At 52.4% G+C, this 104,419-nt stretch overlaps 3 protein-coding genes across 3 annotated transcripts; all 3 read left to right on the top strand.

Moving 5' to 3' along the window:
- Positions 1 to 19,930: 19,930 nt before the first annotated feature.
- ODF3L2 (outer dense fiber of sperm tails 3 like 2) lies at positions 19,931 to 24,646 on the top strand. The gene is given in 4 exon segments (XM_049881115.1): positions 19,931 to 20,057; positions 20,746 to 20,853; positions 22,191 to 22,304; positions 24,099 to 24,646. Coding segments are annotated over 4 exon segments (897 nt in total).
- Positions 24,647 to 27,412: 2,766 nt separating this feature from the next.
- On the top strand, positions 27,413 to 67,304 carry SHC2 (SHC adaptor protein 2). The gene is made up of 13 exons (XM_049876050.1): positions 27,413 to 27,968; positions 33,958 to 34,028; positions 39,839 to 39,899; positions 40,081 to 40,200; positions 42,745 to 42,798; positions 42,983 to 43,034; positions 43,130 to 43,256; positions 44,727 to 44,880; positions 47,013 to 47,076; positions 52,686 to 52,844; positions 56,123 to 56,421; positions 64,106 to 64,249; positions 66,124 to 67,304. The coding sequence occupies exons 1-12, from the start codon at positions 27,489 to 27,491 to the stop codon at positions 64,232 to 64,234; spliced, it is 1,770 nt and encodes a 589-aa protein (XP_049732007.1). The 5' UTR covers positions 27,413 to 27,488; the 3' UTR covers positions 64,235 to 64,249; positions 66,124 to 67,304.
- An 8,118-nt stretch (positions 67,305 to 75,422) lies between these two features.
- Positions 75,423 to 76,679, top strand: C2CD4C (C2 calcium dependent domain containing 4C). Its single transcript, XM_049875766.1, has one exon. It carries the CDS (start codon positions 75,423 to 75,425, stop codon positions 76,677 to 76,679), a length of 1,257 nt encoding a protein of 418 aa, XP_049731723.1.
- The last annotated feature ends 27,740 nt before the right edge of the window (positions 76,680 to 104,419 follow it).

Below are 104,419 nucleotides of genomic sequence, written 5' to 3'. Positions count from 1 at the left end.
GCGGAGAGCCTCCTTCGTTGGCCCCCGGCACTCGCGCGGCGGGCTGGGCTTCTCCTGGGGGTGAGGACGTCTTGGGGTGGCGGTCTCCTGGGCGGGGAGTGAGGAGGTCCTGGGGTGGGGGTCTCCTGGGAGTGAGGACCTCCTGGGGTGGGGTTTCCTGGGGAGGTGAGGACTTCCTGGGGTGGGGGTCTCCTGAGGGTGAGGGCGTCCTGGGGTGGGGGTCTCCTGGGGATGGGAGGCTCCTGAGGGTGTGGACGTCCTGAGGTGGGATCTCCGGGGTGGATGAGGGTCTCCTTGGGGTGAGGATGTCCTGGGGATGGAGGGCTCCCGGGGGTGGGGACGTCTTGGGGTGGGGTCCTCCTGGGGCGACAATGTCATGAAGTGAGGAGTCCTGTGGTGGTGGTCTCCTGGGGGTGAGGACGTCCTGGGGTGGGGGTCTCCTCGGGGCGGGGGGTGAGGACGTTCTGAGGCGGGGGTCTCCTGGGAGTGAGATTGTCCTGAGGTGGGCGTCTCCTGGGGGTGAGGGCGTCCTGGGGTGGGGGTCTCCTGGGGATGGGAAGCTCCTGAGGGTGTGGACGTCCTGAGGTGGGATCTCCGGGGGGGTGGATGAGGGTCTCTTTGGGGTGAGGATGTCCTGGGGATGGAGGGCTCCCGGGGGTGGGGACGTCTTGGGGTGGGGTCCTCCTGGGGCGACAATGTCATGAAGTGAGGAGTCCTGTGGTGGTGGTCTCCTGGGGTGAGGACGTCCTGAGGTGGGGGTCTCCTGGGAGGGTGAGGGTCTCTTGGGGGACCTGAACCCTCCTTCAGCTGGTTGTCAGCAAATCCTTAGGGCCTCCCTCATCCTCCAAACATGTGCAAATACACCCACTGTCTCTCCTCAGTCCTGTCCCCCTTTTCCCTTCCTGCCCCTGAAGATTTTAGATACACCCATCTGGTCTCCCTAACACCCCTATGGCTCCCCATGGCTCCCTGTGGCTCAAAAGACAAAAATCCAACCCCTTGCCAAGGCCGAGTCCTGCACAATCCGCCCCGTGGTCAGCCTCAGGGCGTTTGCACTGGTCGTTCTGGCCGCCTGCTCGGAATGCCCAAACGTTGCCCCTCAGGGGGCCTCCCCCACCTCCTCCCACGCCCCTTCCTCCTCCACTTTTCGCTCTCTCGCCCATAGGTGCCTGCAGGGATTGGCGACCCCTGTCTCCTCGGTACATGCGGAGCCCTGGAACAGGGGCCCCAGGCAGCACACAGGAAGGCAGACCCGAGGGGTCCCGGGGTGCGGCCTGTCTGTACCCGTTTCCCTGGCTGAGAAATAAGAGAAGCAGGAGTCATGTCTCTCTAAGCACCCTCAGCGCTGGCAGGCTGTTCTCAGCCCTTTGTCAGAGGCGAAACCGAGGCCCAGAGGAGGGGCTGGGGCGAGGGGGGAAACTGAGGCCCGAGAGGAGGAACTGGGGCCACAGAAGGGGAGCTGAGGCTCAGAGAGCGGAACCCGCACGTCTGAGGCCCCGGGCGAGGCCCAGGTGTGCGAACTCGAGACCCTGTGCCCTCCTCTGTCCAGCCCACCCCCGCCGGGTGCCGGGAAAGGCCGCGCAGGAAGCGGCTCCGAGGCGGCCCCTCCTCGGGCCGGAGGCGCAGGCCCTTCCCGGGAAGCTGGGCCTTTAACCCGGGCGGGGGGCAGCGGGTCTGAAGAATGGGCCTCTTCCCAGACCCTGACCCGGCTTCCTGCAGCCCTCACCGCCCACCTGGCTCAGTACGTAGCAGGAAGGGGGGAGACTGCTGGACCGGGACCCTCCGAGGGGCGTGCCTGGCCCTGTGGCCCCGCCCACTGCCCTCCCCATACCTGGTCGCCGGGCTCCTCTACCTGAAGGAGTAACGACCCCCACATCTCAGACACGCAGCTCTAGGAGACCATGAAGCTGGGGAACCTGATGATGGGGACTGGTGGGTCAAGGATGGCCACTCGAGGAACGGACAGGTGAGCGGAGGGTCCTGGGCAGAGGGAACAGAGAAGGCCGGAGGTGGGAGGAGCGGGAGCCTGGGGGACTGGAGGGTTCTGGGGTGGACCCCGAGGGGTCCCCGGGAGGGGTATGAGGAGCCTCGAGACCCCCGGGAGGCCGCTCAGGAGCGGGACCAAGCTGCCTTCCCCCAGCCGGACCCGGAAGAGCCCACCGGGAGAGGGAAGCCGAGGAGGTCCTCACCCCCCTTCTTGCAGCGCCCACCCCCTCTCCTGAGGACTTGGGTCCCCCCCTCGCTTCCCGGCACTGTCCCCGCCTGGGAGGAAGTACTCAGGGGCGCCTGCCGGCAGGAAGCCTCCTCTTCACTGGAGGGTACCACCCCTCGCCTTCCATCCTCCGCCCCCCCCAGCCCTGACCTCCTGGCCTTCTACCCACAAAGAGCTCGAGAGAGGCGCATTTCTCGGGGTAGTGCTGCCTTAAGGGCCAAAGGGGCTGGTGGGGAGGCACCCCAGGGCTCACTGACCACACCCCCAGCCTGGTGGGAACACCCTCCCCACCCCAGTTGGCGAGCCTGCATCCATTCCCCGGCCAGCTTGGGGTTCTCACAGCACTTTCCCCGAAATCACCCCCTTTGGGGTGGGCTGCCCCCCGTGGAGCTGAGAGGGCCAGTCTTGTGGGGCCACCGGGAGATCCCCATTCTCACACAACGTAGGTGCACACGAACCCAGGCCCTTCCCTCGTCAGCCCCACCCCTCACCCGCCTGGCTACCCCCTGGCCTTAGCTTCGGCCTGGTTTGGAGGAAGGAGGTCCTTAATGCAAGAGGAAGGGGTAGTTTAATAAATAATCATGGGGGGGCATCAAGGAAGCTTCCCTGAAGTATGAGGGGGTAGCTACCAGCCCCCCACACCACCATCTTCACCTTAAGGCCCCTTGGCACCCCCCGCTGGTCCCTGAAACTAGCGTGGCTGAGTGGGGGGGGACACCCAAGACCCCGAGAGGATGGAGTCCCTGAGGCACGCCTTGGTCCTGCGTATAGTCTCCAGCTGTGGCCATCTCAGGTTGGTTGGAGCCGGCCATCATGGGCCCCGGCCGTCATGCACAGGGCCAGGTGGGCACAGGGGAAGAAGGTGAGACGGCCCTCCATCTGTCGTCTGTTCCCTCGATGCCCAGATGGACCGACATTAAAGGTGTTGGAAGCGAGTCTGGAGCTGAGTGAGGTTTGCTTGTTGGCGTTTGAAGACTCTTCCAGGCTGAGGAGAAACCGGCCTACACTTCCCACCACTAAAACCAAAAAAACACAAAAAAACCAAACCCAGTGCCGTCGAGTTGATTCCGACTCATAGCGACCCTATAGGACAGAGTAGAACTGCTCCATAGAATTTCCAAGGAGCGCCTGGTGGATTCAAAGTGCTGACCTCTTGGTTAGCAGCTGTAGCACTTAACCGCTATGCCACCAGGGTTTCCTTCCCACCACTAAAAAAAAGGTTAAACTGCAAAAAGGAGGGTTGAAGACCCTGGGGCCTGGCTCTGGGGTCGGAGGGTTGTGTGGCTGGTCCCCCAGCACAGCTGTGAGGTTTCCTTTAGAGACTGGAGTCCTGGGGTCTTGACCCATTCCCCACCCCTGTCACCACTCCCCATTTGGACTTTGTGGTAGGACCCTGAGTCCACACCCTGGTGGCTGTGGGGAGGGTGTCTCAGAGGGCCTGGGAATGTCCTGGTCCCAGAGCAGGAGGCAGCCCCTTGAATGACCTTTGGAGCCAGCAGGCACATCTTTTTAATAATTTTTATTGTGCTTTAAGTGCAAGTTTACAAATCAAGTCAGTCTCTCACACAAAAACCCATATACACTTTGCTAAACCCAGTGCCATCGAGTCGAGCTACACACTTCCAATTACTCTCCCCCTAATAAGACAGCCCGCTCTCTCCCTCCGCTCTCTCTTTTTGTGTCCATTTTGCCAGCTTCTAACCCCCTCCACCCTCTCATCTCCCCTCCAGGCAGGAGATGCCAACATAGTCTCAAGTGTCCACCTGATCCAAGAAGCTCACTCCTCACCAGCATCCCTCTCCAACCCATTGTCCAGTCCAATCCATGTCTGAAGAGTTGGCTTTGGGAATGGTTCCTGTCCTGGGCCAACAGAAGGTCTGGGGGCCATGACCACCGGGGTCCTTCTAGTCTCAGTCAGACCATTAAGTCTGGACTTTTTATGAGAATTTGGGGTCTGCATCCCACTGCTCTCCTGCTCCCTCAGGGGTTCTCTGTTGTGCTCCCTATCAGGGCAGTCATCAGTTGTAGCTGGCCACCATCTAGTTCTTCTGGTCTCAGGATGATGTAGCCGCTGGTTCATGTGGCCCTTTCTGTCTCTTGGGCTCGTAATCGCCTTGTGTCCTTGGTGTTCTTCATTCTCCTTTGATCCAGGTGGGTTGAGACCAATTGATGCATCTCAGATGGCTGCTTGCTGGCATTTAAGACCCCAGACACCGTTCTTCAAAGTGGGATGCAGAATGTTTTCTTAATAGATTTTACTATGCCAATTGACTTATATGTCCCCTGAAACCATGGTCCCCAGACCCCCAGCAGGCACATCTTGGTGAGAACTTATTTTGGGGTGCCAGCTCCCAGAATCAGGGTGTGTGGGGTCATAGGTGGTCAGCACCCTAAGGCTGGGGGAACCTGAGCAGGAGTTGGCAGGGCCACTGGAAGCCCAGCCTACCCCTGACCTCAGGCCCCCTTTGGGTCTTGATAGTTCCCATCCCCAGTGATCCCTCATAGGCTGGTATCTTCCAGCAGTGGCTCCTTGCAGTCAGGAGCCCTGGCTGGGGGGCTGGGGGGCCACCAGGGTGCGGGGCCAGCAGGCTGTGTTAAGAGTGAGCAGCAGCACCAGGCAGCCCTGAGGAGGAAGGGTGGGCCGGGGACGATGGTGCACTGCAGGGGGAAGGGACGTCAGACACCCCCATGGGGATTGGTGGGGGGCAGGGGGGTTGATTGCATGCTGTGGGGAGCAGGGATCAGACACCCCTCTTGGTCGATGGTGTGATGTGGGGATCGTCGGGAGGGAGTGGGTGGGGTTCATGGTGTGCTGCATGGGGAAGGGGTGTCAGACACCCACAGTGGACACGCCGGAAGATGCCTGCTGTGGTGAGAAGGGGGCCTTGGATACCCCCAAGAGGATGAGTGGGGACAGTGGTGTGCAGTGGGGGGATCAGACACCTCCATGTGGGCGGGCAGGGAGGTGCTCACTTCAGGGAGGGGTGAGGGGCATCAGACACCCCTGCATGGGCAGCTAGTCTCTTGGATGTGTTGCTCTGCTGGTCCTGACAGCTTTGTCCAGAGGCCCCGCAGCTACCTTGTCACTGAGCTCCATGTGGAGACCAGGGCCCAGCTGCTGCACAGGCCACAGATACACCCGGGCACAGGAGGAAGCACTCTTGGGGCTTGGACAGTGTGTATGGGTGCTGCCTAGTGCCCGGCTCCGTGGCCAGGCCCCTCAATGTGTCTGCGTCCCCCTGCTCCCCCACCCACTGTGCCCACTGCCCAGTGTCCAGCCCCAGGCCCTGCGATGTGTCTGCATCCCCCCATGCTCCCATGCCCACTGTGCCCAGCTCCAGGCCCCTCAATGTGTCTGCATCCCCCCATGCTCCCATGCCCACTGTACCCACTGCCCAGTGTCCAGCCCCAGGCCCCTCAATGTGTGTGCATCCCCCCATGCTCCCATGCCCACTGTACCCACTGCCCAGCATCCAGCCCCAGGCCCCTCAATGTGTGTTCATCCCCCCATGCTCCCCCACCCACTGTGCCCACTGCCCAGTGTCCAGCCCCAGGCCCCTCAATGTCTCTGTGCTCCCCCATGCTCCCCCACCCACTGCACCCACTGCCCAGTGTCTAACCCCAGGCCCCTCAATGTGTCTGCATCCCCCCATGCTCCCATGCCCACTGTGCCCACTGCCCAGTGTCCAGCCCCAGGCCCCTCAATGTGTCTGCATCTCCACACACTCATGGGGGCTGATCTCCATGAGTGGGACCAGTACACAGCTGAAGAACAGTGGGGAGCAGGAAGGACTTGAGCCCCACGCATCCAAGAGGGCCCTGATGAAGGTGGCACTGAGGAAGGACAGCACCCCCTGTGGCAGAGAGGGCAGTCACCCTGAGGCTGGGGACCCTGCACCAGGCAACCGGTGAGAAGTGGATGGGCCAGCGCAGCCAAAGTCCTAGGCGCCATGGGAGGTGCTGGAGACCTCAACACAGATGACAAGGCCAACGTCACTGATGGAAGGCTGGGGGGTCACCTCATGGACACTGTCTGGTCTTGCCCCCATGATGACAGTGCTCACAGTCTCCTGTGAGTCTGCAAGGCCTCACCATGGGCTCCAGGACACATGTGGGCGTCTGTGAATGGGGGTGTAGTGGCAAGTGGTGCCAGGGCCAGACGTCGAGCCCTGGACATGGCCGTCCCACCATTACTGGGTCAGGTAGATGGTCCCCAGCCTGCACCGGCCTCACCGTGACCCGTGGATGAGCCTGTTCATCAGAACCTTGTGTCTGGGGAAGGTCTGGTGAGGGACCTGCAGCCCCCTTTCTATGTCCCAGGCCCAGAAGCTGGGCTTTGGGGTGCGGAGAATGGAGCCCCAGGAGTCCAGTGTGGGAGAGGTGGGAGCTTCTACTGGCCTCTCAGAAGGGCCCTGTCCCCCCATAGGGAGACCATGCCTGGCCTTGAGGTCCATCAGCCCCCGAGGATGGTGGGACATCCCCTCACATTATGGGTGGGGAAACTGATGCCCCAACCCACCAGGTGCAGCCTGGGTTTCCTCCTGCTAAAACCCTAGAGGGGCTGGGGGTGGGACATTGGGGGGCATCCTCCCAACACTCCCACCCCCAGCTGGGCCCTTCTCACCTGCCTGAAGGCAGACCCTGCCCTTCCCTGGGTCTCAGCTTCCCCTCTGTAAGGTGAGGCTGGTGTGAGGCAGGCACGGGGCCACCCAAATGTCCGGAGGAGCCAGCCCTTACTCCATGACCGCTAAAGCATCATCATCCCGGGACCCTCAAATTCCTCCACTCCATTGGAGCTACTCACCATCAGCATGGGTATAGTGATCAGCCCCTAAGCAAAGAACCCCAGGAAGATGATCACCACAGGGTAGTACTGGGAAAATGGTGTGGGTGCGGTATCTGACCTCCTCTAACTTCACAACGGGAAGGAGAATCAAGATCAACAGCCCAAGGCTGATTCCTACAAGGTGGAGGTTAGACATGCCTTCTCTCTCCACCATCTTTACCAATTCTGACACCAGCCATCCCTCCCACGGCACTCTCTACTTCTCTGCTGGGTTCGATAATTCATTGCAATGGCCACACAGAACTCACAGACCATACTCACGATTTTGGGATTTATTAGGGAAGTTGTCGTTAGGTTATGAGATACTCATAATGACCCTATGCACGACAGAACGAAACACCGGTTCCTCATGAGCACAATAAAGTGTTCTGGAATTCCCATTCTTCCAGTGTTATCCATAGTTTATTATGATCCACACAGTCGAATGCCTTTGCATAGTCAATAAAACACAGGTAAACATCCTTCTGGTATTCTCTGCTTTCAGCCAGGATCCATCTGACATCAACAATGATATCCCTGGTTCCATGTCCTCTTCTGAAACTGGCCAGAATTTCTGGCTGTTCCCTGTCGATATACTGCTGCAGGTGTTTTTGAATGATCTTCAGCAAAATTTTGCTTGCGTGTGATATTAATGATATTGTTCTATAATTTCCTCATTCGGTTGGATCACCTTTCTTGGGAATAGGCATAAATATGGATCTCTTCCAGTCAGTTGGCCAGGAAACTGTCTTCCATATTTCTTGGCATAGACGAGTGAGCACCTCCAGCGCTGCATCTGTTTGTTGAAACATCTCAATTGATATTCCATCAATTCCTGGAGCCTTGTTTTTTGCCAACGCCTTCAAAGCAGCTTGGACTTCTTCGTTCAGTACCATCGGTTCCTGATCATATGCCATCTCTTGAAATGGTTGAAAATCAACTAATTCTTTTTGGTGTAATGACTATGTATTCCTTCCATCTTCTTTTGAAGCTTCCTGCGTCGTTTAATAATTTCCCCCACAGAATACTTCACTATTGCAACTTGAGGCTTGAATTTTTTCTTCAGTTCTTCCAGCTTGAGAAACACTGAGTGTGTTCTTCACTTTCGGTTTTCTATCTCCAGCTCTTTGCACATGTCATTATAATACTTTGTCTTTTTGAGCTGCCCTTTCAAATCTTAGGGAAGTAACAGGTTACAATTCCGGTTCAGGATACAGTTCTTCCATCGGGACAACTTCTTCCCAGAAGTGCTCGCATGCACACCTCTCCTCGGCCCTCAGCCTCTGCCCAAAGGCATCCAGCTTTCTCTCTCCGTGGTCCAGAAAGACCACCATGTCACCTCCTGCTGCCAGGTCTCTGCCACCGCTTCTCACCGTCTTCAGTGCTCAACAGCTCTCTTTTTTGGTCTCCTGGTTCTAGAGATCTCGGGTCCAAAGTATGCGCTCTGTTCTTGGCTGTTCCCTCTTGGTGGTGGAATCCTTTCTTCCCTGCCTCTAGGGTGCCTCATTTTGAGCCCAAGGGGAAGGCAAAGCTGACCTGTTCCCTTGGTGGGCTACGATTACTCCATTTACACAGTCCCACCCAATCACTTGGGTGAGGGTTACAAGACCATAGCGAGAAAGGCCACATGAAAGCGAACCATTGCACCGCAGTTACATGCTGGGCTCCCTGATGCCTTGGCGCTGAAAGGTAACCTAGGGGCTGGTGAGGGGGGTGGAGGTGGGGGGACACACAGAGGGGATGGAGGGGATACACAGGAGTGGTCTGGGGAGGGCTTGGTGCTCACAACCCACAGATCTGGGGTGGGGTTTCCAAGCAGCTTCTCAGCCAAGCCCTGGGGTGCAGGAGGCTGCAGGACTGTCCAAGCCCCCCGTAACCCCCAGTGAGAACCCAATGACACTTATCACAAACCTTTGGGCTTGTTCCAACCCAGACCCTGCTGTGGCTCTTAGAAGTCACCCCTCATTCCACCCCCAACTGCAGCATGGGGACAGCACCTGGGCCCGTGTCATGGCTCGCACCTGTGACCACCAGACAGGGAGCATGACGGGGCGCCAACTCTGTCTGCCTCGGTCCTACCGTGTCCCCAGAACACTGCCTCCTTGGCCTCCCTGGCCCACAACACACCCAGCCCCACACTCTGGCCACCACATCCGCTCAGCTCCTGAGCTGAGCTGCTAGTCGCGTAACTGGCACCTGGGGTCACCGCGCTGTTCTCCTAGGAGAAGTCCCTGGCTGGCGAAAGTGGTTAAGCATTTGGCTGTTAACCGAAAGGCACCTCTGAAGAAAGGCCTGGATTTCTGGAAAGTCAGTTGTTGGAAACCACTTGGGGCACAGTTCTAAACATTAACAGTGCCAAGGAAGAGAGACCTTGCCCTAATTCTCTAAAAAAATTGAGTCAGATCCCTGCTCACAGTGAACACCAGAATAAATTCCTGGCGGGTTACTTGGTGTAAACCAGGGCAGCCCTCTGGCTTCTGAGATTTCCCTCCTTACTCTCTCCCCATTCAGTGTGTGGGTTTAAATGTATACAGTGTCCTAGGATTTCTATAGGTCAGATGATTACAGAACACAGTGTCTTGGGGTCAGTGGAATCCCCTAACCCTGGGGTTCTCACCTGGGAGTGATTCTGCCCCCAAGGGACACTGGGCAATGTCTGGAGACATTTGTGGGTGTCATGACTTGCGGGGGGGGGGTTGTTACTGGCACCGACTGGGCGGAAACCAAAGATGCTGCTCAACACCTTACAGTGCACAGGACAGCCCCCGTGTCAGCAGGGCCGAGATGGAGAGACCCTAGGTCAGGAGGAGGTGGTGGTGAAGGAGGTGAGGGAAACGGTCCACCTGGCTGTAAAAAGTGGAGGGGCAGGGCTGGGGTCTGGGTCCCCGCCCAGGCCAGACGCTTCGGGGCAGTTGTTCAGTGACAGCCGTTAGCTTCATGCCTAGGGTCTGCACTGGGGCTGGAGGGTAGGGGCAGGATCAGAGCCTGTGGGGTCTGGGGGCCAAGTTCAGAGCCTGGTCAGGTGGAGCCGGGGGTGGTGCTGGGGTATGGGACCCAACGCAGGGGGTTCTGTAGAGGGTGGGGACCTAGGGTTGCAGACCTGAGTCTCTGGGACAGTGGACCTGGTTGAGTTCGGGGGTCCTGGGTCCAGAGTTCGATACCCAAGGCCAGGGTTGGGAGTTCCAGCCTGTCCAGCCGGCTGTGGGCTGCGATTTGGTCAGGGGTCCCTGCCTGAGGCTGGGTGCCGAGATCAGGGGCAAGGGTGGGGGTCTCCGCTGGTCTAGGGTGGGGTTCAGACTCAGCATCCGACCAGGACTGGAGGCGGGGGCCCCCGCCGGGCTGCGACTCGGGATCTGCATTCGTGCGAGTTGGGGGCGGGCCGAGCGGGCACTCATGGCGCCACCGCCCTTGGTCACGATCTTCTTGGCCAGCAGGACGCTGCGGTTCAGCCGCTTCTTCTCCGCTCAACTCCGTGGGGCTCGGGGTGCTGCAGCCCCGGGTGCTGAGCTTGCTACGGCTGCAGGGCCTCCCGACCGGCCCCGCCCACAACTCTCGGCCCCGCCCACACCCGACCCCACCCACAACTCTAACCCCGCCCACAACTCCCGGCAGCCCCGCGCCCGCCCCGCCCCGCCCCCAGGCTGGCCCACACACCTCGCGCGCCCCGGGTCCGCCTAGAACTCCCAGTAGCCCCTGCGCCCACTCTGCCTCTGGTAGACTACAACTCCCGCCATGCCACGGGGCCGTAGGGGGCCGGGCGTCGGCGGCCGGGGACTACGTTCCCACAAGGCGGTGCGCGCCGCAGGGCGCCCCTCTAGCCCGCGCTCCCCAGTCTCGCCTGTGGCAATGGCGCCCTGTCGCAGCGCCCTGGGGTGGGCGGGGGCGGGGGAGGCAGGTGGCTCCAGGTGGACGCAGCGCCACGACTGGGCTCTAGGGCGAGCCACAAAGGTCGACTTCGAGCCCCGCAGTCACAATGTACATGTTTTAAGAGGCTCGCCCGCTGTCCCCCAGGTTTCACTTTCGGGGACACGAGCTTTGCTCATGTGCAGCGGACCAGGGACAAGGGCGGCCACGCGGGCGGGAGGGGCACCCCAGAGATCAGCAGGCCCCAGCCCCCAGCGCACAGGGGTCCCCGGGGGTGGGAGCAGACGTGACTGGTGGCTCAGATCTTTAGGGGTCCTGGGTGGTGCGAACGGTGAACACGCTCTGTTGTTAATCCAGAAACAGGTCAAGTCCAATGGGAGGTGCCTCGAAGAAAGTCCCCATGACCTAGTCCAAAAAACCAGCCCCTGGAAACCCTGTGGAGCACAGGTCTGCTCTGCTGCACGTGGGGCCGCTGTGAATCAGAGTGACTGGGACCCGGACTGCGCTGCCCTGGGGCAGACCCCTGTGTGAGCAGCATGAGGACTGGTGCTGCAGCCTCGTTCTGAGAAGGCACTCCGTCAATATTTGCTGAACGAGTGCACCAAGGGATGTCGCTAGACACCAGAGTACCAGAGTCAGGGCTTTGGACCACCGCATTAGGAGCTGACATCACGTTGCTAGGCACCTGCGGTTGCTAGGGGCTGGGACCTTGTTGCTAAGGCAGGGGTCCTGTTGCTAAGGGCTGAACTCCTGTTACCAGCTCTTGTTGCTAGGACTGGAGTCAGGCTGTCAGGGGCTGGGGTTTTATTACCTGGCCCAGGATTGAGATGCTGGGGAACTCAAATTTTGGGGGGAGTTTGGAGGGTGGCGCTGGGTAACAGCATCATGGTGCTAGGATCAGGATGACGTTGTGAGGGGTGAGGCTTGTGAGTGCCTTGAGGTCACAGACTCTGAGAGCAGTTGCTAGGGATGAGGATATTTCTCCTGCAACAACTATTGTGCTCCGAGTGTATGCTAATCATGAGGCAGCGGTGGTCTCCTGGTAGAATTCTCTCTTTCCGTGTGGGAGACCTGGGTTTGATTCCTGGCCCATGTGCAGCCACCACCCGTCTGTCCGTGGAGGCTTGCGTGTTGCCGTGATGCTGAACAGGTTTCAGCAGAGCTTCCAGACTAAGATGGACTAGGAAGAAAATTCTGGCGATCTACTTCCAAAAATCAGCCAGTGAAAGCTCTGTGGATCCTGTTATAGATTGAATTGTGTCCCCCCCAAAATGTGTGTCAAGTTGTCTAGGCCGTGATTCCAAGTACTGTGTGATTGTCCACCACTTTGTGATATGATGTGATCATCTTATCTGTTGTAAATCCTAACCTCCATGATGTTAATGAGGCAGAATTAGAAGCAGTTATGTTAATGAGGTGGATTGACACAGTGGCTGCAACAATGAGCTCAAGCATAACAACAATTGTAAGGATGGTGCAGGGCCAGGCAGTGTTTCGTTCTGTTGTGCATAGGGTCACTATGAGTTGGAACCGACTCGACAGCACCTAACAACAATGACATGTTAATGAGGTAGGATTTAGTCTACAGGAATAAGTTGTATCTTGAGTCAATCTCTTTGAGATATAAAAGAGAGAATCAAGCAGAAGGGCAACGGACCTACCACCAACAAAGAAGCATCAGGAGTAGAGTGTGTCCGTTGGACCCGGGGTCGGTTAGCTGAGAAGCTCCTAGACCAGGGTAAGATTGATGACAAGGACCTTCCCCCAGAGCCGACAGAGAGAGACAGTCTTCCCCTGGAGCTGTTGCCCTGAATTCGGACTTCTAGCCTCCTAGACTGTGAGAGAATAACTTTTGTTTGTTAAAGCCATCCACTTGAGGTATTTCTGTTGTAGCAGCACTAGATGACTAAGATAACTAAGATCTGCAACTCATCACGGGGATGGCGCAGGACCAGGTAACATTTCGTTCTGTAGTGCATAGGATCACCGTGAGTTGGGCCGGCTTGAGCAATGTGTGCCAAACGTTATTCTAGGTGCCAGGGGAACGGCAGAGAGCAGGGTGGACAGACCCCCGCCCCAGGAGCCTACATTCTAAGGGGGCAAGCGGTTTGTCCCTGCCCCACCAGATCAAAGTACCATAGAGGGAGTGACTTTAAATGACAGAAATTTATCGTCTCACAGTGCTGGAGCCCAGAAGTCTAAAACCAGTGTCGGCAGGGCCAGGTTCTCCCTGAAGGCTCTTGGAGAGGGTCCTTCCTTGTCTCTCTCAGCTTCTGGTGGCCCCATGTGTTCCTTGGAGTGTAGGTGCAATGTCTTCACATGGTCGTTCGTCTGTGTCTGTGACTCTATGTGCCTGTGTCTCTGTGTCTGTGTGTCTCTCTGTGTGTTTCGATCCATGTCTTTGTCTCAGTGTCTCTGTGTCTGTGTCTCTGTATGTGTCTGTCTCTGTCTCTGTCTCTGTGTGTCTCTGTCTGTATGTGTCTGTCTCTGCCTGTGTGTCTCTGTCTCTGTGTGTCTCTGTCTCAGTGTCTCTCTCTCTGTGTTTCTGTCTCTGTGTGTCTGCATGTCTCTGTGTCTCTATGTGTCTGTGTCTCTGCGTGTCTGTGTCTCTGCCTGTGTGTCTCTGTCTCTGTGTCTCTATGTGTCTGTGTCTCTGCCTGTGTGTCTCTGTGTCTCTGTGTGTCTCTCTCTCTGTGTGTTTCTGTCTCTGTGTCTGTGTGTCTCTGTCTCTCTCTCTGTGTGTTTCTGTCTCTGTGTCTGTGTTTCTGTCTCGGTGTCTGTGTGTCTCTCTCTCTGTGTTTCTGTCTCTGTGTCTGTGTTTCTGTCTCTGTGTCTGTGTCTCTCCTCCTCTTTTATAAGAACACCAGCCATATGGGATTCAGACCTACCCTCCTCCAGTATGACCTGAAGTTAACTGTCACATCTTCAGAGACCCTATTTCCAAACAAGTTCATGTTCACAGGTACCAGGGGTTAGGACTGCAGCCTGCCTTTGGTGGAGGAGTACATTTAAATCCATAACCGGGGGAACGAGTCGTTGTTAGTTGCCGTTGTGTTAATTCCAACTCATGGCAAACCTGTGTGTGTCAGAATAGAACTGTACTCTATGGGGTTTTCGAGGCTGTGACCCTTCCGAAGCAGATTGACAGGCTTGTCTTCCAAGACTTCTCTGGACGGGTTCAAGTCACGACACTTTGGCCAGTAGTTGGGCGCTCACGGGTTTGTGCCACCTAGGGGTGAGAAGCCACAGACACTGAGACTAATAAACAGCTCATAAGTGCTGAACAGCCAGCTCCCCAGGGCCGAAAGCACGGGTTTGTGGAGCAGGCTGACTGCTGTGCTGTAAATACTTCCACCATGGCCAACTTCAAGCTACCAACGTGATGTCAACCAGCTTGCAAAGTTCCTAAAAATTTAAAGTCAGCTCTCACAAGCTGCTGTATGTCAGCTCCAGCCCACTGGTGTGAAACGGGCCCAGCATTCACTACGTTAGTGGGAGACTAATGCTGTGGGGGAGAAAAGTAAGACGGGGAGGGGGGATTGCAGTAGAAGCATGTGCCAAGTTGTAGGATTAAATCAGGTCTCAGGTCAGGGGAAGAGTTTGAGCAAAGACTTGAAGGAGGTGGAGGGAGCTAGCAAGCAACCACCTGGGAAAGGTGTGCCAGGTAGAAGGTACAGCAGGTGCAAAGGTCCTTGAGGCAGCAAGGTGGCCTGGAGCAGTGTGATCTCCATAAAGCCAGAGAGGAGATAAGGAGAGGGAGGGAAGGAAAGCCTGCTGAGACCCCTCTCCAGTTGCCCAGTCCTTCCTCTGACCATCGGTGTCCCATTTGTGAAACGGGGGCTTGTTAGGCACGGAGCTTGGTGGCTGCAAACACGGGTTCTATTCTGACACACACGGGTTTGCCATGAGTTGGAATTGACACAACGGCAAATAACAACGACTTGTCCCCCTGGTTATGGATTTAAACGTGCCTCCTCCACCAAAGACATGCTGCAGTCCTAACCCCCTGTCCTCTCTCAGGTCCTTGGCTCTGCCCCACGAGGACAGCTGGTCCTTTCTGGGATGGAGAGAGGAGGGGGACCTGGCAGGTCCATGGTGTCCTCCAGGGAAGAACAAGGCTTTCTTGTTTGAGTCCCTGCTGTACAAAGGGGTAGGCAGCTGCAGCGGCGCGTGAGTCTGAGTCAGGGGCCGGCTGCCAGACAAAGGACAGAGGCGGCTGGTCCCCAGGGAGGTGGAAGCGGCAGGTCATGGCAGCCGGGAGGATGGGGTGGGAGTAGACACTGGACGGGGTGCATCCCCTGCCAACCCCGGCCTTCCCATCCCTGCTGTCACCTGTGTGCAAGGGACATGGAAGACAACAGGTCACCCCATAAACTCAGCCTCCTGGGAGGAGCCTCCCCGGCCCTGGCCCCTGACTTTCAGCCCCAGGATGTTTTGTAGAAAAGTGTGTGTGTGGGGGGGGGGCTTTGATTAATGACGGCCACAGCCACAATGCCAACAAGAGCTCCCCTTGGCTTATTCCTTCAGCAGGTGCTTCTTGTGTGCCTGTTCCAGGCAGGTGAGATCCTGGACCCCCAGACGCGATGGTGATGAGGCCAGCACTGCCTTTCTCAGCTTTGTTCTTCCTCCTCAGCAGGTGACGCGTCGCGTCTCAGCATGCGATTCTTGCATGCGATTCGATTCTTGAGCTTGCTTGCTGCTTGTCGCTCAGTGCTGTTTACTGCTTTGTCCCCCATGCTGGTACACAGTAGGTGCTCAATGAATGCTGAGTGAGGGGATAAACAGAGGGGAGTTCGGAGAGTGCAGCCAGGAGAACAAGGCAGGGTGATGAGGCAGAGCCTACCCAGGTGGTGGCTGCCTCACATGGGCTGGCTGGGGAGGCTGGCCCAGGGTGAGGCGTCTGAACTGAGCAGGGAGGCTGAGAAGCCAGCCACGTGGGGAAGCTCTGTGGTCGGCTGAATATAGCTGCCAAAGACGCCCTGCCCTAATCCCTGGAACCTGTGAATACGGTGCCTCACACCATAAAAGGGACCCTGCAGATGGATGAAGTGAAGGGTCTGGAGACGGGAGATGATCCTGGATCACCCAGGTGGCCCATGTGATCACAGGGTCCTCATGAAAGGGAGGCAGGAGGGTCAGAGTCAGAGGAGGAGATGTGAGGATGGAAGCAGACAGAGAGACTGGAAGATGCTTGCTGCTGGCTCTGAAGACACAGGAAGGGGCCAAGGGCCAAGGAACGAGGGGCCTGTAGAAGCCGGAAAAGGCCAGAGACAATTCTCCCCTGGAGCCTCCGGAAGAAGCTAGGCCTGCTGACGCCTTGATTTCAGCCCCTCGAGACCCATTTCGCCAGAGCTATGAGTTAATAAATCTGTGTTGTTTCAAGCCACTGAGGTTGTGGTGACTTGTACACACTCCAAGTCAAGGACACAGCCGTGCAAAGGTCCCGGGGCAGAAACAGATCTGCAACTTTTTTGTCTGTGGCCACGGTAAGAAATTCAACTTACACTGAGACCCAGTTCATACGCGCAGACACACAAACAAAAGCTTCACAGTCATACTTAGCCCTGCTGAAGTATTTTGTTCTCTCATATTAAATGCTGGCCGCAGAAGGGTGGACTGGACCAACTCTTTGAAAAGCTGGTGTATCCTCTAAAGCTCTGTGACTCAGCAATTCCACTCCTGGTGGATACCCCACAGACACGGATCCACATACCCACTGAAGGACAGGGTGTTCATAGCAGGGTTATCGGCAGTAGCCCCAAATGGGAGACCACCTACCAGCTCATCCGTGTGGTATCTTCGCACGATGGAAGCAACCACCTCACACCACCTACAGCCACACCCGAGGGTGGCTGCTTTAGATGTCAGGATGGTGGTTACGGGGAGGGTCTGGGAAGGGCGCAGGAGGATTCGCGGCACCGGAAGTGTTCTGTGGCCTGAGTGCAGCGCTGTTTACACAGGTGTGTTTGGGCTGTGGAAAGAAATGCTGGTTGCAACCCTCGAACTCGGGGTTTCTCTACCGCGGCACCGCTGACATTTGGGGGTGGATCGTTCTCTGGGGTGGGGCGGTCCTGTGCCGCTGCAGGGCGTTGAGCAGCATCTCTGGCCTCCCCCCACCCGATGCCAGTAGGCCCGTCCCCCCCACCACCCAGTCATGACAGCCACGGGCGGGTTCTCCCAGGGTGAGAACGACTGGTCTACACTGATTTACTGGCATGATTTCATAGCACTGTTACCAGGACACCTTCCGCGGCCACCACTCGGTCGTCCCTGTCAGCCCCCCTGCACCCGCGCAGTCGCCTCCGCTCTGCGGCCACCAGAGGGCGCCCGTGAGCACCGCATCGGCCCGTCCCAGCTCTGCTCTCCGCCACGGGCTGTCTGCCCTGAGGCCACCAGAGGGCGCCCGTGAGCACCGCGTCGGCCCGTCCCAGCTCTGCTCTCCGCCACGGGCTGTCTGCCCTGAGGCCACCAGAGGGCGCCCGTGAGCACCGCGTCGGCCCGTCCCAGCTCTGCTCTCCGCCACGGGCTGTCCTCCCCGCGGCCACCAGAGGGGGCCCGTGAGCACTGCGTCGGCCAGTCCTGGCTCTGCCCGCCGCGCTCCGGGGATCCCACCTCCCTGCCCACAGGGCCCTGCTCTGCCTTCCCTGTCTCCTCCCTGCCCTTCCCTCCTCTTTTCTCTCGCCCTTGCTCACTTGCTCCAGGCCCGATCCTGCCTCAGATCCTTTGCACCTGCTCTTCCCTCTGCCTGGAAAGCTCTTCCCCCAGAAGCCTGCATGTCTCCTTCCCCCCTTTCGACTCTTTGCTCAAACGTCTCCTCCAAGTGAAGCTTCCCCTGAACTCCCCATTTCGAATTGCAAACTCCTCACACCTCCAATCCCTCTTCACCCCTGATTTTTCTAAATGGCACTGTTTGCCTCCTCAAGTAATGTGAAGTTTAATTGCCTGTGTCCCCAACAAAAGGAGAGGTCGGGGAACATCCGTGTTTTCTTCACTCCTCTTTCCCCAGCACCTGAGCAGATGGATACTAGTTGAATGAAGAAACGTGGAAAGAGCTGTCTCTTGTCCCTGTGGTCATGCTCAGTTCTGCAGCTAGGACCCTGAGGCCTAGGAGGTGACACCGTGCCTGGGGGAATCCCGCAGCCGGCATCCACACAAGGAACTGGGACCTGGGACCAGGGCGGGAGGCTCCCTTGATCATGCACAGCCCAAGCTTCCTTTTTCTTTCTAATCTGTTCTCCTCTGTCAACAAATCACCCTGGTGGTGCAAACAGTCTGTACTTGACTACTAAGTCAGCTGCACTGACCTAAAGGCTGGCCGTTTGAACCCCTCAGTGGTGCTGTGGGAGAAAGTCTTGGTAATTTGCTTCCATAAAGCTTACAGCCAAGAAACACCTACGGGGCAGTTCTACTCTGTAACACATGGGGTCACCATGAGTTGGAATCAAGTTGAAGGCAATGGGCGTTCTTGTTTTTTTTGGTGAGTGGATCAGATTAGACGGAAAACATGGCTCATTTGCATATACTTTGAATTAATTTGCCTCTATTTACATTCCATTTGCTTGGCGGTTGGTGAAGAGCTTTGAGCAGAGAGAAAGAAGCTCATGACATTAATGGGGAGCCAATGTCCCCAAAAATACAGAAACAGAGAAGCCGTGGAAGAGACGAGAATTTGACAATCTGCTCTGCAGTTTCCCTAAGTCCGTTCTTGGAGCCTGGCATAGCAGTAGCCATCGATGGGGAAGGACATAAAATCCATGTTTGCAGACACATAAGAGCAAACACTCTGTGATCCTCTTGACATGAAGTATCAAGGACAAGCAGCTGCATAGCCACAGAAGCTTATTAGCTGTTACCAGGGGTGGGGGGGTAGCAGTTATTGCTGGAGGGGTACCGAATCTCTGTTCGGGGTGATGAAAATGTCTTGGAAGTAGTGGTGAGGTTGTGCAACATGAATGTAATTAATGTCACTAAGTTGTACACTTAAAATTGGTTAAAATGGCGAATTTGTTAGAGATATTTGTCTTTTTAATTAAAAAATGCTTCTCTGACCAAAAGAAATCTATACTGGGCTGGAATCAGTCCCTGTGGACTTCTGGGAGGTAGTGCGCTGTCCTGAAGGACCAGCAACGCTTTCTCTCCAACTTTACTCCTTCCCCAGGGCCTTTGCACGGGCCGTCCCCTTCCTGGAACACTCTTCTGCCAGGTCTGCACGGGCCACTTCCCTGCCCACCCCCAGGTTTTTGCTGAAATCTCCCCTCTCTAAGTGGCCAGCCTTGCCCTAATAGAGCTGCCGGCACCTGGGCTGCCATCCTGGACCGTGACTCTGCTCTGCTCAACAGGCTCTGCCTTCAGCTTTTGTATCTTCTACCATTCTACAGAATACACTCACTGAATACATTTATTGTTCATTTTCTGTCTGCCCTCTGAGAACTTCAGATCCCTGAGGGCAGGGATCTCTGTCTACCCCAAAATGGAGCCTGATACACCATAGGCACTCAGTAAGTGCGTGTTGGAGGGAGGAAGGAGGGATGCTTGTTGGACCAGGCCCCCAGAGTTGTGAGTTTGCTGTGTGACAATGGGCTGTGCCTCAGTTTATCTAGCAAGGAATGGGGCCAGGCCACCAGAAACCTCGCCAGTCCTGCCTGCTGCCAGGTCCTGGTGTCGTGTTAGTGGCTCCGCTCCCTGGGGCTGGCTCCAGCCTGGCCACCCAGCTCGGTCAGCTCCCTGGGGACCCGCTCTGCTGACACCGGATTCTTGCCTGGATGGTCCAGCTGCCGGAGACACTCGATCCCAGGCTCACTTCCAGGCCAGTGTCCTGCAGCCAGCCCTCTCAGGCCGGGGCCCCAAGACTCCATGCTGGGGGGACAAGGGGCTGTCTGTGTGGCCGAGGGAGGTGTGGTGAGGCCAAGGCTCTGCCAGGCCGGGAGGAGGCTTGAGGGCCGGGGACAGTGTCTGGGTTGTGGCCACCAGAGCCACGGCCACTGAGAAGCAGCTCCAGGCCCTGTGCTCCCTGGCCCTCAACGCTCACCATGGGCACCCTCAGCTGTGACCCTGCCCCACGGTCAACCTCCACGGCCCTGGGCCGGCGGGCCACTGAGTACCAGATCCCCGAGACGGGCCTGCGGAAGTCCTGTGGAGTGGCTGCCCTGGAGACTGGTACAGGGGCATGGGGGGCGGCCCCAGGCAGAGGTTTCTGCCCTGGGAGACATTGTCCTCCTCACCCCCACTTCTGGAATATTCTGGAGCCCAGCCCCAGCCCTGACAAGTTCCTGCCCTCTCCAGGCCTCAGTTTCCTTCCTGGAGATTGGCTGGGAGCATGGGCTTCTGGTGGCCTGGACAGCCGTCCACTGACAGGGTCAGGTGCTCAGGCACCATCCTAGTGTGGAGGGCATGGCCAGACCAGGCTGTGGGGGCCAGACAGGGTGACAGAAGAACTGATAGTGATGCCTGAGGGAGAGGGAACCCTGGGGGCCTGGGTGTGTGTGGGGAGGGGCCTATGGTTGGGTGGTTTGTGGGGGTTGGCTGCACATTCCACCAATGACAGGAGCTGCCTGTGGGGTCTTGATTAGGGCCCTGACTCAGTCTCCCCATCTGTGGTGACCTCACCTCATCTGGGCCCCTCCCCCCATCAGGGTGGTGCTGACACTGGTTCCCCACCTGTCATCCTTGCCAACTCACAATGCGGGCATCACTCACTCTGTGGGAGGGGGGTGGTGGCTGCCTCCTGTCTCCCCCACACCTGCCAGGGCTGGTGGGAGCGGGTGGGGGGATGGAGCTGGGCTCTGGCTGCTTCCCACCTCTCAGGGCCCTGCTCCCCTGGCTGTGACCTGAGGGCCCATTGCAGGCGCAGGGCCAGGCCTGTATGTCCTTCCGTCCACCATCGGCTACGTCCAGCACGACTGCACCAGAGTGGCCAGTCCTGCCTACTCCTTGGTCCGGAGACCCAGTGGGGGTAAGGTGGGTGGCAGTGTGGGGGCTGGGCGACCTGACTAGATGCAGGCCTCCCCCACTGTGAGGACAGAGGCGGGGAGCTGGGAGGATGACCTGGGATGTGCTGATCTGTCAGGGAGCAGAGGGCAGGTGGGAGAGGCTGGAGGAGGAGCTGGATGGTGCAAGGGGCCAGGCCTACCTTAAGAGGTGGGGCTTCAGCATGTTGAGCCTGGATGGCTGTGTCCTTGCCCGGTTAACTCTGAGCCTCAGTCTCCCCCTTGAAAAAGGAAATAACCCTAGATGGGCTACTGTGAGATGCTGTGAAGGAGGGGCTGGCTACATGGGGGTGTGCGTGGCAGCTCTGTGGCACAGCTGCTACCTGACTCTGGTAAAGAATTTTCCCAGCTGCGGCCAATCCTGGGGAGGCCTCAGATTTGTGATGGAGGAGGCCTGGGGTGGGGCTGAGGCTATGCCGTTCCCACCCCGTGGTCCATGCCTATGCTCCAGGTGCTACCTTCTCCCATGGGCTCCCCGAACTCCTATTCATCCTACAAAGCCTGGATCCCATGCCTCCACCTTCAGGAAGTCCTCCCTAGTCCTACAGCAGTGTCAGCACTGCCCCCGGCTCCCCAGCCTGTCTCAGTCTCCCCGTCCTACGCTTGTACATGGGTCAGGCACACGGGCTTCAGACACGCGTATTTGCCTGCACAGAGTATGTCAATCAATTAACACTTGCCAAACCCACTGCACACACATGCTTGCATATATATGTCTGAATACGCTGAAAAATAGTAACAAAGACAGTCACAGTAATAGACCCCACTGGTCAAGTGCCAGGCGCTGCCACCACCTCTTCCGTTTTCTCACTTTTTATCCTTCTCATCCTACAAATGAGGGAAACAAGGGTTAGACAGACTCTGAGGCTTGCCTGAGGACACAGCCTCTGAGAGGCCCTGTGGGATTTGAACACTGGCCCCTCTCAGGCTCGTTACAAGCACACAAGCCACAGCACTAAAACGCCTCCTTGGAACTGGACCTTTGCTCAGGGCCTAGTTACTCTCAGTCTGTGCACAATCCTAATAACCCAGACTGGCCCCAGCCCATAGCAGGAGGGGTCCGCAGGGGTGGGGGCCGCTACAAACTGCAGCACAGCAGCCTTTCAGAGGGATCGCTTTGACAGTGAGAGAAATCTCAGTCTGACAAACATGAACCAGAGACCCCTCGTTGCTTTGGAGTCTCTGTCTCCAAGAGGGGCTGGGGGTGGCGTGGGGCCGGTAGAAGTGTCTCAGGAATAAGGGGACACTGAGGGCTGGGTGATGGGCAGCGCCACCTACAGGGGTGCCGGGCACCTCTTCCCAGCACTCCCTGAGGACACCAGCCCTGGGCCAATCTACTTCCTGGACCCAAAAGTCACGCGTTTTGGCCGCAGCTGCTCCCCTGCTTATTCCATGCAGGGCCGGGGCAAACCTCGGGGTGAGTACTGTATGGGGCTCATGGTCTCAGCACTTTTCCACCTTTGCCTCCCCCTTTCCCTGTGTCTTCGGAGCCCTTAGAATCCTGGGTCTGGAATAATAAAATCCAAGGAGCACAGAAGAGAGGCCACAACTCGAACGCCCATGAGAGAACCTGAAGGGCTGCACGCATGGTGCTGTGGGGGCAGCTGGGACACATTCTCAGTGTCAGGAGTACTGGGGCTCAGTGGGGACTGCGGCAAACTGCAGGGGTCCCCTTCACAAGCTCTAAGTGCTTCCTTTCACCTAAAGCACCTGATTTGATTACCTGGCTCCATCCTCTCATCCGCCTGCCCCTTCATCTTTTGACCTATTACCCATTCACTTGCTCAGTCACTGATCCATCCATTCATCCATCTATCTACTCACCCACATACCCAGCCATCCATCATCCCATCTGTCATTCCACCCACCCATCGATCCATCAGTCCGTCCATCCATCCGTCCGTCCGTCCATCATCCATCCATCCATCCATCCATCCATCCATCCATCCATCCATCCATCCATCCATCCATCCATCCATCATCCAGCCATCCATCATCCCATCCGTCATTCCACCCACCCATTGATCCATCAGTCCGTCCATCCGTCCGTCCGTCCATCCATCCATCCATCCATCCATCCATCCATCCATCCATCCATCCATCATCCAGCCATCCATCATCCCATCCATCATTCCACCCGCCCATTGATCCATCAGTCCGTCCATCCACCCATCCGTCCGTCCATCATCCATCCGTCAGTCTGTCCATCTGTCCGTCCATCATCCATCCATCCATCCATCCATCCATCATCCATCCATCATCCATCCATCCATCATCCAGCCATCCATCATCCCATCCGTCATTCCACCCACCCATTGATCCATCAGTCTGTCCATCCGTCCGTCCATCCATCCATCCATGCATCCATCCATGCATCCATGCATCCATCCATCCATCCATCCATCCATCCATCCATCCATCCATCCATCCATCCATCCATCCATCCATCCATCCATCCATCCATCCATCCATCCATCCATCCATCCATCCATCATCCCATCTGTTATTCCACCCACCCATTGATCCATCAGTCCGTCCATCCGTCCGTCCATCCATCCATCCATCATCCAGCCATCATCCAGCCATCCATCATCACATCCGCCATTCCACCCACCCATTGATCCATCAGTCCGTCCATCCATCCGTCCATCTGTCCATCCATCCATCCATCCATCATCCAGCCATCCATCATCCCATCTGTTATTCCACCCACCCATTGATCCATCAGTCCGTCCATCCGTCCGTCCGTCCGTCCGTCCATCCAACCATCTTTCCTTCCACCCACCAACTGATCCACCTCTCCGTCCGTGGACTCAATCCATCCATCCATTCGCTGCTCTCTCAGCCACCCACTCACCATCCATCTACTCATGTGTCCACACAAGCAAACATGTGTTCAGCCAACTGTGAGGAGCTGAGGTTGGTTAACTATGTCCTTGCTTTTTATGAGATTCCAGCCTGGCGGTGGACCTAGACCCAGACGAGGACCACCGTGTCTCTCCGTGGTCATGTCTGGAGGGAGGGCGGACCAGGGCAGGGGGACCCAGGAGGGGGTGCCTGGAGGGAGGGCATCAAGGTGGCGGAGATGGGGGGAATTTGAGCCTTGCAGAGGCTGGGGGACCTGAAGGAGAATGGACCATGTGTCTGGAGGTCCGGGAGGGAGGGAAGAGATAGGGGCCTCTGCAGTGCCCACTCTGCAGTCCTCCCACAGGTCTGGAGGTGACGCCAGGCCCAGGCGCCTACAGCCCGGAGAAGGTGCCCCCCGTGCGCCAGCGGACGCCACCGGCTTTCACGCTGGGCCCCCGCCTCTGCCCGCAGCCACTGGACACCTCGGCCCCTGCCCCCAATGCCTACACCCTGCCCTCCCTCTGGGGCTCCCAGGTCTTCATTAAGCCTAGCAGCCCCAGCTACACAGTGGTGGGCCGCACACCCCCTATCCGCCCCTCACAGGACCCGGCGGAGATACCAGGCCCGGGGCAGTATGACATCCCCGACCCCAATGCCTACCAGCACCGCCGGCCAGCCTTCACCATGCTGGGGCGGCCTCGCGCACCACGCCTGCCTGACACAACGCCAGGCCCTGGCACCCACAGCCCAGAGCAGGTCACAGTGCACAAGGCCAGGGCCCCAGCCTTCACCATGGGCATCCGTCACTCCAAGCGGGCTGTCACCGTGGCTGGGAACACCACACCCTGACAGCCCATGGCTGCAGGGTGCTTGCTACTGCATCCAGACAAGCCTTGGTTTCCCCCGCAGTAAAGTGGGGTATGGGTGGGTCCTGGCTTTGTCTGGAGAAGGCTCAGAGAAGCCACAGGAGGGGCCCAGGGAAAGCCGCCTCTGCCCCCCCCTTTTCTGAATTGTCCGAGGCCCTTCTAGGTCACCATCCTCTGTCAGTCCCTGGGGGCTGTGACCCCGAGGCCCTGCATGGGTTGCAGGGTGAGCCTCCTTCCACCGCCCCAGTTTCTTCTCCTGGTCACACCAGGCCAGGCCAGGTGGGGAAAGGGACACCCAGCCCTCCCCAGCTGCTGGCGGGGAATGAGTTTCCTGTGTCCTAGAACTCTGCGTCTGCCCCCTAGGGCCTGGATCCCTGATGCAGCTCCGGTTTCCACCAAACTTGGGCTCTTCTCTCAGCCTCCTGGAAGCAAGGTGCCTGTCCTGGGTTAAGCCCCAATCAGGCTGGAAGCAGCCCCGATGCCCCTGTCCACCCACCATCTAGAGTTGCCTGTCAATAAATCGCTGCTTGGCACCAATAATGGTCAGCATCACACATGTACATCCCCATGTCATAGGGAGGAGACCTGGACACTGTCCCCCAGAGCCAGACCCTGACTGTCTAGCCCTGGGGGGTCCGGGTGGGACTAGGGGAGGGACCTGGGGCTGGGGGGCCAGAGGTGGAGCCAGGGCTTTGAGTGGGAAAGCCAGGCAGGCTTCCTGGAAGAAGGGGCATTGAAGCTGCGTTTTGAAGGATGTGTAGGAGCTCAATGTATCCTGATAGCTGCCAGATATGTACCAGATATTGATAACAAAAACAAACCTGTGGCTATTGAGTTGATTCCGACTCATAGTGACCTAAAGGGCAGAGTAAAACTACCCCATAGAGTTTCCAAGGAGCGATTGGTGGATTCGAACTGCCAACCTTTTGGTTAGCAGCCATAGCTCTTAACGACCACACCACCAGGGTTTCCAGATGTTGATCAAGGTCATCTAAATTTCATAGCAACTTGGGAGGCAGGTGATGTTTACAGAGAGAAATGAAGCTTTAGAGAGACGGGACATTTGTCCAAGGGCACTCTGGGAGGAGAACAACCTGGGACTCGACCCCCCCCCCCATATCACTCTGATGGCAAGGTTTGAACCCTGGCCATCAGGCTCCATTCCTGCCACTCTTTCCTAGGGAGAGGAAGGAAATACATGGGTTGGTGGCATGTCACCAAACCCTCTGTGAGCCCCCCACCCATGGGCCTGGAGGAGGCAGCTCCAAGGGCAGTGTTGCAGGTGGGACCCCAAGGGAGCATGGTGGGTGTCAGCCTTTTCCTTACCCCTTCCCCCCCCCCAAGCTGGGGGCTGGCACGCCTGAACACACAATCCTTTGCTAGACACACACACTGGTCCCCCCACTCAGACACTGACACACAGGGACCCCCTCCACACAGACACTGACACACACACGGACCCCCTCCACACATGCATGGCCTCATTCACACCTGTCCACACCTGTCCACACTGTACACACACGTCCCCACACACCGCAACCCTCCTGCGATCCACTTTTACATAGCCCCCCAATACTGACACGAAGCACACACGTTAGATGTGGGGCCCGGACACAGACATCCACGCCCAGGACCCCTGGCCGTCAGAAAGAGCAGACGCCCTCCACCCACCGGCCTTCGGCCCCTGGTTGAACACAGACGCCAGAGTCTGGGGCACCAGCCGCGACGCCCTCAGCCGCCAATCGGGGCAGCGCGCGCCTCCCGGTCCCACCGGCCCCCTATGGCCCCCCGGTGTCCTCCCCACGCCTCCCCCTCCCCTTGCTGTCTTCTCCTACACCCCTCACCGCCTCCCCCCTCCCTTCGCCCCCACTGCCTCCCCCTGCCCTCCGGCGCTGCCTCCTCCTCCCCTGGGTCCGAGGGCGGTGCCGGGCTGTGATCTCATCGCTCTGATTTATCGATCTGCTCGGCTCGGCTCTCTCTCCCTCGCTCACCACCTGCCCCAGCGCCGGTCGCCTCCTTTTGTTTCCCGGCAGTCAGCCCTTATGGGGGGTGGGGCAGAAGGGGGTCCGGCGAAGATAAGGGGCCAGGAAGCTGGGTCCTGGGGTGACAGTGACACCCCCTTCCCTAGTGCAAAAAATAAGCCTGGAGGGCGGGGCGGAGAACTGAGGGTCCCTGAGGCCCGAGGGTTCCGCTGAGCTGATGCCTGACAGAGCTCCCCGGAAATGGGGCGAGCAGGGGCTGTGACCCACAGCCCGAGGCCCAGGGATGGGGCGGAGGAGGGACCCGGCCCTCTGAGTGCTCCTCCTTGACCCAGCAGGCCCAAGCCCGGCCCTCCGGGTGTGAGCCTCAGCTGCGTGACCTTGGGCGCGCCCCTTCCTCTCTCTAGGACTCAGTTTCCCCCCTAGGAAACGAAGCAGGGAGGGATTTCTAGGCACCTTTCGGCCTGAACAGTGGTCAGGGAGGGGGCTGACGTTAGACTACTCGGCTCTCTCTTCCCCGGACTGCACCTCCGCTCCTCGCCAGGTCCCAGTTTTCCCATAGGTCAACAGGGGAAGAATGGGGTCTTCCAGCCCTGCCCTTTTAGGAACGTGGGCGGCGGGGGGTGCTAGGGCTACCCCACTTCCTTTCCTTGGTATCCCTTGGACCCTCCTTTCCCCGGCTGCCGAATGCGGGCCAACGCCCGAGCCCTAGGCGGGCCTCAGTTTCCCCGGGCGCTGCGGAGCAGAGGGCCGGGGTCCCAGGGGTGCAGCCCCCCGCGGCTGCGCGCTGGGCCGGGCGGATGACATCACCGGGCCGGGGGCGGGGAGGGACTGGCGGCAGCGGGCGGGAGCCGGCGGCCTCCTTGGCCAGGCTCAACGCCCGGTCGGGCTCGCTCAGCGGCCGCGGCCATGACGCAGGGTCCGGGCGGGCGCGCGCCCCCGGCGCCCCCCGCGCCCCCCGAGCCCGAGGCGCCCACCACCTTCTGCGCGCTGCTGCCGCGTATGCCCCAGTGGAAGTTTGCTGCCCCCGGTGGCTTCCTGGGTCGCGGGCCCCCGGCGCCGCGGGCGGCGGTGGCAGCGGGGGGCGCGGGGGACGCGGGGGACGCGGAACCGCAGCCGGAGGCGGCGGGCTCGGCGGGCGTTCCGGCGCTGGCGGCCGCGGTCCTGGGCGCCTGCGAGCCGCGTTGTGCCGCGCAGTGTCCCCTGCCAGCACTGAGCCGCTGTCGGGCGGCGGGGGCGCGGGGGTCGCGGGGCGCGCAGGGAGCGGCGGGCCCCCCGGATTCTGCGGCGGAATGGATCCGCAAGGGCAGCTTCATCCACAAGCCGGCGCACGGCTGGCTGCACCCGGATGCCCGGGTCCTGGGGCCCGGGGTCTCCTACATCGTGCGGGTGAGTGCGCAGACCAGGACCCGCGGTCGCGGCCTCCCCGGGCCTCGGGTACTGGGGCTACCCCACTTCCTTTCATTGGCATCCCTCGGACCCCAAGAACCCGACTCCCCGCTCCATCCTCCCTCCTCTCCCCATCACTCGGACCCCCATCTCCAGCCGGGGAGACGCTGGGGCCCAGGTTCCCACGGCGTCACGTGGGGAGGGGCGGGGAGAGGGCAGGTGGGAGGGGGACGCGCATGCGCAGGGTAGCACCCCTATTTCGGCAGGGAGGGAAAGTCCAGGAGTGAGGACCCCAGGGTGCACTGCTGTGTCCCCGGGAGAGGAACGCCCAGACCGCCCCTAAAGGCTCCAAGGCAGATGATCGGATCGTTGAGACCGTGGCCTGGGATGGGGGTGTGGACTCGTGGGAGAAGGGGTATCTGGAAAGGGGCCGATGCCCAGCCAGACCGCCGGGGGAGCTGAGACTTGAGAGACACCGGCCTTTGTTCATTATCCCAGTGTTACTGGGAACCTTTTCACGCAGACAGAAAAGCCGAATCAGTGGATCCCCGTGTCCTCCACCTGGGACTCTTCGAGTTTTGCGCTCTCCGCTCAGTATATCGACTCCTGTACATAATAGCCGTTGATAAACCATTAGAAAGCGAGCTGCCCACTAGTGCCGCTTGCCGTGGAGACCCCACGTGTGTCAGAGAACTGTGCTTCATAGGGTTTTCAGTGACTAAGGTTTTGGAAGCGGATCGACAGGAATTCCTCCTGAGGGTGCTGTTGGTGGACTTGAACTGCTGACTTTCAGTTGGCAGCTATGGCCTTCACTGTTTGCAGCACCCAGGGACTCCGCCCACGGTGGCACACCTGTAAACACCTTCGTGTCTCCCACACACCCACAGCCCCAGATCACATCTAGAAAAATGATTAGTGATTCCAGAATGGCTTGGAACCTGAGGTTGTGTTCACATCTCCCCGGGCTAGCTCTCTGGGGCCAGGACCAACCATGTTTACACTTGGTTGTTATGTCTCTTTGCTCTCTCTATAGAACAGTCCCTGAACACGGCTTACACCCTCCCATGACCTTGACTTTTTGGGTGTCCAGGATCCTTGCAACCTTTTCCTGTAAAGAGCCAAAGAGCCAATATTTTCAGCTATGCAGGCCAGGAGGTCTCTGTCCTGAGACCTCAGCCCTACTTTTGGTGAAAGCTGTTGTGGACAGTGTGCAATGAAAGGGCACAGCCACAGCCCCATAAGACTTTATTAGCAAAAAAAGGCAGCAAGAGCTGTAGTTTGCCGACCAGGGGTCCAGACCAGCACTGTCCAAACGAACTTTCTGCACTGATTAAATGTTCTGTATTTGCGCGCTCTGATCTGGTCATCCTCACCAGCCATGCATGGCCATCCAGCACTTGAAATGTGGCTAATATGACTGAGGAATGGAATTAACTTTTTTTTCTTTTTAATAGACTTTTTTTTTTAAATTGTGATATATATATATCACTGTCACTGAACTACATATATTCCGTCATGGAATAGATTATTTCTGAGAGCAGTTTTAAAAAATTTTTTGTTGTGCTTTAAGTGAAAGTTTACAAATCTAGTCAGGCTCTCACAGAAAAATTTTTATACACCTTGCTATATATGCCTAATTGCTCTCCCCCTAATGAGACAGCACACTCCTTCCCTCCACTCTCTCTTTTCATGTCCATCCGGCCAGCTTCTGACCCCCTCTGCCCTCTCATCTCCGCTTCAGACAGGAGATGCCAACATAGTCTCACATGTCTACTTGAGCCAAGAAGCTCACTGTTCACCAGTATCATTTTCTATCCCGTAGTCTAGTCCAGTCCCTGTCTGAAGAGCTGGCTTTGGGAATGGTTCCTGTCCTGGGCTAACAGAAGGTCTGGGGACCATGACCACCGGGGTCCTTCTAGTCTCAGTCGGACCATTAAGCCTGGTCTCTTTAGGAGAATTTGGGGTCTGCATCCCACAGCTCTCCTGCCGAGAGCAGTTTTAGGTTACAGAAAAAAATTCCGCAGAAAATACAGAATTCCCATATGCCCCTCCCCATTTTCTACTATTTCTCTTAAGGCCATCTTACATTCCTGTAATACATTGTTACAAATGAGGAGCCAATAATACAGTATTATTAACTAAACTCGCAGTTTCCATGAGGGTTCCCTCTTGGTGTTGTGCAGTGCTATGGGTTTTGGCAGATACATGTCCTAAGTCACCCACGGCAGTAATAGACAGAATAGTTTCACTGCCCTAAAAATGCCCTGTGCTCCATGCACTCATCCCTCCCCCTCCCTCTGACCCCCTAGCAACCACTAATCTTTTCATTGTCTCTATGGTTTTGCCTTTTCCAGAAGGAATTTTTAATTTTATTTAATTTCAGTTAAAATTTACATTTACCTAAATGCCCATCAACAGATGAATGGATGATGAAAACGTGCTACATACAGACCATGAAATACTGCCCAGCGAGTAGAAGGAAGGAAGTCTTCATACATGTTACAATATGTGTGGAGCTTGAAGACATTATGCTGATTGAAATATGTCAGTCACTAAAGGACAAATATTGTATGACGTCACTTACATAAAAAGACAGGAAAAGGCAAACAGAAATCGAAGTTTATCAGTAGTTACCAGAGACAGAAGGCAAGGGGAAAAGAGGGTTAACAGTGATGGAAAAATCACATGGATTAAGGGTAGGGTTGCATAGCCAATTGTTATAATTGCTGTAATAGGTTGTACACCTGTAAAAAGTTGAACTGGCAAAAGTTGTATGATAGTTGTATTTACAACAATGACAAAAAAAAAAAAAAAAGTAGCTGCTGAGGCTACTTATCCACAACCAAAAACTTCATGGGATTTTGTTCCTTAGTTTGGAGGTTTAGCGTCATGGTTTCATGGGACACCCCAGTAAATTGGCCTAATGTGTTCAGTGCTTCTGTTCTACTTCCTAGTTCTTTGCATAGTCCCTGGGGTCTTGAAAGTTTACAAGTGGCCATCCCAGGCATGGCAATTGGTCTCTGTCCACCCAGAGCAACAGAGGAAGAAGGAGAGTCAGGAATAGGAAGAGGAAATGGAATATGGGATAATTGCTTGCATGAACAACTGCCTCCTTTACCATGAGACCAGAAGAACTGAGCAGTACCCGGCTACCATTACTGAACATTTTGACCAAAGATTCTATAGAAGAACCCTGATCAAAAGGGGGAAAGTACAGAACAGAATTTCAAATTCTCATGGACTCCAGACTTTCTGGAGCCATGGGGGCTGGATGGATCCCTGGAACTATTGCCCTGAGATAATCTTTAAAAATTAAACCAAAAATATCCCCTAAAGTCTTCTTAAGACCAAACAATGTTGTTGTTGTTAAGTGCCATCGAGTTGCTTCAGACTCATAACAACCCTGTGTACAACAGAACAAAACACTGCCTGGTCCTGCACCATCCTCACACTCATTGTTATGCTTGATCCCATTGTTGCAGCCACTGTGTCAATCCATCTTGTTGAGTGCCTTCCTCTTTTTTGCTGACTCTCCTCTTTACCAAGCATGATGTCCTTCTCCAGGGACTGATCCCCCCTGATAACACGTCCAAAGTATACGAGATATAGTCTTGCCATCCTTGCTTCTAAGGGGCAGTCTTGCTTCTTCCAAGACATGATTTGTTTGTTCTTTTGGCAGTCTATGGTGTATTCAATATTCTTCTACAACACCACAATTCAAACGGGTCAATTCTTCTTTGGTCTTCCCTATTCATTGTCCAGCTTTCGCATGCATATGAGGTGATTGAAAACATCATGGTTTGGGTCAGGCCCACCTTAGTCTTCAAGGTAAGGTCTTTGCTTTTCAATACTGTAAAGAGATCTTTTCAGCAGATTTGCCCAATGCAATATGTCGTTTGATTTCTTGACTGCTGCTTCCATGGGTGTTAATTGTGGATCCAAGTAAAATAAAATCTTGTCAACTTCAGTTTTTTCTGTGTTTATCATAATATTGCTTATTGATCCAGTTGTGAGGATTTTTGATTTCTTTATGTTGAGGTGTAATCCATGCTGAAGGCCGTGGTCTTTGATCTTCATCAGTAAGTGCTTCAAGTCCTCTTCACTTTCAGCAAGCAAGGTTGTGTCATCTGTATAACGCAGGTTGTTAATGAGTCTTCCTCCAATCCTGATGCTTCGTTCTCTTTCATATAGTCCAACTTCTTGGATTATTTGCTCAGTGTACAGATTAAATAAGGTATGGTGAAAGGATACAACCCTGACACACACCTTTCCTGACTTTAAACCACACAGTATCCCCTTGTTCTGTCCGAACAACTGTCTCTTGATCCATGTACAGGTTCCTCATGAACACAATTAAGTGTTCTGGAATTCCCATTCTTCGCCGTGTTATCCATAATTTGTTATGATCCACACAGTCGAATGCCTTTGCATAGTCAATAAAACACAGGTAAACATCCTTCTGGTATTCTCTGCTTTCAAGGAGGATCCATCTGACATCAGCAATGACATCCCTGGTTCCACGTCCTCTTCTGAACCTGGCTTGAATTTCTGGCAGTTCGGTGTTGATATACTGCTGTAGTCGCTTTTGAATGATCTTCAGCAAAATTTTACTTGCATGTGACATTAATGATATTGTTCAATAATTTCCACAGTCGGTTGGATCACCTTTCTCTGGAATAGGCATAAATATGGATCTCTTCCAGTCAGTTGGCCAGGAAGCTGTCTCCCATATTTCTTGGCATAGACGAGTGAGCACCTCCAGTGCTGCATCAGTTTGTTGAAACATCTCAAATGATATTCCGTCAATTCCTGGAGCCTTGTTTTTCACCAATGCCTTCACGGCAGCTTGGACTTCTTCCTTCGTATCATCGGTTCCTGATCATATGCCACCTCTTGAAATGGTTGAGCGTTGACCAGTTCTTTTTGGTATAATGACTCTGCATATTCCTTCAATTTTTTTTTTGATGCTTCCTGCATCGTTTAGTATTTTCCCCATAGAATATTGCAACTTGAGGCTTGAATTTTTTTCTTCAGTTCTTTCAGCTTGAGAAATGCTGAGTGCATTCTTCCATTTGGTTTTCTATCTCCAGGTCTGTGCACATGTCATTATAATACTTCACTGTTTACCAAACAATAGTTTAGCTTACCTGGTTTAGCCTTGAGCATTATACTCTTTTACGAGCTATCTGTATGACATTAAAGTGACAAAAGCAACTCGAAAGTTGAGATAGGAATCTTAGGGGGAGTGAGTTTATGTTAATGGGGGAGGAACACCTCAGAGAAGCAGGGTGAGGATGGTTGCACAACTGGAAGAATGTAAGCAATGTCATTGGATTGTACATGTAGAAACTGTTGAATTGGTGTATGTTCTGCTGTGAATATTCTCAACAACAGCAAAACAAAATTTAAATAACCACTTAGGACTAGTAGCTACCCTGTTAGATAGCACAGGTCTAGACCAAGGACTTGCAAACTTTCAGCCCTCGAATGAACATCTGACAGGCACCTACCATGTGCCAGACTCCGTGCTGTTGCTGGGGGTATAGATGTGAAGAAATCCCCACCATCTCTGCCCTTGTGGGCCCGTGCTCTGGAGGAAGAGAAAGATAATACATAAGAGGCAGTATGATGGAGTCTCGGGAGGAAATAATCAGGCTTCTGTGAAGCAGAGTAATGGAAAGAACCTACTCAGAGTCCGGGAAGGCAGCTCTGAGCAGGTGACATTTAACGTGAGCCATAAAGATGAGGAAGGAGCCAGTTTTGCAAATAGCAGGGGTAAGGGAACAGCAGCAGGAACAGCAGGTGCAAAGGCCCTGAGGCAACAAGGCTGGACATTTTCAAGGGACAGAGAAGGACTGGAGTCCAGGGGGTGGTGAGAGAGGAGGGTGAGGAGTGAGGACTTTTGATTCAATTCTAAGTCCCTAGATGGGTTCTTCTGCCTGGTGCTTAGACCATGCCTTCTAACGCTTTGTTTCCTTTTTCTCCTTAGTACATGGGCTGCATTGAAGTCCTCTGTTCCATGCGCTCCCTGGATTTTAACACTCGCACCCAGGTTACCAGGTGAGCCTTTGAGACGGGGGGTTGGACTGCCTGGTGTTCAAGTCTCAGGTCTTCCTGGCGAGTAGGGCCTATGTGAGGCTTTGCAAGGGATGGGAGAAGTGGGATCAGAGCTGACTGGTGGGTGGAATCCGAGGACAGCTGACTCAGCAAGAACTCCCTTTCCAGTTTGGGGAACAGTGCTGCCCAGGATTAAGATGGACCTAAGGCTGGTGGATTGTGTCTGAATCCTGGCCCAGGCCCTGCCCACTCTCCAGACCTCAGGTTTTTCTGCAAACTGGGGTAACAGCCTAGCCCTCACAGGATGCGGAGCAGATTACATCAGGGGTGTTTGTGAACAGCTCCCAGTGTGTCCTAGGGACTGGGAGCTGATGGCTGGTCCCCTCTGTGGTTCAGGGTTGGGAGGGACCTGGGAGCCCCAAAGGGTGGGTACAGCATCTCCCTTCCCTTCCCTTTCCCTTCAGCCTGGAGAAGGGACATTACCCTCAAGGTGCCCTGAGCTGCCTGGATCAGGTCACACAGCTGTGACAATCAGGGTTTAGAGGAAGAGGCATTGTTTTGTGTATGAAAACGGATTTATTCTGCTCACTGTAGACTTATTAAAAACAGCTCTATTGAGATGTAATTCATATGCCGTACAATCCACTCATTTAAAGCGCTCAATTCAGTGGTTTTTAGTACAATCATAGAGGTGTGCAACTCCCACTTCTACCCCCAGTTCCAGAACATCCTCGTCACCCCAAAAGGAAACCCCATGCTCATTACCTGTCACCCTCCATTCCTCCTCCTCAGTCCCTGGACAACTGTTAATCCACCTTTTTCTCTAAGGGTTTGCCTGTTCTGGACAGTTCACAGAAGTGGAGTCATACATCGTACGGCCTTTCGTGTCTGGCGTATTTCACTGAGCATGGTGTTTTCAGGGTTCATCTATGTCGTAGCATACCTCAGTACTTCTGTCCTTTTTGTGGCTGAATGATATCCCATTGTATGGATGGACCACATTTTGTGTATCCATTTATCCACTTCTCAGCCATTATGAATAGTACTGATTTGAACATGTGTGTACTAGTTTCTGTGTGGACATATGTTTTCATTTCTCTTGGGTACATACCCAGGAGTGGAATTAGTGGGTCATGTGGTAATTCTTAGCGGTTCCATGGTGTAATCGTGAGCACTCTGGACTCTTAATCTAGTGATTCAAGTTCATATCTTGGTGGGACTTTAGTGTTTCGAGCCCTGGTGGCCCAGTGGTTGAGAGCTGTGGCTTGCTACAGCTGCTAACCAAAAGGTCGGCAGTTGAAATCCACCAGCCACGCCTTGGAAGCGCCATGGAGCAGTTCTACTCTGTCCTATAGGGTCGCTATGAATCAGAATCGACTTGATGGCAACAGGTTTTTTTCTTTTTTTAATGGTAATCTCCACCACTCGTCTGTCAGTTTGTCATACTGTGGTGGCTTGGATGTTGCTGTGATACTGGAAGCTTTGTCACCATTTTTTCGAATACAAGCAGGGTCACCCATGGTGGACCGGTTTCAGCGGAGCTTGCAGACTAAGACAGACTAGGAAGAAGGACCTAGTGGTCTACATTTGAAGATATCGGCCAATAAAACCCTTAGGAATAGCAGCAGAATGCTGTCTGATACAGTGCCGGAAGAAGAGCCCCCCCCCCCCAAGGTTGGAAGGCACTCAAAATATGACTGGGGAAGAGCTGCCTCCTCAAAGTAGAGTCGACCTTAATGACGTGGATGGAGTAAAGCTTTTGGGACCTTCATTTGCTGATGTGGCACAACTGAAAATGAGAAGAAACAGCTGGAAACATCCATTAATAATTGGAACCTAGAATGTATGAAGTATGACTCTAGGAAAACTGGAAGTCTTCAAAAACGAAATGGGATGCACAAACAGGCATCCTCGACATTAGTGAGCTGAAATGGACGGGTATTGGCCATTTTGAATCGGACGATCATATGGTCTACTACGCCGGGAATGACAACTCTAAGAGGAACGGCATCACATTCATCCTTAAAAAGAACATTTCGAAATCTATCTTGAAATACAAAGCTGTCAGTGATAGGGTAATATCCATTACGCCTACAAGGAAGACCAGCTAATAAAACTATTATTCAAATTTACACACCAACCGCTAGGCCAAAGATGAGGAAATTGAAGATTTTTACCAACTTCTACAGTCTGAAATTGATCAAACATGCAATCAAGATGCATTGATAATTACTGGTGATTGGAATGCAAAAGTTGGAGACAAAGAAGAAGGATCAGTAGTTTGAAAATGTGGTCTTGATGACAGAAACAACACTGGAGATCACATGATAGAATATTGCAAGACCAAATGACTTCTTCATTGCAAGTACCTTTTTTCAACAACATAAATGGCAACTGTGTATGTGGACCTCAACAGATGGAAAACACAGGAATCAAATTGACTACATCTGAGACAATTTGAATTGATTACAAAGAGAGGAATGGAAAAGCTCAATATCATCAGTCAGAACAAGGCCAGGGGCCGACCGTGGAACAAATTATCAATTGCTCATATGCAAGTTCATGTTGAAGCTGAAGAAAATTAAAACAAGTCCATGAGAGCCAAAATACAACCTTGATTATATCCCATCTGAATTTAGAGACCATCTCAAGAATAGTTTTGATGCATTGAACACTAATGACCAAAGACTAGATGAGTTGTGGAATAACATCAAGGACATCATATGTATAGAAAGCATTAAAAAGACAAGAAAGAGAGAAAAGACAAAAATTGATGTCAGAAGAGAGTCTGAAACTTCCTCTTGAACGTAGAGTAGCTAAAGCAAAAGGAAGAAATGATGAAGTAAAAGAGCTGAACGGAAGATTTCAAAGGGTGGCTGGAGAAGACAAAGTAAAGTATTATGATGACATGTGCTGTAAAAATAGTATGACGGAGGTGTCTGGCCTCCTCTAACTTCACAAGGAGGAAGGTGAATCACGATCCACAAGCCAAGGCTGATTCCTGCGAAGCCGAGGTCAGACATGCCTTCTCTCTCCAACCTTTTTACCAATTCTGACACCAACCGTCCCTCCCATGGCACTTTCTACTTCTCTGCTGAGTTGGATAATCCATGGCAATGGCCACACAGAACTCACAGACCATACTCACAATTATGGGGTTTATTGGGGAAGTAACAGGTTATGACTCAGGTTTAGGAACTCTGAGGATGCAGTTCTTCCCTCAGGACAGCCTCTTCTCAGACAGGTCTCTCTCTGGCCCGTTGACCTCTCGGCCCCTTGGCCTGGCCTCCGGCCTGCTCAGGCAAGTGTTACAAAGCTCTTTTAGCTCTGTTGATAAATGCCCTAAGGCTCCCCACTCCGCCTCGGCCAGAAGGCGCTTAGCTTTCTTGATCCGTGGGCTCCTGGCCCACCGTGCTGTCTCCTGCTTCTACTGCTGCCACTTCTCTGCCACCACTTCTCACTGTCTTCAGTGTTACAGTTCTCTCCCTTGGTATCCTGGCTCCAGGAGCTTCTCAAAGCAGGGATCCTGGGTTCAAAGGACACCCTCTGTTCTTGGCTCTCCTTCCTTGGTGGTGGTGGGATCTTCCCTCAGCTCTGGAATTGGCTGTCTTTTAAGCCTAGCAAGTTAATATTTTGCTGAAGATAATTAAAAAACAGCTGCAGCAGTACCCTGATAGGGAACTGCCGGAAATTCAAGCCGGATTCAGAAGAGGATGTGGAATGAGGGATATTATTCCTGATGTCAGATGGATCTTGGCTGAAAACAGAGAATACCAGAAAGATGTCTACCTGTGTTTTATTAGCTATTCAAAAGCATTTGACTGTGTGGATCGTAACGAATTATGGATAACATTGCGAAGAATGGGATTCCCAGAACACTTAATTGTGCTCATGAGGAACCTATACATAGACCAAGAGGCAGTCATTTGGACAGAACAAGGGGATACTGTGTGGTTTAAAGTCAGGAAAGGTGTGCTTCAGGGTTGTATCCTTTCACCATACCTCTTCAATCTGTATGCTCAGCAAATAATCTGAGAAGCTGGACTATACGAAGAAGAATGTGGCATCAGGATTGGAGACTCATTAACAACCTGCCTTATGCAGATGACACAATCTTGCTTGCTGAAAGTGAAGAGGACTTGAAGCACTTACTGATGAAGATCAAAGACCACAGCCTTCAGTATGGATTACACCTCAACATAAAGAAAACAAAAATCCTCACAACTGGACCAGTAAACATCATGATAAATGGAGAAAAGAGAGTTGTCAAGGATTTCATTTTACTTGAATCCACAATCAACACACATGGAAGCAGCACTCAAGAAATCAAATGACATATTGCTGCAAAGGACGTCTTTAAAGTGTTGAAAAGCAAAGATGTCACCTTGAGGACTAAGGTGTGCCTGACCTAAGCCATGGTGTTTTCAATCTCCTCATATGCATGTGAAAGCAGGACAATGAATAAGGAAGATCGAAGAAGAATCAACACCTTTGAGTTGTGGTGTTGGGGAAGATGCCAGAGAATGAACAAGTTTGTCTTGGAAGAAGTACAGCCCGAATGCTCCTTAGAAGCGAGGACGGCAAAACTTTGTCTCACATATTTTGGACGTGTTATCAGGAGGGATGAGTCTCTGGAGAAGGACATCATGCTTGGTAAAGTAAAGGGTCATTGAAAAAGAGAAAGACCCTCAACGAGATGGGTTGACAGTGGCCCCAACAACGGGCTCAAGCATAGCAGTGTTTGTGGAGATGGTGCAGGACTGGGCAGAGTGTCGTTCTGCTCTACATAGGGCCGCTGTGAGTCTGAGCTGACTTGACGATACCTAACAACAACAACATGGTAATTCTAGTAGTCCCTGCGTGGTGCAAAATGTTCGTGTGCTCGGTCGATGGCTCAAGGTCACCCAGGGGCACCTTGGAAGAAAGGCTTGGTAATCTATTTCTAAAAAATTAGCTGTCGAAAACCATATGATGCATGGTTCTGACACACATGAGTCATCATAAGTCAGGATTTACTCGACTGCAACTGTTTTTGTAAGTAGGCCAGTCATTGAATTAGGACCCACAAGGCCTGGTGGTGTAGTTGTTAAGATGTACAGCTGCTAACCAAAAAGTCGGCAGTTTGAATCCACCAGCCACTCCTTGGAAACTATATGGGGCAGTTCTACTCTGTCCTATAGGGTCTCTGTGAGTTGGAATCAACTCGACCGCAATGGGTTTGGTTTTTTTGGTTCCGTCACTTCAGTATGGGCCCTGGTGGCATAGTGTTTAAGAGCCTGGCTGCTAACCAAAAGGTCAACTGTTCAAACCCACCTGCTGCTCCTTGGAAACTCTATGGAGCAGTTCTACTCTGTCCTATAGGGTTGCTAGGAACAGGAATTGACTCAATGGCAATGTTTTTTTGGTTTTTTTTCCTTCAGTATGACCTAATTTTAATTTAGCTAATTGTATCTGCAAAGACCCTATTTCTAAATAAGGTCATATCTGGAGGTACTAAAAGTTAGGGCCTCAAAGTATGTTCAGCCCTTCTCCTGTGCCTCTTTCTCAGTCCCATCTCCCTCTCTCTGCTCTCCTGTTCAGCTCCCTGACCCTCAACCTTCTCTTAGCCCCTCACGCTTATCTGAACTCTTGCCCCCTCCCTGTGACCTCTCCCTTCTCTTAGCCCTCTTCCTGACGACTTCCCATTTCTGAGCCCCCTTCTTCTCTCAAGTTCTCATCTTCTCCAAGGCCCCACCTCTAAGCCCCCTCACATGTAAAGTCCCCCCACCACACCCCCTTGGAGCTCTCTGATCCCTGCTCTGTCTCTTGCGCAGGGAAGCCATCAACCGCCTGCATGAGGCTGTGCCCGGCGTCCGGGGCTCCTGGAAGAAAAAGGTGGGTGAGGGGCTGGGGGCCCCAGTGCGGCTGGTGGGCAGAGTTGGTGGCGGGGGTAGGGGGAGGGGCACCAAGGCCCTCTTCGGACCCTTGCCCCAGCCGGCAACCCCTCTGCGGCCCCTCCCCAGTGCTCAAGCCCGTATCCCACGCTGCACCCTGGCGCTGTCCCCTGCCTCCCCAGGCCCCCAACAAGACGCTGGCCTCCATCCTGGGCAAAAGCAACCTGCGCTTTGCCGGCATGAGCATTGCGGTCAACATCTCCATCGACGGCCTCAACCTTTCGGTGCCCGCCACACGCCAGGTAAGGCCGCCCCGCCCCTCGGCCACAAGCCACGCCCCCAGCCACAGGTCCCCACCCACCGGCCACAGGCCCCGCCCCTCAACCACGGGTCCCCACCCACCGGCCACAGGCCCGGTCCTTCGGCCACAGGCCCGGCCACAGGCCCTGCCCAGGCCCACCCAGCCCCTGCCCCCTTGCCCTCACTCTACAAGGCACGAACCTCTGAGGGAGGTGGAGCCACCTGCCCACGAGGCAGTGGCAGAGCTGGGTCTTCCGTGATGGTCCGGGACTGGGCAAAGGCAGAGCCTCGAGGGTCCCCTGCGGGGGGGACAAAGGGGTGGACGTTCAGTGGGGTACACAGGGTGGAGGCTTGTGGTGCACTGACTGGCCCTGCCTGGCCTTGGGGTTGCCCCTCCCTGGGTCGTGGGGAAAAGGGACCAGCGAGCTTGGGAATAGGGAGGGTAGGCAAGAGGAGGGCCATGCAAATGAGCATGCAAATAAACCCACTGACGCGGCGAGTTGATTGTTCAGGAGTTGGGATCTTCCCACTCACAGCTTCTGCAGGCCCGTTGGCAGCTTGGGGGCGTGTGTGAGTGCGTGTGTGTCTGCGTGGGAGGGTGTGCCCTTCAGAGTCTCCGGGTCTACTCCTGTAGGAGTCTGTGTGCCTGTGTGCGTCTGCGTGGGCGGGTGTGCCCTTCAGAGTCTCCAGGTCTACTCCTGTAGGAGTCTGTGTGCCAGTGTGCGTCTGCGTGGGAGGGTGTGCCCTTCAGAGTCTCCAGGTCTACTCCTGTAGGAGTCTGTGTGCCAGTGTGCGTCTGCGTGGGAGGGTGTGCCCTTCAGAGTCTCGGGTCTACTCCTGTAGGAGTCTGTGTGCCAGTGTGCGTCTGCGTGGGAGGGTGTGCCCTTCAGAGTCTCGGGTCTACTCCTGTAGGAGTCGGTGTGCCAGTGTGCGTCTGCGTGGGAGGGTGTGCCCTTCAGAGTCTTGGGTCTACTCCTGTAGGAGTCGGTGTCCCAGTGTGCGTCTGTGTGGGAGGGTGTGCCCTTCAGAGTCTCCAGGTCTACTCCTGTAGGAGTCGGTGTGCCAGTGTGTGTCTGCGTGGGAGGGTGTGCCCTTCAGAGTCTCCAGGTCTACTCCTGTAGGAGTCGGTGTGCCAGTGTGTGTCTGCGTGGGAGGGTGTGCCCTTCAGAGTCTCCAGGTCTCCTCCTGTAGGAGTCGGTGTGCCAGTGTGTCTGCACGGGAGGGTGTGCCCTTCAGAGTCTCCAGGTCTACTCCTGTAGGAGTCGGTGTGCCAGTGTGCGTCTGCGTGGGAGGGTGTGCCCTTCAGAGTCTCGGGTCTACTCCTGTAGGAGTCTGTGTGCCAGTGTGCGTCTGCGTGGGAGGGTGTGCCCTTCAGAGTCTTGGGTCTACTCCTGTAGGAGTCGGTGTGCCAGTGTGCGTCTGCGTGGGAGGGTGTGCCCTTCAGAGTCTCCAGGTCTACTCCTGTAGGGGTCTGTGTGCCAGTGTGCATCTGCGTGGGAGGGTGTGCCCTTCAGAGTGTCCGGGTCTACTCCTGTAGGAGTCGGGGTGCCAGTGTGTGTCTGCATGGGAGGGTGTGCCCCTCAGAGTCTCCAGGTCTACTCCTGTAGGAGTCGGTGTGCCAGTGTGTCTGCACGGGAGGGTGTGCCCTTCAGAGACTCGGGTCTACTCCTGTAGGAGTCTGTGTGCCAGTGTGTGTCTACACGGGAGGGTGTGCCCTTCAGAGTGTCCGGGTCTACTCCTGTAGGAGTTGGGGTGCCAGTGTGTCTGCACGGGAGGGTGTGCCCTTCAGAATGTCCGGGTCTACTCCTGTAGAAGTCGGTGTGCCAGTATGTCTGCACGGGAGGGTGTGCCCTTCAGAGTGTCCGGGTCTACTCCTGTAGGAGTCGGGGTGCCAGTGTGTGTCTGGGTGTGAGTGTGAGCATCTGGTTTGTGTAAGCATCTTACCGTGTGAGTCAGGACTCCCTGGGTGGTGCAAATGGTAAGATGCTCAGCTGCTAACTGAAAGATTGGAGCTTTTAGTCTACCCAGAGGTGCTCCGGAAAAAGGCCCAGAGATCTGCTTCTGAAAAAGCAGGCATTGAAAACCCTACTGAGCACAGTTCTACTCTGAGACACACGGGGTCACCGTGAGTGGGGTCTACTCGATGGCAACTGGTTGTTGACTGGTTGTGCGTGCGAGCAGGGGTACAGGTTGGTGTATCTATCTGTGTGTCAGAGGGGTTTTAATGTGTGTCTGTGAGTTTCTGTGTGTCTGTGTGAGCATCTGTGTGTCTGTTTGCCTGTGAGGGGTCGTTTGCCCTCTTACACATGCTGTGAGACCTTGGGGGTCCAGCACCCTCCTTGGCTCTCCCTGCTGGGGGGTCACCGGCTGGGGGCTCCATTGCCCAGCTGAACTCTCAGTCATCCTGGTGGATCCCAGACCAGCTGCAGTCTCGCCATCCCTGCCCTGCCCTCCCACCTTCCCTGTGTCCCTGGCCCACCGGCCCCCTGCCCAACTGCAGGGTCCGCCTGCTCCGGGTCCCTGATCAAGTGTCTCTCTGCGCGCAGACCATCGCCAACCACCACATGCAGTCCATCTCCTTTGCGTCCGGTGGTGACACGGTAAGGCTGGAATGTGGGTGGGGGGACTTCCAGTCCCTTTGCCCCTCCAGCCCTGAGAACCACTTCCCCTTCTCGGGCCCTTCCTGAAGTCTACTTGGCCCCTCCTTGCTATGTGGCTGGGGTGAGCAGTTGGGAGTCCTGGATGGGGTGGCTGGGGCAGGCTCTACTGGTTGCTCTCTTCCAGGACATGACAGATTACGTGGCCTACGTCGCCAAGGACCCTATCAACCAGAGAGGTGAGGCTGCCCTGGGAGGCCGGGTGGGTGCCTGTGGGTTGGAGTTGCATCAGCTAGTCATAGCCCCGCTGACACCACGTAACTCACGCCCGCAGCTTGCCACATCCTGGAGTGCTGTGGTGGCCTTGCCCAGAGCGTCATCAGCACCGTGGGGCAGGCCTTTGAGCTGCGCTTCAAGCAGTACCTGCACAGCCCTCCCAAGGTGGTCATGCCCCCGGAGAAGTGAGTGGACCCACCCCCTACCTATCCTGGCCTTCCACCTGACCTGGCCCACCCAGGTGCACAGCCTAGCTCTCTGTTCCTCGCCTGGTTTGGAATCTCAGCTTTGTCCCTCCTCTCCCTGGGTCCTCGGGCTAATCACTCAACCTCCTGGTTTTCTTGCCTGTAAAACCATGATAAAACCAGCCCCTGCTTCCCAGTGTCCAGGTGGAGATTCAACATCCCAGTTCCTGTAAGAAAGGGCCATGTCTGGTGCCCAGTCCGCAGCTGCTTTGACTATTACGATCCTTAATCTAGACCAGGCATCTCAAACAGTTCTGCAAAGGGCCAGACAGTTAATATTGTTGGCTTTGCGGGCCAGTCAGTCTCTGTCTCTGCCACTCAGCAAAAGCAGCCGAGATGGTACATGAACAAGTGAGTGTGGCCGTGGGCCAATAAAACTTTATTTATAGACACTGAAATCTGAATTTCATATAATTGTCACATGTGGCAGGATGTTCGTCTTTTGATGTTTTCCCAACCACTCAAAAGTTTTGTGGTTTAAAAATATACAGACCATTCCAGCTTGGCGGCTGTAAACAGTAGGCTGGCCCCTGCTCTAAAGAGCCAGCTGCTCGGCGGGAGAAAGAAAGGGCAGTCTGTCCCCGTAAAGATTTATTTACAGCCTTGGAAACTTTATAAGGCAGTTCTACTCTGTCCTGTAGGGTTGCTATGAGTCGGAATCAGCTCGATGGCAGTGGGTTTGGTTTTGCTCTAGAGAAAGAAGAGATGACAATTTAAAGATCTTTTAATTATTAGAAATGCAGGATACATACATGATGAAAACGCTAGCAGCACCACAGAGTATGCACGGACAAACGCGGTGTTTCTCCCTCACTGAGTCTGGGAGGCTGTTCCTCACCTGGAGCTCTTTCTGCCTTTTGTCTATGGTGTTGTGCTTGCTATGTGCCTGACCAGAATTTATTTGCCCCATTTCCAGTGGATGGGCAGGCAGGTTGCTCCTGCTACTTTGCTCTGACCATGCTCCCCCATGTGGTACTTGTTGGATAAGTTTCTAGAATAGCAATCACTGCTGATGGGTTTTCCACCTGGCCCCAGGATATCCTGGCTCTGGTAAAAATTTAGCACCAGGCCCCAGCTGCCTGGTGGGCCAGAGTGGACAGGAAGGGGTAGATGCCAGCCTTTGTGAGGATCTGCTGGGTATTCTTGCCACGGCCCTGAGCGGTGTCCCCAGTTTAGAGACAAGGAGAGAGAGGGCCTGTTCCTCATTTGACAAGTGTTTCATGCTGAGCTCTGTGCTCTGGGACAGGCTGGGGACCGGGATTCAAATCCAGGTCTCCTTGTTTGAGTCCCTGTGAGCTTGGGTTCTACTGCATAAAGAACCCTCGGGAGGCCCTGTAATTAGTTCTGTCCCTGTGGGCTGGGGCCCCTTCCTGGGCTCCCCACGTTGCTGTCTGTCCGCTTCCTCCACAGGTTGACTGGGCTGGAGGACTCAGCCTGGGGGGACGAAGAGGCAGTGGAACACAATTACTACAACAGCATCCCCGGGAAGGAGCCGCCCCTGGGTGGGCTGGTGGACTCTCGGCTGGCCCTGTCACAGCCCTGCGCCCTGGGCACCCTTGGCCAGGTCAGTTCTCATTCTCATGGGGGAGGGGCAGGGATGTTCCTGGGGGTTGACCTCTCAGGCTAATCTCTGGCTCTCCCTCTGCTCCTCTTTCCTCCAGTCCCAGAGGAGGGTCTCGTGCCCTCCCCAGACATCCACCCATCCATCCATCCATCCACCCACCCACTCAGCCAACCATCCATCCCTCCTTTCACCCATTTGTCCACCCACCTGTCCACTTGTCCACCCATTCACCCATCTGCCCACGCACACATCCGCTCATCCTTTCATTCACCCATCCATCCACCCCCCACCCACCAACCCACCTACCCATTCATCCACCCTCCCACCCCCACTCATCCGCCTGTTCATCTACCCAACAATCCACCCATCCACCCACCTATGCATCCATCCACTCACCCATCCATCTATCCATCCACTCGCCCCACCCATCCATCCGCCCACCTATCCAACTATCTACCCATCCATTCATCCGTTCACCCACCCACCCATCCTTCTATCCACTAATCCATCCATCCACCCATCCAATGACCCACCCACCCACCCATCCATCCATCCATCCATCCATCCACTTGCCCATCCATCCTTCCACCTCCCCACTCCCACCCATCCATTCATTTACTCACCCATCCATTCATCCACCCATCCATCTAACCACCCACCCACCCATCCATCTATCCAGCCACTCACCCATCTACCCACTCACCCATCCATCCACCCACCCATCCACCTATCTATCCACCCACTCAAGCATCCACCTACCCACCCACCCACCCACCCATACATCTACCCATCCATCCACCCACCCATTCATCCACCCACCCATTCATCCACTCATCCATCCTCCATCCATCCACCCATCCACCCCTCCACCCACCCCACCACCCACCCCGCCACCCACCCAGCCACCCACCCACCCAGCCACCCACTCACCCACCCACCCACCCATCCATCCATCCATCCATCCATCCATCCATCCATCCATCCATCCATCCATCCATCCATCCATCCATCCATCCATCCATCCATCCATCCATCCATCCATCCATCCATCCATCCATCCATCCATCCATCCATCCATCCATCCATCCATCCATCCACCCACCCAACCACCCAGCCACCCACCTACCCATCCATTCATTCACCCACCCATCCAACTGTCCACCCACCTATCTACCCATTCATCCACCCACCGATCCACCCATCCATCCATCCATCCATCCATCCATCCATCCATCCATCCATCCATCCATCCATCCATCCATCCATCCATCCATCCATCCATCCATCCATCCATCCATCCATCCATCCATCCATCCATCCATCCATCCATCCATCCATCCATCCATCCATCCATCCATCCATCCATCCATCCATCCATCCATCCATCCATCCATCCATCCACCCCTCCACCCACCCACCCACTTATCCATCCATCTACCCACCCATCCAACTATCCACCCACCCACCTACTCATCTGTCCTATTCACCCACCCATTGAACCATTCACCCATCCATCTACCCATCCACCCACCGACCCACTCATGCATCCATCCACCCATCCACCATCCACCCACGCATCCATCTATCCATCCACTCATCCACAAAAGTAGCACAGGTTGGTGCCGGCTCTTTGCTCAGCCGCATCCCAAACACTTCAGATAGCATAAGCATTTCAGACATCATCCCCACCCCCAGACACTGAATAAATAATTACATTCATGATTGGGTTACAGCTATGATAAGGCTACCAGGGATGGTGGTGGGAACACACGTCAGGATGCTGAATTTTTGGGTGGTTAGGAGGGCTTCCCTGTGGGGCAGAGCTTGGGATGGGCCCTGTTGGGTGAACAGAAGTTGCCCAGGAGAGGAGGGTGGAGAAGGGCATCCAGGCAGAGAGAACACCATGTGCAAAGTGGCAGGAGGGTGTAGGCTGCCTTCTGGAGTGGAAAGATTGATGAGGCTGCAGAGGTGGGCACCCCTGAGCTCTGGGGAGCCGAGGGCTGAGGGCTGAGCTCCCCCATCTGTCTTCATGTCTCCAGACATTTAGGAGGTGGGGGTGGGGAGATTGGGGTGCTGGGCTTGGGAAGAGGAGTTTTCACATCCCAAGGGGGCCTCACACCCCTCTTTTTCAGGGAGCACCTCCCACTCGAAAAGATGCCTGCGGCCTACTGTGGGACCTGGGACCCTCAGGGACAGGTAGGATAGCCTCAGGGCCAGGCGAGTACTTGGGTCTGTTGCCCCACCAGGCCCTGTCCCTGCTGCCTCCCCTTCAGACTGTCTCTCCCCTGTGTCCCTTCACTTCACCTACAACATGACCATATTTGCAGTTTTGGAGGTAGATAATGCATTCCCGTGGTTCAAAGCACAGAGTATAAACAGGTATTCAGTGAAAAATCACTTTCTCATGCCTGTCTCCATCTGCCTCAGGAACCTCCTTAAACAAGTTACTAGTCAGTACTTAGAGTTTCTCAATTCCTTTTCCAGGATTTTCCATGCACCTTCAAGCCAATTTAAAGATATAGTAATTTAAAGATACAGGAGGGACCAGTCCCTGGAGAAGGACATCATGCTTGGTGAAGTAGCAAACCCACTGCCGTCGAGTTGATTCCGACTCATAGCGACCCTATAGGACAGAGTAGAACTGGCTCATAGAGTTTCCAAGGAGCGCCTGGTGGATTCGAACTGCTGACCTCTTGGTTAGCAGTCGTAGCACTTAACCACTATGCCACCAGGGTTTCCTGGTAAAGTAGAGGATCATCAAAAAAGAAGACCCTTGATGAGGTGGACTGACACAGAGGCTGCAACAATGGGTTCAAACACAAGCAATAATTGTGAAGATGGTGTTTCGTTCTGTTGTACATAGGGTCACTATGAGTCGGAACCAACTTGACGGCACCTAACAACAACGATTTCCCCTCATTTTTACACAGATGGTGGGTATTTTAGGCACACTCTCCGTGTTGCTTTTTTCACTTAACCATCCATCTTGGCGTTCCTCCCACATTAGGCTTCTCCATCTTCTTCACCACTGTGTAGTACCTCACTGTGTGAAGGACCATAATTTATCTCCCCCCACTTGTGGGCATGTGGGTGGTTTCTAGGCATTTGTGTGACAAATAACAGTGCAAGGAGTCACCTTGAAAGCTCAGCTCTAGAGCACAGACTTCAAGAGAACAAATGTCCAGGGGTGCAACTGCCCGTTCTGTGTTGGTAAAGATCCTCTGATAGCCCTCCTCCACGTACTCTGTTTTAACAAAATGAATGAGTTTTAAGTCCACAAGCATTCACGCATCATGTTATATTGTTTGTTGTTGTTGGGTGCTGTGGACTGGAGGCTCATAGGGACCCCATGTTATACACAGGTACACAGTGTATACAATGGTCGAATCAATTTCGACTCATAGCAACCCTATAGGACACAGCAGAACTGCCCCACAGGGTTTCCAAGGAGTGGCTGGTAGATTCAAACTGCCAACCATTTGGTAAGCAGCCGAGCTCTTAACCACCGAACCACCCAAACCAAAACCCGTTGCTGTCGAGTTGATTTTGACTTATGGCGTCCCTATAGGACAGAGTAGAACTGCCCCATAGAGTTTCCAAGGAGCGCCTGGTGGATTTGAACTGACGACCTTTTGGTTAGCAGCTGTAGTGCTTAACCACTATGCAACCAGGGTTTCCACTGCACCACCAGGGCCCCAGACATATGGAGAGTGAGAGAGAGAGATTTATTCAAGGAAATGGCTCATGCTGTTGTAGAGACTGGCAAGTCCCAAATCCATGGGTAACGCATCAGGCTGGAGGCTCAGTAGCTGCAGGATAGCTGCAGGATTGTCCAACCCAAGATCAGCAGGTCAAACAGCAGGCTGCTGGCTCATGGGCTGTGGAGGACAACAAATCCCAAGATGGGCAGGAAATACAGAGGCTGCTGGCTCAAGTCCCCACAATTGGAGGTCCGATGATGACAAACTGGATGCAGGATCCAGAACAAGAAAACCAGTGAGCTGTCGGGACATCCATATATACTGGATGCAGGCCTCACCCCCGAGGGAACTCCCCTTCCAACTAATTGACTGATCACATCAGATCACATCATGGATATGATTACATTATACCGCAAAACGGAGGATAACGACATCATTACGTAACTGCCAAATCACTGAGAATCATGGCCCAGCCAAGGTGACGCACAATCTTAACCATCACAGTCCTCTTTCAGCGATTGCTCCCGTCTGATGATGTGTTCAAAGTAAGAAAAATGAACAATGTTATACAAAGTTAAAAATAACAGTTTGTTGTTGTGTGCCACTGAGTTAATTCAGACTCATAGTGACCCATGTGAGGGAGTAGTACTGCCCCACCGGGCTTCCTTGGCTGTAACCTTTAAGGGACAGATCATGTAGGCCTTTCTCCTGTGGAGACACGGGTGGGTTTGAACCTCCGACCTTTCATTTAGCAGCCGACTGCTTAACTGTTACACCACCAGTGCTCCTTAAAAAAATGACAGAACAGGTTAAAATCCCTTTTGGCCCCAGCCCCCTGGCAGAGCTCACTCTGATCCTGGGCATCCTATTCACATGTCAGAGCTCAACCCAAGTGCTGCCTCCTCAGAGAAGCTCTCCTGATCACCCGACAAAGTCTGTGTGCTGTTCTTGCTGTCTTGCTGGGTAGCCCTTATCATGGCCATAATCAAATCATTAAAACATAGTGTTGTGCCTCCTTTCAGACTTTTTAGAAATAGGTGCACAGAGAAACTATTCCACATGAGGTACCATGCCATCCATGAGCATCGCTCTGGTTCTTGCCCAGTTCCCTTCATCAGTTTTGGGGTCTTTCTATGTAGTTGGATTCTCCTGAACGACTGTATAGAATTCCCCACCCCTAGAGTTTGTTTACTCACTCGGCCCCCCTACCCACAGACATTTGGCATCTTTCTAGCTCCCTCCGTTACACAGACATCCTGGCTGGCCTCCTGTGCCACCAGCGTGTCCCTCCAGTGGTGGCTGAGCCTCAAGTTGGTAGGTCACGGAGTGCGGACCTTAATCACGTCTGCTCGCCCACCAGGGCTGTGTGCCTGCTTCCTCAGCCTTGCTAACATCTGTGTTGGCTTTTCGTCATTGTTGTTAGGTGCTGTTGAGTCGGTTCCAACTCATAGCGACCCAACGTACAACAGAACGGAACACTGTCTGGTCCTGCGCCATCCTCATAATCATTGCTGTTTGAGCCCATTGTTGCAGCCACTGTGTCAGTCCATCTCCTAGAGGGTCTTCCTCTTTTTTGACAACCCTCTACCAAGCATGATGTCCTTCTCCAGGGACTGGTCCCTCCTTTCCAAAGTACCTGAGATGATGTCTTGCCATCCTTGCTTGGAAGGAACATTCTGGCTGTACTTCCAAGACAGATTTTTTCATCTTCTGGCGGTCCATGCTATATTCAATATTCCTGGCCAACACCGTAATTCAAAGGTGTCAATTCTTCTTTGGTCTTCCTTATTTATTGTCCAGCTTTCGCATGCATATGAGGCTTGAAAATACCATGGCTTGGGTCAGGTGCACCTTAGTCCTCAAGGTGACATCTTTGCTTTTTAACACTTGCAAAGGTCTTTTGCAGCAGATTTGCCCGATGCATTATGTCATTTGATTTCTTCACTGCTGCTTCCATGGCAGGAGCCCTGGTGGCACAATGGTTAAGAACTTGGATGCTAACCAAAAGATCAGCAGTTTGGATCCACCAGCTGCTCTTTGGAAACCCTATGGGGCAGTTCTACTCTGTTTTATAGGGTCACTATGAGTCAGAATTGACTAGACAGCAACACATTTCTTTCTTTTTATTTTGGCTTCTATGGGCATTGATTGTGGATCCAAGTAAAATGAAATCCTTGACAAATTCAATATTTTCTCCATTTATGATGCTACTTATTGGTCCGATTGTGAGGATTTTTGTTTTCTTTAGGTTGAGGTGCAATCCATACTGAAGGCTGTGGTCTTTGGTCTTCATCAGTAAGTGCTTCAAGTCCTCTTGCTTCTAGCAAGCAAGGCTTTTTTTTTTTTTTTTAAGATCTTCCCAAATAATACGGGTGTTTCACTGCCAGCGTCAGAGCACGTAGTGGCTCCCGGTGCCTGGGGGTTAAATTGCACGTGTCACTGAGTGCCTGCCTGGGCATCTGAAGCCGCTGTAATCTGGCCCTCATCTGCTTTTTCTCTGGAACATGGGCTGCTTGCCCCTGAATACCAGGGCTCACGAATGTTTCCTGCTCCTGTGCCTTTCCACATGCTGTGATTGCTTTTTGGCTAGCCTTCTGCATTTCTCTGGCCAAGAACTCCTACCAATATGTCAGTGCCCCAGCTCCAACATCCAGGAACTCTTCCACCACCCATTCACCCCATGCAAGAGCTCCTGTCACTCTCTGGACTCCACCAAACCCAGGTTGTTCCCTCTCACCCAGCCCTGACCATTCAAGGCAGGGAGAATCTGTGCCACCCAGGAAAGAAGGTTGGGCTTCATGAAACCTCTCTGCCCCTCATCAGCCAGCCCAAGCTGGCACAGAATTAACACTCATACTGTTCTAAAGCTTTAATTCTTACCCCGACTGTATGAAGAAGCTACTGTTACTCTGCCCGTTTTAAAGATGGAAAGACTGAGGCACAGAGAGGTTGACTAGCTTGCCCAAGTCACAGAGGACAGCCCTGGGATTTGAACCCAGTCCTCTGTGAAGTTAATGATAGAATCTACATAAAGCAGGGATTGCAAACTGAAGGCCCTGGGGCTGAATTTGACATCTTTAGGGTCACTATGAGTCGAATCGACTTGATGGTAATGTGTACGGGTTGTGTAGTAAAGGCCATGAACAGACGCTTGAGAAAAAAAGACACCAATACCTTTACACCCAGGAAAAGACACTCAATCTTGCTCCAGTCCAGAGAAATGGAAATGAACTTACCCCAGAATGCCACTCTCACTCTCACTTATTCTTCTAACAGTTTGATAAGACACTTTGCTTCCTGGCTGAGAGGACAAAGAACCCACCCTCACCTTTTAAGGGTGAATTGGTCGGGATCCGGCAGAATCTAGAGGGAACTCCTCTTCGGATACCTTGCTTGTAGTTGTGGCATTTGAACCGTGGGAACGAAAGTATGAAGCACATTCAATACTAAAATTTAAAAAAGAAAAGAAAGCAAACCCTGAAGCTAACCTGCACAGAAATAAGACTTTCCTATGTATCGTGTTGGAAACCCCGATGGCACAGCTGGTTAAGAGCTACGGCTGCGAACCAAAAGGTCAAATCCACCAGGTGCTCCTTGGAAGCCACATGGGGCAGTTCTACTCTGTCCTGTAGGGTCGCTGAGTCAGAATGGACTGGACAGCAACAGATGTATCATGTCAATCACATAATCACGAGGAGAAAAGAGTTACTGTTAGTATTTTTTAAATGTGGAGACTTAACATAAAAATCAGATTTTTGACTTCTTCTGAAAACTGGGAAGATTTGGCCCTGGAGTTTGGGATTGGGGTGGGCAACTTCCCCTCCCTGAGCAGGACCTCATTGCCCCTCAGCACCCCTGCCCACTTCCTCTACTGATGTCCCTGTCTGGGCGTTTATGGGGCATTTCACCCTTTTAAGACCTTTGACTTGAGGCTGTGCACACGGTGTACATTGTCCCCGGGGAGGCTGGTCACTGTGTTCCTGGCAGGGAGACAAGTGTGGAGAAGGGTCAAGGTGGATGCTTACCCCACTGTGCCCCCGTATCCAGGGCCCCCTTGTCTGGGCTCCCCCCAGTGACCCTGCCACCCCTCCTCACCACCCCCAGCCCCGCCGGGGGACGGCTACGTGCAGGCAGATGCCCGGGGCCCCCGCGACTATGAGGACCACCTGTACGTCAACACGCAGGGTCTGGACGTCCTGGAGCTGGAGGCGCCGGCGCCCCCGCAGCATGAGGATAGCCCACAGAAGGACCTGTTTGACATGCGTATGTTGGGGAGACCAGCTGGATGGGGGAGGGGTGGCCCACTGAGGGAGGAGGCCAGCCAGAGGGGCATAGAGGAGAGGGCTGCCTGAGTGGGGATACCTGGGTTTTGCTCCCCAAAAAGTGGCCATTCTGGCAGAGGAGGCCCCCTCATGCAGCTCTGAGGTCTGATGGGAAAGGCACAGCCTCCTTCTCCCTATGGGAATGCTGTCTGATGGGGGACGTTCAGTCTTCTTCCCTTGGGACTTTCCAGGTTGACAGAGTTGGGGGAGAGACCCAGTCTGATGGTGGCCTGGACTCTGCCTTAAAAGAGTGGCAAGTCAGACGGGGAGGCCTATTTCCCTCCCCTGAATGAATTTGTACAATCTGATGGGGGAAGGTACAGCCTGCTCCCAGAGGAAGCTCAGTCTGATGGGGTAGGCCTAGTTCACACCTTGATACAGTGACTAGTCTGACGGTAGAACCCATTCCTCCTTTCCCTGTGGGATGCCCCAGACTGATAGAGGGCTCAGTCTGGTGGAGGAGGCTTTTCCTTCCTGGTATGAAGTATCTAAAACACTCTCCTCATTTCCCGAGATAACAGTTCTACCCTCTTTTACTGTGGGTGTGTTGGCTCCATGCTGGTCCCACAAGGAGTCACCCCCCTCCCTCAAGACACCCCGATCTCTCCACCATCTTCTGTGACATAAGCTAATACTAACATGACAATTGGAATGCGAAAGCTGGAAACAAAGAAGGATCAGTAGTTGGAAAATGTGGCCTTGGTGATAGAAACAACGCCAGAGATCGAATGATAGAATTTTGCAAGACCAATGACTTCTTCATTGCAAATACCTTCTTTCACCAACATAAATGGCAACTATACACATGGACCTCGCCAGATGGAACACACAGAAATCAAATTGACTACATCTGTGGAAAGAGGCAGTGGAAAAGCTCAATATCATCAGTCAGAACAAGGCCAGGGGCCGACTGTGGAACAGACCATCAGTTGCTCATATGCAAGTTCAAGCTGAAACTGAAGAAAATCAGAGCAAGTCCACGAGGAGCCAAGATATGACCTTGAGTATATCCCACCTGAATTTAGAGATCATCTCAAGAATAGATTTGACGCACTGAACACTAGTGACCGCAGACCAGACGAGTTGTGGAATGACATCAAGGACATCATTCACGAAGAAAGCAAGAGGTCACTGAAAAGACAGGAAAGAAAGAAAAGACCGAGGTGGATGTCAGAGGAGACTCTGAAACTTGCTCTTGAGCATCGAGCAACTAAAGCAAAAGGAAGAATTCATGAAGTAAAATAACTGAACAGAAGATTTCAAAGGGCCTCTCGAGAAGACAAAATAAAGTATTATAATGACATGTGCAAAGAGCTGGAGATGGAAAACCAAAAGGGAGGAAGGAATACACAGGGTGATTATACCAAAAAGAATTAGTCAATGTTCAAACATTTCAGGAGGTGGCATATGATCAGGAACCGATGGTACTGAAGGAAGAAGTCTAAGCTGCTTTGAAGGCATTGGCAAAAAACAAGGCTCCAGGAATTGATGGAATATCAATTGAGATGTTTCAACAAACAGATGCAGCGCTGGAGGTGTTTACTCGTCTATGCCAAGAAATATGGAAGACAGCTTCCTGGCCAACTGATTGGAAGAGATCCATATTTATGCCTATTCCCAAGAAAGGCGATCCAACTGAATGTGGAAATTATAGAACAATGTCATTAATATCACACGCAAGCAAAATTCTGCTGAAGATAATTCAAAAACGGCTGCTGCAGCATATCGACAGGGAACTGCCAGAAATTCAGGCCGGTTTCAGAAGAGGACGTGGAACCAGGGATATCATTGCTGATGTCAGATGGATCCTGGCTGAAAGCAGAGAATACCAGAAGGATGTTTACCTGTGTTTTATTGACTATGCAAAGGCATTCAACTGTGTGGATCACAACAAACTATGGATAACACCGCAAAAAATGGGAATTCCAGAACACTTAACTGTGCTCATGAGGAACCTGTAAATAGATCAAGAGGTGGTTGTTCAGATAGAACAAGGGGATACTGACTGGTTTAAAGTCAGGAAAGGTGTGCCTCAGGGTTGTATCCTTTCACTGTACCTATTCAATCTGTATGCTGAGCAAATAATATGAGAAGCCGGACTATATGAAGAAGAACGGGGCAGCGGGGTTGGAGGAAGACTCATTAACAACCTGCGTTATGCAGATGACACAACCTTGCTTGCTGACAGTGAAGAGGACTCGAAGCACTTACTAATGAAGATCAAAGACCACAGCCTTCAGTATGGATTACACCTCAACATAAAGAAAACAAAAATCCTCACAACCGGACCAATGAGCGACATCATTATACACGGAGAAAAGATTGAAGTTGTCAAGGATTTCATTTTACTTGGATCCACAATCAACAGCTGTGGAAGCAGCAGTCAAGAAATCAAAAGACGCATTGCGTTGGGCAAATCTGCTGCAAAGGACCTCTTTAAAGTGTTGAAGAGCAAAGATGTCACCTTGAAGACTAAGGTGCGCCTGACCCAAGCCATGGTATTTTCAATCGCATCATATGCATGTGAAAGCAGGACGGTGAATAAGGAGGAGCGAAGAAGAATTGACGCCTTTGAATGATGGTGTTGGCGAAGAATATTGAATATACCATGGACTGCGAAAAAAAAGAACAAATCTGTCGTAGAAGTACAACCAGAATGCTCCTTAGAGGCAAGGATGGCGAGACTGCGTCTTACACACTTTGGACATGTCGTTAGGAGGGATCAGTCCCTGGAGAAGGACATCATGCTTGGCAGAGTACAGGGTCAGCGGAAAAGAGGAAGACCGTCAACGAGGTGGATTGACACAGTGGCTGCGACTATGGGCTCAAGCATAACAACGATTGTAAGGATGGGCCAGGACCTGGCAGTGTTTCGTTCTGTCGTGCGTAGGGTCGCTATGAGTCAGAACCGACTCGAGGGCACCTAACAACAACAACAAAATCCGAGAGGACATACTGAATAATTCATTGAGGCAGTGAGACTGGGGGGCAAAGCGACAGGGTACAAGGTAAGCATGCAGATGGCATGTACGGGGCTGACTCCGAGCTGGGCTAACACACGGGTGTCAGTGCTGTTCCATCAGTCAGCCACGGGAAGCTGCTCCTCCCAGCCCCGCGCCGTCCCCGCTCTGGGCCGCTCCCTTCCACCAGGCCTTGTCCCAGGAGGAGTCTGCCGCCGCGACCCCTGCCCTCCCCATCTCTCCTGTCCTCCGCCTGCAGGACCCTTCGAGGACGCCCTGAAGCTCCACGAGTGCTCGACAGCTGCGGCCCCCCCTCCCTTGGAGGACCAGTGGCCCAGCCCCCCTACCCGCAGGGCTCCCATCGCCCCCACGGAGGAGCAGCTGCGCCAGGAGCCCTGGTACCACGGTCGCATGAGCCGCCGGGCGGCGGAGAAACTGCTTCGAGCGGATGGGGACTTCCTGGTTCGTGACAGCGTTACCAACCCCGGGCAGTACGTGCTGACGGGCATGCACCTGGGGCAGCCCAAACACCTGCTGCTCGTGGACCCCGAGGGCGTGGTAAGGAGGGGCGGGGTCGGGGCGGGGCCTGGGAGGGCGGGGCGGGGCCGTGACCAGGGGCGGGGCCTGGGAGGGCAGGGGCGGGGCCATGGCCAGGGGCGGGGCCTGGAAGGACAGGGGCAGGGCCTGGGAGGACAGGGGGCGGGACCATGGCCAGGGGCGGGGCCATGGCCAGGGGCGGGGCCTAGGAGGGCAGGGCGGGGCCATGACCAGGGGCGGGGCCTAGGAGGGCAGGGGCGGGGCCATGGCCAGGGGCGGGGCCTGAGATGGCCTAGGGACACAGCCTGGACAGGCTTCTCTGTGAGCCTCAGTCCCTTTCTCTGTGAAATGGGGATATGCGGAGTGGGTTTTCTGGAAGGAAAAGCAGCATCCTTCAGACACCCTGAGCGACACAGAACCCCGCCTTGACCCTTACTGCCTGGGAGCTGTGTCTGCTTCGGGCACCTGGACATTCGTTCAGTGCCTGGTGCTTGGGGCCCTTCCTCCGGGGGTTCGGGTGAGGTCGATCCGGCCTCCAGCTGCTCTGCCCAGCGCTGCGAGGCCCTTCAGATTTTATGAAGTATTTCCCAGATGACAAAGCCCATTATGCTGACAGATTCTATCCTGTGTACCAGGAAGTTTAGAATTAGTTAGGGCTGACCAAAGATCTCCCAGTCTATAAAGCTTTTTGGGGTTTACAAAACCTTTCCTAGTATCAAGGCCTTTCAGGGTTTACAAAGTACCGTATTTCATCGATTCTAAGATGCATTTTTTTTTCACATTTTACCGTCACTGACCAAGCCTTAGGAATAATGATGCCTTTGAGTGATGAATACAGTATTTCAGTTTCTGACGTATTTTAGAGGGTACAAAATATGTTTCAGATTGCGAGGACTTTTGGAGTCTACAAGTTACTCCTGAATTGCTTCAATTACAATATAATTAAAAAAAACAATATACACGTTGTTTTTTTTTTTTTGCATTTTGGCCATTTCTGAAATCTGGATTTATTTTCTTTTTATTATCGATTGCATCTTTGAACTGCATCAATATTTAATTGGGAGGTTTTTCCCTCTTTTCTTGTGGTACAGAAATTAACGATACGTCTTAAAGTTGCTGGTGCCTTCCAGTCCGTGCAATTTAGCATTCTCCAGATTCTAAAGCATTTTAGGGTTTACTAAGCATTGTCGGGAGCCCTGGTGCTGCAGTGGTTAAAAGCTATGGGCGCTAACCAAAAGGTCAGCAGTTTGAATCCATCAGGTGCTCCTTGGAAGCCCTATGAGGCAGCTCTACTCTGTCCTGTAGGGTCGCTGTGAGTCGGAATCAACTCGATAGCAAACGGTAGAAAACAAACAACAAGCATTCTCCAACTTACAAGGTGCCTTGGAGTTTAGGGAGCATTTTCCTGTTTACAAGGAGTTTTCAGGTTTTATGAAGCATTTTCCAGTGTCCAAGGGCCTTAGGCTTGCAGGTTATTTCCCAGGTGAGAAGTTGCTTGGGGGTTAACAGCCTTCTTAGAGTTGACAAAGCACTTTTATGAGCTGGCATCACCCAGGTTAATCCTCTGAAGAGCCCTTAGGTAAGGGCTATGGTGATTCCTTGTCTCGGCCTCTGTGTGGGGGAGCTCACTCAGACTGAGGGAGGTTGTGCAGCTTCCTGGGATCTAACAGTTGGAAGAGACAGGTTATTCCCTCCATCTTCATATAGTCCCCTCACTGTCAGGTCGCTGTAATGAGACTGTTGTTGTTGTTAGGTGCTGTCGGGTCCGTTCCAACTCATAGCGACCCCATGCACAACAGAATGAAACGCTGCCCGGTCCCGTGCCATCCTTACAATCGTTGTTATGCTTGAGCTCACTGTTGCAGCCGCTGTGTCAACCCACCTCTTTTCCGCTGACCCTGTATTTTGCCAAGCATGATGTCCTTCTCCAGGGACTGATCCCGCCTGACAACATGTCCACAGTGTGTAAGACGCAGTATCATCATCCTTGCTTCTAAGGAGCATTCTGGTTGTATTTCTTCTAAGACAGATATGTTTGTTCTTTTGGCTGTCTGTGGTATATTCGATATTCTTCGCCAACACCACAATTCAAAGGTGTCAATTCTTCTTCGCTCCTCCTTATTCACCGTCCAGCTTTCACATCCATATGATGCGATTGAAAATACCATGGCTTGGGTCAGGCGCACCTCAGTCTTCAAGATGACATCTTTGCTTTTCAACACTTTAAAGAGGTCCTTTGCAGCAGATTTGCCCAATGCAATGCATCTTTTGATTTCTTGACCACTGATTCCATGGCTGTTGATTGTGGATCCAAGTAAAATGAAATCCTTAACAACTTCAATCTTTTCTCCATTTATCATGATGTTGCTTATTGGTCCAGTTGTGAGGATTTTTGTTTTCTTTATGTTGGGGTATAATCCATACTGAAGGCTGTGGTCTTTGATCTTCATTAGTAAGTGCTTCAAGTCCTCTTCACTTTCAGCAAGAAAGGTTGTGTCATCTGCACAAGGCAGGCTGTTAATGAGTCTTCCTCCAATCCTGATGCCGTTCTTCTTCATATAGTCCAGCTTCTCGTATTATTTGTTCAGCATACAGATTAAATAGGTATGGTGAAAGAATACAACCCTGAGGCACACCTTTCCTGACTTTAAACCAGTCAGTATCCCCTTGTTCTATCTGAACAACCACCTCTTGATCTATTTACAGGTTCCTCATGAGCACAGTTAAGTGTTCTGGAATTCCCATTTTTTGTGGTGTTATCCATAGTTTATTGTGATCCACACAGTTGAATGCCTTTGCATAGTCAATAAAACACAGGTAAACATCCTTCTGGTATTCTCTCCTTTCAGCCAGGATCCATCTGACATCAGCAATGATATCCCTGGTTCCACGTCCTCTTCTGAAACCAGCCTGAATTTCTGGCAGTTCCCTGTTGATACACTGCTGCAGCCGTTTTTGAATGATCTTCAGCAAAATTTTCCTTGCGTGTGATATTGATATTTTTCTATAATTTCTGCATTCGGTTGGATCACCTTTCTTGGGAATAGGCATAAATATGGATCTCTTCCAGTCAGTTGTCCAGGAAGCTGTCTTCCATATTTCTTGGCATAGATGAGTGAGCACCTCCAGCGCTGCATCTGTGTGTTGAAACATCTCAGTTGATATTCTATCAATTCCTGGAGCCTTGTTTTTTGCCAACGCCTTCAGAGCAGCTTGGGCTTCTTCCTTCAGTACCATCGATTCCTGATCATATGCCATCTCTTGAAATGTTTGAACATCGACTAATTCTTTTTGGTATAATGACCCTGTGTATTCCTTCCACCTTCTTTTGATGCTTCCTGCATCATTTAATATTTTCCCCAAAGAATCCTCCACTGTTGCAACTTGAGGCTTGAATTTTTTCTTCAGTTCTTTCAGCTTGAGAAACGCCGAGCGTGTTCTTCCCTTTTGGTTTTCCATCTCCAGCTCTTTGCACATGTCATTATAATACTTTACTTTGTCTTCTCGAGCAGCTCGAGAAGGGATGAGATTAGAAGATCCTAAAACTGGAGAAGCTTTTGAGTTTACTTTCAAGTTGTTGTTATTCTGTGCCATTGAGTTGGCTCTGACTCATAGCTACCCTATGTACAACAGAAGGAAACACTGCCCAATCCTGTGCCATCCTCGCAATCTTACTATGTTTGAGCCCATTGGTGCAGCCACTGTGTCAGTCCATCTCATTGAGGGTCTTCATCTTTTTCGGTGACCCTCTATTTTACCAAGTGTGATGCCCTTCTCCAGGGACTGGTCCCTCCTGATAACATGTCCAAAGTACATGGGTCAAAGTCTCTCCATCCTGGCTTCTAATGAGTACTCTGGCTGTACTTCTTCCAAGACAGATTTGTTTATTCTTCTGGCAGTCCACGGTTTATTCAATATTCTTTGCCAACACCGTGATTCAAAGACATCAATTCTTTGATCTTCCATATTCATTGTCCAGCTTTCTCATGCATATGAGACTATTGGAAATTCCATAGCTCAGCTCAGGCACACCTTAGTTTTCAAAGTGACATCTTTCCTTTTTCACACCTGAAAGAAGTCTTTTGCATCAGATTTGCCCAATGCAATACGTTGTTTAATTTCTTGACTGCTGCTTCCCTGGATGTTGATTGTGGATCCAAGTAAAATGAAATCCTTGACGATGTCAATCTTTTCTCCGTTTATCATGATGTTGCTTATTGGCCCAGTCGTGAGGATTTTTGTTTTCTTTATGTTGAAGTGTAATCCATACTGAAGGCTGTGGTCTTTGATCTTCATCAGTAAGTGCTTCGAGTCCTCTTCATTTTCAGCAAGCAAGGTTGTGTCATCTGCATAACGCAGGTTGTTAATGAGTCTTCCTTCAATCCTGATGCCACATTCTTCATATAGTCCAGTTTCTCGGATTATTTTCTCACTATACAGATGGAAGTATGATGGAAGGGTACAACCATGACACACACCACTCCTGACTTTAAACTACACAGATTCCAGTTGTTTTGTTGCAGCGACTGCCTCTTGGTCTATGTACAGGTTCCTCATGAGCACAAATAAGTATTCTACAATTCCCATTCTTCAAAATGTTATCCATAATTTGTTATGATCCACACAGTGGAATGGCTTTGCATAGTCAATAAACAGGTAAACATTTTTCTGGCATTCTCTGCTTTTAGCCAGGATCCATCTGACATCAGCAATGATATCCCTGGATCCATGTTCTCTTCTGAATCCATCTATATGCTGCTACAACCGTTTTTGAATTATCTTCAGCAAGATTTTACTTTCATATGATATTAATGATATTGTTTGATAATTTCTGCATTCTGTTGGATCACCTTTCTTTTAAAAAAGTACAAATATGGATCTCTTCCAGTCAGCTGGCCAGGTAGCTGTCTTCCAAATTTCTTGGCATACATGAGTGAGCATTTCCAGCCCTGCATCCATTTGTTGAAACATCTCAGTTGGCATATTACATCGATCCCTGGAGCTTTGTTTTTCGCCAATGCCTTCAGTGCAGCTTGGACCTCTTCCTTCAATATGATTGGTTGTTGATCATATGGTACCTCCTGAAATGGCTGAATGTCCACCAATTATTTTTGGTATAGTGACTGTGTGTATTCTTTCCATCTTGTTTTGATGTTTCCTGCATTGTTCAGTATTTTGCATATAGAATGCTTCAATATTGCAACTCAGGGTTGAATTTTTTCTTTAGTTCTTTCAGCTTGAGAAATGCTGAGTGTGTTCTTCCCTTTTCGTTTTCTAACTCTGGGTCTTTGTACATTTCATTATAACACTTTACTTTGTCTTTTCGAGCCACCCTTTGAAATCTTCTTTTCAGCTCTTTTACTTCATCATTTCTTCCTTTTGCGTTAGCTGCTCTGCGTTCAAGAGCAAGTTTCAGAGTCTCTTCTGACATCCATTTTGGCCTTTTCCTTCTTTCCTGTCTTTTTTAATGACCTCTTGCTTTCTTCATGTATGATGTCCTTGACGTCATTCTGCAACTTGTGTGGTCTTCAGTTATTAGTGTTCAATGAGTCATATCTATTTTAGAGATGATCTCTAAATTCAGGTGGGATATACTCAAGGTTGTAATTTTGGCTCTTGTGGACTTGTTCTAATTTTCTTCAGCTTCAGCTTGAACTTGCATAGGAGCAATTGATGGTCTGTTCCTTGGTTGGCCCCTGGCCTTCTTCTAAGTGATGATATTGAGTTTTTCCATCATCTCTTTCCACAGATACAGTCAATTTGATTCCTGTGTATTCCATCCACATGTATAGTCAGAGTTTGTTGTTGAAAAAAGGTATTTGCAGTGAAGAAGTTGTTGGTCTTGCAAAATTCTGTCATGTAATCTCTAGCATCGTTTCTATCACCAAGGCCGTATTTTCCAACCACTGATCCTTCTTTGTTTACAACTTTCTAATTCCATTGCCAGTAATTATTAAGGCATCTTGACTGCATGTTTGATCAACTTTAGACTGCAGAAGTTGGTAAAAGTCTTCAATTTCCCCTACTCTGGCATTAGTAGTTGGTGAATAAATTTGAATAATAGTTGTATTAACTGATCTTCATCGTAGGCGTTTGGATTTTATCCTATTACTGACAGCCTTTTCCTTCAGGACAGATCCTGAAATGTTCTTTTTGATGATGAGTGTGATGACATTCACCTTCAGTTTGTCATTCCTGGCATAATAGACCATATGATTGTCCGATTCAAAATGGCCAATACCAGTCCATCTCAGCTCACTAATCCCTAGTTTATCAATCTTTCTTCATTCCATTTCATTTTTGATGACTTCCAATTTTCCTAGATTCATACTTGGTGCATTCCACGTTCTGATTACTAATGGATATGTGCAGCTGTTTCTTCTTATTTTGAGTCATGCCACCTCAGCAAAGGAAGGTCCTGAAAGCTTGACTGCATCCACGTCATTAAGGTCGACTCTACTTTGAGGAGGCAGCTCTTCCTCGGTTGCCTTTTAAGTGCCTTCCAGCCTGAGGGACTCATCTTCTGGTACTATGTCAGTCAGTGTTCTGCTGCTGTTCATAAAGTTTTCACTGGTCAATTTTTTAGGAGTCCTTCTTCCTAGTCTGTCTTAATCTGGAAGCTCTGCTGAAACCTGTCCACCATGGTTGACCCTGCTGATATTTGAAATACCATGGTATAGCTTTCAGCATCACAGCAACATGAAAATCACACAGTAGGACAAACTGACAGACACGTGGGGGATACTTTGCAGTATTTGTTAAAATGCATATTCCCAGTTCTTGTCCCCAGTGCCATTGAGATATATGATTTTACCATGGAGCCAGGGGATGTGCATCTTTGCCTGCTCCCTGGTGCTCAGTGCCCTGTGAGCCTAGCATCATCCATGAGAAGTCCAGGCCATGCACGTGAGGGCCCCTCAGCATTTTGCCCACTTCCGGCACTGGGTGATGTTGGGATTTTCTCGTTCTAAGATGTGGTTGGTTTTCAGATTCTGCATTCTAGTGTTCAGGTGTGTGTCTCCAAGATTGCAGGGTTACTGGTCTCCTGGGGCTGCCGTATGAAGTCACCACAAAGTGGATGGTTTACCACAGCAGAGATCTGTCCTCCCCAATAATGGAGGCCAGAAGCCTGAAGTCAAAGTGTTGGCAGGGCCAGGCTCCCTCTGGAGGCTCTAGGGGAGACTCTGTCATTTGCCCATCTCCTAGCTTCTGGTGGTGGCCGGCAATCGTTTGTGTTCCTTGGCGTGAGGCAGCATCACTCCAATCTCTGCCTCCTTTTTCATGTGGCCTCCCTCTCTCTGTCTCTGTCCTCTCCCCATCTTACAAGGACGTTTGTTGTTGTAATTAGGATCCACCTGGATAATCCAGGATGACCTCCTCATCTCCAGATCCTTCACGTAATCACATCTGCAAAGACCTTATTTCCAATAAGATCACAGTCACAGGTTCCAGGGGTTAGGATGTGACATCTTTTGGGGGGCCACCACTCAGCCCACTACCAGTTGTTGGTCAGAGCTCTGGGATTCTGAGGCTGATCTGTGGTTGAAGCCCTGGCATTCACTGGTCAGGGGTCCTCAGCTGCCAGCAAGCCTCAGGATCACCTGAGGGCTTGTTAAGACATGGATTCCACTCAGCGTGGCTGGATGGGGTGGTGCACCTGCCCTGACAGGTCCCCGTGTGCTGACTGCTGCCCCCGGCCCAGCAGGTGCGGACAAAGGATGTGCTGTTTGAGAGCATCAGCCACCTGATCGACTACCACCTGCAGAATGGGCAGCCCATTGTGGCTGCCGAGAGTGAGCTGCACCTGCGTGGCGTAGTCAAGCGGGAGCCCTGAGCGAGGTGTCTCCAGGTGCGTATGGGGCCGCCACCCACTAGCCAGGTTTCTCTGTCATTAAAAAAAAAATCGGGACACAGTTCATGTACGTACAATTCACCTGCTTAGAGTTACAGCTCAGTAGTACCCAGCACCTCTGTCTGGTTCCAGAGCATTCCATCACCTCAAAAAGAGACCCCACACCCAACAACAGTCACTCCATTCATTACCCCTCACCCCAGCCCCTGGCAACCACTAATCTACTTTCTGTCTCTATGGATTTGCCTTTTCTGGAGATACCACATAAATGTTACCATTCAATTTGTGACCTTCTGTGACTGGCTTCTGTCAATACACATGAAGCTTTTAAGGGTCACCCACACTGTAGTGTGTATCAGGGCTTCATTTCCTTTTATTGTTGTTCTTAGGTGCAGTGAGGTCAGCTTTGACTCATAGCAACTTTATGCACAACAGAACGAAACACTGCCCAGTCCTGTGCCATCCTCACAATCGCTGTTATGGTTGACCCCATTGTTGCAGCCACTGTGTCAATCCATCTCATTGAGAAAACTGAACCAAACCAAACCCACTGCCGTTGAGTCAATTCCGACTCATAGTTTTTATCTCATTGAGGGTCTTCCTCTTTTCTGCTGACCCTGTACTTTACCAAGCATGATTTCTCTTGTTTATCCATTTGTCTGCTGATGGACACTTGTGTTGCTCCTACTTTTTGGCTATTGTGAATAGTGCTGCTGTGGACATTCACGTATGACTTCTTCTGTGACATACATTCTGATTTCTCCGGGGGCATGTATCTAGGAGTTGAATTGCTGGATTTCTTGGTAACTCTGTGTTTACCTCTATGTTAAAGAGGATTTTGGGGGCCCCTGCTGGGTGCTCTGGCGTCCTTCCAGGATGATAGGGCATTTGGCCACCCCAGAGGAGGCTTGGGACTGTGGCTGGTGGGGTGGAGGCAGTGGGGCATCCTTGGTGGAGGGGGCAGCGTCCCACGGGGCTGGCAGGTGCTGTGTGGCTTCGAGGTGGGCAAGGTGAGATGCCAGGTGGCTGGGCTAGGAGCTGCGGAAGGATGGGGAGAGACAGGTGGGTCTGGTGCTGCAGGATCCCTCTGCTTAGAGAGAGGGACTGTGGGGCAAGGGGGCAGCCAGGTGTCCAGGCAGGAGCGTGAGGCTGAGCTGGGAGGGGGTGGGGCGGCATGGGTAGACACTGGGGAGCAGGGGAGGACTCAGGGATGCAGGAGGCCAGGAGCTGGGTGAGGGGGCCATGGAATTTCCCTGAAGGTCTGAGCAGGAGAGGAGCTTCTGGGCCAGGTCGAGCTGCTCTCCAGTCTCCATGACAACAGTCGCCTTCTACCTCCTCCTTCCTGGGCATCACTCTCCCCTCTGCCGCAGCCTCCTCCCTCCCCCGTCCAGGCTTTGGGCTGCCAGCAGAGGGGGGTTATGGGCTGGGGGGGGTCTGCTTCAGGTTGGAGGGTTCTATGAAATCCTGAAAACCATCTGCGTCACTGTGGGCCTGTAGGTTCCTCACCTGCCAAAGGTTCCTGATTCCTTCCATTTCCAAAGGGGTTAGTGGCCCAAACAGTAATGCCGATGGCAGTAATAGTAGCTGCAAAAGGCCCTTCTGGGCCCCAGGCCCTGCAAAGGTGTTGTTGTCAGGATTCCCGCTTTGCACCTGGGAGATGGCCCAGAGAGGCTGAGGCGCTGTCCTGGGTCACAAAGTAGGGTACTGGGGGCTGTGCTGTATAACCAAGTCTGGAGCTCACCAGGAGTGAAGCCCTTTTGTTCCACTGAGGCAGAAGCTTGTCAGGAATCTGGACCTTGAACTCAGGCTGTTCTGGGATTGTGGTAACTGTCTCAGTTGACCCCTGACATCTGCTTCCCTTTCTCCCCCAGGTGGTGGGTCTCGTGGGTCCTGCCCTGTTCCCAGAGCCCCCGGTGGCCTTACGAGCTCTCAGCCTGTTGGACACGGTCAGGCCAGAACTGCCGCCATCTCTCCTTCCTTCCGCATGAGCATCCGGAGTCACCCTCCTCTGCCAGCCCTGGGGGCCAGGGTCAGCCGGCCTCTACCCTTCACCTGGAGTGAGGCTGTATATACCAAAGACGGAGCCTCTTCTCGCCTTTAAGAATATATTGAAAGCAGTCCTCTGTGTTGGGACCTGGCCTTGGGTGCCAGACATGTCTGGGGCTGGGAGGCACATTTCTTCTCCTCCAGGGCTGGACTCTGTTTCTCTCCTGAGAAAGTGAGGGGCCCCATGGCTTCCTCCCTTGGCTGGCTCAGTTTCTCCTCTTGAAAACTGGGTACACAGTTGCTTTCTTGGGGGAGAATTAAGGTGCTTTGGGGTTCTTAGGCTGGGCACATGTTGGCATTACAGTGGGGGCAGCCTTGAGGTTCCCCTGGGATGATGGGGGACTCCAGGACAGTTGGTGGGGGGCAGTGTTGTGCCCCTGCCCACATGGACGAGGAAGAAGAGGATGTGGCTGCCTGGCCCGGCGTGCCCACTAGCTTTCCCGTCCTCCCAGCTACTGCCCTGGACTGGACATTTGGAATATGTTTGTAATTAAACCTGAGAATAACCATGAACTACAGCCCGCCTGCACATAAGGGGCCTCACAAGTTTATCGGGATGAGCCCCCCAGGTCGAAGCTAAGGAGGAGGCTTGGGGGTGAAGCTGGGCCCCCATATTTGGCCTCCCAGGTGCTGGAGAAGGTAGACGAAGGGCTGAGGGCCTGGAGTCAGAGAAGAGGGAGCCGGACCTGGGGGTGTGCCCATGTTGTGGGGTGTGTGTGGGACGATCCCAATCTCCCCAGAGTCCCCCAACATCTCTCTCAGCCACCCATACTTTTTATCCCAAAATAAGTCACACTCCAACTTCTCTACCAAATATATCCCCAACTTCTCTTTGGAAACACCCTGGTTTATCTCCCAATGCTACAAACCTTTCTTTCACAGATACCCTAAATATATATGGCAAAGACGCTCCTCACTTCTCCCCTAAATACGACCTGACTTCCCAGCCGTCTGTTTTCTTGAGACATTGCCAGTCCTCTCAGACTCCCCGTCTCCCTCCCTGCTTCCTCCCCATTCTGATCCCTCAGCTTCGGCCTCAAGCACCCCAACTTCTATTCTTTAGACCTTCTCCCACATTATTTCTGGATTCCCCCCCTCCCCCGCAAGAGACCTTGTTTTCCCCCAGGGCCCTCCTCTGAATCCTCCCACAAACATGGCGCATCTCCCCAGGAGGTCACCCACCCTCACCACGTCACTGCCTGGGTCACACAGCCTCTAGGTTGAGGGCAGAGGCTGCCTGGGGTCTGGATTTCTGGGCAGATGCTATGCCCTCTCTGCAGTCAGCAGGCCCCATCCCGTGCCCTGGGGCACCTGTCATAAGGGTGTGGGGAATAAAAGCCACTCTGGTCTGTTCTTGACTAGGGGTGAAGTCCTCAAAAAGCAGGGCCAGAAGGGACTTGGGTTCATCAGTTTCAGAGACCTGGAGGCTGAGAGCCATCCATCCACCCGTCCATCTAACACCTACCCATCCGTCCATTCATCCATTCACCTACCCACCCATTCACTTATCATTCCACCTACCAACCCATCGATCACTCTAACAATTATCCATCCATCAATCAAACAGCTATACATCCATCCATCTAACCATCATTCATGTCATTTATCCACCCACACACCCACCCAACTATTCATCCATCATTCCATCTAGCAATCTAATAACCATCTATCCCTCCATCGTTCATTCCATTTATTTATTCAACCATCCATCCATCCTCCCATCCATCCATCCATCCCTCCCTCCCCCCTCCCCCTTCCTCCCTCCCCCTCCCTCCCTTCCTCCCTCCCTCCATGCATCTTTCTGTTCAGTCATCCTTCCATCCACCCATGCATCGTTACATCCATCTACTCACTCCCTCACCCATCCTCCATCCATCCATCCACCCATCTGTCCATCCACCTACCCACCCATCTTAACATTTTTTAACAAGCCTGCATCAGCCCTCTTATCTGCTGTGACCAAGACCAGCCTGGCCACATGGAGCTCACAGTCATGTGAAATTAACCAGTGAATCACATCACCAAGTGTATAATGACAACTGAGAAAAGGAGAGTCCTGATTCTTAGCGGTCCCAGGAGGTCCGAGAGTGTTTCCCTGCAGGAATGACACAGAGGCAGCGTTTTGGATGGCAGGAATGTCAGGTGCAAAGGCCCTGTGGCTCGTGGAGCATAGGCTATGCAGGGGACAGAAGGGTGGCGAGTGTGGCTGGATGTGAGATCAGAGGGCATGGAGGGGGCAGAGGACACAGCCGAGCAAGACTTGGTGCCAGAGAGAGCTGCTGAGGGTATGCTGCAGGGGAATGTTGAGACGCACCAGATTTAAGAAATTTTATGCGAGAGAGGGGTCTAAACGCCTTCATGTATTCATCCATCCATTCGTTCACAGCCCTCTGTCCTCAGGCCCTGCCACCCCCTTGTCCTCCTCATAGTCCCTGTTTTCAGGCACACCCACTGTGGCAGGGCTGAGAACTGCAGGGACTTGGGGTCCTAACATTCTCCCCACTTTGCAGGCAAGGAAAGGAAGGCTCAATGAGGCAGGTGACTTGTCCCAGGCCACGGGCCACACCGCCTAGAGCTGGGATTCAAACCCCAACTGGCCCCCCGACTCCCTGAGTCAGGAAAGCCTCCGGGGCACCCTGGCAGGATGGGGACTGGGATCTGGAGCTCAGATGCCTGGCTGCAGTCCCATTCCACCTTCCAGTATTCACTCAGCAAACCCTCCTGGGCCCAGCCTCACCTTCAGGGAGCCTAGCGGAGGGGCCAGGAGAGACCGGGCTCTAACCCAGCTGTTACCTCAGACAAGCCACTCCTTTCCCTGAGCTGCTCTTGAGCTGTCTCGGGTAGGACAGACACAGATGGCATTAATGTCTGTTACCCCATAAGTCAGTGACATGGCTGCCCCGAGGAATCAAGCCACGCCCTCATACCTCAGTTTCCCTGTCTGGAGATAAGTGTGATGGACCCTCCCCTTTCTGTGAGGGCACCCTGGTGATGCAGTGGGCCTGGGTCTCTCCTTTCTCTGGGAGAAGATGGGTCGGGACTGGAGCTGATGGCAGCCTTTTTGACGTAAGACCCCTCCTCACACTTCCTTGGGCAGTCCGCCTGCTGGAGGCAGAAGAAGGCAGCCTTTTAGCATCAGTTTCCCCTTTCTGCCCCCCACATGTGGCTGTTGCTGACCCTCCCATGCTTGTCCTGTGTAGGTGGGGCGGGGGGGGGGATTGAGGACCACGCCCACCAGGTGGATGGGGCTGCCAAGCTCTGGGCTGGGAGGAGCCAGGCTCTCTCCTCACCTTGGGCCTGCTGCAGCCTGGGAAGGGAGAGGGCAGCAGGAAGCTTGTGGAGGACGTGGGGTGCTGGCGTCTACCAATGCAGGGCACACAGCTAACCAGCTGGAAGGGGGGCTTGGGGCCACCCTGCCCGACCCCTCTGAGGTTGGGGCAGCTCTGGGGTGTGCTTTTCCCTCTGAGCCTCAGTTTTGCCAGTCCCCAAATGCAATGGGGTGAGGGGCAGGCTCCAGGGTGCTCTGCGAGACTTGAGCAAAGGTCTCCGGACTCTGAGCCCCTTCTGTCATCTGTGCGCAGAGGCCATGAAACAGTGAAACCTGACACCACTCCCACTCTTGGACCCATCCCAGGCGTTTTGCAGATATTGACCTTCACTAGGGCCGTGTGATGCAGGGGATGGAGGCCCAGAGAGGTTCAGGTACTGGCCTGAAGCCACGCAGCCAGGAAGTGGTGGCGCTGGATCCGAACCTGACTGGCTGGGTCCAGAATTGCTTGGCATAGAATAAACTGACTACCTCCTCCCAACACACCTGGGGAGGGATCGTTGGGGAGCAACCCTCAATATCCAGGCCCAGGGCCAGCCCCTCATCAGGAGGCCTGGCACTGCCCCCCTCCCCCAGATCTGAGCCTGGCCCATAGGCACAAAGGAAGGAGACAGCCCCCGGGCCCTCCTCACTCTACACCTGCTGCAGGAGGGAGCACCGTTCTCAGTGTCACCGCTCCTACCATGGTGCTGATTCATCCATTTGTCCAATAGATATTTATAGAAGTCCCCATCGTGCCAGGCCTCGGGGACATGCGGAGACAAGATGGCAGTGGCCCTCTCTCTGCAGTGCCGGGCCCAGTTGGCACAAAGGATGTCAACCAAGGAATTGTGCTAGGACATTTTTTAAAAAATAATACTTTATCGTGTTTTTGGTAAAAGTTTACACAGCAAGTTAGGTTCCTCTTTGACAGTTTCCACGCAAATTGATCAATAACATTGTTACGTTTTTCACATTGGTGTCAACATTCTCTAGTTTCCCTGTCCCTTTATCGCCTCATCTTTGCTTTGGAATAAATGTTGACCTTTTGGACTCATACAGGTGTTTTTTTAGTAGAGCACTGATCTGATGGGTGATATCCTTTATTCTGTGTGCCACTCTGCTTTTCTTTAGAAGGTGATCTCAAGGGGTAGTTTTAGTTCAAGGTTTGAAGAGTGTCTCAGGGTGATAGTCTCAGGAAATCTTCTGGTCTCAGTTGTCCTCTTAGTCTGGCCATTTTTATGAATTTGAGTTTTGTTCTGCATTTTTCTCCCATTCTAACTGGGATCATCTATTGTGTGTCTGGTCAGATCCATCAGTGGTGGCAGCTGGGCACCATCTAGTTCTTCTGGTCTCAGGAAAGTTGAGGTCGTGGTTTGTGTAGGCTATCAGCCTTGTAGACTTGTTTCTTCTCTGAGAGTTTGGTTACCTTCTTACTCTTTTGCTCCTAACAAATAGAGACCAATAGTTGTATCTTAGATGGCTGCTTGCGAGCTTTTAAGACCCCAGACGCTACTCACCTCAGTAGGATGCAGACATGGACTTTGTGAGCTATATTACACCAGTTGACTGAGTTGTCCCATTAAGACTACGGTTCTGAGTCTTCATACCCAGAAAATTAATTTTGGAAGGTGTTTGGTTACGTCTGAGAAGTGTCTGTAATTGTGTCTTCTTTATGGATATATGTGGCTGCACACACATGTGCGTACTTATACATAGATACAGATATTTCTGTGCTCACCTATGTATACACCTGTAACTGCCTGTATATCTATATGCCTATACACATATGTATGTGGCCATACAATCGTTTTTGGGTCATTTTTGGTATTGTTGCCAAATTATATATGTCAATTTCTTTAACATAAGCATCTTTTTCTCTTGAGCGTTTCTCAGGGACATCATTTACTTTGGTCAAGGTGTGCTCACTACACCCACGTTTGTTACCGCTTTTGCCATCACCAAAAACAAGTTTCTACCATCTAGAGTGCTTCCTCTTCCCTCCCCTTCTCTCCCTGGTAACTACCATTGAACATTGGTCTCCTTATATATGTCTAGGCTTGTCTTCTTGTAAAAGAGAGCTCATACAGTGTTTGTCCCTATGTGCTTGACTTACCTCACTCAACGTTATCCTCTCTAGGTCCACCCATGTCATACTGTGTTTTGCAGACTCTATTGATCTTATGGTTGCATGAATGTACCACATTTTCCTTATCCATTCATCTGCTGATGGGCACTTTAGTTGTTTCCATTTGTTAGCTCTTGTGAGTAAAGGAGCTAGGAACATAGGAGTGCATATGTCTATGGTGTCATTATTTTTAGGTGTTTGGGGAAACCTTGGTGGTGTAGTGAGTGGTTAAGAGCTATAGCTGCTAACCAAAAGATCAGCAGCTCAAATCCACCAGGTGCTCCTTGGAAACTCTATGGGGCAGTTCTACTCTGTCCTATAGGGTCACTATGAATCGGAATCAACTCACGGCAACAGGTTTTTTTTTGTTTTTGGGGTATATGCCTAGGCATGGGATTGCTGGATCATAGGGTAGTTCTATTTCTGTTTTTTTTAAAAAGCGTTATATTGTTTTCCACATTGGTAGTACCATTTAACACTCCCACCAGCAATGGCAGGAGTTCCAGTCTTTCCACATCCTTGCCAACATTTGTCATTATCTGCTTTTTTTAAATCGCTGCTATTTTAGCTAGGGCGAGATAGTGTCTCGTCGTAGTTTTGATTTGCGTCTCTCTAATGGCTGATGATTTTAACGGCTTATGGTTGTGATCATCTTTTGCTGGCTGCTTGGATGTCTTTTCTGGTGAAGGTTCTGTTCGTGTCCTCTGCTCACTTTATAACTGGGTTGTCTTTTTGTTGAAGTTTTCTATAAATTCTGGAGATTGGACACTTACCTGATATGTCATTTCTGGAGATTTTTCCCTGTCTGTAGGTTCTCTCTCCACTGTTTGGATAATGTCTTTTGATGAGCTTAAGTTTTATGTTTTATGAGGTCCCATTTGTCTATTTTGTATTCTTCTCCTCGTGCATTTGCTATAATGTTTGTTACTCTATTTTTACAAAAGATCAGGTCTCGTAATTTTCTCCCAGGAATTTTGTAGTTTTAGTTTTAACATTTAGGTTTTTGATTCATTTTGAGTTAATTTTTGTGTATGGTGTGAGGCATAGTTCCTGTTACATTTTTCTGCAGGTGGATATCCAGTTTTGCCAGCACCATTTATTAAAGAGACTGTAACCCTGGTAGCACAGTGGTTAAGAGCTGCGGTTGCTAACCAAAAGGTCGGCAGTTCGAATCCACCAGGCGCTCCTTGGAAACCATATGGGACAGCTCTACTCTGTCCTATAGGGTTGCTATGAGTTGAAATTGACTCGATGGCAATGGGTTTGGTTTGATTTGGTATTTCTCCCCATTGAATTGACTTTGATGCTTTGTCAAAAATCAATTGTCTGTAGATGGCTTAATCCTGAGTTCTCAGTTCTGATCCACTGGTCTAAATGTCTGTCGTTGAACCAATCCCAGGCTGTTGGATCACTGCGGCTGGATAGTAGGATTTGATTTTGGGGAGTTGCACTAGGATATTTTCACAAAAGCTCATCAGATGATGACGCATGGTTGACCCAGGGTGGCAATCAGAGTGCACTTCCTGGAGGTGGTGGTGGCAAAACGACACGACACATTGATTGGTGCCTGCCTCCCTCATTAGACTGTGGGGCTACATCAGTTTGCATCTAGACAAAGTGGGGCTCCTCAATATTGGGTTGAAAAGCTGAGACAGGCCTCTCAGAGGAGTCATGGCCCCCCTAAGCCTCATTTTCCCCATCGGGACATTAGGACTCTAAATCCCACCTCACTTCAAGGTGGACTGGAAGCATTGCAGGGTTGGGGCCTCTGGCAGTCCCCATCTGCCTCCCTTTGCCCCCTCCTCTGCGGGTGACCCTGTGGCCACTCCAGACTAACTCAGCAAGACGCAGAACGGGGACATTCCCAGAATGAGGGAGGCTTCCAGGCAATCATAAGTGCCAGGCTTCAGCTGGCCCTGGTGATATATTACCCTGCTGGCTCCTCACAAACTGCAAACAGAGACCTGATGTGGGAACGGATAGCCTTGGGTTCCAGAAGGGGAAACTGAGGCTGGGAAGAAAGAGATAAACAAGGATCTGAGACAAGGGCTGGCAGAAGGGGCCTCAGGTCAAGGTAACCTGTGGCCCAGGAGCTGAAGAGAGGCTTGGTCTGGGCCTTCCCCTTGGTTCGCTCCTGTGAAAAGCAGGTGCTGTTTCCTCCCTTCTGGGAGCACAACCTGCCCTTCATCGCAGCTTCCTATTGCACTTGCCAGAGACCTCACCATACCTACAGTTGTATTGTTTACCTGTGTACTTGATCAGCGTTGGTCCCTCCCACCAAGACACAAGGGCTGGGAGCTGCATCCCTCACGGCCATGTCCCCGGTGCTTGATCACCGTTCTGGCCCTGAGGGCACTAGGTCCACATTTGCTCACAAAAGGAGGAGCAGAATTTGATCCGCAGCTGCTCACCCCTCAGCTCTAGAAAGAAACCCTCACCTTCCACATTTAGAAATCGGGCGAGCGGTAGCGCAGACCTATTGGGTGGTTGTGGGGACCAAAGGGGTGAGGGAAGGACGGCTGAGAGTTTGCGTCGAGAACTGCCCGATAAATTCAGCTGCGATGGGCGTTGTCGCTATTATTTCACTCATCGTCATTCCCCTGAGCAGAAGGGGCCACAGCAAGTGGGGTATGAACTAAGGCTCGGGGTTTCCGGTGGTGTCCCCAGCTCCTCACATCCGCCAGCAAGTGGCGGTCAGCGAATCGTGGCCACCTGCCCACGTTCCACTGTCCATCCGCAGCCAGGTCCTGGCAAGGCTCCTCCCCGCGACCCGCCGGCGGGCTGCTCCTTGGCTGGGGTGGCTGGGGGGGTGGGGGGTGGGGTGGGGTGGGGGGGCAGAAGGCGAGGGGAGGCGTGTGCAGAACGAGGGCGGCGGTACTAGGAGGAATACGGTGTCCGCGTCCGCCGGGCTGGGCGGTTTCCCGCCGCCGCTGGTGAATGAGTCCGACTGCGCTGCCGTCGCCGCCGGTATTAAAAGCTCTGGCCGCGTCCCCGCGCCAAGCCTTCGCACCAAGACCCCCGTGTGCCCGCGGAAGAGCCCTTAGTCCCGGTCCATCCCTAGGCAGGTAAGTACAGGGACCCCAGTAGCTACCGCGGAGGCTGCCCGGACACCACCCCCACCCCGACCTGAGCCCATGGGGGCGGGGCGGGGGGGTGTCAGCTTGCTGCGCTGTGAGTCCCCAGACTTAGTGGCCCCCTCCCCCCGCCCCGAATGCCTGGACCCCCGGCCCAACGAGCAGCCACAGGTGGGAGCTAGGGGGGCGGAGCTGGGACACCCCTGGGCCCACCCGCATCCTGGGTGTCCTCCCTCGAGACAGAGCGCGCTACCCTTTAGAAAGCGCTTTGAGAGCCTCAAAAAGGGGTTGGGGGCGGAGAGGGGCCACGCTCCCTCAGAAGCTTCCCCCAGAGCGGGAGCTCCACCCCCACCTCTCTGGGCTTTGGTGCTTAGAAGTTGAGAGCGATCGCGGTGGGAAGGGGAGGGGTGCACTTGGCCACCCTCGTCCTGGGTTCCCCCATTGACCCTCCATTTCCTCTGCTGGCCAGCGTGGCCCCGCAGGGGAGCTTCCTTCTGCCAAGGCCCTGTCCGGGTGGCCCAGCAGGGACAGGTATCCAGGTCCCCCTGCCTCCTTGACATCAGCCTCTCTCTCCAGACGCCGACACCCAGTCCTGGTCGTCCACCCGCCGCCCCCATGAGAAAAACCAACATGTGGCTCTTGGAGCGGCTTCGGGGCTCTGGCGAAAACGGCGCCTCCAGGGGCGAGGCGAGTGACAAGGCCTCCAAAGGGGCCCTGTACAGCAACGTGCTCACGCCTGACAAGATTCCCGACTTCTTTATCCCCCCGAAGCTGCCCGCGGGCCCCGCCGAGACCGAGGCCCCGGCGGAGCTGGGCGCGTCCGCGTCCGAGCAGAACCTGGCGGCAGCCGCGCCCCGCCGCGCCCCCCGCAGCCCGCGGCTCCCGGCCAAGCTGGCGGCCGAGAGCAGGAGCCTCTTGAAGGCGGCCACGCGTCACGTCATCCAGATCGAGAGCGCCGACGACGCGCCAGTGGAGGAGGCAGCCGCGGGCACCGAACCCCTGGCCCAGGGTGCAATGTCCCTGCCCTCCGTGTCCAAGGCGCAGACGTCCTACGGCTTCGCTACGCTGGCCGAGAGTCCGCACACGCGTCGCAAGGAGTCCCTTTTCCACAGCGAGCACGGGGCACTGGCCCAGGTAACTTCGCCTGGTTCTGCGCGCCGCCGGCCCGCCGCCAAGGCCAACGAGGGCAACGGCTCGGCCAGAGAGGCCGGCGGAGCCCTTATGAGCCCCGGGCGCTACTTTAGCGGCGGGGAGAGTGACACGGGGTCCTCGGCTGAGTCCTCCCCGTTCGGGTCCCCGCTGCTGTCCCGCTCCGTGTCGCTGCTCAAGGGCTTCGCCCAGGACAGTCAGGCCAAGGTGAGCCAGCTGAAGCACTCCGTGGGCCGCCACGGCTCCCTGTCTGCCGACGACAGCACGCCTGACACCAGCCCTGGGGCGCGGCGCCGCCTGAACCGTCGCGCTGCCACCCCGGAGCCCGGGCCGGAGCCGCCGCGCGCCGAGCACGCCGTGCGTCTGGGCCAGCGGGGCAGCGTGCGGCTACTGGCCGAGTACGAGGCGGCCCAGGCCCGGCTGCGAGTGAGGCTTCTGGCGGCGGAGGGCCTCTACGACCGCCTGTGCGATGCTCGCAGCATCAACTGCTGCGTGGGGCTGTGCCTGGTGCCCGGCAAGCTGCAGAAGCAACGCAGCACCATCATCAAGAACAGCCGCCACCCCATCTTCAACGAGGACTTCTTCTTCGACGGTCTGGGCCCAGCCAGCGTCCGCAAGCTGGCGCTCAGGATCAAGGTGGTCAACAAGGGCAGCAGCCTCAAGCGGGACACTCTGCTTGGCGAGAAGGAGCTGCCCTTGACCGCCCTGCTCCCCTTCTTGTAAATGGCCCAGGGGAGATCCCCCATAGTCCCTTGAAGTCTCCCCATTCCCCTCTCCACTCAGCCCCCAAGGGCAGGTGACCATTGGGGAGGGCGGATGGGCAGGTGAGTTCAAACTCAGGCTGGGTTTGACCCTGAGGCAGCCATGGGGCTCCTGGGCACTGGGTTGCAGACAGCGACCAAGATATTATTTTTCAGGAATTCACTTCTTCCGTGGAGGAGGGGAGGGGGCTGTCAAGGAAGACAGAGGGCCAATTCTAGGGACTCCTTCCCCTAAGCTCTGTGCCCTCCACAGCCTTTCCTCATGGAGCTCCAGAAAGAGGTGGCTAGGCACCGTTGTGGAGAGGTTGTGAGCCCTAGAGCTGACTGGCATCTTTTCCTTCACGGGATGGTATGCTTCCCTCCCCTAGAACCCTGCTGCCACCCCAGACCCTGTCTTACCCCAGGCCTGGGCCCAGATCCTGCCCATGGCACCCATCAGGGCGCAGGACAGGCTGGCTCTGGGCAAGGCGTGCACCTGACAAAGGAGAGGCAGGAAGAGAGAGCAGCCCAGCCGCCACCGCCGCCGCCACCGCCACCGCCACCACCACCACGGAGCTCAGAGCAGAGGGCGTCTCATGAGAGCAGTTGTTTCTCTACTATTCACTGAGAGGGGGGCAATCCCCGCCCCCACATGTCAGCTACGGTTCTCCCTGTCTGGCCTGGCTGTCCCTTGTGCCTGCTTAGGACCCTGTGTCCCTGCGGGGTCGTTTGGAGCCACCCTTGGTGGAAGGGGTGCCCAGAGAACAGCTCTCGGCTCCTGGCCCCCTACTCATTCTTCCCTGTCCCTCTGAGGCTGGGGACTGCCACCTCAGGGCCACCCTGCCCACCCTCTGCCCAGTGCCCTTGATGAGCTCAGCAACTGTGACCATTTACTCCACAAGTGTAAACAGGCTTTGGTTAGGGTGGGTGGGCGGGTGTGAGTGAGTCACTGAAGGACCCACTGAGGGAGACCTGGCTGTGGCTTTTCACGCTGCTAGGTGGTTGCACGGGCTTAATTGTTGTGTCAGGTGGGTCCTCGGGTGATTGCTGCAGGGTTTTCTAAGTTGGAATGAAACAAAGAAATGAGGGGCCAGGCCAGCCCTGCCATTATCCTTTTCCCTGCAGGGCGTGGGCAGACTGGGGCATGCCTCTGGCCCCTTAGGGATGCTGGGGGCTATTGCCTCAGTTTCACCCTAGGGAAGACCAGCTCCTTCACTTGTCACCTGGGGGGACTGGGAAATGTAGAGTCAGGAGGGACCTAGGGGAAGATTTGGCAAAGGGGTGATGGCTGAATAGGGAGGGGCACCCAGGACTGGAGGAGGGTGTTGTTCCCTGACACATATTCAGGTGAGACACCTGTGCCCCAGGTGTGTGGTCTCCTTGGGATTTAGAATGAGGGCCCTTCTCAGAGCCCCCTTCTGGCCTCTGTCCTGGACCCTGCCCCTTCTTGGTTTCTGCTCTGGTGCCATGGGGGCTTTCCCCTTCACGTTAGAATCAGGGGACCTCCAGGGTGGAGCCTGGAGAAGCAGACAGATGGGCCCTGCCTGGAGTTAAATGCCCAGATCCCACCACCCACCCCCTTTCCTTCTGACCCTGACCTCTCCTGGCCTTGCTCTCCCCCTTGGGGAGCCCTTGTTTTATACACCCCTGCACTGTTTGATTAGCTGTGTGTTTGGAGTTGACTGTGGATAATTCTTTAAGACACCCCCTCCCAAGTGTGTTTGTTTATAAATGCCGTTTTTAGTGCAATAAAGGTGTTTCTGGAGTGTGGGGGTGGAGATGGGCTTGCTCTGTGTTTAATAATAATAACAAGAGAGGAATTTCGCCTCGAATTCTAGGTAGGTTGGGCGCCCTGGACATCTGAGAAGTCCTTTCTCACCCCGTCAGACTCTCTGCTTCCACCTCCACCCTCCTGCGTAGGATGCAGGCAGGGAGTCATCAAGCCAATGGGGAGATTCCAGACCTCTGTTAGGACAGCAGCTGATCTTTATGCAGCACCTACATTAAATTTGCCTCACCCTAGAAGTTACCCATGACACAGGGCTGCTCATGTCCCCATTTTGCAGGCGAGCAAGCTGAGCCTTTCAGTAACGTGCCCAGGACGGGCTTGCTGCTGGGAGCCAGGATTTGAACCCAGCCCCCAGTGTGGCCACAAAAAGAGAGGTGCCAGGTCTGCACCTCTTGGGCTTTGTCCACTTGGGGACAGAGACCGGACATGGGGTGCCACCTCCAATGGTGACCCCTCTGAAGCCATGAACTGCCAAATCTGGGGAGAAGCCCTACCAACCTGTCCAGGTCCCCTCCAACCTGGAGACCCCAGGGCCGGAGGCAGGGGGAGAGCCTGGCTGCCAGGCTTCACGCAGGCAGTTCCCTTTGCCTGGAAACCCTCCCCCTAGTTTCTCCTTGGCCTTCTGGCACTCCTCCCGGAAGCCCTCCTAGTGCCCTCCCTCTTGTCTACACCCCACCTTGGCTCAAACCTCTTTACCGCTGTCTGTGCATGTGTCTGTCTCCGATGCCAGTGTGGGGACGGATTTATCCCTATTGCCTGGGTGTCCCCAGCACTGTGTCAGGTACCCTGGGTGGGGAGGTGCTTGGTGAATAGGTGAATAAATGGACAAACATGGCCTGTCCCCCACTCTGGCTCCTGCAGGGTTGCTGAGGCCAGGGGCGGCAGTGGCAGGGTGGTCCCTGCATCCCCCCCCCGCCCCTGCTTATGGAAAATCACAGCCATCTTGGCCTCCATTTCTAGTGGGGTTTCCCAACCTCGCCTTCCCATGTCCCATTGAGGGAAGAGGTGGCCCACGTTATCATCTCCATTACGGCATGTTGAGAAGTGAGAGTCCCTGGGTGGCTCTGTCAGGAAGGCAGAGGGTTTGGAAAAGATGTCATGAGAACAGATGTGGCCCCATGTGCACAGACGATGCACCCTGGGCTTCACGTGTTCATTCCTGCAGTACCTGTGGATAGTTCACTCCACAGTGAGGAAATGAGGATGCAGAGAGGTCCAAGGGCAGAGCCACCCCTCCCCCTTCACACCCAATTCAAGGCCATGCCTCCTCCCTCAGACTGAGACTGCGCCCCCCCATCCCCAGGGGCCCAGGCTGGCATCTTGAGGAGCCTTTGCGGAGAGGGGGGGTCCAGAGAAGCTCCCACTGCCGACAGCGACGTGAGCTGCGCTGATGAGGCTGGTCGCCCCCCGGGAGGCGTTGCCAGGGCAACCGGGTGCCTTCTCCCCTCTTCCCACCAGTTGCTTGGCACTGGGCTGCTCTGTGTATGGGTGTAAACCACGTGCATATGTGTTTGCACATAACCATGTGTGCACACACATGCACACACTTGCGTGTCTTGTGTGTGTGCATGTACCACAAGCTTCCATGTGTGCAAAAATGTGCCACGTTCATGTACATGTCCTTGTGCGTGTGTGTAATCGTGTGTGCACATGTAACAGCATGTGTGTGATATGTATGCAATACCACATGTGTGTAACTGTGTGTGTGTGTAACCATATGTGTGGGCATATATGCTTGTGTGCCCATGTGTGAAAACAGCCCTGTGCCTGGGTGTAGGGCTGGGTGCAGCCTTCTCTGGGTCCTCCCTGACCGTCCTGATGTCTGAGCCCTTGTCTTGTCTCCTCTCCACCTGATGACCACTCGTAGGGCTGACCCTTCATGACTCTGATCCCAGTCCACTGCCAGACAGGGGCTTGAGGGCAGGACCAGGTGGCCTTGTCCCCTGGGGAACAGCAGGTGCTTAGCACGTATTTGTTTAAAAAAGAGCTAAATAGTGACTCTGTTTCTTCTGTGGGCAACCAAAGGATTCTAGGAACATACAAATGGTTTTGTGCCTGCCCAGCTCCAAGCGCTCTGCAGCTGCCCAGTGCCCTCAGGTGAGTTTCACCAGCTGTCCTCTGTGCTGGCCTCTCTCATTCTGCCTGTCACCTTGTCCTCAGGGTGGCCCCAGCCCAGATGAGTCAGACAGATTTCTATGTTGTTGTTGTTCGGTGCTGTCGAGTCGGTTCCAACTCATAGCGACCCCATGTACAACAGAATGAAACACTGCCCGGTCCTGTGTCATCCTCATAGTTGTTGTTACGCTTGAGCCCATTGTTGCAGCCACTGTGTCAGTCCATCTCATTGAGGGTCTTCCTCTTTTTTGCTGACTCTCTACATTACTTTTCTACATTACCAAGCATAATGTCCTTCTCCAGGGACTGATCCCTCCTGACAACATGTCCAAAGTATGTGAGATGTAGTCTCCCCATCCTTGCTCTTAAGTAGCATCCTGCCTGTACTTCTTCCAAGACAGATTTGTTCATTCTTCTGGCAGTCCATGGTATATTCAATATTCTTCTCCAGCACCATAATTCAAAGGCGTCTGTTCTTTGGTCTTCCTTATTCATCGTCCAGCTTTCAGATGCATATGAGGTGTTGCTGATCCTGGTCAGAATGAGTTCACTCTCTGCACCTGTGGCTTCCCCAGTGCTGCAGAGTGCCCAGCCCACAGTGGGTCTTGTGCAAATGAAAGAGGGGTGTGTGGGTGTCAGCACACTTTGCTCCCGGATGCTGCCATCCTGAGTCTTCCTACCCTCTGGCGGGCACGGGCAGCCAGGGTCACCCCACGTCATGAGACAACTTGGTGCAAATTAGAAAACGGTGCCCCTTCCTCCGAGTGGAGCTGGTACAGGGGACAGCAGAGCCGAGAGATGAGGAGTCAGGTGTTTGGACTCGCTGTGGGCACCTGGGACCAGATGTGTCTGGAGTCCACGACTTCTCACCTTTCAGTTCAGAGGACCAATAAAGTCCCCTTTTTGCCCAAGCCAGCATGATTTTTTTTTCTTTCATTTGTAGCCCAAGAACGAGGACACAGCAAGTCTCTTGTCTGAGGAAGGAGGCCCAGTGCTGCTCTAGGTGCCTGAGGCTGGCATGAGAAAGGGAAGCTGAGAAGGAAGGGAGCACTGTGAAGGCCTGGCTTTGTACATCCTGCAGACCTGGAAGGAGGTTGCTGAAGTGAGGGAATGAGCTTCCCGGCAGGGGTGTAATCAAGGCCAGCTTCTAAGGAGGTGCAGAATCTGAACAGGGAAAGGACCCCAGCTCAGAATGGAAGAAGGGAAGCGGCATTGGGACGGCAGAGAGAACCCAAAGGTAGAGGAAAAATCTCTTGCAACTGAGTCAATCTGAACTCATAGTGGCCCTATAGGACAGAGCAGAACTGCTCCACAGGGTTTCCAAGGCTGTCATCTTTATTGAAGCTGGCTGTCACTTGTTTCTCTCCCAGAGCTGCTGGTGGGTTCAAACTGCAGACCTTTTGGCTACCAGCCAAGTGGTTAACCACTGCACCACCAGGGCTCCTGGTAGAGGGAAGAGGCTCCGGAATCCAGCCCTGACCCTCAGCCTCCCTGCCTGTCTCAGTCTGTGTCCCTCATTCGCTGCCCCTGCTCTGAAGCCGCCCATGGCTTCCCGTGGCCCCCACCCTGGCATGAGGCCCCAGTCTACCCTCCACCCTGTGTGCCCTACACTGCAGACCCTCCCCCTTCCTGACCCCCAGCCTAGCAGGCCCACTCCTGCCCACTCTTCCGGGGCCAGGAACCCCAACCCTGACACGCCGAGGGGCAGGTTAGGTGGTGGCATTCAAGCTCTAGAGTTTCCACTCTGCGGGATCCCAGGCTCTCCAGCCGCCAGGGCTGTGAGGAGGCGCCGCAGGGCCACACGGGGACCGTGCTTCCTGCGTGGCGCGCACCCCACAGACCAAGGAGGCACGGTCTGGCGACGATAATTAATGTAATCACATTAGGGTGGTAATTATAGACACCACAGACCCACCGAGGCCAGGGCTCCCTGCGCCTTCCCCGCCTGCACCTGCTCCTCCTTCCGGCTGAGCGAGGTTCCTGGTTTGCCCCCCTCCCCCCCCAGCGTAGGATTCAATTAAGCTTTTGTTTTCTTCTCAGCTCCTCTGCGGGTGCGGAGGGAGGGCTGCCGGCGGCCACTCTGCCGACAGGAGGAGAAAAATGACTTCAATAAAAAGGAAGCTCGAGGGAGCAGACCCGAGCACACACCCTCCTCCCACGCCAAGCCGATCCGCCTCCGTTCCCAGCCCACCTCCCCTTCCCCCGACTCAGCCGCGCACGGAGGTGAGAGCGCAGGGTCCCAGCCGGCGAGGGCTCGAGTCCTGGCTCCGTGCTCAGAGCTGGTTGCCTGGGGCTGAGCCTGTTTACCTTCCTGCGCGGCGGAGATGGTGCAGGTGACCCCTCCAGGGTTACATAAGATGCTTCGCGCAGTGCGTGTATTGAGCCCTAGCTGGGGGGGAGGGGGCAGAACAGCCCATTGAATCCTCACCAAGACCCTGACGGCCTCATTTCACAGATGGGTAAACTGAGGTGCCGGGAGGTGAAGTGATCTACACGCCATCGCACACCTGACACATGACCGGCGGAATTCGAATCCAGGGCTGGTCCAAACCCCAAGCCCTTAACCTCACTGGCTGCTGCCCAGTCGGACCCCACTCGCAGCCCCTCTGCCCCCCCGCCCCGAGCTCCCCAGCCAAGACCAGAAAACGTTCTCATTTCTCAAAGTCAGGAGGTAACTCTGAGGTAGACCTCAGCCCCAGCTCCCTGTAGGGGACCTCAGGCAAGCCACCTCTCTGAACCTCAGTTTCCCCATCTGTTATGGATTGAATTGTGCTCCTCTCCAAATATGTGTTGTAAATCCTAACCTCTGTCCCTGTGATTACAATTCCATTTGGGAATGGGTTGTCTTTGTTATGTCAACGAGGCAGGATTAGTGTAGGGTGGATTTTGAGTCAATCCCTTTTGAGGTATAAAAGAGATTAAACAAGCTAGCAGAGCAGAGATGTAGGAAGAGAGATGCCAGACACACTGAGATCCCCAAGGAACCAGGAAGCAGAAGCCGAAGAGACAAGGACCTTCCTCCAGAGATGACAGAGAGAAAGCCTTCCCCTAGAGTCAGTGCTATGAATTTGAACTTCTAGCCACCTCAACTGTGAGAAAATAAATGTTTGTTAAAGCCGCCCACGTGTGGTATTTCTGTTATAGCAGCACTAGATAACCATGATGACATCTGTAAAATGGGGTGCTAACCATAGATAACAACGACGCCATCTATAAAATGGGGTGCTAACCGTAGATAACAACGACGCCATCTATAAAATGGGGCGCTAACCATAGATAACAATGATGCCATCTGTCAAATGGGGTGCTAACTGTAGATAACAACGATGCCATCTGTAAAATGGGCTGCTAACCGTGCCCTTGCCTCCAAGTCAAGTTTTCAAAACATTTGGAACATTAGTCTCATCCAAACATCCAGCCCCCACGTGTCTGTCAGTTTGTCCTTCTGTAGGGGCTTGCATGTTGCTGTGGTGCTGGAAGCTATACCACCAGTATTCAGATACCAGCAGGGTCACCCACGGAGGACAGGTTTCAGCTGAGCTTCCAGACTAAGACAGACTAGGAAGAAGGACCCAGCAGTCTACTTCTGAAAAGCATTAGCCAGTGAAAACCTTATGAATAGGAGCGGAACATTGTCTGATACAGTGCTAGAAGATGAGCCCCCCAGGTTGGAAGGCACTCAAAAGATGACTGGGGAAGAGCTGCCTCCTCAGAGTAGAGTCAACCTTAATGTTGTGGATGGAGTAAAGCCTTCGGGACCTTCATTCGCTGATGTGGGACAACTCAAAATGAGAAGAAACAGATGCAAACATCCATTAATAATCAGAACCTGGAACGTACGAAGTATGTATCTAGGAACACTGGAAATTGTCAAAAATGAAATGGAACTCATAAACATCAATATCCTAGGCATGAGTGAGCTGAAATGGACTGGTATTGGCCATTTTGAATTGGACAATCATATAGTCTACTATGCTGGGAATGACAGCTTGAAGAGGAATGGCATTGTATTCATCATCAAAAAGAACATTTTGAGATCTATCCTGAAGTACGACACTGTCAGTGATAGGATAATATCCATATGCCTACAAGGAAGACCAGTCAATACAACTATTATTCAAATTTACACACCAACCACTAAAGTCAAAGATGAAGAAATTGAAGATTTTTACCAGCTTGTGCAGTCTGAAATTGATGGAACATGCAATCAAGATGCATTGATAGTTACTGGCTATTGGAATACAAAAGTTGAAAACAATGAAGAAAGACCAGTAGTTGGAAAATACGGCCTTGGTGATAGAATCGATGCCGGAGATCGCATGATAGAATTTTGCAAGACCAATGACTTCTTCACTGCAAATACCTTTTTTCACCAGCATAAATGGCAACTATACACATGGACCTCGCCAGATGGAATACACAGGAACCAAATCGACTACATCTGTGGAAAGAGATGATGGAAAAACTCAATATCGTCAGTCAGAACAAGGCCAGGGGCCGACTATGGATCAGACCATCAATTGCTCATGTGCAAGTTCAAGGTGAAAGTGAAGAAAATTAGAACAAGTCGACGAGACCCAAAGTATGACCTTGAGTATATCCCACCTGAATTTTAGAGACTATCTCAAGAATAGATTTGACGTGTTGAACACTAGTGACCAAAGACCAGATGAGTTGTGGAATGACATCAAGGACATCATACATGAAGAGAGCAAGAGGTCATTAAAAAGACAGAAAAGAAAGAAAAAAGCAAAATGGATGTCAGAAGAGACTCTGGAATTTGGTCTTGAACGTCAAGTAGCTAAAGCAAAAGGAAGAAATAATGAAGTAAAAGAACTGAACAGAAGATTTCAAAGGGCAGCTCAAGAAGACAAAGTAAAATATTATAATGACACGTGCAAAGAGCTGGAGAGAGAAAACCAAAAGGGAAGAAAGTATTTCTCAAGCTCAAAGACCTGAAGAAAGAACTCAAGCCTTGAGCTGCAGTAGTGAAGGATTCTATGGGGAAAATATTAAATGGCACAGGAAGCATCAAAAGAAGATGGAAGGAATGCACAGAGTCATTATACCAAAAAGGATTAGTCGATATTCAACCATTTCAAGAGGTGGCATATGATCAGGAACCGATGGTGCTGTAGGAAGAAGTCCAAGCTGCTCTGAAGGCATTGGCGGAAAACAAGGCTCCAGGAATTGATGGAATATCAGTTGAGATGTTTCAACAAACAGATGCAGCGCTGGAGGTGCTCACTCGTCTATGCCAAGAAATATGGAAGACAGCTTCCTGGCCAACTGACTGGAAGAGATCCATATTTATGCCTATTCCCAAGAAAGGGGATCCAACCGAATGTGGAAATTATTGAACAATATCATTAGTGTTACACCTAAGTAAAATTTTGCTAAGGCTCATTCAACAGCTGCTGGAGCAATACATCAACAGGGAACTGCCAGAAATTCAGGCCAGTTTCAGAAGAGAACGTGGAACCAGGGATATCATTGCTGATGTCAGATGGATCCTGGCTGAAAGGAGAGAATACCAGAAGGATGTTTACCTGTGTTTTGTTGACTATGCAAAGGTATTGGACTGTGTGGATCATAACAAATTACGGATAACATTGTGAAGAATGGGAATTCCAGAACACTTAATTGTGCTCATGAGAAACGTGTACATAGATCAAGAGACAGTCATTCAAAAAGAACAAGGGGATACTACATGGTTTAAAATCAGGAAAGGTGTGCATCAGGGTTGCATCCTTTCACCATACCTATTCAATCTGTATGCTGAGCAAATAATCCGAGAAGCTGGATTATATGAAGAACAGGGCATCAGGATTGGAGGAAGACTCATTAACAACCTATGTTATGCGGATGACACAACCTTGCTTGCTGAAAGTGAGGAGGACTTGGAGCACTTAGTGATGAAGATCAAAGACCACAGCCTTCAGTATGGATTGCACCTCAACATAAAGAAAACAAAAATCCTCACAATTGGACCAATAAGCAACATCATGATAAATAGAGAAAAGATTGAAGTCATCAAGGATTTTATTTTGCTTGGATCCACAATCAACAGCCATGGAAGCAGCAGTCAAGAAATCAAAAGATGCATCGCATTGGGCAAATCTGCTGCAAAGGACCTCTGCAAAGTGTTGAAGAGCACTGACCCAAGCTGTGGTATTTTCAGTTGCATCATATGCATTCGAAAGCTGGACAATGAATAAGGAAGACCAAAGAAGAATTAACTCCTTTGAATTGTGGTGCTGGCGAGGAATATTGAATATACCATGAACTGCCAAAAGAACAACAAATCTGTTTTGGAAGAAGTACAACCAGAGTGCTCACTGGAAGCAAGGATGGCGGGACTATGTCTTACATACTTTGGACACATTGTCAGGAGGGATCATTCCCTGGAGAAGGACTTCATGCTTGGTAAAGTACAGGGTCATTTGAAAAAGGAAGACCTTCAGTGAGGTGGATTGACACGGTGGCTGTAACAATGGGCTCGAGGACAACACGGATTGTGAGCATGGCGCAGGACTGGGCAGTGTTTTTTTCTGTGGTACACAGGGTCGCTATGAGTCGGAACCCACTCGATGGCACCTAACAACAAAAACAACAAACACCCAGCTGGCATCTGTTAGAGGAAAGCAGAGCAAAGTTCTAGAGCTGGCTAGAGAAAGGGCCGGAGTGGAGATGCTGAGCATGAGACGAAGCCAGCTAACGTCCTCCAGGGCAGTTACCGCAACCTTGGGGACAGAACTCGCTTGCAGCTTCTCAGTCGTCGAGGTGACATCTATCCCCACAGAGCTGAGGCACCATCAAGAACAAAGAGTAAGTCGAACAAAGTGACCTTCCCTGGGCGTCAGATGACCCCTCACAGGGGTATAGTGGGTTGGATGGTGTCTTAGTCATCTAGTGCTGCTGCACAGAGGTACCACAAGTGGATGGTTTTAACAAACAGGTTTATTCTCTCACAGTCTAGTAGGCTAGAAACCCAAATTCAGGGCGTCAGCTTCCCAGGAAGGCTTTCTCTGTTGGCTCTGGAGGAAAATCCTTGTTATCAGTCTTCCCTGGACTAGGAGCTTCTCCGTGCAGGAACCCCAGGTCCAAAGGACGTGCGCTCAGCTCCCAGCGCTGCCTTCTTAGTGGTTTAAGATCTTCATGTCTATCTGCTGCTTCTCTCTTTTATATCTCAAAAGAGAGTGTCTTTAGACACAATCCAATCTTGTAGATTGAGCCCTGTCTCATTAACATAACTGCTGCCTATCCCACCTCATTAACGTCATAGAGGTAGAATTTACAACACTTAGGAAAATCACTTCAGATGACAGAATAGTGGACAATCACACAATACTGAGAATCATGGCCTAACCAAATTGATACACATATTTTTGGGGGACACAATTCAATCCATGACAGATGATGTCCCCCAAAATGCATACCCACCTGGAACCTCAGAACATGACTGGATTTGGAAATAGGGTCTTTGCAGTTGTAATGAGTTAAGGAACTTGAGATGAAATCGTCCTGGATGGGCCCTACGTCCAATGCCGGGTGCCCTTATAAGAGAAAGGCAGAGGGACACTCGAGACACAGACACACAGAGATAGAGGGCAGACGGCCATGTGAAGATGAGGCAGAGACTGGAGTGATGCGGCCACAAGCCCAGGAACACCTGAGGCCACCAGAAGCTAGGAGAGACAAGGAAGGGTCCTCCCCTAGAGCCTCCGGAGACAGCACAGCCCTACTGACTCCTGGATTTTGGACTTCTGGCTTCCGGAACTGTGAGAGAATAAAGTTCTGTTGTTTTAAGCCCCCTAGTTTTTGTTACCTCATTAGAGTGGCCCAAGGATGCTGATGCAGGTGCCTGGGTTGACTGATGCTGTGGGGTAGCAGCTCTCACCTGGGTGATTTCCCCACCATGGGACAGTCAGCAATGTCTGAGGACATTTGTGGTTGTCATGACTTGGGGGACTGCTACTGGCATCAAGTGGGTGGAAGCGAAGGATGCTGCTCAACACCCTACAGTGTACAGGACAGCCCCACCCCAGTGAATGATCTGCCACCAAATGTCAACAATTTGCCCCCATTTTTTGCCCCTTTCCAAGTCCTAGATAATTCTTCTTAGCATGAGGATAAAGTGAGAGAAGGCATGTAAAGTGCCTAGTGTGGTGGCTGGCATACAGTAAGCGCTCAATAAACGTTAGCTGTTTCCCTTTCATTTGGCCGGTATTAACTGAGTGCCTGCAACCTGCTGAGCCTTGTGCTTGAAGCTGGGTATCCCACCATGAGCCACCAGAGAAGAACCTACTGTGGCTGACTGCAGCTTCCCAAACTTCATGGTGATGATACTTCTGGCCCCAGGTGCGCTTCCCATTGAGAGGTGAGGTCTGCAGTCAAGAGGTGGGGTCAGCAAGCAGTAGTTTAGCTTAAGATTGTCTGCCTTGAGCGCTGTGCTCTTTTAAGATCATCTATATGCGATCAAATTGACAACAGCAACTCCAAAGTTTGCGTAGACAGGAACCTTAGTGGGCGGTGAGTTTATGTTAATGGGGGAGGAACAACTCAGAAAAGGAGGGTGGGGATGGCTGCACAACCGGAAGAATGTAATAAATGTCACTGAAATGTGCGCGTAGAAACTGTTGAATTTGTATATGTTCTGCTGTGTATATTTTCTACAACAAAAGACGTGGGGTCTGTGTCTCTTCCTCCCATCCCTGGTGTGCTATGATTAAGAAGTCATGCTGCCTGACTCCAAAACCTGATCATAAAAAGGTTACAGGTTCCACCTGGCTTTCTCTCTCTTTGGGGGTGCTCACTGGCAGCCAAGCCACCATGTTGTGAGACAAAAAGTAGATCAGTGGTTGTCATGGGCTGGGTGGAGTGAGGGGAGAGGCCTGTGAATGGGTTTTGTATAGGGGTGATGACTGTGTGTGGACCTAGATGGGGGGGGTGATGGTCGTGTGTGGACCTAGATAGAGGGGAGGGTCATGGACGTGTGTGGACCTAGATAGAGGGCATGGTGATGGATGTGTGTGGACCTAGATAGAGCGGATGGTGATGGACGTGTGTGGACCTAGATAGAGAGGAGGGTGATGGACATGTGTGGACCTAGATAGAGGGGAGGGTGATGGACGTGTGTGGACCTAGATAGAGGGGAGGATGATGGACGTGTGTGGACCTAGATAGAGGGCATGGTGATGGACGCGGGTGGACCCAGATAGAGGGCATGGTGATGGATGTGTGTGGACCTAGATAGAGCGGATGGTGATGGACGTGTGTGGACCTAGATAGAGAGGAGGGTGATGGACGTGTGTGGACCTAGATAGAGGGGAGGGTGATGGACGTGTGTGGACCTAGATAGAGGGGAGGGTGATGGTTGTGTGTGGACCTAGATAGAGGGGAGGATGATGGACGTGTGTGGACATAGATAGAGGGCATGGTGATGGACGCGGGTGGACCCAGATAGAGGGCATGGTGATGGATGTGTGTGGACCTAGATAGAGGGGATGGTGATGGTCGTGTGTGGACCTAGATAGAGGGGAGGGTGATGGTCGTGTGTGGACCTAGATAGAGGGCATGATGATGGACGCGTGTGGGCCTAGATAGAGGGCATGGTGATGGATGTGTGTGGACCTAGATAGAGAGGAGGGTGACGGACGTGTGTGGACCTAGATAGAAGGGAGGGTGATGGACGTGTGTGGACCTAGATAGAGGGGATGGTGATGGTCGCGTGTGGACCTAGATAGAGGGGAGAGTGATGGACGCGTGTGGACCTAGATAGAGGCGAGGGTGATGGACGCGTGTGGACCCAGATAGAGGGCATGGTGATGGATGTGTGTGGACCTAGATAGAGGGGATGGTGATGGTCGTGTGTGGACCTAGATAGAGTGCAGGGTGATGGACGCGTGTGGACCTAGATAGAGGGGAGGGTGATGGACGCGTGTGGACCTAGATAGAGTGCAGGGTGATGGACGCGTGTGGACCTAGATAGAGGGGAGGGTGATGGACGCGTGTGGACCTAGATAGAGTGCAGGGTGATGGACGCGTGTGGACCTAGATAGAGGGGAGGGTGACGGGCGTGTGTGGACCTAGACAGAGGGGAGGGTGACGGACGTGTGTGGACCTAGACAGAGGGGAGGGTGATGGACGTTTGTGGACCTAGATAGAGGGGATGGCTGCCCAAGACTGAGTGCACTAAATGCCATGGGATGGTAGATTTTACGTTATGTGACTTTCACCTTAAAAAAAAAGTTCCTGAAGGCTATACATTTACGATTTATGCACTTTACTGTGTATGTTATACTCCTATAAAACAAGTTAAGAAAAAACAATTCCCAGAATCGGGCGCTTCTCACCCCCTCGCAGTCCCCACCCTGTCCGCCCCATCAGCCCTCCTGCAACCGCGCAGTCGCCCCAGCCTCCGTCTCCGGCGCCGTCAAGGTCTGTCCTCCCCGCGGCCGCCAGAGGGAGCCCGTGAACACCGCGACGGCCGGTCCCAGCTCTGCTCGCCGCCACGGGCTGTCCTCCCCGCGGCCGCCAGACGGAGCCCGTGAGCACCGCGTCGGCCCGTCCCAGCTCTGCTCGCCGCCACGGGCTGTCCTCCCCGCGGCCGCCAGACGGAGCCCGTGAGCACCGCGTCGGCCCGTCCCAGCTCTGCTCGCCGCCACGGGCTGTCCTCCCCGCGGCCGCCAGACGGAGCCCGTGAGCACCGCGTCGGCCCGTCCCAGCTCTGCTCGCCGCCACGGGCTGTCCTCCCCGCGGCCGCCAGACGGAGCCCGTGAGCACCGCGTCGGCCCGTCCCAGCTCTGCTCGCCGCCACGGGCTGTCCTCCCCGCGGCCGCCAGACGGAGCCCGTGAGCACCACGTCGGCCAGTCCCGGCTCTGCCAGCTGCCCTCCAGGGCTCCCACCACCACGCCCACAGGGCCCTGGAGGACTTGCCCAGTCTCCTCCCTGTCCTCCCCTCGCTCCGGCCACACGGACGTCCTCACTGTTCCCCCCGCCACGCCAGGCCGGGTCCTGCCTCAGGGCCTTTGCACATGTTGTTCCCTTCTGGACGCTCTTCCCAGGTGTCCACAGGCTCCCACCCTCCCATCCATCCACAATACCTCTCCCACCTCCCGGCCGGTTATTTTTTTTCTCCCTCTATGAGGGCCGGGGTGGGGGGAGGCTCCGTCTACCTCACCCCCTGGTGTTTCCAAAGTCTAGAACAATGGTTGGCACAGGGTAGGCGCTGGACAGATATTTGCTGAATGAATGACATAGTGAATGATGCTAAGATGCTGCGTTGCTTTACGTAGTCAACAGGCAGGCAGTGGGGGAGGCGGCAGAGGGCTTCCTGCACCAGACCGGTGCCACCTTGGAGGGCGCCAGGGACCTGCCTCACGCCCACTCGCACTCGTGTGCTCCGTCTGACTTGGGAAGGGCTATTTTTAACTGCGTGTTGGCTGCTTCAAGTGTTTTAATTGCACAATACTAAGGGCAGGCCCGCGGGTGAGCAAACCTAAAATTAAACGGCACACGCAGCAGGCCCACGTGCAGCCTGCCGGGTGGTCCTTCACGTGTCCACCCACGCGCCCCGCACGCAGGGAAGCCCTCTGCGCTGCGCGCCTGGGGTGGGCCGCACACGCGTGCCCCACACGCTTGGCGGGACCCACCCCCGAGCCTTTGCACAGCTGCGCCCCGTGCCGTGCCCGCCACTCGCCCTGAGGCCCTGTGGTCGGACTGCCTTCGGACCCCCGTGACACTGCGGTCCGCACCACCCCCCCACCTAGCCTAGCTCAGCCCGGCGCTGTTTTCCTTCTTCCAACACACTTTGTACCGCTCTCACTTTTCTTGTCTGGTGTTTGGCTCCAACTAGATGGTGACCCCCAAGAGGGCCCGGAGTTTTCCTCAGACCCGGCGAGCGGGGCCTGTAGTGGACACTTAATGAGCGCTTAAGGTGCAGACCCAGGCAGCTATTCCCAAAGCCTGTGCACCTGGGCCCCGTGCGAGGGAAAGGGTGGGGCTCCCAGCTCCTCCTGCCTGAGATGCCCCCTTGTCCTCGGTCCCCAAGCCTCCCCCACTCCCCCCCGCAGGGACCCCCTGATGGACAGCTTCCCAGGCTGTGCTTAAATCAGACTTTCCACCGCCAGACCACAGGCGTGGTCTCTGAGCCCAGGATGCGGGCTTTGAGCTTTTGTCTTTAAATTTTTTATTTTGATATAATTTTAAATGCACAGAAAAGTTGCAAAATTAGTACCGGAAACGCCTGTAGACTATACCCAGAGTCACTGTTTATGTTTTGCCCCATTTGCTGTATCATATTCTACATCTATCTTTGCATCTATATCTGTATTTATATCTGTGTAGGTCTCACCTACATCTGTGACAACTACGTCTATAACCGTGTCTACATCCATATCTCTGTCTCACCTACATCTGTGACAACTACATCTATAACCGTGTCTACATCCATATCTCCGTCTGTCTCACCTACATCTGTGACAACTACGTCTATAACCGTGTCTACATCCGTATCTCCGCCTGTCTCACCTACATCTGTGACAACTACGTCTATAACCGTGTCTACATCCATATCTCCGTCTGTCTCACCTACATCTGTGACAACTACATCTATAACCGTGTCTACATCCATATCTCCGTCTGTCTCACCTACATCTGTGACAACTACGTCTATAACTGTATCTACATCCATATCTCCGTCTGTCTCACCTACATCTGTGACAACTACGTCTATAACCGTGTCTACAGCCGTATCTCCGTCTGTCTCACCTACATCTGTGACAACTACGTCTATAACTGTATCTACATCCATATCTCCGTCTGTCTCACCTACATCTGTGACAACTACGTCTATAACTGTATCTACATCCATATCTCCGTCTGTCTCACCTACATCTGTGACAACTACATCTATAACTGTATCTACATCCATATCTCCGTCTGTCTCACCTACATCTGTGACAACTACGTCTATAACTGTATCTACATCCATATCTCCGTCTGTCTCACCTACATCTGTGACAACTACGTCTATAACCGTGTCTACAGCCGTATCTCCGTCTGTCTCACCTACATCTGTGACAACTACGTCTATAACTGTATCTACATCCGTATCTCCGCCTGTCTCACCTACATCTGTGACAACTACGTCTATAACTGTATCTACATCCATATCTCCGTCTGTCTCACCTACATCTGTGACAACTACGTCTATAACCGTGTCTACAGCCGTATCTCCGTCTGTCTCACCTACATCTGTGACAACTACGTCTATAACTGTATCTACATCCATATCTCCGTCTGTCTCACCTACATCTGTGACAACTACGTCTATAACCGTGTCTACAGCCGTATCTCCGTCTGTCTCACCTACATCTGTGACAACTACGTCTATAACCGTGTCTACAGCCGTATCTCCGTCTGTCTCACCTACATCTGTGACAACTACGTCTATAACTGTATCTACATCCGTATCTCCGCCTGTCTCACCTACATCTGTGACAACTACGTCTATAACTGTATCTACATCTGTATCTCCGCCTGTCTCACCTACATCTGTGACAACTACGTCTATAACCGTGTCTACAGCCGTATCTCCGTCTGTCTCACCTACATCTGTGACAACTACGTCTATAACCGTGTCTACAGCCGTATCTCCGTCTGTCTCACCTACATCTGTGACAACTACGTCTATAACTGTATCTACATCCGTATCTCCGCCTGTCTCACCTACATCTGTGACAACTACGTCTATAACTGTATCTACATCTGTATCTCCGCCTGTCTCACCTACATCTGTGACAACTACGTCTATAACCGTGTCTACAGCCGTATCTCCGTCTGTCTCACCTACATCTGTGACAACTACGTCTATAACCGTGTCTACAGCCGTATCTCCGTCTGTCTCACCTACATCTGTGACAACTACGTCTATAACTGTATCTACATCCGTATCTCCGCCTGTCTCACCTACATCTGTGACAACTACGTCTATAACTGTATCTACATCTGTATCTCCGCCTGTCTCACCTACATCTGTGACAACTACGTCTATAACCGTGTCTACAGCCGTATCTCCGTCTGTCTCACCTACATCTGTGACAACTACGTCTATAACTGTATCTACATCCGTATCTCCGCCTGTCTCACCTACATCTGTGACAACTACGTCTATAACTGTATCTACATCTGTATCTCTGTCTCACCTACATCTGTATCTGGACTCCTTGGAAAGTCTATGGGGCAGTTCTACTCTACGGGTCAGTTCTACTCTGTCCTATAGGTTCACTATGAGTTGATGGCAATGGGGTTTATATCACCTTTATCTGTTTCAATATCTATCTGTATCTGTATCACCTATATGTATATCTATCAATTCAAAGGCATCAGTTCTTCCGTCTGCCTTATTCATTGCCCAGTTTTCACATGCATATAAACCAATTCAAAGTCCCATGGCTTGGTAGGCATTTGAATTGTGGTGTTGGTGAAGAATACTGAATTACCTCGGGCTGCCAGAAGAAGGAACAAATCTGTCTTGGAAGAAGTACAGCCGGAATGCTCCTTGGAAGCAAGGATGGTGAGACCAAGTCTCACATACTTTGGACATGTTGTCAGGAGGGATCAGTCCCTGGAGAAGGACATCATGCTTGGTAGAGGGTCAGCGAAAAAGAGGAAAACCCTCAACGAGGTGGATTGACGCAGTGGCTGCAACAATGGGCTCAAACATAATAATGATTGTGAGGATGGCGCAGGACTGGGCAGTGTCTCATCCTGTTACACTGGGGTCGCTATGATGCAGAACTGACTCCATGACACCTAACAACAACACCTATATTTATATCTGTCTCTACATCACCTAAATCAATCTGTTATCCATCTGTTTGTATTCACATGCATTTTCTGAATCCTCTCAGACCACACTGGCAACATGCTGCCCCTTATCCCTAAATACCTCACCACACGTTTTCTAAAACCAGGGTCCTCATTTTTCGCCTGCTGCAGCTCTCTAGATGGGGAAGTTTCAGCCGATACGACACTCGTGTCTGACCTGCTGTGCTACTCACATCTTAGCAGCTGCTCCAAAGCAGTCCCTCCGCGGCGGCCTTGGTACACAGCCGGGCACCATGGCAACGGAGGCTGGCGGGAAGGTCAGCAGGCAGCAGCTCAGAGGCACCTGGGTTGGGCCTCCTGGGCAGCTAGCCCGGGGATGGGGGTGCCAGGAGCCCCTGTGCTGCCCCGAGCTTGGCGACAATCCTGGCCCTGGGGTCCAGGGACCACATAGAGTGAGGTTCCTCCTGACCTCTCAGTCACCTGGCTGGGTGAGTGTGAGTGAAGGGTTGAGAAGGATTCTGAGGCCCTATTGGTGCTCAAAGGAAAACAGTGCAGCAATCGGCAATCAGCGGATGATGTCTGCCTCTGGAGGGCAGAGGCAGGGGGTGGTGGTGTGTGTGCTGTAATTTTCCATCCAGATGGAGAAACTGAGGCACAGAGAGTGGGGGCAGCCTCCCTCTGAGCTCTCAGCAGCCTCGGCTCCTGGCACCTTCAGCGTGTTGGTAGAGGCCTCACACTGCCATCTCTGCTTCTCTCCTGTATCCTTCCTGTGATTACATTGGTCCTACCTGGATAAACTAGGATACTCTCCCATCTCAAGATCAGCTGTAGCAGCTTTAATTCCGCTTTACCATGAAACCTACATATTCACTGGCCACGGGGATTAGGTTGTGGTCATCTCTGGGAGCTGTTATTCTGCAGACCACAGAAGGTTCTTTGCTCCAAGGAGGAGGCCCAAGGGAGATGGTCCCTTTCTGCTGAAGACATTGCTGCATCTTGATGAGACGTCTGGAGCAGCTGCAGCCATGTTGGTGCCCATCTGAGGATGAATCCAACACAAGATGAGGGGCAGAGCCAAGGGAATTGTAGAGAAGTGGAGCAGAGAAGAGGCGAGGAACCTCTCACGTGGAGCCTCTTTGTGAGTGAGATAACACATTGTCTCATCGTTTAAGCCCATTTGAGGCAGGAGTTTAGCTTGTTTACAGCTGAAGGCATCTGGAGAGGAGAATGCTAGCTGTCCCTCAGATGTCTGCTCTCATCTCTTGTAAATAGAGAGCCCCTGGTTTTCATCTCAGCACACGTCTACCCAACAAAAATTAAATTTCACAGCCTCCCTTGCAGCTAGCTGTGGCCATCGAACAGGTTCCAGCCAATGGGGTGTGAGCAAAAATGCCCCGAGCAGCTGGATTTCACCTTTAAAGATGAGAGGCAGGGCAGGCCTGGGAACTAGTAGATTCCTGAGAGGGATTTGAACAATTCCACTTATGTACCAGGCAGATCTAATCTCTGCTGTTAGAAGTCAGGCTAGGAATTATTGCGGGGGGGTTGATTGGGAGGGGAGCTGGGAGGGTCTGAGGGGAGTCCTGGAGACTGGCTACATGGATGTGTTCAGCTGTGGAGATTCCTTAGGTTTTACATGTATGGTAGATGCTATGTGACACTTGTTGTTAGGTGCCGTCGAGTTGATGTACAACAGAACGAAACAGTGCTCAGTCCTGCGTCATCCTCTCTTGAGCCCATTGTTGCAGCCACTGTATCAATCCATCTCTTTGAGATTCTTACTCTTTTTCACTCACCGTCTACTTTACCAAGCATGATGTCCTTTTCCAGGGACTAGTCCCTCCTGATAATGTGTCTGAAGTGTGTAAGACAAAGTCTCACCATCCTTGCTTCTAAGGAGCATTCTGGTTGTACTTCTTCCAAGACAGATTTGTTCATTCTTTTGGCAGTCCACGGTATATTCAACATTCTTCGCCAACACCACAATGCCAAGGCGTCAACTCTTCTTCGGTCTTCCTTATTCATTGTCCAGCTGTCACATGCTTACGAGGAGACTGAACACCATAGCTTGAGTCAGGGCAACTTAGCCTTTAAAGTGACATCTTTGCTTTTCAACACTTTAAAGAGATCTTTTGCAGCAGATTTGCCCAATGCAATGCGTCTTTTGATTTCTCGACTGCTGCTTCCATGGGTGTTGATTGTGAAGCCAAGTAAAATGAAATCCTTGACAACTTCAATCTTTTCTCCTTTTATCATGATGTTGCTCATTGGTCCAGTTGTGAGGATTTTTGTTTTCTTTATGTTGAGATGTAATCCATACTGAAGGCTGTGGTCTTTGATCTTCATCAGTAAGTGCTTCAAGTCCTCTTCACTTTCAGCAAGCAAGGTTGTGTCATCTGCATAACGCAGGTTGTTAGTGAGTCTTCCTCCAATCCTGATGCTCCATTCTTCTTCGTATAGTCCAGTTTCTCGGATTATTTGCTCAGCACACAGACTGAATAGGTATGGTGAAAGGATACAACCCTGACGCACACCTTTCCTGACTTTAAACCAATCAGTGTCCCCTCATTCTGTCCAAACAACTGCCTCTAGATCTATGTACAGGTTCCTCATGAGCACAATTAAATGTTCTGGAATTCCCATTCTCTTCAATGTTACCCATAATTTGTTATGATCCACACAGTTGAATGCCTTTGCATAGTCAATAAAACACAGGTAAACATCCTTCTGGTATTCTCTGCTTTCAGCCAGGATCCATCTGACATCTGCAATGATATCCCTGGTTCCACGTCCTCTTCTGAATCTGGCTTGAATTTCTGGCAGTTCCCTTGATATACTGCTGTCAGAACTTTTGAATAGTCTTCACCAAAATTTTATTTGCATGTGATATTAATGATATTGTTCAATAATTTCTGCATTCAGTTGTGTCTTGGAAACCCTGGTGGTGTAGAGGTTAAGAGCTACAGCTGCTAACCAAAGGGTCGGCAGTTAGAATCTGCCAGGCGCTCCTTGGAAACTCTATGGGGCAGTTCTACTCTGTCCCATAGGGTCGCTACGAGTCGGAATCGACTCGGCGGCAGTGGGTTTGGTTTGGGTTGTGTCTTAGGCTGGGTTCTCTAGAGAAGCAAAACCAGTGAAGGGTATAAATATATATATATATATATATATATAGCGTTGCTGTTGTTATTAGGTGCTGTGTAGTCGGTTCCGACTCATAGCTACCTGATGTACAACAGAACGAAACACTGCCTGGTCCTGAGCCATCCTCACAATCGTTGTTATGCTTAAGCCAATTTTTGCAGCCACTGTGTCGATCCACCTTGTTGAGGGTCTTCCTCTTTTCTGCTGACCCTGTACTTTACCAAGTATGATGCCCTTCTCCAGGGACTGATCCCTCCTGACAACATGTCCAAAGTATGTAAGACACAGTCTCGCCATCCTTGCTTCTAAGGAGCATTCTGGTTGTACTTCTGGTTGTAAATATACAGAGATTTATATCAAGGAAATGGCTCATGCTGTTTTGTAGAGGCTGGAACGTCCAAGTCCATGGGTCAGTTTAGAGGCTTCTGATTCATGGAGCTGCAGGGGCTGGCGAACCCAAGATTGGTAGGTTGGGGAGCAGGGCTCTTGCTCAGAAGCTGTGGAGATCGAAGAATCCCAAGATCAGCAGGCAAGACTGAAGGTAAGCTGCTAGCTCAAGTTTCAGGAACCAGAGGTCAGATGATCAGGAGCCAGATGAAGGGTCCAGAGTGGGCAAAAGCCCCCGAGACCTGCCAGAGTACCAGCTCACACTCAGTGCAGGCCACATGCCCCAGGAAACTTCCCTTCAACCGACTGGCGACTCACGACAGATCCCATCATGGGGGTGATCTCATATCAGATCTCAACAGGGAAGTGACCACAACATCACACAACCACCAAAACACTGAGAATAACGGTCCAGCCAAATAGACACGATTTTCACCATCAGAGGTTGGATCACCTTTCTTTGGAATAAGCATAAATATGGATCTCTTTCATTCGATTGGCCAGGTTGCCGTCTTCTAAATTTCTTGGCGTAGATGAATGAGTACTTCCGGCGCTGCATCCATTTGTTGAAACATCTCAGTTGGTGTTCAGTCAATTCCTGGAGCCTTTCTTTTTGCCAATGTCTTCAGCGCAGCTTGGATTTCTTCATTCAGCACCGTTGATTCTTGATCATGTGCTGCCTCCTGAAATGACTGAATGTCGACCAATTCTTTCTGGTACAATGACTCTGTGTATTCTTTCCATCTTCTTTGGATGTTTCCCGTGTCTTTCAGTATCTTCCCCAGAGAATCCTTCACTACCGCAACTTGAGGTCTGAGCTTTCCCTTCAGGCCTTTCAGCTTGAGAAATGTTGAACATGTTCTTCCCTTTTGGTTTTCTATCTCCAGGTCTTTGCACATGACATCATAACACTTTGTTTTCTAGAGCCACACTTTGAAATCTTCTGCAGCTCTTTTACTTCATCATTTTTTCCTTTAGCTACTTGACGTTCAAGAGCAAGTTTCAGAGTCTCTTTTGACATCCATTTTGGTCTTTTCTTTCTTTCCCGTCTTTTTAATGACCTCTTGCTTTCTTCATGTACGATGGCCCCAGTATCATTCCACAACTCACCTGGTCTTCAGTCATTAGTGTTCAATGTGTCAAATCTATTGTTGAGATGGTCTCTAAATTCAGGCGGGATATACTCAAGGTCATATTTTTGCTCTTGTGGATTTGTTTTAATTTTCTTCAGCTTCAACTTGAATTTGCATATGAGCAACTGATGGTCTGTTCCACAGTCAGCCCCTGGCCTTGTTCTGACTGATAATATTGAGCTGTTCCATCATCTCTTTCCACAGATGTAGTCGGTTTGATTCCTGTGTATTCCATCTGGTGAAGTCCACGTGTATAGTTGCCATTTATGTTGGTGAAAGAAGGTATTTGCAATGAAGAAGTCATTGGTCTTGCAAAATTCTATCATTTGATCTCTGGCATGGTTTCTGTCACCAAGGCCATATTTTCCAATTACTGATCCATATTTTTTGTTTCCAACTTTCACATTCCAATCACCAGTAATTATCAATGCATCCTGATTGCATGTTCAATCAATTTAAGACTGCAGAAGTTGGCAAAAATCTTCAATTTCTTCATCTTTGGCCTTAGTGGTCAGTGTGTAAAGTTGAATTACAGTTGTATTAACTGGTCTTCTTTGTAGGTGTATGAATATTATCCTATCACTGACAGTGTTGTACTTCAGGATACATCTTGAAATGTTCTTTTTGATGATGAGTGTGATGCTATACCTCTTTGAGTTGTCATTCCCAGCAAAGTAGACTATATGATTGTCCAATTCAAAATGGCCAATACCAGTCCATTTCAGCTCACTAATGCCTAGGATATCGATGTTTATGGGTTCCATTTCATTTTTGACGATTTCCAATTTTCCTAGATTCATACTTCGTACATTCCAGGTTCCGATTATCAATGGATGTTTGCAGCTGTTTCTTCTCATTTTGAGTCTTGTCATATCAGTGAATGAAGGTCCCAAAAGCTTTACTCCATCCATGTCATTAAGGTCGACTCTACTTTGAGGAGGCAGCTCTTCCCCAGTCATCTTTTGTTTTCCAACCTGAGGGGCTCATCTTCCAGCACTATATCAGACAGTGTTCCACTGCTATGCATAAAGTTTCACTGGCTAATTTTTTCATAAATAGACCATCAGGTCCTTCTTCCTAGTCTGTCTTAGTCTGGAAGCTCAGCTGAAACCTGTCTGCCATGGGAGACTGTCTTAGTCATCTAGTGCTGCTATAACAGAAATATGAGTGAATGGCTTTGACAAAGAAAAATTAATTCTCTCATAGTTTAGTAGGCTAGACGTCTGAATTCAGGGTGCCGGCTCCAGGGGATGGCTTTCTCTCTCTCTAGGCTCTAGAGGAAGGTTCTTGTCATCAATCTTCCCTTGGTTTAGGAGCTTTTCCATGCAGGAAGCCCAGGTCCAAAGGACACGCTCTGCTCCCAGCTCCTTTTTCTTGGTGGTGTGAGGTCCCCCTGTTTCTCTGCTTGCTTCTCTCTTTTATATCTCAAAAGAGATTGGCTTAAGATGCAATCCAGTCTTGTAGACTTGAGTCCTGCCTCCTTAACATAACTGCCACTAATCCCACCTCATTAACATCACAGAGATAGGCTTTTCACATCAGGTGACAAAATGGTGGACAATCACATAATTCTGAGAATTATGGCCTAGCCAAATTGATAGGCATATTTTGGGGGGACATAATTCAATCCATAACAGTGATCCTGCTGGTATTTGAATACTGCTTGCAAAGCTTCCAGCATCACAGCAACACGCAAGCCCCCATAGTATGACAAACCGACAGACGCGTGGGGGATATGACACCAAAAAGTTAAAAAATACCAAGGGGAAGGACATGCCCCTCCTCCCCCGTCTACTGTGGGCTGGGCAGGCATCGCAGGGGAATGTGGAGCGCTGCTATTCTAGTCAGGACTGCACCCACGAAGAAAAAGGAGCTTCTATTTTAACAGGCCTCGAACCCAACCATAGTCCCTGGGTGGCGTAAATGATTAACGTGCTTGCCTGCTAACCGAAAGGTCGGAGGTTGAGTTCACCCACAGGGTCCTCAAAAGAAAGCCTGCTGATCTACTTCCAAAAAATCAGCCACTGAAAGGCCTACGGAGCACGGTTCTACTCTGATACACAGGGGCTTGCCACGAGTTGGCGTCGACGCCTTGGCAACTGGCTACCCCAATCTTGGCCCCAGCCACGGCATCTACATTCCAAACACCCCAGAACGCAAAGGCCCGGCACGCTCCCTGCCAACCCCGGCATCCTTTCAGGCACTAGGACCTAGTCTTCTCCCTGGTGCCCAGTTGTGTGGGCAGACATTTGTGGGCGCAGCTCTGAGCTCTGCCCAGACTCCAGGTGATACTTCCTTCTGGGCCTTGCTGCTATGGGAGAAAATGGACCCCTAACTGGGACCAGAGAAACCAAACCCAACAGCAGCTTCCTTTTCAGGGTCAAAGGGTCAAAGCTTCAAGTACAAGTGTGAGATTTTTGCTACTTTAATGAAAGCAGGCAGCACGTATTTAATCCCAGGGCCCTGCTGGTTGGCACACCAAACCAGGCCTCCCTACCTATCAGGGCTTCTCCCTGGGGTGATGCTGCCCCCAGGGGACACTGGGCAATGTCTGGGGATATTTGTGGTTGTCATGACTGAGGGGGTGCTACTGGTGTCAAGTGGGTGAAGGCCAGGGATGCTGCTCAACACCCTGCAGTGGACAGAACGGTCCCAACCTAGAGAAGGATCCAGCCCCCATGTCAGCAGTGCTGAGGGAGAGAGACCCTGGTAAATATTAATAAAGGGCAAAGCAGATGGACGCCCCCATGCCACCTCCCCCAGGCTCTGTCTGAGGGGGAGGAGCTGTCTTTTCTGCTCTCAGGTCGCCCGGCCTCACTGGGCTCTCCACTGTCCCCAGACCCTGGGGCAGGTGGCTGAGTGGGTGTGGTCCCTGGCCAGCCTTCTTCTGGCCCCCCAATGTTGACACCCCCCCAGTTTACTCTTTGACTCCCCCTCCTTTAGCTACGCCCCCTTTGGGAGAATTAATTTAGTCTCAGGGTGGGAAGCAGGAAGCTTTGCTCATCCTGTTTTGTCTCCTCACTTATCCTCAGGAACGGGGCTGTGCTTTCAAAAACAAAACGGAGGATTTTGATATCAGAAGCCTTGTTTCTGGCCAGAGGGACAGTGGTTAAAGGGAAAGGGAGTGATTTCTCACCACGCTTGATAGTTTTTAACCTGGCCTTGCATTCCACTTACAGGCACCTTGAAGCCACCAGTCTGTCCCTCCCGTGGGAGCTCTTGTAGAAGGTGGGAGCCACAGACCGTTGCTGAGTGAGGGAAGGCACAGCTTTGGCTGATCCAGGGAGGTGAATTTAGACCCAGGAAGACGCTGTTCTGCCCGCAGTCCCTGGACATTTCCCGCTGCACTGGCTCCTTAGCCTCCACCAAGGTCTTCCTCTTTCCTCAGCGCTGGATTCCGCAGTGCAGGCTTTGGGTTCTGGAGAGATCCGACCTTTGCAATCTTGGGCCAGTGACCTCGCTTCTCTGAACCTATTTTCCTCTCAGTGTAGTGGGAGTGACGGTAACAAAACCCACCAAAGGACAGACTTGGGAAGACGCAGCGGGATGTGCGGACAAGGCCTCGGTCTGACGTTAACGCCTGGAGAAGCCACCGCGCGCTTGAGTGGGGCGACATCTTGTGGTCGCTCTAGGTACTGCTGCCTCCTTCCCTCGCTCAGCGGCTGGTTACTGCGCGAGCCGGCGTGGAGCTTCGACTCTAATAGGGTAAAAAGACAATAAATATGTTAAAAAAGGAATATGCAATTCCACGCCTAACTATAATATAATGTTTCCCATACGGCTTTCACCTCTGAGAAATGTCTCTTCATGTCTTGTGCCTAATTTTTACTTGGTTCATCATTTTTCTTACTGATATATACGAATTATTTGTGTGTTACGGGTACTTATCAGCTATGTATGTGACAAATACTGTCTTCAGATTTGTGATTTGTCTGTTCATTTTGTTTAGGTATCTTTTGATTATCAGAAGTGTTTAAATTTAATATGGATGAATTTAGCAATAATTCATGGTCGGCATTTTTTGTGTCTCTTAAAAAAAAAATCCTTCCCTGCCCCGAGGGCAGAAAGATTTAAAAAAAAAAAAAAGGTGCTGTTGAGTTGATTCTGACCCATGGCGACCCCATGTGTTACAGAGTGGAACTGCTCCAGGCCTTTCTCCCGCAGTGCCACGGAGTGGTTTCGAACCACCAACCTTTAGGTTCTCATCTGAGTGCCACATGTTTGTACCACTCCACCTTAATTTTTTCTGTAAGTTTTAGAGTTTTATTTTGACATTCAAATCTGAATCCATTTGGGTTGAGCGGAGCGTTTTCTGTTGCAGCCCG

The sequence above is a fragment of the Elephas maximus genome, chromosome 3 (assembly GCF_024166365.1).
Source record: "Elephas maximus indicus isolate mEleMax1 chromosome 3, mEleMax1 primary haplotype, whole genome shotgun sequence".
Taxonomy (NCBI): Eukaryota; Metazoa; Chordata; class Mammalia; order Proboscidea; family Elephantidae; genus Elephas; species Elephas maximus.
This window is presented reverse-complemented; position numbering and strand designations above follow the sequence as displayed.

Coding starts and splice junctions, on each gene's coding strand:
- SHC2 (XM_049876050.1), top strand. CDS start 27,489: ATGACGCAGGGTCCGGGCGGGCGCGCGCCCCCGGCGCCCCCCGCGCCC. Junction 42,799..42,982: donor TTGCGTCCGGTGGTGACACG/GTAAGGCTGGAA, acceptor GCTCTCTTCCAG/GACATGACAGATTACGTGGC. Junction 44,881..47,012: donor CCCTGGGCACCCTTGGCCAG/GTCAGTTCTCAT, acceptor CCTCTTTTTCAG/GGAGCACCTCCCACTCGAAA.
- C2CD4C (XM_049875766.1), top strand. CDS start 75,423: ATGAGAAAAACCAACATGTGGCTCTTGGAGCGGCTTCGGGGCTCTGGC.